Source organism: Mastigoproctus giganteus, chromosome 2, assembly GCF_048544385.1.
Source record: "Mastigoproctus giganteus isolate SK-2022 chromosome 2, ASM4854438v1, whole genome shotgun sequence".
NCBI classification, from domain to species: Eukaryota; Metazoa; Arthropoda; class Arachnida; order Uropygi; family Thelyphonidae; genus Mastigoproctus; species Mastigoproctus giganteus.
The window spans coordinates 246,588,305-246,730,008 of record NC_143576.1 but is presented as its reverse complement, the minus strand read 5'-3'; the positions used below and the strand labels follow the sequence as shown (position 1 = coordinate 246,730,008).

The 141,704-nt window shown below is 40.0% G+C and overlaps 1 protein-coding gene across 6 annotated transcripts; it reads left to right on the top strand.

Moving 5' to 3' along the window:
- The first annotated feature begins 65,072 nt into the window (after positions 1–65,072).
- LOC150090345 (carbohydrate sulfotransferase 1-like) lies at positions 65,073–140,100 on the top strand. 6 transcript variants are annotated; one of them, XM_090389821.1, is made up of 3 exons: positions 65,073–65,731; positions 133,853–133,999; positions 138,255–140,100. In XM_090389821.1, the coding sequence occupies exons 2-3, from the start codon at positions 133,861–133,863 to the stop codon at positions 139,583–139,585; spliced, it is 1,470 nt and encodes a 489-aa protein (XP_090245947.1). In that variant the 5' UTR covers positions 65,073–65,731; positions 133,853–133,860; the 3' UTR covers positions 139,586–140,100. The 6 variants fall into 6 exon arrangements, with proteins under 6 accessions (XP_090245947.1, XP_090245949.1, XP_090245950.1 ...); XM_090389823.1 differs by lacking the exon at positions 65,073–65,731 and adding an exon at positions 96,120–96,161; XM_090389820.1 differs by lacking the exon at positions 65,073–65,731 and adding an exon at positions 104,137–104,414.
- Positions 140,101–141,704: the final 1,604 nt, after the last annotated feature.

The following is a 141,704-nucleotide window of genomic DNA, read 5'->3' as shown; positions in this document are numbered from 1 at the left end:
GATAATAAGCCTTTAAGAGTACTCAAATTTTCATCTGCATTAAGATAGGGGAAATAAATTGTAATAAATTTATTTCCCCTATTATTTTTTATTTCCCCAATATTTATTTTCCAAGCAAATTGTGAGCAGTGTGAATCAAGATATCATTATCTTAACGACTTTCTCACTTTACAAGTAGAAAGAAACTGCATTATTAGAAAGGTATTATGAGTTAGGTGGATGATTACATTACTTCACCATTATTCTGTTTCTCAGGGAGATTAAAAACCCATTTCTTGCCAAGAAAGGTCCATTCATCCATGTAGAAACTCCTGAAACCTGAACTTGTAGAATCATACTCCAACCAGGCTCCAGAGGTTAATACTTCTACAAGATACAAGAATAGACAAATTCTCTTTAAACATGCATTCTGCTCTCACTACTCCAGTATTAAATTGGAATAGTTAGAGATGTGCTGAATATTCTATGAACAAGCTACCAGAAGGAAGAAGGATGTTGACTTTATCTGACAAGTTAATTTGATAATTTTTCTGTATGAATGATATTCAGATTGATGAATTAGAAACACTATTCTGTTTCTTTATCTGTCAGGGCTTTTTTTGCAAAGTATGTCTCTTGTGAACAGTTTGCTCAGTTTTTGTTCATACTTTTGTACTTTTAAAAATAATTTTTAAATAGCACATTCTCATTTCAAGAGGATTTTTAAATTTAAAGATATGATAAACTGCTTTTTGAGATGTATTTTATATCAAAAATGTGGCCACTGTAATCATCCAACCTACCCTTGTAAACAACTAGGTGATAACGTCAGTGATGAAATGGATGATATCAGTTGGTTATCTTTTATCAGAATGCAAAGAAGAATTGCTTGGCATTATGATTTACTCTCTGCTATCATATTACACAAGATTATAAGTTTCTTTTTGCAGCTTCACCTTACTAAAGACATATTATTGCTTGTGAAATAAAGCAATCTTTTCCATCTGTCATTGCGGGCATTGTCAGAATTAAATATAACACAAACACTGCATTGGGATAACTTATTAAAATATACCCGTAGAAAAGCTAGATTAGATAGTTTGCCAAGAAGAGATCAACAATTTTTCTGATCCAGTTTTCCTGTTATATATTTATCAGAGTTAATGGATTAATATTGAATTATGTTTAATTGCAGTTTTATTATTTTCAGGTATACTCTCACATATATACCGATGACCCAAAACATTATGACCACCTACCTAATATGACGTTGGTCCTCCATGTGCAGCCGAAACAGCTCGTACCCAGCGAGGCATGGATTCTACAAGATTTCTAAATGTGTCTTGTGGTATCTGGTACCAATACATCGCCAGCAGATCCTTTAACTCCTGTAAGGTCTGTGGTTGAGACACTGCAGATTAGAGTTGCTGTTCCAACACAAACCACAAATGCTCGATGGATTGATGTCTGGGGAATTTGGAGGCCAGGGCAATACCTGGAAGTCTTCCTCATGTTCCACAAACCAGTCTTGAACAATCCGGGCAGTGTGGCATGACGCATTATCCTGATGAAAAACGGCACCACCAGAGGGAAAGACCGTTGCCACGAAAGGGCAATGGTCTTTCCTAGTCGGCAGTGATGTTTAGGTAGGTGCTAGATGTCAGATTGCCTGGCATATGGATGACTGGACCCAGGGTATCCCAGCAGAACATCGCCCAAAGGATGACACCGCCGCCACCAGCTTGTTTTCATCCCACAGTGCATCCAGGCGGCATCACTTCCCCAGGTAAATGATGCACATGTACCCGCCTGTCCACATGGTGAAATAGGAAACATGATTCATCGGACCAGACGGCCTTCTTCCAATCACTCAAGGTCCAGTTTCGATGCTCATGTGCCCATTGTAGGCACTGTCAATGGTGAAACATGGTTAGCTTGGGCACTCAGGAGCAGCCTCATTTTCAGCAGGGTTCAATGTACTGTGTGTTTTGATACATTACTCCCATCACCAACATTCCAATTACCTGCTAGTTGTGCCACAGTTGCCCTTCTGTTGCCACGTACCATCCGGGAGAGCCTTTACTCACCTCGAGCATTGATGAGCTGTGGTCATCCAACACCTTGCCGGCGGTTTGTGGGTTTTTCCTCCTCGAACCACTTTTGGTAGGTACTAACCATGGCTGACTGTGAGCTCCCCCGCCAGTCCTGCCGTTTCAGATATGCTCTAACCCAGTTGTATGGCCATTACAATTTGACCTTTGTCAAACTAGCTAAAATCCGCTGTCTTTCCCTTCTGAAGAACAAGAGTAACACTGATTGGCACCTTCGTAGCCAGATGGTCAGGAGCAGCAGTGTGTAGCACACGCTTCTTGATTAGACCGGGGTTCGAGCCTGTGACCACCAAATACGAAGGATGCGGAAAGGTCAGGGAATGACCACTGCATATCCCCGGAGCAATATGGTCTTAGTTGCTAATGCTCCTAAAAACCAAATAACAACAATAACAACAGCAACACTGATTAACGGAGCTCAATATCAGGTGTTTTTTATACCGTGTCCCAACCGGTGCACGCACTGTAGTTCAACTGCAGTTACTTCGATTTGCATAACTCGCTGGTCAATGTTTTGGCTCATCATTGTAAATACCCATTCAAAATTCTATTCTTCTTTCTTCCCCTCTTGTTTCTAGACCTAATCAAACAGGCCATTTGGCAATTGCACCTTATCATGAGTTACGATGTTATTTTCATACTTGCAGAATACCCATATGAGGTGTGATCAAACAGTTTGGAAACTGAACTTATACCCTTAGCTGAACAGAATTAATAACTAATACTGAACTGAACCCTTGACACTTTATACACCAATTCCAATACTTCTGGAAGCATTCCTGATAGGCTTATTTTTGGGACTACTAACAGTTCCTGTGTTGTCATTCTGAATAATTTCCTCAATCATTGCAAATCTAATGGCTCAAGCTAATGGGAGTGCTGTGGTTCAGGGAAGAACTGAGGGGGGCACTTGCCCTCTGAATCACAGTCTTTTAAAATGCACTGTTTGCTTGATGTTTGCGGAGCAGTCGGGTATGGGACATGATACTGCCAAGGGGGATGTCTTTGTGTGTGCATGATGTAAGGAGTGCAAGGAAATCAGGCGACAACTCAGCGTTGTTATGGGCCTTTATGAGAGCTTGAAGGACAGGGTGGATGCCCTCGAAGGATATAAATTGAGGGGCCCATCAAGCTCTCAGCCGCCCACATCAACGCCAGAGCTTGCACTTGGTCATCAGGCAACACAGAGGCAGCCCCCTCGGCAGAATGTGCTGGTCCCACAGGAACTAGTAGTTGTTGGTGACTCTATTGTCAGGGAAGCGGGGAACATGCTTTGCAAAAAGGATAGGTGGAATAGGACCAGGGTATGTCTGCCAGGGGCAAAGGTTGATGACGTTGTAGAGCGGATATCATCTTTTAAGGGCACAAAAGGTGATATAGTTGTACACGTTGGCACTAATGATATTAAGAGTAGGAGACCGGCGGAATTACTTAGCAAGTACAGGTCACTGTTGAAAAAAAGCCGTGAATTAGGGTTGAATTTGAAAGCGTCTGCAATTCTGCCCAGACACGATAGGAGGGAGTATATGATGAGAGCCTTGTCAATCAATTCGGCCCTGGAGGGATTGTGCAAGGCTCAAGGGGTAAAATTTTTTTCAGCCAGGACTGTACTTGTTAACAGGAGAGATTGCTTCTACAGGGATGGGATACACTTAAATAGAAAGGGTGCAAGAATTTTTGCTGATGCTGTCGAGGCAGAGTTAGGTGGGTCGGAAAACTGCTAGTCGGGGGGGGATACAAGGACTAATAGATTAACAGTAGCCACTGGCAGAGGTGGAAGTGATTCTTGCACTGCTTCTATTGAAATGAGCAGAAGCCTGAAAAACAAGATGCAGGATATTTCAGAGACTGCTGGGAGTCATTGCAGAACAAGTAAACACATGGGTTGTGTTAGGGTAGCCAAGAATAGAAACAGGTGCATGTATACCTGCGTGTACACCAATGCTAGGAGTTTGGTAAATAAATTTGATGAATTTGAGGTATTGCTCAAAACATCAAAGGCAGATATTGTTGGGATATCAGAGACGTGGTGTCACACAGATATAAGGAATGCGGAACTGGAATTTGGGGAATACAATGTGTATAGAAAGGATAGACAGGACAGGAGGGGAGGAGGGGTTATGCTATTAGTTAAGAAACACATAAAGTCCAAGGAAGTGAAGCCAGTCGACATCGATGGACAGGGCAGTGTCGAGTCAGTTTGGTGTGACATAAGCATAGGGAAATCAAAATTGAGAGTAGGAGTGTGCTATAGGCCTAATGACTCTGATGAGTATAATAAGATATTGTACAGGGAAATAGAGTGGGCCAGTAAATCAGAGAGTCTTATAATGGGGGATTTTAATTTCCCAGATATTGACTGGAATTTGTGGTTTGGTCACTCGCACACTAGCAAGGCTTTTGTGTATTTATTGGATGATTGTTTTCTACATCAGCATGTTCGTGAGGCAACAAGAGGGAGCAATACTCTTGATCTGATTATCAGTAGTGATTCTTCATGCATTAAGAATCTGCAGAGAAATGAACCACTAGGTGGCAGTGATCACAGTGTGTTGAAGTGGGATTTACTCAAGGAGGTAACTACCATCAGAGGTAAAGGGAAGGGATTTTGTTTTCGTAAAGGCGACTATGATGGTCTGAGACAGTATTTAAATTCTATACAGTGGGACCAACTGATGTTACCAACAGCAAACTCAAAATGGGAAGCATTCAAGGAACTAATCTTGGAGGCTACCAGGCTTTACATACCAACTAAGAAATATTGTTCAAGGTTTAGGCCTAAATGGTTGTCAGATGAACTAATGAGACATGTGGCAGAGAAGAAAAATGCATGGGATACATACAAATTAATGGGTGACATGGAAGCCTATGATAGATATAAGTTGGTCTGTAACCAAGTCACAAAGGAGATTAGGCAGGCAAAGGCAGACTACGAAAAATCCTTGGCAAAGGATGCAAAGAAAAACAGAAACGAGTTCTTTACCTATTTAAACTCAAGAAGGAAAGGGATGAATCAGATTGGTCCACTGGATATTGATGGTTCAACAGTTGAGGATCCTGCTCAGGTGGCTAACAATCTAAACGAGTATTTTGCATCTACATTCAGGCATGAAGAGTTATTCAGGAAGGAGAATGATGTAGGTAAAGTAAACATTGGCAGTGAGCTGGATGATTTTGTAATAACTGAGAGGAAAGTGGAGGAGAGATTGTTGAGGATAAACATAAAAAAGGCACCTGGGGTGGATGGGATCTATCCAGTTATATTAAAGGAGGCAGCAAAGGAGGTAAGCAAACCCCTAGCCATAATTATGAGAGCTTCTTTGGACTCAGGGGAGGTACCCATAGACTGGAGATGTGCAAATGTAACCCCAATTCACAAAGGAGGATCAAAGGCTGACACAAGTAATTATAGACCTGTTAGTTTAACTTCTGTTCCAGGTAAATTAATGGAGGCACTGGTTAAAGAAGCACTGCAGGATCATCTAGACAAGAATTCAGTTATAGCTCAGACGCAGCATGGTTTTGTTAAGGGCAGGTCTTGCCTGACCAATTTGATTGGATACTATGATGTAGTCACAAAAGAACTGGATGCAGGGAATAACTTTGATATTATATATTTGGAACTTAGAAAGGCTTTTGATACTGTTGCACATGGAAGACTGCTGCACAAATTGGAGCAGTGTGGCATTGGAGGCAAATTGCTGCTATGGATAAGGGGATGGTTGAGTGGCAGAAGACAGAGAGTGGTAATCAATGGACACTGCTCAACGTGGACTAATGTTATTAGTGGAGTTCCTCAGGGTTCAGTGTTGGGTCCGTTGTTGTTTTCGGTGTTTATGAATGATATTGATGATGGGATATCAAGTTTAATGTCCAAGTTTGCAGATGATACAAAGGTTTGCAGGGTTGTTAAGGACACCACTGACGCTATGCTGCTGCAACAGGATCTGGAAAGGTTGAACAGATGGGCTGAGAGGTGGCAAATGAAGTTTAACATTGACAAATGTAAAGTACTACATATGGGAAACAGTAACCCCAGAGCAACGTATCAACTCTGCGGTACTACACTGACAGTGGTGGAGAATGAAAAGGACCTGATGGTAATTGTGCAGGCAGATATGAAGTTCTCTGAGCAGTGCAGACGAGCTGCAAGAGTAGCTCATGGTGTCTTGTCAATGATATACAGGAATTTTTCTAGCAGGGATAAGGAGGTGATTATTCCCTTGTATAAGGCAATGGTTAGGCCACATCTTGAGTACTGTATACACGTCTGGAGGCCTCATTTCAAGAGGGATGTAGAGCTGCTGGAACGGGTACAGAGAAGGGCAACAAGATTAGTGAATGGAACAAAGGGTTGCTCTTACGAAGAAAGGCTTAAGTTTTGCAAATTACAGAGTCTGGAGACTAGGCACCGGCGAGGTGATCTGATAGAGGTGTATAAGGCTTTGAATGGTTTGAGCATGCTCAATGCCAATGGGATTCTTCATCTTGCTCAGAATAATCAGCTCAGAGGGCATAAATTCAAATTGAGGAAGGACGGATGTCGGATAGATGTGCGGAAATTTGCCTTTGGCCAGCGGGTGGTTGGTTGGTGGAACCGACTTCCATCACTTGTTGTTGAAGTTGATAGCCTAAACAAATTTAAGGCTCAACTGGACAGGTATTTCGAGCGAATGGAGGGGTGAAATGGGAGTGGTGTGTTTTTTTGTGTTTTTTTTTGGCTGATGCTGAATAAGCTTGCTTTCTTGCATCATATGCTAATGCTAAATCTGTGACCTTTTAGGGGGTCTTAAAGCTTGGGGAAAAAAAAAAAAAAAAAACAGTGAGCTGAATTCAGTATGATGGATGGAGGACCATAGCAATGCTGTTTTTTCGCAATGAAATTCCTAAATTAGCATTAGCATTAGCAAGGGCCCATGATGCAAGAAAGCAAGCTTATATAGCATCACCAAAAAAAAAAAAAAAAAAACACACACACACACACACCCTTCTCATTTCACCCATCCACTCGCTCCAAATGTTTGTATAGTTCTGCCTTGAATCTGTTTAAGCTATCAACTTCTACGACAGATTGAAGTTTGTTCCAGCAATCAACCATCCGCTGGCTAAAGGCAAACTTCCACACATCTATCCTACAACTGTCTTCCCTCAATTTGAATTTATGCCCTCTCAGGCAATTATTCTGAGCAAGAGGAAGAATTCCATCAGCATTGAGCATGCTCAAACCATTCAAGGCTTTATACACCTCAATCAGATCACCTGGCAGGTGCCTAGTCTCCAGACACTGCAATTTGCAAAACTTAAGCCTTTCTTCGTAAGAGCAACCCTTTGTTCCATTCACTAATCTTGTTGCTCTTCTGTGTACTCGTTCCAACAGGTCTACATCCTTCTTACAGTGAGGCCTCCAGACCTGTGTACAGTACTCAAGGTGTGGCCTGACCATTGCCTTATACAAGGGGATAATCACCTCCTTATCCCTGCTAGAAAAATTCCTGTATATCATTGACTTATTTTGGAACTACTAATAGTTCCAGTGTTGTCATTCTGAATAATTTCCTCAATCATTGCAAATCTGTGGCCTTTTAGGGGGTCACCATGAGCTACTCTTGCAGACTGTCTGCACTGCTCAGAAAGTGTGCAGGAGCATTACCAAAGCAAACTAAGGACATGAGATGTAGTATAGTGTGCTTGTGAATGTGTGTGCATAGTCAGTTTGCTGTTTGCTGGATCTAAAACCTGAGTTTTTTGGGAGGTAAAAACCAGTCCTCATCTGAGACCAGTATCTGAGACTAGCATCAGCAAATATTCTTGTATACCTTCTGTTCAGATATCTCATTCCTGTAGAAACGGTCTTCTGTTAACAAGCACAAATCTCACTTAGAAAAATTCTACCCCACGAGCTTTGACAGTCTCTCCATTGCTGAACTGATTTGACGAGTCTCTTATCATGTATTCCCTCTTGTCCTGTCTGGAAAGACTTGCAGACACTTTCAAATTTATTCCTAACTCCTGTCTGTTTCCCAATGTTGTCTTGTACTTATTAAGTAAGTCATCCAATTTCCTGCTCTTAATATAATTAGTACCACTGTGTGCAACTGTATCACTTTTTATGCCTTTACAATTTTTACCCGTGGCAAACATACCCAGGTCCTGTGCCACTTATCTTTTTTTGCACAATATATTTATTGTTTGTCTGACAGTCACTGATGGTAACTACCTCTGGTGGAACCAACACATTCTGCTTTGGGAATTGCTGCTATGTTGCCTGCTGCACAAGTGTAAGTTCTAACCTTGAGTTGGGCAGCTGAGTGCTTGATGAGTCTCCATTGTAACTACTTCAGGGGCATTCACTATTCTTCATGCCCTTATAAATGCCCATCAGGATGCTTTTTCCCAATTTCCTCACACACTTTGTACCGAAAACACACAGACGAGCCCTTGGCTGTATAATGTCCCGTCACAGATATCTGCAGACATTGCACAAACAGCACATATTGTAAAGCTGTGATTCATAGGAGAATCTTCCCCTTCAGTTCTATCCCAGGCCACAGGACTCCCACTACTTTGAGCTCTTTGCTTTGCTGCTCTAGTCTGAGACATGATTTCCATTTAAATTCAATTTAATTTGAGAATACTACACTAAACTAATAGATAAAGATACCTAAATGAAATAATATGTATTACGCTATTGAGTTTACGTTATACGTATTATGCTAAATTTAGAAATAAGCAAACATCTGTGGCTAGGTCTAAATTATTTATTGAACACAATTTAATATGTTAAGTTAAAAAAAAAGGCAAAATTTTTCAAAAAAAACATCCTTTTCCAATACTCAAAATTCTCTGACATTCGAGGAATTTTGACGATTAATTTTTGAGTTTTTGAAAAAGCATGTTTTTTTGGAAAAATTTTGGTTTTTGGTGGGTTTCAGGCTATTAAAGCAGTGAACTACAAAGTATAGAGGATTAGACAGTTAATTTATCCCCAGGGGCTCGCATCTGGTGAGTATGGGCTTGGCACACCCAGGGGCCTGAGCTAGATATCTTTCTTGGTGATCCCCTTCTATTTCTGTCTCCCTCTCGTAACTCGGAAATTTCTTTTTGGCTGGTGCAGCAAAAGCCTCAGGCTTATTTGTGCAGTTTCTGGGAACTGTTGAAATTCAGAATTTAAGGTGTTTCACCTTTTAAATGCTAAAAACAAAATGCTATGTTCACAAACGAAACAGTGCAGAATGATATTATAGTGTTGCAAAACTATTTTACAGTAAAATAAAACTATATAGTATTGGTGTAAATACACCATAGAAAACTCTTAAATGAAAAAACTACGTTTGTAGTTTGAAGGGGCACTATTTTATCTGTATCTCATATTGTGCTCCTTCACAACAAGTTGCCATGTATTGCACTACCTCGAATAAGTAACGCTTCACCAAAAGAGAAGACTATTGTTACTTATTCTCGGTGAGCACCACCACTCAGACGGCACTGTTTCAAGGTTTGTTGGCCCTTCATCGGTGGGTGAGCAGGCACCCTGGTATTGCAGATATGACAATCCAGTTGTGAAGATAATCACACAGTATGAGAGATGTCATAAGGTATACATGATAATGTTAAAATGAAGATTGATGCAATAAAGCAGAATACATGGCAACTCATGAAGGAGGAGCACAATATGAGAAACAGAAAATGATGCCCCTTCAAACTACAAACGTAGTTTTTTTGTTTTCTATGGTGTATTTACACCAATATTATATAGAATATTTAAACTCTTAAACATATGACGCTTTATTGCGTCAATCTTCATTTTAATAAAATAAAACAGATTAGTGATAATTCAATAATTTGTGATAAAATAACACCTCAATAAAAAGGAATGACTTTCAATTTGAGGTATGTGCAGGAGGATATGCATGAAGATCTTATCAACTTTGTTGGTACAAAAATTTGTGTGGTACTGGTTCAGTGAAACCGCTGATGAGTAAGTTGGAAGAGTTATGCATGAATGTTACATGGGCAAGGATATGATGGTGCTGCTAATATGTCTGATAAATCGAAAGTCACACAAGTAATGATTGAGAATCAACAAAAAGCAGCTATAAACAGGTATTTTGCCAGTCACAGCCTAAATCTAAGCACATACATTTCGTAGATCAGAAATGTGTTTGGTATAGCTGTCAAGGCAATTAAGTTTTTTAGTAATGCGTCATTCTGAATGCATTTGTTTGAAACCACAGCAGTGGGTGCTACAGAATACGGAAGCAGTAGAAATAAACTGAAACTTTTCAGTCAGGCACGATTTGTGGAGACACAACTCTATTATTTTTCGACAGTCCATTTAAACCGTGATTTCTGTTCTAATATGAAAATAAGATATAAAATCTATCCACAACAGCAAATGGCCTCTAACAAAAAATTATGATGAGTTCATATTTTTCAGAAAATTGCTTAATTTTTTTCATATGTGTTATACATAGTCTTTCAAAAATGCTGCAGTCTTCCAATTTGGATGTGTATAAGACTCACGTGTAAAAGAGAAAATAAAAAACATATATAAGCTAAATTAAAATAGAATAATTGCCAGTAGTATAGCAAACCAGTAGAGTTAAAATGAACTGAACCAAATAAAATAACAGTAACAGTAAAATAAAGAGGGGGATAAAGGAGAGGGTAGTGTTGAAGCAAAGTTGCTAAAATAATTTTAAAAATTAAGCCAATTAAAAGAAGTAGGTACTCGTTTCTGAATTATGTGAAATCTCATAAGGTGAGATTTCACATAATTCGGAAACGTGGGACTAACAACATTACATGACCAAATAATTAATAAAATGAAATAAAATAGACTGACCATTATGCCCCATTTTCTACTATTTTTTCTTATTTATTTTTAATATATATTTCTATTTAATTTTTGGATTAATTGGATTATATATATATATATTATTTCTTTAAGAGAAATACTATTCAACTGATATAGCTTTTAAAGTCTTGTTTGATCAGTCATAAAAATTAGCAAATGCTCTTAAAATTTCAGTGAGACTAACCAGACATATAAAAAACATTTATCAAGTACTGTAACAGAATTTCTTGAAATACAGCAGAAGTATACAATTAAAGGACAGAATTCGTGGGGTTCCCGGGCAAGCATTAGCATTAGTAGAGGCATTTGATGCAAGAAAGCAAGCTTATGCAGCATCAGCCAAAAAAAAAATAAAGTAAAATAAATAAATAAAAAATAACCACTTCCACTTCACCCCTCTGTTCGTTCGAAATACCTGTCCAGCTGAGCCTTAAACTTATTTAGGCTATCAACTTCCACGACAAGGGATGGAAGTCTGTTCCACCTACCAACCACCCATTGGCTAAAGGCAAATTTCCGCACATCTATCCTACATCTGTCTTTCCTCAATTTGAATTTATGCCCTCTCAGGTGATTATTCTGAGCAAGAGGAAGAATCCCATCAACATTGAGCATGCTCAAACCATTCAAGGCTTTGTTCACCTCTATCAGATCACCTCGCTGGTGCCTAGTCTCCAGACACTGTAATTCGCAAAACTTAAGCCTTGCTTCGTAAGAGCACCCCTTTGTTCCATTCACTAATCTTGTTGCCCTTCTCTGTACTCGTTCCAGCAGCTCTACATCCTTCTTGAAATGAGGCCTCCAGGCCTGTATACAGTACTATAAAGTGTGGCCTGACCATTGCCTTATACAAGGGAATAGTCACCTCTTTATCCCTGCTAGAAAAATTCCTATATATCATTGACAAAACACCATGAGCTACTCTTGCAGCCCATATGCACTGCTCAGAGAACTTCATATCTGCCTGCACAACCACCCCCAGGTCCCTTTCATTCTCTACCACTGTCAGTGTAGTACCACAGAGTTGATACGTTGCTCTGGGGTTGCTGTTTCCCATATGTAGCAATGTCACGTTTCTCGCTAGTGGACGAACCCAGCACTTGGCAGGTATATTTCTACAGTACATCACTGCATTCATGTAGATGATAATTCGATGTCAGCATGGATAAACGTCGTGGGTTAACCGACTTTGAAAGAGGGACGATAATGGGTGCCTGATACATGGGTCACTCTATCGAGGAGGTGGTCCAGAAGTTGCACTATCCCCTTTTGACAGTATTGAGTGTATCAGGAATACGCCATTTCCGTAATAACATCTTATCATGGACAGTGCTGCGGGCAGAAAAAGGTGGTGGATGAACGTGGCTGTCGACGTCTGTCTCATGTTTCAGCAAACCAGAGAGCGACAATAGCACAAATCACCGCTGACTTCAATGAGGGAGTTTGCAGAAATGTCTCCACCAAGACCATCAGGTGATCATTAGCTGCAGTAGGTTGTGGAAGCTGCCAGAGTCCCATTGTTAACACCACGACACAGGACTCTACGCCTCAACTAGGCAAAAGAACATCGGCACTGGACCTTGGATGATTGGAGACGGGTCTCCTGGTCTGATGAGTCCTGTTTCCAGTTATTTTGAGCAGACAGGAAGGTGCATATCTAGCGGAAACTGCACAAAGCTATGCACCCGTCATGTCAACAAGGAACTGTTCAGGCAGATGGACCGTCAGTAATGGTCTGGGGCATGTTCAGCTGGCACACATTGGGACCTCTGGTATGTCTAATTGCATCTCTGAATGGCCCGGGTTACGTGTCCATCCTTGCAGACCATCTGCATCCCTTCGTGGTCATCGTGCACCCACAGGGCTTCAAGTATGGAGACCGCACCTAAAGAAAGACATCGAGCTTCTTGAAAGGGTGCAAAGACGGGTAACTCGCCTGGTGAGATCAACAAAAGGGCGTCCTTATGAAGAAAGACTTCGAATATGTGGGTTGCAGAGTTTGGAAACTAGACACCTTAGAGGAGATTTGATTGAGGTGTTTAAGGCTCTGAGAGGCATCAGTAAAATGAATGAGGACAAAATTTTCAAGATTATAAATGATGCTAGAACTAGGGGGCATAAATTCAAGTTACGGGGGGAAATGTTTAGATTGGACTGCAGGAAGTTTTATTTTAGCCAGCGAGTTATAAATTACTGGAATAAGTTGCCTTCATGGGTGGTAGAGGCTGACAGTTTGGGGAAATTCAAAGGTCATCTGCATAGTACTTTCGGGTAAGGGAAGCGCATAGGATGATAGGTTTAATTTCCTTTTTTTTTTTTAATTAATTTTTTTTATTAATTATTATTATTTAGTTATTTATTTATTTTATTTATTTATTATTATTTTTTTATTGGCTGGTGCAGCATAAGCCATAGGCTTTCTTGCACCATGCGGCCGTTACTAATAATAATAAAAAAATAATAAACTGCCGCATTTTAGGGGGGAGGGAAGAGAAACTACAAGTTTGGGAACACGAAAACAGGCCCGGCGCTAGGGGTGCGCAAATGAGGCACTTGTCACAGGCGCCGCCTAAAATAGGCGCTGCTAGATGCGCTACTGCATATATATCTGTATTAAGATACGATATGAACGAGGCGCTGTGACAAGAATTTGCCTCAGACGCCACAAACGCTAACGCCGTTTCTGCATGTAAAGGATTAACCCAAAGTCAATGTCTGGTGTGACCTAGAAAAACATACATAATTGGATCTTTCTTTTTTGTAGAAACAGTGATAGTTACCTTTCAGTGCTACACATTTTTTTTTTTTTTATTTCTAAACCAAGACAATTAACATCTGAAGCCAATACAGTTTTTCAGCAAGATAGAGCACCCTTGTCACTTCGTACGGAACGTTTGACAATTCTCCAAAACAGATGGATCGGTAGAAGTGGGCAAATTACTTGGCCAGCTCGCTCAGTCGATCTGCGCTAATTAATGCTGTTTCTGAAACACAGCTGGAGAACGTGTTTATGGAGTTGTAAAATTGTACTACACTTTATCAGTGATGGAGGTTACGTTGAACCTTTACAATCTTATGATTATATACCCTAAAAAATTAGAACAGATTACCTTTCCAATGCATTTTGCAGATTGTTTTTATCTCGTATAGAGCTCTCCGAGTAGTATAGTTGGTATAATCGCCATCTTCCCCACATCCAGTCAAAGGGACTTGAGTTTGAATCCCGTCGATGACGTGAGAAATTTTCGGGGCCTTTTTCACAATGTGGCTCAGTTAGTTGGACTCAAAAGAGGGTATCGTGCTTTTTGTCCCAAAAACTGGGGTTTTACCAAAGAACACAGCACATGTGCAATTTACAGACAATATATACGACTCAACATGGATTTAGGCGTTGACGCATAAAATCATCATCAATCAATCGATAGTTATTTCAGTGTTAAAAGTGAACAAGGACTTTAAGGATATCCAGTATTTCAGTAATCAGCCTATATCTTGTTTTTAAATTTTGCCATAGATGAAATTAATCATAGAATTTTGAATCTCAGAGGAAACAGCTTTCAGACTTAAGTTTGTCCTTCCGAAAGAAGTAACGAAAAGTACTTGGTCTTTCGATAAAATTATTGCCTGCTCTAAAATTTTTCATACTTTATCAACGATATAGAAATGCTGTCAGAGGAGAATTTGAGCTTTGGGCTCAGTTTTGTAACACTCAGCCTCTCTATCCTGAAAGTGCCATAGAAATATTATCAGACTTGAGGGACCCAAGAGCTCCGTTCTGTTTCAATCAATACCAAACATAAACTGTTAAAAATATTAGCACATGAACATTTCGTTCACCTGTAGGCTGAACGAAAGTTTTTCTACACTTCGAGGAATTAAAACATTTTTAGATGTACGATGAAACAAGAAGTGCTGGACTTCGTTGCAGAGAAACATTTTAGGAAAATGGAATTATTGTAAATATAATTCATCAGCCCGGAAATGTTAGAGGCAAAAGGCAGTGTATTGTTTTATTTGAAATTGTTATTATTATTAATCTTCTTTTGCTACCAACTAAATCAAACTAGATTTTTTTAAAATCTAGTTTTCAAACAGCTGTATCTTTTTATGTCATGCTCACAATAATAATTAATTTTACAAGTCATGTTATTTACTGTGTGTTTTTCTGATACCCATCAGCCAACTATCTATATACCAGAGATGTGTGAGGATGCATCATCCAACTGTATATTTCGACGCACCAGACTGTTTAGATGAAACAATAAATTTAGCCCACGATAGTAAACCTACACTTGAAGCAACCTCAAGATTAATAAAAAATTGTTCTTTAGTAATACTTTTAATATGATGTAAGTTGATTCACTAAATTTTAAAAGTTTTAAAATTGCCTCTGGAAAATGATTAATTGTAATGCATATACGTAATTCCCTGAAATCATCAGGAGCCCTATTCCATGATGTATAGATAATCTTATACTAATTTACATCACTCACTCTGAACAGTTTCCAATTTTCATTTTGTATGAATGATGATGTGATGCTCCCTATGGTCACTTGGAACTAATGACTTAATTGGCTCGCAAAATAAAAGAAAGGAAAATTAAGGAACGTGCATGGGTGTAAGTAATTTTTTAAATAAATTGATGACTACAGCACATTGATGCTCACCGGCTCAATTAAAAATTGTTTGCGGAGAAAGAAAATTTGGAATCGTGTTTTTCTTTTTACGAACGAGGTGAATTAAAACCACACCCCAAATAATGTATTATTTTTCTAATTTGCATAACACTTTGTGAATAATAATTGCATTATCACGCAACAGGATTTTTTGATGAGACGTGCTTCACCATCCTACTGAATAATGCAGGAAGAAGAACCTATAAATGAATACAGATTTCATGCTTTGATAAATTTCACTTTCTGAATTCAAACAGATTGTGTAACGGGTGTGTTTTACATTATTTACTACATTCTTGAATTACATTTTTAATTTTAGGATTACCCGAACCGAAAGTTCACATACCCATGGACGGTTCACTCTCTTCATAGGTTACCATGCAGCCTTTCATCCATTTCTCTAACACAAGACGTGACATCACAAAGACTGAACACAATTTTCTTAAAAAACTAGGCCGTTTCCGAAAAAAGAATAAACGAACTGAGAATATGTTCAAATTGTTTTATTGTTACGAACCTACTGGTAGAATTTATGACATGCATTTCTGAATCAATCTTTATAAATGAGGCCCTGAAGCCTTTAAAGATTACCTTATGTGGCTATCTGGCAAGTTTCTCGGGTTTGTTAAGCTTGCCTACCTCTAGTGTAAAATACCAAAGGACTGTGGTCTCCTTTTGCTCTTTCTAGCTTTCATGCTACCTCTTTGGGGCTGTCACGCATAAAGTTTTACTAATTGTGTTTGAATTAGTAAAAAAATAAAGTTAATAAAAAACACTTTAAAAAAATACGGAAATTAGTTCCTTTTTTTTTTTTTTTTTTTAAGAAGCTTTATTTAGTCTTTTGTGGAGGAGAAAGGTACCTAAGCAAGGCCCCAAATGTTGGGCTGTGTGTAATATGCGTCACTGCAACTGAGGTGTCGAGACATCAGTATATCGTCAATAAATTACATTTATTTTATAGGTGCTTTTCTTGTTGTGGGATGAAACCACCCAGTTTCCCATTCCTCTTACTCAGAAATTTTTCGGTTTCAGCCAGCAATAGGAATCGTACCCATGCCTCTTCCAGAGTACGAGAGAGAGCTATTCGCGAAAGGGAGATAAGTAGTTTCCTAGGAGTTGTAGCCTTATTTAAAGCGAAAAATAACCCATTAGAAGCAAACCATAACCTTGTTGTTGTTATTTGGTTTTTAGGAGCATTAGCAACTAAGGCCATATTGCTCCAGGAATATGCGGTGGTCATTCCCTGACCTTTCCTCATCCTCCGTATTTGGTGGTGACGGGCTCGAACCCCGGTCTAATCAAGAAGCGTGTGCTACGCACTGCTGCTCCTTCCCACCTGGCTACGGAAGCGCCCAACCATAAGCAACCTTGATAGGGAGCATTTCGAGTGTGAGCTTGTACCAGAGCCCCACAAATTACATTTTGTCTTCAATTATCCCTTGATTATTCAAACACTGTAGTTTTAAGTTCATTTACCAACTGTCATTTAGTTTGCTTGTCCAGTTAGAGAAGAAGCAGAAGGATAAAAGCCAAAAACATTCCACAGAGTCATGAATCACCATAGCCATTTGACTTTCTTTGCATCATTTCCGCTTGTAAATTTTATATTGTGAGGCTAAAGCCTCACCATATAAAATTATCGAGTAAAGTTTCAAAAACATCATAATTAAGGCTATTGGTCAGTTATCGACACACGTTTAGTATTAACTTAACATTGGTTAACTAAAATGATGTTCGTTCAAGTGATTTACAGTAATTAGAACAATTAATGGAAAGAGGAAAGACTTGCGATGCTCTGCAATAAAGAGGTCAAGCAAAAGATTCATAGATTATTGGCGTCCATAAGCTTTGATTTCGAAACTAGGCATGGTCCTTTTAAGGAGGGTACACATAAACTAGGTTATGAACAATACTAAGTCAAAATGGGCCAAGGCTATCTTCTTGAAAAAAAATTCTCAATATTTATGGCATGTGTAGTACGTTTATGACGGAAGTATTACTCACTGAAATTAATTCTACAGTACGTCATTTGAGTTTCCGTATTGCTTACTACAACTACTGAAAATAGAACTAATTAAAATATTGCAAAATACAAACAGGAAGACGGTTAAAACATAAGATAATGCGCAATCAGGCACAATTTGATAACGGATTTATAAAATGACAAAATTATTAAAGTAATTTCAAAAAAATTATCTTATGTAATTATGATTACTTTGGAAATTCATATTGACATTAACATTGTAGTACTTTAGAAATTAATATTGCCATTAGTATCAGTATTAGCATTAGTAGAGGCATATGATGCAAGAAAGCAAGCTTATACAGCATCAGCCAAAAAAAAAAAAAATAAAAAAAAAAATATATATATATATATATATATATATATATATACACTGTGCTGCCACTTTATTAGGTACACCCCTGCTGTGCACAAATGGTTTGTCCCACAACGTCGCAAGTCACGTGACCACAGTTGTGGATATAAATGCAGCAGAACAACCTTCTAGTATCAATTAGGCGTACAAACCATATCAAGGATGGAGAAAAGGAGTGATCTAACGGACTTCGAACGTGGCATGGTAGTAGGTACAAGACGTGCTGGACAAAGCATCTCTGAAACGGCAGTTCTCCTGAAAATTTCACGCACCACAGTTTCAAGGGTGTATCGAGAATGGTGCAACGAACAGAAAACATCCTCTCAGCGGCACTCTTGTGGAAGAAACTCGCTTGTTGATGAGACATGTAGACATGTATAGTATCTTATGTAGGACGGCACCTGAACGAAAGTTCAACTCCGTCTTTGTACACTGTGATGGTTACAGAGCACTATAACAGGCCAGAAATGTGTGTGATGTTATGTTCGTGCAGTGTGTGTGTGTGTGTTGTTTAGTTGTTTCTGGCCGTTTTGTCACCAGGCAGGCGATCACCTGGAAAGCCTGCCCAGTGTCCGTCTACACCACGGGGAGGTAGGCCACAACTGGTGAGCGGTCCACCCAATAAATAACCTGTCTAAAGTAGAGATAGCTGAAAAAAATACGTGGGGTAAAGTCAAACAAACACCCAATTCGAAGTGTTCTTTGATTTGGAACTGATTTTAAATCGGAAGGTGATCTCTTGTGAGATTTCTTCACGTGTGAATTTAAATTCTTTCAGGTTTTTGAAGTAGAAATCATCAAGTATATCCTCTTTGGTTAAATCATTATCTATATTGTATACCAATAAGGTTGGATTCAATTTCTTAGATATCTCAGGGGTGATTCCAACATCAGACAGGATTTTTGAGGAAGAGATGGTATCCAAATCTTTACGTGAATCAGTTTCTAAAATTATGCCTTTGTTTTTAATGAGACGGAGAGCTTTAACTTTGACTTCTTTCAAGTCTTGTTTTAACTACATGTTCTTTAACATCAGTGCTCGTAGTAAGAGTAGAACTCTCAGATGCCTTTAGGAGTAATAAATGTGGTTTTCTGGTTGAAGTAGTTTTAACATTAGTGGATTGCAGACTGTCTGTTTGGTTAATAGAAATTTTTGCAAGGGACTGTGCAGTAGCCTCACAGAGGTTTTCAGGAGAAACTACGTTCAAAGAAGTATCAACTAATTCTGTAGAAGTTGAAGATTTTGCCATAGAAACATACGAAGCATATTGCTGATGAGAGAGGTCAGAGGAGGACGGCTAGAATTGTGCAAGCAAACAGATGGGCCACAATGTCACACATCACGTCAGAATACAACCTTGGTGCGCAGAATAAAATATCGCAATGGACCACTAGCCGCACTTTGTCGCGAATGGGCTACAACAGCTGACGGCGACATCGCGTACCTTTGTTATCAATGAAGAACAAGAGAGCACGCCTCTTGTAGGCACAGCAACACCAGCACTGGACTATCGAGGATTGGAAAACAGTTGGTTGGTTTGACGAGTCGAAATTCCTGGTGCATCACGTTGATGGAAGGCTCAGAATTTGGCGAAAACAACATGAATCCATGGACCCATCATGTCTGACGACTACTGTGCAAGGTGTTGGGGGCAGTGTTATAGTGTGGGAATGTTTTCTGGGCACATGCTGGGTCCATTGATACCCGTAGATTCACGTCTGAATGCCACATCGTACCTAAACATCGTTGCTGACCAAGTGCATCCATTCTTGTTGACAGTTTATCCTCAATCAAGTGGTTACTTCCAGCAGGATAATGCTCCGGTGCACAAAGCTCGAATCACTATGGAATGGTTCCAGGAACATGACAATGACTTTTCTTTGCTGCGTTTCACCTGCGGTGGCGCGCTCATTCTTTGGATCTCAGTCCTATTGAACATCTTTGGGACGAGCTGGAACAGGGCTGTTCGCTGCAGGCCTACACCTCCGTCGAATCTCAAGGAACTTCGTGACACACTCATGTCTGCATGGTACTCCATTCCTGCACAACGTTTTCAGCATCTTGTTCAATCCATGCCTAGACGAATTCAGGCTGTTTTGAAGGATAAATGAGGCTCAACACACTACTTGGTAGATGTACCTAATAAAGTGGCAGCACAGTGTATATATATATATATCTCCATTTCACTCAACCATTCGCTCTAAAAGTTTATCCAGTTCTTCCTCGAATTTATTTAAACTATCAACTTCCACAACTACAGATGGAAGTTTGTTCCAGCAATCAACTACCCGCTGGCTAAAGGGAAATTTCTGAACATCTATTCCACAGCTGTCCTTGCTCTATTTGAATTTATGCCCCCCTCAGGTTTGTAATCTGAGCAAGAGGAAGAATCCCATCCGTACTGAGCATGCTCAACCCATTCAAGGTCTTATACACATCAATCAGATCACTTGGCAGATGCATAGTCTCTAGACGCTGCAATTTGCAGAATTTAAGCCTTTTTTATTGGTAAGAAAGGCTTACGTTCTGCAAATTGCAGAACTTAAGCCTTTCTCAAGAGAAGGGAATTATTCGTATGATTCATACTCTTCAAAACCACCAGCACGCACACAGTTCAAAAACGATTTCGGCAACCGCTTAAAATATTTTGCCAATTAATTGGCTCTTGTATGCGGTTATTATTTGGAAAAGTTCATTGACAACATTGCAGCTGACGCCCCCTAATGAGTGTTGTTACTGTTGGAGCCATTCCAAACGGTGTGAAAGGAATTTTAATTATTGGCTACGTTGTAGCGCAACTAGCTAAACATTAGAAAAGGTTTAAATTAATTGAACTTTTTTTTAAAAAAAATGTCTGTTTGTTCGTGTATTGTAGGAGCGTGGTTTCGTGTTGTTTTTTTAATTCCTTCTTAATTAAGAGAACAAGAATTTTAGTATGTAAAGTTTTCCCATGCATCACTAATTAGGTTATTTTGCATATAATAACAGCTCTTTCCGACAAGTGTCTCTCATGGCTCTGTTGTGGTTTTCGGCTTTTTTTTTTTTAAATTCTTTTTAGAAATCAATTAAGTACTTGTAGCTACTTTAGCGTGCAAGGTAAAGACGCTCTCCAGAATGCCGAAGGTACTGATTTTATTTTCTAGTTGCTGTTAGACCTAATCAGCTTGGAATTTGCTGTGTTAATTACTATACTGTACTTTCTTTGAAATGAGTTCCTCGAAGTGCCACCACCAAACACCGGCGCTAGTATCACAATATTGAATCATTATATATACTGTATAATACAGAAATTAAGGAATAATGGATATGCATATAATAATCCATGAACAAAATCACTTGTTAAACTCAACAGATAATTAATTTGCGATGGTGATTTATAATCATAAATTAATGATTTATTATTACGAACAGATAAATGTTCGTAGTGAAAATATGAAGTCCTAATGAAAACGAAGTAAGAGAAAACTTCCAAATTGCAATTCACACTGGATCTTACTCCAACAAAGTTTTTTTTTTTTTTTGGTTGTTGTTGTTCTTAATTAATTATGGTTCGTAGCAACACACCGGACGGGGGAGGCGGACAAAACCTATGTACAGGATCCTCGATACACTCATAGGGATTAGTGACTCACCAGTTGAGAATTAGTGACGTAATTGATAGCAAAGGTCTTCAAATTGCAAGAATGGGCTGAGCAGAATTTAATGTTTGAATATTAGTGACGTATTTTTGTAAATATGCTTTATTATTAATTATGCTGATAATAAGCAGTTTTAGGAATATTATGACAGTACTATTGGCCTTTGATACTTATTTAAATTATACATTGAACCATATAGTGTGTCCTTGGTACAAAGTAAACATCGACGTGGCGACATCTATCAATGAACATCGCAACTGCGCTAATAAAAACCGAAACGATATACACGCACATTTGTCCAAATAGCATTGAAAGGGTAGCCATGGGAGGGGCTTAGACCAGGCCTAGGGTTCAGGAATTAAAGTTACAGAAAGGAGCAAGAGGGAGCCTAGATGAGGGGGGTACCTTTCCTTGAGATTTGGGTTCTTTTAGCTCTGGCCGTCTTGGGGGCACTGCACTCCCACCCCTCATCAAGGAACCAGTCCTGAAAGGGGCTTTTGTCTTTTCTTACATTTTGTCTGTTCTTTAAAAAAAAAAAAAGGACATGTCTCAGTTTTGATCCTCCACCTTGGGAGGTAGTGAATAATGCAACACCAGAGATGCCAGCAGCACCCAGTATGAGTCGTGGTAAGGCGCTGTGTTGTGGTGTTCTAAAGACAAATAATTGTTCTTGCGTGCGACAATCAATTTTTCCCTCCACAGTTAACCGTGGCTGATTTATTCAGTTAGTGCCTCTGACGCCTTTCACAGAAAGTATTCAGCTATGGTGATGAATACTGTAAAATGGCACAGTCTTTGTAGTGTTATGTTTGTGTTATATATGTTACGATAAACTTAGTCATACGGTACCTGGTTACCTCTTCAAATGTTATATTGCCCAGGCTCTAGAACCTTTTAGGATAGACTGGGATCCATTAAGATTATAGACTGGGATCATTTTAGGAGCTGAGATTAAGTTATGCATACTAGGGCGTGCTCATGTGTGTAACTATCTATATTCGTGCTGGGCAACATGTCAGTTTACGGAGATGAGATGCCCTTGACTGAGAAGTAAATTACCGAAACTAGTTTGAACAATTCATTTAAATGTCGGAAATTACATCTTGTGAATATATTAACATTCATAAAATTATATTTAAATTGTGCAAATTATTTCTCGATAAACTGTTATGACATACCTGTGTTTTCTACAAGTGTTAACCTAAAATAAATCTAGTTTTTAACCTATACGTCACGCACAAAGTGCGATTTTTGTCTCGCAAGTTTCATTCTCAAAAAACTGCATATCCTTGAATATTCGTAAAGTGGTGAAGTAGCAAAAGAGCCTTTGAACATTATAACAAGGAAGTATGACTTCCACAACTTCCGAAGACTGGTTGATATGTTTAAACGAACAGATGAAGCAAGATAACAGGAGGAGATTTCCTCCTATCGATACTGCAGTATGCCACAATTAGTAAAGATTTAACTTGTTTCCTAGCCGAAAACTAAATAGCAACCTCTTGATCGGGGAGTAATCAGTACTCTAAAGACGAATACTACGTTGCTTGATCTCATTCTCCTGAAATGTTCTCGAAAATCTGAAAGAAGAGGATAATACTGGGGGGAAAAAAATGAAAGCAAGATGAAACATCCAGTGTGAAGATCTCTACCATTATTTCGCAAGGATTACGAAAGGTATTTCTAATGTAGCTCTTCAAATATTTTTGTAAACGTTCATATTTCGATTAATTCAAGTATTTTGCATAAATAGAGGTTATATGATAACATCGACAACCAAATATGTAATTCATTGATATATCCGAACTTTTAAAGTCCATTGATAAATTAGTCTTAGTCCTAGAAATATGATAAAATATGTTTATCAGTCATTTTTAATCCACTTCATAATTTTGAATGGTGCCTTTTTCATCTATGAATTTATTATTTCATAAATGATTAATCCTCGTGATATATCCAAACTTTTAAAGTCCATTATACAGAAAAAAAGTATATACAAATACATAATAAAAAAAAAAAAACATTTAGAAGTAATTTTAATAGAGGATACAGTGAAGTTTTTCAAGCCATTTTTCGAAAGGCTGCGAAGTACTTCCGTCGTTGATCTGCGAGCATCGTTGTGTCGGACGCGAAACGCTTGCCTTTCGGAGCTTCCTTCAGACGAAATCACATGGGACTAAGACCAGTGAATAAGGGGTGGCAGAACCACGGCAGCTGTGGCAGTGATCACTGCCTCCAAAATATTAGTTGTATGGGACCTGGCATTGTCTTGATGGAGAAACCACTTCACACCGGAGAGTTCAGTCAAATGACACCGGAATATGGCCGTCCTACCAAGACATTCATTGAGAGTAAATGGGCCTGTAAGTACTGGAATCCATTGCTTAAATAAATACGTATTTCCAGTAAAAAAATTTTTAATACACATTTAATTACAAATGGTTTGTAGCTTTCGAGGCTAAACGGGCCTCTTCGTCAGCAAATACTAACAGAATGGAGACGTTAGAGACAAAATTTTAAAGGATACAGTTGTGCGCCCAATGAGGCGTGCGTGGGCACGAGGTTGACCATTCAACCACTAGATTGGTGTTCATTGTTGCTGCATGGACGTGTGTGGTTTGTGGTTATGCTTCCAGCGTTTATCTAGTCTCAAAACAGTTGCCTCCAAGATAGGGTGTAGTTTCATTCCCTTGCTGCGATTCATGGTTCTTGAATTACATGTTATATCAAGTGACTCTAGCCAGAGTCCGTGGCGAAAGTGTCGGGACTGGTCAATCACTTCATAGTCGCGCTTGGGATTAAGGTCATGGTGGGTCGACCAGAAGTGTTCTGTAATTGTGGATTGGTCAGTCTTAGCAAGGCGAATCGATCTATCATACTCTGCAAGGCGAAGACAGCGCGTGCGCGTGTAGTGTGTAGACAAGTGATTTGTATGCTCTTCAACTTTTTAAAAATTTAAATAGTTTCTTCCCGTTTATCAAATCTAAACTTATACTAATAGATGCTTTATTGGATGTTCTTCTCGTCCTTCAACTTATATTATGCAGATCGTCATCAGGTAACCTTTTATTTTGAAATTTTCCTATATGATATGTATATGTGTTAAGACACTCTGTCCGCTGCAGTGTGACACAAGGTCAAAGTTCTCAGCTACAAAAGCTTTTCAGTCAACGACGGGAAAACACAAGGTCAAACATTCCTATTTTTGCAGGCGTTAAGAGTGCCATCGTACCTCCCTGCTAATAGCCTTACTTGGGATTGTGGTGACCTTCCGATCTGAAGGCGATTAATTAACTGAACACAACAGTTTATTCTGTCAAACGCAGCGGCCTTGTTTCCAATGAATTTTTCGGGAACAATTTCCTATACTCTAGCAGTGATTAACATTTATCAATTTGATTGCTTGCTGAACTCTTTTACATAGTAAACTAACTGTGCTGTGTGTTAAATTATGCTAATTTAGATTAATTATGGCCCTGAACATTAATTTGAATATGCAAATTCACTAAGCCCCTGGCGGTTTCAATAGGACCTATTGGAAAATTGGTAGATTTTGGTAGGACTAAAGTATAACAGCCCAAATATACCATTGATTGCTAATCTTTTGGCTACATACTCCTTATTTTCAAACTGAGACGTGATAACTGTTTTAAATGAATGCAAGAGAAAGCTCCAGTTCCCCAATTGAGGAGGAACCCGATCCAGGATGCCCCCCTCCACAGACCACTGCTCTTAAGACCCCACTGAAGAATGGCTATCTGTCACTAAAGAAAAAGAAAAAGAAAGGTAACAAGAAGTGCAAGGAAGCAAAGATGGCCTGTGCCACACTTTGCGCAGAACAACCAGTACAGGATGAAGGGCATGTCAAACCTTTGGTGATTGATCAAGGCCCAGTTGATACGCCCCCTCGTGATTCGGTATCAAAAGAGGCCATGGCCTCAGCATCAGTCATTGCCACTGTTCCTGCTGCAGTTTCTCCATCTGCCACAGCTGCTGCATCTGCAGCCCCTGCTCTTCTCATAGCTCCTGCTCCTCAACTGCCAGCCAAAAGCACCACCCAAGTTCAAACTCCAACAGCCCTTGCAAATGCCATTGCAGCTGGACTAAAACCCTCTACGAGATTGGGAATTCCCCCACCCAGCACTGAAATTGACAGGGGACCCATGATTGGGCCAGTGTCCCTACACCAAACAATCTCATTGCTCCACGGACATCTAATTGCATTCCTAAACAACGACTCAAATAGATTTACGAAAGTAGCTGGGAACCACATCCAGGAACTTTGGTCCAGCCTGCAGTCCATAACAACTGAGCTGCTAATAGACAATGAAAGGCTAAAAGCAATAAATGATGAGCTCAGAACAAAAACCTCACTGCTGGAGAAAGTGATAAACACCTTTACTAAACTTCCAGCCTCTATCGACCATGAATGTGTAGCTGCCAAGGATCCCACCACCTCTGGACTTCCCATTGGAACCACATCCTATGCTGGAACTGTCAAATCTAGCATACCTAGTTCTTCCACCCAAGTCAAAGTGAGGACCCTACAGCCCCAGCCTGCAGAGAAGAGACAACAGCATCTCCTTCTTCTACGAGCAAGCGAAAACTCGGAATTAAAAACAAGCAGTGAGGTGAAAGAGTTGATACAGAACACCATCAGAACGGAATATAAGAACCTAAAGATAAAGTCCCTCCGGCCAATCAGAAATAAAGGAGTGCTGCTGGAGACAGCTACCCAAGAGGACCTGAAGTCCATTTCAGCCAGTTGCTCTCTGTCCACAGCTGGAGTCGCCATAGCCCCACCAAAACTATCCAATCCATCCATCATAGTGTATGACATACCTAAGGAACTGACAAACGAAGAGGTGCTAGAAGATCTGTTCCATAAGAACCTAGTAGACTATGGGTTTACATGGAATGAAGTGAAGACGGAGACTACCTTTAGATTCAACACCAAATCTAAGTCTAGTGCTACTGAACATAGAGTAATCAGCTTCAGTCCACGAATCTTTAAGCACATTCTCTCTTCAGATAGAATTTATTTAGGCTGCCAAGCACACAGATTCCGCCAGTTCACAATAGTTACAAAATGCTTCCTCTGCCTTGGCTATGGGCATACCTCCCAGAGCTGTACCCATAATTCCCCATCTTGTGGTCACTGTGCCCGAAGTGGTCATGTGCATGTGGAGTGTCCGCATCATGAGGAAGAGCCCAGCTGTGTAAATTGCAAGAGGCGCCGCCTCCCCCATAACCACTCAGTCCGGGATACAGCATGCCCGGAATATCAGAAGGCTCTAGAACTCGTACGGCTAAGGACCGCCGATGAATAGCCCCAATCCCATTCCTACAAGAACTAGAGGACGGTCTCCCCGGAATACCCCCTTTCCTCCAATGGATACAGTTGCCTTGGACACACCCAGCCACCAATGCCTCAAAGTCATGCAAATCAATGGGCACAGGTCTCGTGCCGTTGCTGATGAGATTCGTCTGGCTGCTGAGTTGCATGCAGTGGATGTGATCGCAATCCAGGAGCCTTATGCTGCTAAAAACCATTCCAACCACACATCCAAAATCACCGGCTTCTCAATGCACACTCGAATAATCCAGCCTATCTTGGAGGACCCAAAGACTTGCATCGTCGTTCTAAACAAGGATCTGGATGTCCTCGTAATACATGGCCTCTGCAATCAGCTTGCCACTTGTGTGCAGATCACATATGCCACACAGTCATTCTACCTGCTGTCCCTGTATTGTCCCCCTTCTGCTGATTTTAACAACTCACTTAACTTCTTGGAATATGCTCTTGACTTCCTCGGCTCAAAATCTCTCCTAGTTGCCTCTGATGTGAATGCCAAGTCTGAGTTCTGGTTTTGCCCTACTGCTGATGCCCGTGGATTACTTCTGGAAGACCTTGTCCTGAATAGAAACCTAACAATACACAATCAACCCAGTCCCTACACCACATACAGCAGCTCTACAGGAGAATCAAACATTGATGTCACCATCTCCACTAGGGACATTGACCCCCTGGTCTCTGACTGGAAGGTTATCCCAGACTGGACCCTCAGCGACCATAGAGTCATACTTTTCCTCATAAACTTAACCCCACTGAAAAAAGACAACCAGATAAGACTGCCTGCACTTGTGAGGTTCTCCACCAGAAATGTCGACTGGCAATCCTTTGAACGTTCTATTAAAGGAGACTTCCCTGAAAGTGAGCCAAATCCCAATGAATCCATGCAAGCCAATGAACTGGTAACTGCTCTCCAGCAAGCAATCCTCAAAGCATCATATAAATCCGCCAAAAAGAAAATATTCCGACCTATTGTCTCCACTTGGTGGACCAATGATCTCACTAGACTTCGGAGACTGGCAATGCGAGCACGACGTTACTACCAGCGGCACCGGGACTGGGCACCCCCAGAAGTCGAACGGCTCTACAGTGACTACATCCAAAAGAAAAACGACTATACTAAAGCCATAGCAGCCAGGAAAAAAGCAACCTGGATGAGCTTTGTTAAGGAAACTGGAAATTCCAACCCCTGGGGTTTAGTGTATAAAATAACAAGAGATAAATCCTTCACCCCTGAAATTTTTAACACTGTACAGGCTAACTCCCAGGAAACCTCCAACTGGCTTGATTCAGCCAACCTAATCCTTGACAGGTTATTTCCTCCAGACGATGTTGCTGAGGATCTCCCAGAGCATACAGCAATTAGAAGAGCAAATCGAAACTACGCCACAGAAAGCACAACGGATCCTTTCACCCTGGAAGAGCTGAATGCAGTATTACAGAAAATAAACCCAAACAAATGCCCTGGCCTAGACCAGATAGAGTATACCTTCATCTTTTGTCTGTTTAAACTAAGGCCGCTGTACCTCCTCCTGTTGTACAATAAATGCCTCCAGGGAGGTATCTTTCCCAAGGACTGGAAAACTGCTCTTCTGCGCCTGATAAAGAAACCACACAAGCCACCTTCAGATCCTCGCTCCTTCCGTCCCATTGCACTCTTGGCAAATCTCGGGAAAATTCTCGAGCGTCTTATGGCCCTAAGAGTCTCGGCGCTTTTCCAGGCGAAAAATCTAATCTCTTCACATCAATATGGCTTCACACCAGGACGCTCCTCGGAAGAGGCCCTTTTTGACCTGGTATTACATATCGAAAACTCCGAAGCTAAGTTTGAACTGGCAATCTTTGTCGATTTTGAGGGAGCGTTCGACACTGTCTGGTGGGACAGCGCTTTGGAGCGCCTCCGGTCTGCCTCCTGTTCCCATCAATTATATAAACTTTTCCTTAGCTACTTCTCCGAAAGAACTGTTATCCTAAAATCTAAGTATCAACATGTCCTCAGGCCTGTCTCTCGGGGATGCCCCCAGGGGTCGGTTTTGGGGCCTGTGGTGTGGAATATGGTTCTACAGAATTGGCTCTCCCGTTCTTTTGAGAACACCAAAGTTGTTGCCTTTGCCGATGACCTTACCATCATTGTGTCTGGAAAATCTAGGAGTGCCATTGAACATAATGCCAATCTGGTCCTGTCTGATCTCTCCTCCTGGGCAGCATTGAACAAACTCCGCATTAACCCAAGTAAAACCAAAATGATGCTCTTTAAGCACAAGCTAGATCTCAGGCGTCCACCACAAGTTAAAATCTCTGGAATCCGGCTACCCATAGTTACTGAAGCTACCATTCTTGGAGTGGTAATTGATCACAAACTGAGCTTCCTGCCACACCTCGCCCATCTCAGATCAAAAGTCAAGAAACTCTCTGGCTCCATTATTCGTATTTCCAGGAATGACTGGGGCCTTTCCAAGAGGACACTTCGTTTGTACTATAAAGCAGTCTTCCTTCCAATCGTCACATATGCAGCCGGTGCCTGGTTTCACCGAGTTGGCTTGGTCCAGATGAGAAACAAATTGAGTTCCATCCAACGTACAATGCTACTGGCTACCCTGAGAGTTTGCAGAACAGTTTCTACAGCAGCCATCCAAGTCATAGCTGGAACTCTTCCTCTGGATTTGTATGCTGCTTACAGAGGACTAGTATTTAGAATCAAAAACAGCATCCCCACTAAGTTCCTTGACATCGAGCTTGATCTTGACACTGACCCAAAAGCTGAGAAAGCCAGATGCTACAACGAGTTAATGAACATCTGGCAGACCCGATGGGATACATCCCAGGTTGGAGTGGTTACTAGAAGATTCCTTCCTGATGTAACCTTTACATCCTCTAATTTGGTTCAATCCTGGCTTTCCCTCACCATGGAGACTTCCTTCCTAGTTACTGGACATGGCTCACTTAATGAGAAACTGCACCAACTAGGCCTCTGCACGACTGACCTGTGCTACTGTGGAGCCAAGGAAAACTGGAGGCACCTCCTTTTTGACTGTATTCTGTACGAAGACTTGAGACAAGATTTAGTGACCACCATCCCAATATCAGAAAACCAATTAGACCAGTTACTCCAAACCCCTGAACGTTTATTTGCTCTTCACAACTTTGCTATGGAAGTCTTTTCTCGAAGGAGGAGATCATATAGAGTGGTCAACAACCCTGGCATTGGGCCTGAAGTGGAATAGACAATGGTGTTTTTTTTTTTTTTTTTTTCTCTCCTGCTCCTCCTTGCATTCTGTTTGGAGTCAGCCACCCCACATTACTTTTATTTTATATATATATACATATATATCTATATATATATATATTTTTTTTTTTTATTATTATTATTTTTCTTTATTTTATTTATTTATTTATTTATTTATTTATTTTATTTATTTTTTTTTATTTAATTATTTTTATTTTTTATATATATATTTTCTTTTCTTTTTTTATTTTTATTTAATTATTAAATTTTTTTTTTCTTCCCCTTTCTTTTTGTCTGCCCCTCTGGAATGGGCCCCCAGAGGATCCTGACCTACCTGCTGGCAACATCATGTGGGTCAGTGTCTCTTTTGAGACAGTATGTGCATTACTGGGACTGGTCCACCTTCCCGTGGTGTGGACGAGTACCCAGAATCATCTGTCCAGGTGATTGATGCTTCTGGGTAGCCAAGTGGCCAGACGCAACAACAGAACACACACATAATACACACAAACCTACGTCACACACATCTGGCCCAATTGTAGTGATACTGTCCTTCACAGAGATACGAGGCGGAGTTGAACAGATGTTCTAGGTGCCGCCCTTTACAAAAACACATGTCCACATGTCCACACATACTCTGCAAGGCGGCCTTGAAGGCGTCTCGAGGTCTCCCCTGTGTGGCAGCTGTTACAATATTTGCAGGTTATGCGGTATACTACACCGCTGCGCAAGAGAGGGGCGACCGGAGTCTTCACGTTGGAAACCAGAGAACCGCAAGTTTCTACCAGGTAGCTGCACGCATTTTATGTTGTATTCTCGAAGGATTTTTGAAATCTGGCCCGACATGCCCGGATAGTAAGGAATGTAGAAGGTAAGTACATTGTCATGAGTTGATGGCAGTCTCGGGTGGATCGCGAGCTCCTGCGCTTGCAATAAGCACTTGACCAATATGTGGGTTGGATAGTCACAATTGACCAAGACTGTCCTCACTCTGAAAATCTTGTTGCGCCTAGCTTCATCTGTGCTGGAGTGGATCCAACCCCGGGAGAACAGGGTGAGGGCAGTGCTGTTGAGATGACTTGGGGCGTGGCCAGATCTGTAGTTGGTGAACTGACCGCACCACATTGGCTTGCAATATACTGAGGTTTCCAGGTGTGGGCCCATGCGTTTTACCAGGACATCCAAGAATGGAAGGGATCCGTCCACTTTTAACTCTGAAGTGAACTGGGTGAAATCAGACAAGGAATCAAGGTACTCCAGTAATGTTGTTTCAGAACCAGGGACTATGGTGAAGATGTCATCGACGTATCTGCACCATATTGTAATAGGTACAGATGGGTTTAGGTTGAGGGCGGTACAAATGTCGTCAGTGGACAGTGATATTCTGCTTGGTAAGTTTGGGTCATTCTGCAGAAGCGTCTTGGTTCAGCTTACGGCCTGATGGACAGGAATCGATGTAAATAGGGGCACTATATCGAATGACGCCATAATCTCGTTGTCAGAGATTGAGAGCTCTTTAATAAGGTGAATGTACTCGCTGCTGTTAGTGACAGTGTGGATGGTATTTCCTACAAGAAGTGTGAGGAGTCGTGCAATATATTTAGATAGTTCATATGTAGGTATGAACAGCAGGTGGTAGATGACTTTCATCAACCGGTGAAATACCACCACTTTGCTTATTGGAGGCTTGAAGTGGTGAAACCCATGTTTAGTCTCTAGAGCAAAGTTTCCGGCATCCCCCTCCCCCCATACTTCTCCTTCAACCCATCCACGGTACTAAGTACTATAGGTTTTGATACCTTTCGTGTTTGGGGTTTTCATAAAAAAAGGTGCATTGCAGCAGGACACAATCGGTCGGACAGGAACGCCTAGCTTATGAATCTTAGGCAAGCCATAAAACTGAGGTAGTTGGCAGCTTGTGGCATGAAGAAACCACACCGAGTAGAAGCAGAACCAGTGTTTATAAGGCAGCGTCGTTACCTTTGAAGATTCCTTATGCAAACTTGAAGAACTTGACCATGGAAGAACAGATATTCCTGAACCCACCTGCACCTATTACAACATGGTGCAGATACGTCGATGATATCTTCACCGTCATCCCACGTGGTTCTGAAACAACATTACTGGAGTACCTCAATTCCTTGTCTTTGTTCATCCAGTTCACGTACATTTAGAAGCGAATGGATCCCTTCCATTCTTGGATGTCCTGGTAAAACGCGTGGGCCCACACCTGGAAACCTCAGCATAACGCAAGCCAATGTATGCGGTCAGTTCGCCAACTACAGATCCGGCCACGCCCCAAGAATCTTATTGCAATTCTCTGCACGGTGCACCCGTTCCAAGAGATCCACATTCTTCTTAAAATTAGGCTTCCAAACTCGTATACATTACACTACACTGTATGGTTTTCGATGTTTGTAAACTAATAGCTGTTTTTAACTCAGTTTTTTACGCTAATTTCAGAAATGTTATTTTTTTATTATTATTTTTTTTTCCTATCGCGTACTGTGTTTTCACAAATCACTTAAGGTGTGTTATTGAATGTATTAAATCAGGAGTAAATGCTGGGAATTGGTAAAATAAATCTTCATCTGTTGGCAACACTGCCTTCAGTCATTTTTCTTGATCTTGAGGAGTGTTTATCAATATGAGCTCAGTTTATTATTGAAGTTATCGTGCTAAACCTGTGCTGAAAGGTGAGTTAAATGTCTGCATGCAAGTATTCGAACAATCCGAACTCATTTTGTAATGTTTGTGGAAGTAATGTAGTTCTCAGGCAAAAAAAAAATGGTTAAAAAGAAGGCTAATGCTATTTGCAATTCCCATGATTTGGCGGGAGCCTACAAATCGCAATGATTAACTCCAACACTCCTAATATATTGCATCTACCATTAGACCAGTCCTACATAGAGGAAAACCTGTCGATTCCATGCCTTCCACTTATTTTGGAGAATGTAGCAGCAGAGAGTGCTGAAAGTGACGCTTCTAAAGATGAAGCTGACGAATACACGCCTGGAGACATTGAGTCTAGCCCTCAACTGTTTTCACAGCACGAACTCATTGATCTAGTAAGAGATTTAAATTTACAAAAGGAATCTACAGAACTCCTGGTTCAAGACTTAAGTCAAAAAATCTTCTAGCACATGGGAGGTTTTCCCCTATGGTACAGACACAGAAAACGAGAACTAGTCCCCTACTTTTCTTTAGGACGATTCTATGGTTTTCTGCAGTAACATAAATGATTTAATGAACTATTTAGGAATTAGTTACAATCCTGCTCAGTGGAAACATTCTGATGACTCATCAAAGAGGAGTCTCAAAGGTGTGTTGTTCCACAATGGAAATAAATATGGGTCAATTCCAATAGTTCACTGTGCATTTGAAAGAAACATGAAAACTTGAAGAAGTTGTTGACAAATGTTAAGTATGAAGAACATGGTCGGTTAGTCTGTGCTGACCTTAAAGTGATAGGCATGTTACTTGGACAATAATCTAGCTACAAAAAAAAAAAAAAAAAAAAAAATGGGCGAGACAGTCGGACAAGAAGTAAGCACTGGGATGTTAAGGTCTAAAGAGACACTGGGCAAAGAGATGAAGTTTGTTGGCTGGATTAAAGAATGTAGTTCATAAACCACTGATAGATCCCAAAACTGTCCACCTTCCACCCTTGCATATCAAATTGGGTTTGATGAAACAGATGGCAAAAGCTTTACCTCAGGAAAGTCCCTGCTTCGACTACCTTTGTGCTAAATTCTCATCGATCACCCAAGAGAAGCTAAGACAAGGTATTTTTGTTGTACCTCAAATGAGCAAACTGATGATTCGATGGAAGTATGATAAAAGAGAAAAACAGACATGGATTAGCTTCAGGTCTGTTGTTGAAAACTCCTTAGGGAACGACAAGGCTTCAGGCTTCAAGAATATAGCTGAAAATATGTTGGCAATCATCACGAATCTGTGCTGCAACATGAGAGTCAAGGTACATTTTTTACACTCCGACATCGACTACTCAGAAAATCTAGGAAGTGTTAGAGAAGAACAGAGTGAGAAGTTTCACTAGGACATTAAAGACATGGAGATTAGGTACTAGGAGCTGTATGCTGAAAAGGAACTGTAAAGTTGAAGGATCTGCAAGAAAATCAAAGAAACGAAAATTTGACCTATCGCAGATCAGTTTTAAAAATGGCAGGTGTTCATCGGACTTTTTACCACACTGCCCTTTTTAATAGTGTTTTCAACATGTATTTAAATAAAAAAAGTCGGGTAAAAATATCATTTTGTTATAATTTCAGTGCACATATTCTACCAAAATTAATAAAAATTTGTGAAACGTTAAATTTTCTATGTAATTTTTGAAGAAACTTGACGTGATGGAAACAAACGGAAGTCATTTTGAAACCTGCATTCCTATTCAGATGGTCTTGCATTACTTCTTTAAGCATAAACTCCGTTTTTTTTTAGCTGAAACAGAAGTCAAGCTTACAGGTCAGTAATTACTCACTTCTCCCTTTGATCCTTTATGTGAATAAGGGAGACATTTAGTACAATTCCAATCTGTAGGGACCTCTCGTAAAGCCAAGATTCTCTCATAATGATGGCTAAAGATTTGCTATTTCTTTTAATATTAGATATATTCCGTCAGCTCTAGGTGTTGTCTTATTTACTTTTAGCTCCAACAATTTCACATCTATTTACCTCTCAGTTACAACAAAATTATTTATCTTCCATTTATAACGTGGTATACTTCTGGTATCAGCGTCCATATAAACTTCTTCAAGTATGAGTGTAGATGTTATACCATAGGTGTCTGTATTACCTTATAATTTATAAGCATCCCATGCATTTTTCTTCTCTGCCACGAGTCTCATCGGTTCATGTGCCATTCATTCAGTTCTAAAACTTGAACCATCTCTTAATTTGCATAAAAAACCTAGTAGCTTCCATGATTACTCTTCCAGTTAAGAATTTGGGGTTAGTAACATCATCAGTTGGTTCCGCTGATAAAATTTAAAACTGTCTAAAACCATTGTTGTCATCTTTAAGAAATCAAAATCCTTTCCTTTTGCCCTTGGTAATAGTTATATCCAGATAAAGTCGTTCCTTCATCTGGAGATTCTTAATGCACGAAGAGTCACTGCTGATAACAGATCAGTATTGATAATGTATTGTTTTCTCTTATTGCCTAAGAGTCCTCGTGGGTAGCACAGTTGGTATAATCGCCGTCCTCCCCACACTGGGTGGCAAAGACTTAAGTTAGGTTCCCGCCAATGACGCGGAGAAATTTAATGGGCCTCTTCACAACGTGGCCGAGTTAGTCGGTCTCATGCGTGGGCAGATTTCCGTTCAGCAAACAGTAAATCGACAACAGAACACATCCAATTTATATAATAAAGCGCAACATGGCATAAATTGCTGATGCGCCTAAAACAACATCAACCCAATAATCCGTCCACACTGAAATGTAGGTAACCACCTCAAAGAAATGCCGAAGGCACATTACACTTCAGTTTTTCTTTCACAGCACTGCCCAAACGTCTGTAACAACCAATAATGCTGTCTTGAAAAGCTAATCGCTTCAAGCATTTATACCCTAACATTCGTGCAAAGTTTTAAACAGCTCCTCCATTCTTTTTGGACATAACAATTCAGTGGCATGCAGTGTATATATATATATAAAAAAAAAATTTAGCGGCTGCAATAAGCTCGACTCTATCGACCATCTAATTTCCCTAGCACTTCTCGCATTACAGATGAAAACTAAAAGCACCAATATACGGCTATTAGCCATGGGAAATGACACTGAGGTCAGGTTCTGCAGTATATGACCTTAACGTTATCTTCCTTTATTTTTTTTAAGTGTTAATACTTTGATGTCATTTAGAAGAGCACAGTTTCGCAGCTGGGATAGCTCTTTCGAAGACTGCATAAATACAATATCACTCGATGCAACTTAATACGCCACTTCCATTGTGAGCGATGGAGACCAGGGATCCAATTGCTGCTACTGCCGTGAAAGCATTTTCTAGACATTTCCACACAATATCAAGGTCTTTCAAAAAGTCCGTATTTTGAGTACAAGAGATCATATGTATTTCTCTTTTATTTTTTATTTTTTTATTTTTTTTTCACCTCATTTGTGAACTCTGAAAAATGTTATTATCTCCGTCCCATGACTTATCACAGCAGACATCACGTCCTAATCACCAGACAATTTTCATCTGCAATGTCATCTGCTGTGTCGTTGAAGACAGCAGATGACACTGCAGACTTGTAAAGTAGACAAACCGTGGAAAGATTTCTGGTCTCTGAAAATTTTAGTAATAGTATTTATTATTTAATATAGGATTAATACTAATAATACCAGCGGGAATTTTTCTCTAGGAAACTCCGGTTTTTCATCCCTCATGCAACAAAATCAACTATCGAATAAGCACAATTTATATACACTGAGGCCTCGTGGTCTTTGTCGCATTGGTAGTAATTCTAAACAACATCTAACAACCAGCTGTCTGGAATTTTCATCTCACCACATTGGGCAAAGGCATCAACTATTTAAGAAATCTAAAAAGAAGAAAGTTCAGTGACCTTTCTCCAAGAAATTAATAAATACGAAGGTAAAGTACCCTGGATTGCTCAAATCTGTCAAATTTAATGCGTCTTACTCTAGCACTGGACACTTTTCAACGCATCCAGCGAACCAATTATAGACGATACACTCCGTTAACTCGCATGATGTGGAAGCCAAATTCTATGAAGCTTGACTTCTTCTGAAGGTGACTCCACAGCGAGAGAATCCTTGGCTAACATATTACACTTGCGGTTAATGCTCAAAATGCTCGCTCTCTCAATGGTCATCATTTTTTATGGTAAGAAAAGCAATCAGTGCCTAAAAGTTACATTTTCAGCGTCCCTGCGATTTTGGTATTTGTTAAATGATTTTTATGGGTTAAATCCGCTAAGTGTACCGTATTAAAATAACACCTTACAACACGATAGTAATATTAAGGAATTAATCACCTTATGAAATATGTATCAATCCTTTCACCACAAGCTTATAAGTACTGCCTTTTAATGCTTTAAATTGGTAATAAGAGTTTTGAAAAGTCACTAAATTAAAAGATACTTGACAATGAGTATTATAAATGTTGAGTTAATACGGTGGTTGCTCATTTAGTATACTTATACATGTATTCGTATCCTATGTACAACTCCTGAATGTTAGTTCAACTCCGTTTACATCTACAACGTATGCAAAGCAGTCATTTTACTTTACCCGAAGGTATCCGATAGACTTGTCTGTGATGTTTGCGAACCAGGTGGATTGCAGAATGCTGTGGAGGTTCGTTATAAAAGTCAAAAATCGGATGAGCGAGTTGGCCAAGCTGGTTGGTTGCTGTACGGTTTTAGTGGTATCGTCACCGTCCTCTCCACACCAGGTGGAAAAGGCCCGAGTTGGAATCCCATCGTTGACGCGAGGAACTTTAATGAGCGTTTTCACTCCGTGGCTGAGTTAGTTGGGCTCAGGGGTACATAGCAAGATTTTTTCCCCAAGAAGATGGGTTTTTTTCGTTCTGCAGAACAGGCAAATCGACCAGAGAACGCACGCAATTTACAGACAAAATAAATACAGTATATGGGTAGATGTATTCATTTATGAGTGACCCTAATATATCATAATTTTGTATGGTTTTAGGCGCATCAGCGACGTGCCTGTTCTGTGTATCCCATCCCTGTTCTACAGGGATGGGATACACTTAAATAGGAAGGGTGCAAGAATATTTGCTGATGCTATCGAGGCAGTGTTAGGTGGGTTGGAAAACTGCTAGCTTGGGGGGATACAACGACTAATAGATTAACAGTAGCCACTGGCAGAGGTGAAAGAGATTCTTGCACTGCTTCTAGTAGAATGAGCAGAAGCCTGGAAAACAAGATGCAGGATGTTTCAGAGACAGCTGGGAGTCATTGCGGTACAAGTAAACACATGGGTTGTGTTAGGGTAGCCAAGAAAAAGAACAGGTGCATGTATACTTGCGTGTACACCAATGCTAGGAGTTTAGTAAATAAATTTTATGAATTTGAGGTATTGCTCAAAACATCACAGGCAGATATTGTTGGGATATCAGAGACGTGGTGTCACACAGATATAAGGGATGCAGAACTGAATTTGGGGAATACGTCTACAGAAAGGATAGACAGGATAGGAAGGGAGGAGGGGTTATGCTATTAGTTAAGAAACACATAAAATCCAAGGAAGTGCAGCCCGACATCGCTGGACAGTGCAGTGTCGAGTCAGTTTGGTGTGACATAAGCATTGGGAGATCAAAATTGAGAAGAGGAGTGTGCTATAGGCCTAATGACTCTGATGAGTATAATAAGAAACTGTACAGGGAAATAGAGTGGGCCAGTAAATCAGAGAGTCTTATAATGGGAGATTTTAATTTCCCAGATATTGACTGGAATTTGGGGGCTGGTCACTCACACACTAGCAAGGCTTTTGTGGATTTATTGGATGATTGTTTTCTACATCAGCATGTTCGGGAGGCAACTAGAGGGAGTAATACTCTTGATCTGATTATCAGTAGTGATTCTTCATGCATTAAGAATCTACAGATAGAGGAACCACTAGGTGGCAGTGATCACAGTGTGCTGAAGTGGGATTTACTCAAAGAGGTAACTACCATCAAGGGTAAAGGGAAGGGTTATTGCTTTCGTAAAGGCGACTACGGTGGTCTGAGACAGTATATGGACGAGAACGTAGCCGAGTGGTCAGGAGCGAGAGTGCATAGCACACGTTCCTTGAGTGGACCGGGGTTCAAGCCCGTGACTACTAAATACGATAAATATTTGTGTTGACGATTTATTGTAAACTCTACTGAATTGGTTGTCGTGCCGGAGTATAAACAGAAAACTAAATTAAGGCCGCCGTAGCCTAGTGGTCAGGCGCGCGGGTGCATAAGTACACATTCCTTGAGTGACCGGGGTTCAAGCCCGTGACAGTTGAATACAGTACTGTTTCTTGTATTCTGTGTATCTTATAAACTCCTCTGACGTTTGGTCGTCCCGGAGTATAAACAGAAAAGTTATTATTTTTATTTTTTTATTTAAATTCTATATGGTGGGACCAACTGATGGTGTTACCAACAGCAAATTCAAAATGGGAGGCATTCAAAGAATTAATCTTGGAAGCTACTAGGCTTTACATACCATCTAAGAAATATTGTTCAAGGTTTAAGCCTAAAAACAGAGGAGTGAAATGGGAGCGGTTTTTTTTTTTTTTTTTTTGGCTGATGCTGCATAAGCTTGTTTTCTTGCGTCTTATGCCTGTACTAATGCTAATGCTAATACTTCTTGCATCAGACCGAATTCCTCATGTACGTTGTGAAAGAGACCCATAAAAATTCCTCGCGTCATTCATGGGATTCGAATCTCAAGTATTTTTAACATGGCGTGGGGATATTGATGATTATACCAACTGTGCTACCCAAGACGGCGATGGTTAAGAAGATTTTTTTTAAAATTATCCAACATTCGGAACGAAGCGGCAAGGTACTTTACTCCATTTTGACGAAAAACTGCATTGGCTTCAATTCTTAATTGGCTTGGTTCAGGATTGAAAAAAATCGTGTAACACTGCAAAATAACTATCGCCATTAACCACTGTTTCTACAAAAAAGAAAGGACCAATTATGAGTGTTTTTCCCAGGGCAGACAAGGTATTGACTTCGTGGGAAACCCTTTCATGTTCCATACTTCTTATGGTTTCTCTGGCTCCCAAATATGGCAATTTTGGCAAAACATCTTGTCGCTAACGTGAAACATTGCTTCATCAATAAAAATTAGATTGTCAAGAAATAAGATGCCATTTTCAAATTTTCGTTGAACTCGTTGTTGTGGTAGTGTTTTGGGAGTATAGCGACTAAGACCATATTGCTCCGTGTATATTATCTGCAAATTGCGTGTGTTGTGAGTTTGGTTTTCTGTTTGCTGAACGAAAAACCCGAGTTTCCGGGAGAAAAACCATGCTATCATCGCCTGAGACCGGCTAACTCAGCCACATTGTGAAAAAGACCCATAAAAATTCCTTACTCCTGTCATCGACAGGACTCGGAACTCAAAACTTTTCCACCCGGTGTTGGGAGGACGGCGATCCTACCAACTGTGCAACCCACGAGGGCCATCGAACTCGCGATAGAATGCTAATCTACCAAGGTTGTCCTCTTCCAGCAACATTTAATGCACTTGAATCTACTACGGTAGCTTGTGCACCTAACTAACAAATCAAAGAGGGAAAGGAAGAAAATTTCCACAGAATTCCAACGAATCTGGCACACAAACTGGGATCAATTCATCAAGGGAGAGGTGACAAGGTTTCTCCACAACGTGTGGTATGTCTCTCTCAAGCCACCTCCCCGGCACGCTCCTGGCCTATATGTTACTTTCTTATTCACAGGACATACCCATTTAGAATCAAATTACACGAATTGGGGCTAGAACAAGATCCTAACTGCACCTACGATTCCCCCAGAAAATTGAAGCCACTTGTTATACTAGTATGTATGACAACCAGAGAAGTCTGCTGATTTTTCGGATAGGTTCGCTTCCACGTAATCAGGAACCTCTGCTGATCACAGGGGAGATTATTATAAAGAATTTATAGAATATGAAAAAATCATATTTGAAACCAAGCGAAATAATCTTAGAGGCTACTCCAGGAGACTCCATTACTAACAAATCCACCTCCAGAGCAGCAAAACCAATAGTCACGTGAAAAAACTAGGGTAATCCCAAGAGTGACTCCTTATTCGCCGGATTTGGCAAGCTGAGTTCCCCTGGTAGTTCCTGGGAGAAGCTAGTTTACTTTCTGGAGATGACCTGCCGGACTTGACTTCTGGAGTCCTGTCTTATGTTTGTGTGAGTGTGGGTGGCGCATGCCTTGCAGATGCGAATGGAGTGTATGTGAATGGATGAATTGAAAAAAGTTTGTTTCATGTGTACTTGCGTATGTGATAAGCGAATGATTTCGTATCTGATAAGCCAATGGTTTTGTATGTGAGGTGCTTGTTACCTCATGTATTATGTCCTTGATTATACTGGATGCCTTTCGCGAGGCTCCTAACCCACTACCGGGTGTCAGGGGGTGTATAAATTTTTTCCCTCCTCTGCCACCCTCACTCTGGTCCCAGGGACTCTGTGCCGAACATGCATATACAAGTAAGGTTGGGTGATTGAGTGTTTGAGTGCGGTGTGACTAGTGCTGACTGCTGGGCGTGTGGAACGCCTGTACTGCCCTGGTGAATCCCTGAGCAAATGTCTGTAAATTGCGTGTGTTCTGTGGTCGATTTAATGTTTGCTGGACGGAAAACCCGACTTCTCAGGAGCAAAAGCGGAAATCATTACTTGCTTAATTTAGTGTTTAAAAATCAACTCATTAAATTCTGGTTATTATGAATTCGACTCCTGTTTGAGATTTTCGAATGACATAGGATTTATCTTTGTAGATGCGAAATTTGAGACCATATCGTGGACACATATACAGAAGGCTGCTATAGCCGAGTGATCAGGGCCCGGGAAGCTTCAATACACGTGCTTTGAGTGAACGGGGTTTAAGCCCGTGACTGCTAAATACGGTGCTCCTTCTTGTATTCGCTCTATCTTCAGAAGTCCTCTGACCATGTGATCGTCCAGTAGTATAAACAGAAAATTTATTTATTTATATTCAAAAACAGTTTTGATAATGTCTAATAGACTGTGGGACATACAATAAACGCACACGTTACGGCTGCTGAAACGACAGCCGAAGAAACAAGATACAACATGAACCAGCATCTTTGTCGTTGTCATGACAACAACACCTTATCGTGGCCATTCCTGGAACTTTATAGATACACTTCGTGTGCCTGTGTACCTGTAGTTTTCGGTGTTACTTGTTCTTTTCAAAACATGGGTGTGATCACGTTGAAGATCTTCATTGATGCTAAGTCTAGAATCACACTGAAGATCTTCATTGATATTTATGAAGTTAAATCTTCGTTGATACTAAGTCCAGAAGACACGCTGGTGAATTCTGGGTTTTTCTTCTGGTGAACGTTAGAATTTACATGTTTACAAAAGGTTGTTGTTGTACTAGGGTTTTAGGAGTATCAGCGAATAAGGCCATATTGCTCAGTAATTGTTTGTAAATTGCGTGTGTTCTGTGGTGGATTTTCTGTTTTTGCTGTATGAAAAACCATGTTACCTTTGCCTGAGACGGACTAACTTAGCCACGTTGTGAAAAAGCCCATAAAAATTCCCCACTTCATCGGAGAGACTCGAACTCCGCTAGGTGGCGCATACCGTGTTCGTCAATGAATTTTTTGCTCTGCAAAAGTTGTTCTAATTTGTGGTATTCTCTGTGCATTATTGGATATAATTTGACGTCCTGGATTCTCCTTGAGTTGGTGAGTTCGTACATGCCATTTTTATTCCAGACTTTTAGGGAACAGCAATGTTATTAACGATTTTCAAAATATTTCTTTGCTGCTCCAGCTACCACGTTCTTCCTAACGAACATGGCTGCTCCCATATTAGTCTGGCTGTTGCTTATTGATGAACTGCCACTTATTTCACTTGGAATTAGTAGTATTTTGCTGATTGTTAGCTATTAAGTTGCATTTTGGAACACTGGGAAGATTAACTGTACTCCCGACACATTATATGCATATTACTATGATGAGTTACGGGGTTTTTGCATATGTATACTAGTGCTAACGATAAATTACGAAGCTAGAGGGTGGCCATTGCTTCTTCCTCCTTAGAAACAAAAGGCTTTGTTCGTAGACCAAAAGTCACGTGACTGTGCCAACACGTGGATTTGATTTGGTATGCAAATTGCAGCTCCCCCTTGTGGACGCGCTACGAACCAATACTCTGATTAATAACAAAATCACTTGGACAGTCCAATACCAGCCCAATCCTGTGTCACTTGCTTTTCACCCCTAATGAGCTGCATCCCTACACTCATACTTCAGTGCATACTTTTCATCCCAAATTACGGACTGAAATTTCTACCATGATTACGTGTGAAAGCTCCAGTTCCACCACTAAAGAAGGGCCTAATCCTGGTAGCCCACCTCAGCCCAGTGTCCCAACTAAGACTCCATCAAAGAGTGGTAATCTTGTATTGAAGAAGAAGAAAAAGGACAGAAAGAAGATCAAAGAACCAAGAGCTGGCATCTCCCTAGCTGCATACCCCTCCCAAGGTGAGGGTTGCCCACTGTGGAATCTGATCAGGTCCCCGATGACCCATTATGTTCTGCTGTACCAGCCAGCTCTACTGCTACCTCCCAACTGGCCACCAAGACTCCTGCACTGATAAGTCCTCCTTCTGCCTTGGCCCTTACCATTGCATCTGGCCTCAAATCTTCTCCAAGGCTAGGAATCTCTCCACCCTCTTCTGATTTAACCTCTTTGCATCAGGATACCTCCAAACTCCAACAGACACCTAGTGCTGATGTTCCAGAAACCACTGCTGATTCAACCCCTTTGCACCAGGACATCTCCAAACTCCACCAAGCACCTAATGCTGCTGCTCCTAGAGCCCCCTCTGGTTCAACTACTTTGCACCAGGACATATACAAACTCCAACGGATTCTAGTCTCATTCCTGAATAATGACACCAACCGTTTCACTAAGACAGCAGGTAATTATGTCCAGGAGCTATGGTCAAGTTTGGAGATCTGAGTAGTAATTACTCAGTTGTTAATTGACAACGAAAAGCTGAAAGCAGTGAATGAAGAGCTGCGATCGAGGACCGCTGTGCTGGAGAGAGTAGTAGACACGTTTTCTAAGCTTCCTGTGGCTGTTGGTTCTGAAACCAGTTCTTCTGAGAACCACAGATTCTCCTGTCCTTCGACTGAGGCCACGTCCTACCCAAGCGTCGTTCGCAAAGGACAAACCCTGACCGCTACTCAAGAAAGCAAAATACTGCGGACCCCAGTTGCCATAAGCAAACCACAGCACTTGCTGCTCTTGAGGGCCAACAAGACTTCGAAGCTTAAAACGAGCAATGATATAAAAGAATTGGTCACCAAAACACTCAAGACTGACTACAGAAGTATCAAAATAAGATCACTGAGATCTATCAGAAACCGGGGTGTCCTTTTGGAAACAGCTACGCAATAGGATTTGTCTAGTATCTCAACCTCCAACTTCTTGGCCACTGCAGGTATTGTCATTACCCCACCCAGGAAATCAAATCCCTCGCTACTGATTTATGACACGTCTAAAGACCTATCCAATGAGACCCTCATTGAAGACCTTTATTACAAGAAACTGGCTGACTCTGGGTTCTCTTGGGAGGAAGCAAAAGTTGAAACCACAGTAAGATTAGCCATTAAGGCCAAATCCAGTTTGACAGAGCACCGTGTTGTTAGTCTCTCTCCACGCCTCTACAAGTCCATATTATCAACTGATAGAATCTTCCTTGGCTGCAATGCACACAGATTCTGCCCATTCACAGTGGTAACAAAATGTTTCCTCTGCCTGGGTTATGAGCACACCTCCCGGAATTGTTCCCACAGCTCCACCTCTTGCGGACACTGTGCTCGCAGTGGACACGTTAATGCTGAGAGTCCCCACCGAGATGTAGAGCCTAGCTGCATAAATTGCAAAAGGCGAAGACGGGAACATAACCATTCTGTCCGGGACATCTCCTGCCCAGAATACCAAAGAGCATTAGAACTAGTACAGAAAAGGACCGCTAATGTTTAGTCCAACCAGCTCTACTCTTCGAGATGGTTCCATTTCTAGTCCCCTCAACTATACTGAAAGTTCCCCTTCCATACCTGGACCCCGGAGTCTAAAGATTATGCAAATCAATGGGCACAAGTCACATACTGTGGCAGACGAAATCCGCCTTGCTGCAGAGAGCCACTCTGTTGACATCATCTTGATTCAGGAGCCGTTTGTCACTAGGATCCATTCTCTTCTCTCTGCAAAAATCACCGAGTATTCCATTCATACCCGCATTATTCAACCTGTCCAGGCAGATCCCAAAACATGCATTGTGGTGCTTAACAGAGATCTGGATGTCTTGGTCATACAGGGACTCTGCAACCAGTTTGCAATGTCCATCCAAATCACATACTCTGAAGAGTCTTTCTACCTGATGTCACTCTACTGCCCCCCATCAGCAGATACCAATGACTCCCTTAACTTCTTGGAGTACGCCCTGGACTTCCTCGGCCCCGAATCACTCCTCATAGCCACTGATGCCAATGCAAAATCACCTGGTTTAGTTCTACTACCGACACCCGGGGTATACTGGTTGAGGACTTCATCATCAGCAGGAATCTAACGATCCACAATCAGCCTAGTCAGTATACAACTTACAGCAGCTCCATTGGAGAGTCAAACATTGATCTCACCATTTCCACAAGGAAACTTAGCCCTCTAGTCTCAAACTGGGAAGTTATTCCCAACTGGACAATTAGCGATCACAGAGTTATCCTGTTCTTCATAACATTAACTACAACCATAAACACCAATGAAACTAGGATTCCGGACTTTATTAGATTTTCCATCAGAAATGTTGAATGGGAAGCTTTCGAAAGATCTATTGTCTCAGATTTCCCCCTCACGGATCCAACCCAATACAGTGTCTGCACTGCTGACGAATTAGTTACCACCTTGCAGCAAGCTGTCCTGAAGGCCTCTTATAAATCTGCCAAGAAGAAAATCTTCCGTCCCACTGTATGCCCTTGGTGGACTCAGGAACTCACCTTGCTTAGACGGTCCGTCCACCGATCTCGCCGATTTTACCAGCGACACCGTGACTGGCCAGCCCCAGAAATAGCACGACTATACAGCGACTACATCGCGAAGAAAAAATGAATACACAAAGGATATTGCAAATAGGAAGAAGGCAACATGGTCGAATGTCAGAGAATCTGGCACGACAAATTCGTGGGGCCTGGTCTACAAGATCATGCGGGACAAAATCTACAATCCGGACATCTTCAGCACAGTGATTGCAGACTCCTGGGAGACTTCCAACTGGCAGGACTCAGCCAATCATATCCTGGATAAGCTATTTCCACCAGACGACACTGCTCAGGACTTGTCTGAGCATCCTGCTATTCGTACTGCAAACAACAGTTATGAATCAGACGAAACCACAGAACCTTTCAACATGGAAGAATTATCAGCAGTTCTCCAAAATATTAACATCCAAAAATGTCCAGGATTAGATCTCATTGAATACAGTTTCATCCTCCGTCTTCACAAGCTTCGGCCAGAGTATATACTCTTACTGTACAACAAATGTCTTCAAGAGGGATGTTTTCCTGTGGACTGGAAGATCCCGCTACTGAGACTCATTAAGAAGCAGCACAAAAACCCTACTAACCCGCGCTCTCGCCGTCCAATGGCGCTACTTGCAAACTTTGGAAAAATACTGGAGCGGCTTATGGCGCTCAGGACCACAGCTCTCTTTCAAGCACAGAATCTCCTCTCCCCCTGCTAGTATGGTTTCACTCCAGGACGATCCTGTGAGGAGGCTCTCTTTGATCTAGTTCTGCACATAGAAAACTCTAAAGCAAAATTTGAACTTGCCATCTTCATTGACTTCGAGAGCGTGTTTGACACTGTCTGGTGGGACAGTGCTCTGGCACGCCTCTGGACAGCCTCCTGTTCCAGCCATCTCTATAGACTTTTTCAAAGCTACGTTTCAGATAGAACAGTAATTCTAAAGTCAAAATGCCATCACGTCTCCAGGCCAATCACCCGGGGGTGCCCTTAGGGCTCAGTCCTGGGACCTCTCGTGTGGAATATAATCCTACAAGATTGGCTTTCCCGCTCCTTTGCCAATACCAAGATTGTTGCTTTTGCAGACGATCTCACGATAGTGGTGTCCGGCCGCTCTCGCAAAGCCATAGAAGACAATGCTAATCGGGTCCTTGACGACCTCTCTTCCTGGGCTGCACTAAATAAACTACGGATAAATCCAAGCAAGACTCAAATGATGCTCTTTAAAAATAAGCTGGACCTCAGGCGGCCTCCTCAAGTTAAAGTCTCTGGGGTACAATTTCCCATTGTCACACAGACCGCTGTGCTACTGGTGGTTCTGGATCACAAATTAAGCTTTCACCCCCACCTCATCCATCTGAGCTCTAAGGTGAAAAAATTTTCAGGCTCAATCATCAGAATCACCAGGAATGAATGGGGCCTGTCCAAGCGGTCGCTTCAGCTGTACTATAAAGACGTCTTCCTTCCGATCGTGACGTATGCTGCAGGTACTTGGTTCCACCGAGCTAGATGGGTTAATATGATAGGCAAATTAGGCTCTATACAACGGACAATGCTTCTGGCTACCCATAGGGTATGCAGGACAGTATCCACTGCTGCTATCCAGGTCTTAGCTGGGACCCTTCCACTGGACTTGTATGTAACCTTCCGTGGCCTGACCTTCAGAATCAACAAGAAAATTCCGACCAAGATCTTAGACATTGAGCTAAACCTGAACACTGACCCTAAGGCAGAGAAAACACGCTGTTATAATGAGATGATACATATCTAGCAGACAAGATGGGACACTTCCACCAAGGGATCAGTTACAAGGAGATTCCTGCCGGATGTGACTTTCCCCTCCTCTAAGTCGAAAAGTTAAGTCGTTCTAGGAGCCGCCCTTTACAAAACACATGTCCACAATCCAATAACAGTCCAGTAATAATAATAAACGGGAAAAATCCGAGTTTTAAACTGCATTTCACTTAAAACATTTGTAAAAAAACAATTTGTAATTTTGGAAACCAGTGTATTTTCATCTCATGCCTTTTGCTATTTAATGAGGGTTGATTACATCATGCAAGGTCAAAAGTTGAGAGAGATTACGTTATTTTTTTTTATTTATTTCAGATAAAACTGCAGTGATATATTGCAATGATTTGTTAAGAAATGGTGCATTTCTAATATATGAGAGGGCTTAAGACTCTTCATATATTTTTGTTGCAGAACGACAGATGATGGTTATCATGTACAGGCAATCGTGTTCGTTATCCTACGCGCCGCATATGACCTCAGACCTGAACGCACGTTGGAGAAAGGCTTAGTGCTAGTTATAAATATATAAATCTTCGGTATCTTCTGCTGTAAGATCCTCGCTGTTTTCTTTCAAGACATCGTTCTTAATTATTTTGCTTCTGTTATGTATCCTTGACATTTATCCTAGTTGAATATTATCTTTCTTTTTATCTGCATTTTCCAAAACATATTGCTCGGTCCGAACTCCAGTTTACCAAAGGTTAACGCAGTATTTATAGAAAAGCATATAAGCTGTTCCATTAATCTATTTCTTGTTTCAAGTGATAAATTCGTTGAAGGAAATACTGTAAAGTCATGCTGCGTTTTACAATTGTATTAATGTAAGTGGTTTGAATTTATATAATTTCTTTGGATTAATATTGGAGAATTTCCAGAATAAAATGGCTTCAGACTGCTAAAAATTACAGAAAGAGCAATGGGCACAGTAATGCGCGTGAATTGTGTTTGCAAATCACGGACTGTCTGTAGATCGGTTTGTCTGTTTCGTGGTCTAAAAAACCATACTAAATCATATATAGCTTCGCCACTAGAATACCAGATGCATTCTACACACACACTGGCCAAAAAAATACGAATCTTTAGTCAGTATCGAATCGAGCCGTCTTTGTTTCGAACAACAACAAGTGTGAGGCGCAGTAGGCATTCTATAAGTTGTTTTTAGTGTGTTTTGGTCTAATTGCAACCATCTTTCCAGTAAAATATCGCTAGCTGCGATTGAAGAAAGAGGACTTCGTTGCCGAACAGCTCTCTCCAGCAATATTCCACACATTCTCAATAGGATTGAGATTAGATGAATGTGAGGGCCAGGAAAGGTGGTGGAAATCCGTGTCATAGTGTCCGAACCGTTCTTGCACGATGCACTGTTGCATTCTCATTCATAAAGTGGCTATCACCTTCGGGATAAAAGTGTAACATTGCAGGGTGCAAAATTAGGGTACTCCCTGGATGACATTCGACATTCCACCTGTAGCAACGGACCTAATGCATGCTAACAAAACATTCCCCATATTATGATACCACCTCCAGATGCTTGGGGTCTCGCTACACTTTCTGCCTACCATCAGTGCAAAACAGAGTGTATCGTGATTCGTCTGACCACATGACTCTCTTCCATTGTTCCACTGTCCAATCACGACGTTATTGGCCACTGCCAGTAGGTTTTTCTGTTTTTCTCTCAAAAAAGTGGCTTCCGAATAGTTAGGCGACTGCCAGTACCCAATTTCTGCAATTTCCTGCGCATGGTATGAGTTGAATTAGGGAAGTTCTGGGCCTAGTTGAGTTCTGATTTTACTTGCTGCATGCTGGATGCTGTTTTTCCGTACAGTCCCCATTTCGCTTTTGAAGTATTGTTTTTCGCTTTTGAAGTATTGTTTTTCTGCCACATTTACGCCTTTGAGATGTGGAAGAACCTGTGGCTTTCCGGTCATTAAAAACCTTTTAGATAGATGCTTTTGAGAAACCAGTTATTTCTTTCGGTTCATGATTTCTGGCTCCTTCTAAACGTGCACCCACGATAACACCTTTTTCAAAGTTTGATAGATCATGCGTTTTCCCCATTCTAGCTTCAGATTGCTGATTCATTTAAAGGTGCAGTCTTTGTACTCAATGAGGCAGCACATCATCAGCCGAAATCACAGTTTTCTTTACATCTATTTGCATTTATTCTGTCTGTAACTGTCATAATACAAAGGTTCGTATTATTTTGGCCAATGTGTATAGTAAAAATTCTGATATACCTGAGACACAGTTGTATGCAGCGTGTCTGGAGTCGACTGCCATTCCACGTTCAAAATCATTTAAATCTTTCGTCTGGCCCTCTTTCGCACTGAGTCGCATACATGCAGCATCCCTATGTATCTGCTCACCTGGATTAATACGTAGGGATACTGACTCTTGCATTTGAACTTTATTAGGTTCAGCATTGCTCTTTGGAGACTCTCCCATGGCCACGTTATTTAGTCTTAAGCGTGAACCTCTTTTTTTCCCCCCTCCTACAAATTCTGGATTTTCCTCCCGCAAACATACAAAGGCCTTCACAGAATGCTCGTCTCATGTGCTCAGATGCCTCTCTGAAAATTTTAAGAACTGTCTTCATAGAGGGAGTACCCAACTACTTTTGAGAGGATAGGGAACACCATTATTACATAAATGCTACTCTTTCTCTTTATATAGAGATGTGAAAAGCCTGTTCGAAATTAGCCATGGAGTTCGATGAGAGGAAGTCACAGATGTTCACTTAAGTTTTCTAGCAGTTTCCATTTCAAGATGTCACGTAAATATCGTCTCTGAAGTATCATCGACGGTGCCAGAGGCGATTCTTTAACTTAGAAATCTTACGCAACATCAATGCAAACAATTTTGGCGTCCATCAGTGAAGGAAATGCTCTTTGACTATTTACAAATCTTTGATGTGAAATTACTGAATATGCTCGCAGTGAGCATTGTATGTGCGTGTGTTAGTTTCGACAAATGCTTTTCTTTTGTAAGTTTCTCGATCCATTAAATCTTCATCCTCTTCAAAGTGCTTGAGCGAGGAAAACGCTAGATAAAAGAAGATATTCAACACAGAAGGAAGTGTATTCTGGGGGTTAAGAGACACGCTAAGGACATTATTTGTATTTTGTTATGACTATTTGTTCACAAGACAGATCATTTTTGTTTCTAAGTATGATTTCGACCGTGTTAATTTTGATGTAAACATTTCTGAGTAAAAAGAAATGAACTTTATTTTTTTTTATGCACTCATGAGTCAAAACATTATGACAGCCTACTTAATAACGTATTGAGCTGCCTTTCGCAGTGATAACCGCTTGCACCTGGCATGGCATCGACTCTACAAGACCGCGGAAACTGTCCTCGGGTATCTTGGACCAGCTGGATAGAAGGACGTTATGGAGAGAGGCACTGGCATGGACTGAAGAATACTGCGTTCCACTGCATCGCATAAATGTTCGATGGGATGGATGTCGGGAATATGGCGGTCAGGGGAGTACATGAAATGCTTGAACATGCTCCTCGAACCATTCCTGCACAATGTGGAGGCCTTGTGACACGGGCATTGTCTTCTTGAAAGAGTCCAGTGCTATCTGAATATACAGTCACCACGCACGGCAAAACTTGGTCCGAAACAATGCCGAGGTACGATCTGGCAGTGAAAATGGGTTCAATTGGGATGAGGGAGAATCCAGTGATCTTTCTGAAAACATCCCCCCAAATCACAATATATAACCGCCGCTGGCTCTTTTTTCGTCCAACTGAGCAGTCTGGTTGCAACTGTTCATTTGCTCACCGTAAAATATGCCTCTGTTCAACGGTATGATGGAGCTGGAATTTGGGTTCATCAGACAAGGCGACTCTTTTCCAGTCGTCCAACGTCCCTGCTCCCGTGCCCACTGCAAGCGGCGGTCGATCAACATGGGCACACGAACAGGTCACCTAATCCGTAGGCTTATATGCAAGAGCGTCCGCTGGATTGTGTACTCAGAAACACTTCTCTTTGCAAAGCATCCTAGTAATTGAGTAGCACACCTGAATTTGCATGTTCTCGGTTCTGCAAAATCAACTTGATAACGTGTATCTGTCCATCAGTCCGTCAAAGGGTGCTCTTATTGGGGCCACAATAAATATCCACACTGTGGATAGTCCAATAGATCACGTGCAATGATCTCATTGTTTTTACTCTTGGCATAAAGCATATCCATGAAACATTCATTGTCATCTTCGGCACAAACCAATCATTTCATGTCCGACCATTTCCAGATCTATAAATAAAACCATCTACTGACTTGCTTCCCATTTTGTACAACGTTGTCATCCAGCGAGTTCACTCCCATAAAGATCACACATCTAATCGACTCGAAAATTTCTCTGCCAGAACGACATAAAAACATAATTTCATGTAAGAATAGTGGAGCAGTTCCGTTGTTTGTTTGTTTTTTATTGAATTTCTATGCTTGTAAAAAGAAACGCAAACTTGTTTCAACAGACAGGTTTTTCCAACGCAAGCCACCACCAATATCAAGGATGATAACATTGACCTTGATTTGTTGTGCACTAACCGATACAGAAAACAAGTTTAACTTTCTCTCTCTCTCTCTCTCTCTCTCTCTCTCTTCTGGCATAAACACTCAAAAATCGCGTTCGCAAAAGTTAATCTTTCTTTCATAGCTAATCTACTGATGTAATAACTAAAGTGGTTTCTTCTGGCATGTGATCGATTTATGCAATAGCTGTTCTAATCATTCCTTTCCCACTATATTGATGACGGGAAAGATTTTTATGGACATTTTTCAGCATAACTGAGTTAGTCGGTCTCTTGTTGGCATACCTTGAAGACATATTTACATCGATGTACGAGAGATGGTCAAAAAGTTCTGAGAATCTGCAGAGTTTAATCTTTCAAAAAAAAAAAATCTTTAGGTTGGACATCTAACCAGGATTCCACAGCTTTTAGCCCTTTGTCATCATTAAACTAGATTCCACGAAGATGAGCCTTGATGTTGCTAAACAAATAATAGTAATTCCAAGACAGGTCAGGTACTCCAGCTTGTGTAACGCAGGGCTTTGTGCACGGTGCATTGTCATGGAAAAGCAGAACCCTATAACCTAACTCTCCTCCTCTTTTTTTTCCCCGAACTGGCTTTTAACTTTGGCAATAAGGCTGGCATAATATCGCCCGATTATTGTGGTTTTAGGTGCTCAATTAACAACAATCCTTTTGTGTACTAGAAAACTGAAGATCCCTTGTGCTTTCACTGCATGCTTTGTAATTTGAGGATCATAGTACACTGGTGTGCAAAACTTAAGGACCAACACTATTTCTAAAGGTTACAATCACAAAATCTTTACTTAAGGTAGTCTTTACTGATGAGAGTAGATTCAGTCTCAGCAGCGATTCTGGACGTCAGCTAATCTGGCGAAAGGTTGGCACACAGTATCACCCCGCAAACGTCGTCAATGAAAGAGATCGATATGGCGGTCGAGGTGTTCTCGTCTGGGGAGGTCTCGTTATCTTGGATGGATGTACATAACTCCAGATACTGGAAGGCGGTATTAACCGGTGCACGCTACTGTACTGAGGTAATCCTTCCCGATGTTCGTCTGTTCCGAGGTGCCATTGGCCCCGAGTTCGTGTTTATGGATGATAACGCCACACCCATCGCACTGCAGCTGTTGATATGCTTTTGGAAAGTGAGGACATTGTTCATATGGATTGGCCTGCCCTTTCAGTCGATCTAAATCCCATCGTACACATATGGGACGCTCTGGGGAGACGCCTAGCGGCACGTCCACACCTACCAGAAAATGTTCACCAGCTGAAGATGGCGCTAACAGAGGAATGGACGATGTTACCGCAAGAACTTATCAACAACATTGTTCTAACTATGGACAGGCGGTGCAAAGCCTGCATCGACATTAGGGATGGTCAGATCTCCTACTGAGGACTACTTCTTCCCTTTGTTCCATCTTTGGCAGTGATGGATCTGTATCGTGGCAGCCAGTGGTATGTTGCCATTTTTGAATAACGTCCCTCTGTACCGTTTTGTTTCCGTTGTTGTGTCGGTGTTGTTTCCTTCATCATTTGTGTACCTCACAAGGTTCCTTTGGTATGCTTTTCACATATCCAGGCCACTTCTATGAGAAGCTACAGGTGAAAACCAGACTGGTCCTTAAATTTTGCACACAAGTGTAGCCAAGTGTCATCTCCAGACACACAACGTGATAAAAATCTACCTGGAACAGCAAAATTAATTTTAAACTCTCTTTTGATGACTCCAACTTTAGGAAGCGATTCCAACATATTATGAAATGCCTAACATTCCTCTATCCCTTCTCTCTCTCTCTCTCTCTCTCTCTCTCTCTCTCTCTCTCTCTCTCTCTTTTTATTATTTTTTCTATATTTCATCTTTTCTGTCTTTCTCTCTCTGTCGTTCTTTCTATATTTCATTTTCTGTCTCCCTGTTTCCCCTTTTCTCCAACTTTTCACTTTGTCGTTCTTTCTGTCGTTTTTTCTAAGTTTTTAATTGTTTCTCTCTTTCTATCGTTCTTTTTATATATTTTTTTTCTCTCTGTCTCTATTTTTTTTTTTTTACGTTCATTTTTTCTCTCTATCTCTATGTTGTTCTTTTTATTTCATTTATTTTCTCACTGTCGTTTTTTTCTGTATCTACATCGTTCTTTCTATATTTCATTTGCTCTATCTCTGTTGTATTTTTTTATACAGTATTTATCTCTCTCTCTCTCTCTCTCTATTGTTCTCTTTATATTTAATTAATCTCCCTCTCTCTCTCTCTCTCTCTCTCTCTCTCTCTCTCTCTCTCTCTCTCTCTCTCTCTCTCGATTTGCGTCCTCCCCACACGGTGGAAAAGACCTGAGCTCGAATCCCGTCGATAACATGAGGAATTTTTATGGGTCCTTTTCACAACGTGGCTGATTTAGTTGGTCTCAAGCGAGGGTAGCATGGTTTTTCCCTCCGGGAAACTCCTGAAAATCTATCTCAGAACACACGCAATTTACAGACAATATACACGGAGCAATACGGCCTTAGTCGCCGATGCTCTTAAAACCCCCTACTACAACAACAACTGTCTCTTACACCGGGTTCTGCTTTCTAGCCGGCTCCACCGAGACCCAGAGCGCGATAGGAGACCATTATCTTCTGTTGATGGAGCACAATGGCGCATCTCCCGCAGTCGCTATCCACTCGCGACTCTCGTGGATGTGCGTACAAGCAATACGATTAATTCTACAAACTGTAAAAGTGAAGCAGAAGATGTAATGAGCTCATGGCTGCCCACTTCAATTTCCTGTAGCATCACTTGCCGCGTAACTAATGGCTATGATTATTGCTTCGAAGGACTTGATTAGAATTGAATACCATCGCACAAGACATCTTTCCGTTGCCAACCGCCTTCAAAAGGCCGGCTGAAGAAAAGCTAACGAGAAACTCGCCAACGCCGTAATTTAATAAACACTAACTGGGTGGCGCTGCTGTAGATTGGCAGTTTTAATTAGAGAATCCTTCTGCGGGGTTCTTTAATTTAGAGCGATATTGAGAAGCGTACGACGCCCACGTAGCACACGACAAGAAATAAATTAAAACGTATTCACAAACAAGCAGAAGCGTCACAGACGTATCAGGAATGTGGGGCGGCCAATAAGTTGTAACTAGTGCACTGCCCCACCATAAGGACTGCGACATCCCTGCGTTTGAATGACTGAGTCCTAGATTATCCGCGTACCTCTAAGAACGTACGCTTACTACGAGGGCCGTTCAAAAAATAATGATCATAATTTTTCACGAACAACCGTACTGCTTGCTATTTCTAGCTGACCTGCGGAATTTAAGACCAAACCAAGCTGCATCACATAGCAACTGCACAGCTGACTCATGTTGTGAAAAAAAAAAAATACATTATCATTCTTTATTGAATAGCCCTGGTAGTTAGTGTCCCATTACTTTTGACAATACAGTATATACACTTTCAGCAAGGGATGCATTTCCCATTTAGTCGATCGTTTACTTTTGACTTCTCGATGTCAAAATCCGGTGGTCAGTGTTCTCAATAAACTGCCCACTCAATATAGGTTAAGACATTCGAGTGACACCAACAAAAAATTCCAGCAACATTCAGAGTGATAACTAATTAACGAGGGAAAGGAATCGATTCATTTGCAAACGAAATAGTCCCGGATTATAAAAAAATCACGTGATCTGGACGAAAGTGAGACAGCTTTTCGTGCGAATCCATCCGTAATTGGGGTGACGCACCGAGGGTGGTCAGGGAATACGCATGAAATATTAGCGACGCTCTTTTAGTTCTTGGACCGCGAAATCACCTGATTAAAAGACCCAACATTTCCATTAGTAAACGATATTCGGTCAGGAACGGTGCACGGCGAAACGAGCACTTCTTACAGTTCCAATAAAACTGCGTAATTGCCTTGTGTCAGCGGTTCCCTCATCCATTGCAGTCGGAGCTCACCGTGTGACTGATGGACATTAGTGATCGTTGAGATTACCCAGCTGGGGGTGATTCAGAATTGTCATAAGGGAATTGCTGATGGGGGAGGTGAGGAGACCTAGGATGAAGGGAGTTGTGTCTATAAGACTAACAGCGAACATCTGAACAGTTGCTTATGTCATCCATACACACGCGACGGTAAAGTGGATAAGCGACGTGACACAATCGTTTTTTTTTTGTTTTTTTTTCAATATTTTAGCACAACTTGTATAAAAATGCTCTATAACTTTGGTAGCATGGAACCTACTAATCTAAATTTATAGTGAGTTAAGATTTTTATTATGGGAAAGGAAAAGAGGCAGACAATGTACACTACATTGCCAAAAGTTACCAGACGCTTGCATGTTTTTCGTCCAGCAAACAGAAAATTGACCACACGCAATTTACAGACAGTATATACGGAGCAATATGGCCTTAGTCGCTGATGCCCCTAAAACCCAATATCAGCAACAACAACAACAACGCGTCGGCTCACCTTTGGTCTTAATCACACGCTGTATCCTCGTTGGTAGAGCCGAATCAATTTTTGATGAGGAAGGCAGCATTTTAATCCATTTCACCCTTGACAGCGTACAATTCAGCCACTGTTTCCTAGCGTGTTGGTCTAGCCCAGCCCGAAGCTGACGTTTCAGTTCATTCCAAATGTGTTCAATAGGGTTAAGAGTGGGCAGCGTAATTTTCCAACATCAATGTCTTCTTCTTCTTCTTAGAGCTATGCTGGCAGGAGCTAAAGTTCCTGGTAGGGCTACCCTAGCTAGACACATCGAAGAATAGGGGTTAGACGAAGTCCATTAATGGGAAAAGAAGAAGAAGAAAAGACTTCAAATATGTGGGTTACAGAGATTGGCAACCAGACACCTTGGAGATGACCTGATTCACGTCGTTAAGGCCCTGAGAGGAGTAAGTAAAACGAATGAGGGTGAAATTTTCACTGTTATAAATAATTCCAGAACCGAGGACCATAAATTCAAATTACTGGGATTGCAGAAGTTTCCTTTTAGCCAGCAAATTGTTAATTACTGAAACAATTTATACGCAATTCGTGGGTAGTTGATGCTGACAGCTTGGGAAGATCCGAAAGTCAGCTAGTTAGGTATCTACCAAGAAGTGACTCATATAGTTATTTTATATTTTGCTTTTGGCTAGTGCAAAAAAAGCCTAAAGCTTCCTTGCCATTGTCTTTCGCGGCTGTAGCAGCCTACTACTATAACTTTTCCATTTGGTGAGTACGTCAGCCAGTGTTGAAGTTGGTGGTCTAGGGTGTTGCAATTTTCTTAAAATGACACGAACAGGCTGATTGCTAATATGGCATTCTATGATGACTCCCCGTTGGAAATCACTAAGTTCAACGCCTCTACCCATCTACTGAACTTCACTGATTTGTTGTCTGGTTTTTTAGGAGCATCAGCGACTAAGGCCATATTGCTCCGTATTTTCTGTTTGCTGGAAGAAAACCCGAGTTTCCGGGAGAAAAATCCCTGCCAGCCTCGCCTGAGACCGACTAACTCGGCCACGTTGTGAAAACGGCCCAAAAAAATTCCTGTCGTCGGGACTCGAACCGAGGTCTTTTCTCGACCTAGGTGTGTGGAGGACAGCGATTCTACCTTCGTTTATTTGCTTACTTGTAGCGTGAATGCAGTTGCTTTTATACCTATTCCTCACATGTGGACGGGGATATGGTACGTTTTCCCCAAATAACATGGGTGTTCGGATACTTTCGGGAATATAGCGTATAGAAACAAATAGGCATTAAAACAACAGCCATAGGAGAAGGGCATCTTTAGTTGACCCTTACGTTCTATCTACATAGTTCTAATTCAGCGATTAGTCCATGCATGCTGAAGTGGTGTGGAAACACTTTCCACTAGCAGAACTGCGATAAATTATTGCGCAATGCGTGCCACTGATGGTACACGAGAACCTCTAAGTGGTACGCAAAGGTAAACAACGGATCAATTTTACATTCCGTTCGTACAGACCATCCGCCTTCTTTACTTAGTACTGATGCTGCCTGCACCACTGTGGGAGTTATCGTATTCTGTCGCGCTGGCTATGTCTTTCTTGTAAACAGAAGAAATAATCTGTTTTCGTTGTGAAATATAAAATTACAAATAGCACCAAGTGTTGTGTACAGATGGGAAGCAGTCTTCCGTCGTAGGCGGTATTTTTCACCTAATACAATTCTAAAAATTTCAACAATTCATTGGATCCAAATATACCACAATTACCTTTTATCACGATAGCTTTCGTATTAGTATTAAAATCGGCAAAATGATACGAGGAAGTGGAATTTTTATGTCTCTGCCAAAAAAAAAAAGTTCCTTATCACTCGTACCGTACCTGTCATCAAAAAGGACTATTCAATTCCGCTTTGAACTTTACCAAACGCTTCGCCTAGACTACTGTTGCAGGCAGTTCATTCCAATAACTTCCAAGCTACTCGGAAGTAAACGTCATGAAATGCAATGTTCTGGTCCACCCCAAAATTTAGTATTTGTAATCCTTGCTTCTTCTGTCCTTTACTCTTGAAAATGTACCTGCTTCTTTCATTTTGTTGATTCCTTTTAGGGATTTATAAACCACAATCAGGGAGAAATGACAATGACTTCCTTCGATCCTAATATAGCCACAGTTGCCAAGCTTTGCAGTCCACACCTTCTAAGCCGTTGTCATTTTAACATCGATTAGTACACCTCACTAATCTGGTTGCCCTTCTTTGAACTCTTTCTCAAAGTTCTCTGTCATTCTTCAATATTCTACATGCGGTTTCACCATTATCTTAAACATAGAGGCCACGACATAATTTTCTCTACTTGCAAAGACATCATCGCCGGTAGCACAATGGACAGAATCGCTGTCCTCCCCACACCGAATGGAAAAGGGCCGGATTTGAATGCAGTCAATGACGCGAGCAATTTTTATGACTATTCTTAATGTGACTCTACACATTTACTTTTTTTGTGGCACCAGTATACTCAAATTCTAATTTAAAGGTGACTCCTGCTTCATAGATCAAATAATCAAATATACTGCATATTTAGTAGTGGTTGTTTTAAATAAACATACTGAATTAATAATACTGTGGGGATGATCCTTGTTGGCCATCGCCAATTGTGGGAACTTACTTCTAATCAAATTGTTTTGTTATTCAAATTCAAAGATAGGATCAGTCCACAAACAACCTGACTACGTACTTAAATCAGAAGTTTCCAGTTTCTGAGTTTTTTCTTTCTTGTTTCCCAGCCAAGGTGATATCAGCATAGTGTTGTTCTCTTTAAGTAAAAAGACTCCATGGGCATGGTAATCAAAAGTAAAACAAAGATTTAATTTCCATTTCAAAAAAATATTCATATATTATAACATTGAACAGACATATATACAATTTACTTACAGTTCGTTCTATTCCTTCTACACGAGTAAATTCCTGTCCTGGAATAAAATTATCCCCACAGATGGTCCATCCTTCATCTAGCTTCCTTACACATGTGATTAATATTTATATTACTTATACATATGGACCCTTTGATCTACTATGCAGACTTATGGTTCTGGAACACAAACCTCTCAAATCCAATTCACCACACCTCTGAATACTATCAATTTCACTAGTGCCTGCATATATGGCCCTAATAGCCTTACAGTTTCTAGGTTATGATTTAAGTGACCCAGTCTCTCTCAATCACTTATACTTATTGATTGGTACTTTAGAATCTATACACTATTCTTATACAGTTTATTTCTAGGGTGACAGAGCTTTCTCATTGTCCTTAATCTTCTCTAATAATGATTCATAATTACTATTCCTTAATTAACCAATGCTTTCATTTCAAAGGGGCTTACACATTCCGCTATCACACTTTCTACCATTAATTTCTACAAAGTCACTCGCTGGCTTTAAATCTTTTAGTTATAACATTACTTATTCCTTCGTTTAATACACATTCGAAAAACGGAAAGGTCCATCAGTCTTTCCCCCTAATTTACGTTCCAATAAACCTCAAAAAAAGGACTTTCTTATGAAAGGTCCTCCCTTATAGGCTCCTGTGACAAATGATCTTTCTGGTGGTTGCGGCGTGGTAAGGGTTGGGCTTCTCTTGTTCAGAATTTCTCAGGTTCTCCCTTGCTTCATTCTAATGCTCATTCCTTCCTTTTCTCTCTGTTTGTCTTCTCTTTCCTGCTTCACCTTGCTGCATTTGTTTTTGATCATATCTTTTTACCAAAGTTAACCCCACTTACTTGGCTGCATCGCTAACTGGACCGCACTTTCCTTGTGACCACCACATTCTAACAAGACGGCACTCTCTCTCTGTCTTCAACCCAACTCTTTTCTCTGTTCCCTTTATTTTTTTCGCGCCTTTTTCTTTGTTTATTTCAACTTTTCTCTTTGGCCAGTCACTTCTCCCAATTCTCAGCGACTTCCTTCTAATTCGGTCGCCAGCCCTTGTAACCCTTTCTTGGATTCGTTCTGATTGGACGGTACAACGTCCGTAGTTGAGGACAGTATAATGTTCTCAAGTTTCTAAAAAGCTCTTGCAGTAACCCCCTCTCCACTTACTTCCATTAGTTATGCAATTATCTACAATTCCATTTCCATGTAATACATGATTAATTTCTCATTGCATACTAAAACCCTGTAAGATATGTATTCTTTCCGACCCTATTAAAATTTGTATTTATACTTATTAAATTCTTACCCTCTATTAAATTTTCTTTAGCCTTCGTATATATATATATACGAAGGGTTGCAGAAATGTTCGAAATGCATTTGTTAGATATATATCTCTGTGAATACAAATAAAAAGCCTCCACCTGATATACCTAATTGCCATAAATATCTTCCCAAAGGATAAAATGCGTAATTAATGGAAATAAGAGAACTCATGCAAATGGTAATCATGACAACCAAACATACTTTTTATTGCATTTATGTGTACAAACTGAAATGACAAGTTAACCTAATAGCATTATGTTCTGTAAATCAGCAAAATAAGTCCTCAATATTTTGTTGTTCCTCCTCAAGTTGCAATTACAGCCTTGCAACGATCTGGCATCGAGTTTATCAACTTCTGGATATACGGTTGCCCAGTTTCGTGGTACCACACCCTTACAATGCCCTTCTACAGCTGAATCTTACTTATTGGCTTCTTCTGAACAATTTTAGGTTCAAATCTGCGCTGTTGCCGGGTCAGTCCAACACTGTAATGCCAGCATTTCTGAGATATGACTGACCCTTAAGGGAGAAAAACGAGGGAAAACATTGGTGTTAGTACCAATTTTTCTGTGTGGAAAGGTGCTGAGTCCTTTTGAAAAATACACTTTTGGACATCTGTGTGGTGATCCCTAATAACGGATTTCAGGCACTCCTCCAAGATAGCAGTGTAGATTTCTGCATTTACCATTCCGTTAAAAAAAACTTAATTCATCCCACCCCTTTGCTTGTTTTGCATCCCCAGACCATCTGACCGGCAGGCGGGGAACTTTACAGTCGGTGTTATGCAGTCAGGAAGGATGGTATGCCTCCGATTTTCGTCTTCTGACATATCGTTTCCCATTCGAGCCATGCAAGTTGAATCGTCAGAAGAGATGACGGTGTCTCATTGCTCTTTTGTACATGAAACATGCGTTTTAGCCGCCCGAGCTAGTCGCTTCTTCCTCATTTGTTGGGTCAACAAAGGCTTCTTGAGCCGATAGGCATGCAGACCACATTCCGAAAGCTGTCTTTGGATAGTTGGTGCACTTGTTTCAACACCAGAGGCCATCTCAAAGTCCAGTTTTAGGTCAGGAGCACTAGCATGGCGATTACGAAGGCATAGCCGTTTCAAATATCGATCTTGGGAAGGCGTAGTCACTCTCTTACGGTCTGATCGAGGTCTTCTGTTCACATCACCGGTTTCACGCTTTAATTTCAGCACCCAGGATACTGTTAATTGGTGCCAGGAAGCCTATTTTATCAGCGATAGTACGCGTAGAAAGCCATTCCTGGGACAGAGCAACAGCTACACTTTTTTTTCTTGGTGTCAACTGAACGTATGGAGCCATGCTTGCACCTCCGCAAAACAGGATACTAATGAGAGTGTATACCCTTCCAAAGTCGTATTTATAGAAACGGCTGATGCAATCCCGTGCAATTACCGTCTGATGCAATAGAAACGTTATGTGACGCAATACCTTTGCTTTGCGACAAACAAAATGACTAATCAAACAATATCTTATACGTTTCACTACAAATGTTACTTTTTTAAAAGTGATGCAGTTTTTTTGTCCGTCACTGTATGTGTTAAGCAAGATGTGGATCTAACTTCCAAAAATCGCAAGACCTTCGATGAGATAAAATTACTCTAAACTCCTGAGAAAGAATTTTAAAATATTTAGGATATTACAAAATTTTATCACACATTTAATAAGATTAGTTCAGATGGGAGAATTGAATTTGCAGAGAACTTTCCCCAGACGCGAGAAAATAATAAAAATTTGCACAATGAAATCTTATGATGTGATGAGGCTATTTCAACATCGGTTGACATTTTAACAAACACAGTTGTGTTTAATGGGCAACTGAGAACCCTAATATGAAAGAGAATTGAACTGTCCCTGCGTTTTTGTTTTGGGCAGGTTTTTTTTTGAGGGAATTGTTTGACTACTTTTTTTTTCACGAAAATATTACTTCAGACAGCTAATATTACAACATTTTTGTTATTCTAAAATTGAAGTAAAGGGGTTTGTCATGGTGAATAGTGCTGCTGCACGTTCTGTCTTCGACGTTAAGAAATTCGTAAATGGACCATACCAAATAAGTGGATCGAGCGTCATAGCCTACTTGGGCAGCCACTGGTTGCTCAAGTCAACAAATTTCACCACCGCAAATTTTTTAAATTTAAGAAGAAAAGTTAAATGTTAAGTTTAAAGCTTGGAAATAGCACAGCCTTGTATCCATAGTTAATTATGGTTCCGTGTACAAATTGCAATCTTCTTTGTATCAAAAATATCGCCCACACTATGACAGAATTAAGGCTACTCCATTATGTTCCGTGGCATATAGAGATTAGGATGGATGGATCCGATTTGTAAAAGATTCATCTTTCGGCCACAAGCCCCCGAGACTGCTTTTGTCCTTTTTTTAATTTTTTTCTTTTTCGATAAATATAAACGAACGTCTATTTTGTACTTCATGATATTAAACTTTTTTAACATCAAAATGTAAAAAAAAATCTACTGAGGAAAGTTTACGAATAATGAAGTTATTCTGTAAGCGGGATTCAAAGGCTAATGTTAATCCAGCGCGCCAAAATTCATAATTTACAGACAATAAAAACTTTTGATAATAGGGGTAGCGTGGCAGATCTCTTCCGAGATATGACAGACTAAGAATAATTACAAATGAAACTAAGAAATGACAATCCATCGAAAAAATTCCCAGAAGTCCACAAAAGGTGACTTGAAGACATTCCGGAAGACTTTGAAGATCTGAAGACTTTCCACACCACAATTAACCTAGGCCTTCAATGAGGACGACTGATAGTCGTATGGAATTTCAAAAAACGTTTCCTGCAGTGAGAGACAATAGCAATGTACCCAGCCATCTTGTTTCGTCTGACGAGGCAGTTTTTCAAATTAAAGAGACACGTTTAATGCCATAGCCGTGGACATTGGACAGATGAAAACTGTCGTCTTTAAATGTAAAAATAGATGGAACTGTCCTGGAGTTTTTCAGGGAAGGATATCATCTTAGGAGTGTTTGAGCTTTTTCTTTGATGGTACATTTACGGCAGACTTGTATCCAAATGCATTAATTGTTCAGATGGCATCCCTTCTCATTTTGAATTACGTTATGTATTGGGACTAACGGCTATTATATATTAACTTTGGATTGTTATAAATTTTAATAAACGTTTCTTCACATGAGTTATTTCATGGGGGTATTATGTCCCTTTACTCAGCTATGCCACTTGCGGTTTATCTAGATTTGGCGGGATTCTTTCGATTTCAAAGTAACTCAGGTCACGAGGATTCTGAGTATCGCCCTTATACCTGTGTGCATTTTAAGGATATTTTGATTGTTTTGCGGGATGGAAAAGTCTCCATCAAAGACCGACTAACTTTCCTAGTTTCCATCAATGGAATTCGAATCCGCATCATCTCAAACGGATGGCGAATGAACAACCACAAAGAGTCCAGCGATTTGTTAGGTTGATCCTGTTCCAATGACTTCAAGAAGAATGGACTCGCCTTCATAGAGCATTCAAGCTTGTAATTATTATTTCGTCAGTTTTTGAAAAATAAAACCGTAAATTTTTTCTGCTGCTGCGTTAAATTATTCACAAATCTCTTCAGCGTATCTCCACCTCGTCGCTTCACCCGTTTACAGAAAGATCTCTTTTTTGGATAGAGCGAAGACCTTCTATTTCTGAGCTTCGGTCTGAAGCACAGTACGTATTAGATATCTTATTCGCATCTCAGCAAACATATCCGAAAGAAAATCTTTCGGGTGAAAATCCGTCAAAATCATCTCGGTAAACCTCCAGATTCGAACGAGAGTGTCAAAAGAAAAAAAAGGGACACGTAAATCGGTTATCACGATATTTTTCTCGGTTCGACGATCCGATGCGCGCATGCGCACTACACTACACTCGAACAGCGAATCAATAGCGTCCATCGCTTTTTAAAAATGCACGAACCTTGAGAAGAAAAGGATTTTCCAAGGCAACACTGGAGTCTGCGAAAGAGAGCTGAGGAGCCTGAGGGTGTAGCAGGAATGCGCGTGCAGCTGTTTGCCTTTGACCTCTGAAACGAACTCCTTAGTTTCACTCCGTCGGCAGCTAGCTACGTCCGGCGAACTAGACAAGGGGGGGAAGGGAGAGAGAGAGAGAACGGCGGGAGGGGGGTAAGGAGACTCGCCACTATCTCCCGGGCGTTCTAAGGTGCAGCGTACTTGCGGGGTTATCCGCCGAACGAACAGGTTCAACAGGAACGCGCCGCTGTCGGTCGAGTGATTCAAATCGTCGTTCACAGAGAGAGAGAGAGGGGGGGCGGACGACTCGGCCACGTGATTGCTGGGTTGGGTTGTTTCGGCCTTTTTTTGGGGGGCTACTGTTATTCGCCATCAGAACAGACGGTCCTGACGCATGTGGAGAGAGAGACAGAGCACGCACCGGCATGTCTGTCGTCAGCAGTGCGCGAGCGTTGTGATTGGTATTTCGTGGATCGGATGTCCCCAGGAGAAAAAAGGACCGGAGGAAGGGCAACAAGTGGCCGCGAGTGATGAAAGTGTGTAGCGAGACCCTGAGCAGCCCGAAGATGGTGGAATGTCCCTGGGACCTTGAACTTGAAACGCCGTTCCACAAGTTTGAAGACAGTTGCGCTTTCAGCAAATGAATCGTATCCGGACGCCTTGGAAGTGGAAGAGAATCAAAGTAGGCAGTTTTTTTCTTTTTTATTTTCCACCTTCTTGTTTACTGCTATACACAATAGCTCATTAATGTGCTCGTATTTATCACAAAGGGAAGTGAATTTGGAATTGGGAAAATCAATTTTTTACTCTTTTTTATTTATTTTTTATTTTTTTAAGTAACTGTCATGAAAAGAGATAGTTTGCAGGGGTCGCTATTCTGGTATAGATTGCTCTTAGTCATGGTTAGCTGTGGGCGAATTGCATCTGACTTTAAGTTTTTAGGCTTAAGTTTTAAGGGTAAAACTCCAGAACACGGTTCCCCTTTGAAAATCACGTCGAGAAGAAGAGGGGAAAAGCAGTAACGTACGGTTCGTAACTCCGCCCACTCACTGCGTTCCCCCTCTTCTTCTCGACGACTGCACGTGGCAAATGTCACGCGACATAACAGTATAGCCAAGCTGAAAAACAACGAAATTAACGGCGAAATTCTATTTAGTTCCAACTTGTTTTTAGGCTTAAAATAAAACATATCAGCGGAGTAACATGCATTAAACATTTTCGCGTTGCTATATTTGGACCTCATCTTGTTTCCAGATGAAAACACGTTCGTATAGATATATACACTAAACGAATTCTATTTTTTTTTTTTTTTTTTACATTTTGAAAATCTAATGCTTCGCTTTATAATAATACCTAATGTTTTTTTCTATTACGATGCCCAAATCCTTTTATTTTATTTAACTTTTTTTACAAAACAGATCTTTTGAATATTAATCACCCCCCCGCATAATTATTTTACATCAGTCCTTTCAGGATTGTTTTTGCACTCTGTTCGCAAACGCCCCATGTTTGCCGAGTCACTGGTTATAGCGATAATTTCACGGTTTAGGAACTGTGAAATTATATCGTGATATTTCTCTTTTCAGCATAAGAGAAAAATGGCAGTGACATCACAATCGTATCCAACCTGTATTCAAGCTGATTGAAACATGGAGCCCCCTCCTATTTTACAAACAAGTATGAAGTCCGTATTTTGAAATAAAATCTTTTTAAGTCACTGGAGCTGAGAAAGGGTAAATTTATCTCCCATTCGATTTTAGACATTATTACTTCTACAAAAATGTGCTCCCCCATTTCTTTGTTCCTCCCTTTAAATGCGCATTGTCCTCCCCTGAAAAATTTCTAACGACGCCTATGGTTACACTGCTCAGTCCAGCGCTGGTCTTCCGATTACTTCCCTGCACAGATAATCCTGTCAACAGCTGCCATTCTAACGTTTTGAATGGTGGAAAAGACATCGGTTGCCTTGGCAACCATCCAACAGAGAACCATGGAAAAGCAACAAACAGTAAAAATCATAGAATACGTATTGACAACAAAAAATGCTTTCTATCTAAAAGTGTTAAAAGATTTTAGCAATAAAGTAATAAAAAAGTAAAATAAAATAAATCTGAATACGAAAGTGTTAAACTAATTGCTCGATCCATCACGTTCGAAGTGCTCGTTCTGTCGAGCCCTTTGTTAAACTTTCAAATACTCTTGACGGTCATAAAAATTGTTTTCTTTTTTTTATGTTCGTGTACTAACCATGTCCTGATGAAACCACTGGTTGTTGTTGGAAGAGGTGATAAGTTTGTATTTGAGAAATTCCACCATCTGATATTTGTTATTGTATTTCTATTTAAAAAAAAGTGAGGTTCGAAATAAGAAAGGGTTTTTTAAGCGCTGAGAGAAAACAGTTTCGAGTTGTTTCAATTAACAAACTGATCTGTTCGAAGAGTGATTTGCAGATAGCAATGTTCTTAATTAATTTACGTTTTGGAGATACTGTGGGGTATTTGTGAATTCATGGGACGTTTTCAGAAAAAAGATATTGCACTCACGCACAGAGAGAGAAATTAAAAGAGAGAGATGGAGAGAGAAATAGAAAGAAAGAAAGGGGACAAGGAAAGAGAGCGAACAGGAAGACAAAGAGAGAAAGACAAAGTGGAGAGAGAGGAGAGGAGTAAGAAAGGGGAAAGAAAGAAAGAAATGGGAGAGGGAGAGAAGGAAAAAGAGCGAACAGGAAGAGACAAAGAGAAGGAAAGAAAGAAAAAAAAAGAGAGAATGGAAAGACGGGGGAAGAAGTAAGAAAGAGGGAGAGATTAATTAAAAGAGAGAAAGATAGAAAGGGGAGAGGGGAGAAAGAAAGAGCGAACAGGAAGACAAACGAGAAAAATAGAAGGAAAGAAAGAAAGAGAGAAAGAAAAAAGAGAGTGGAGAAGGAGAGGGAGAAACAAAAAAAGAAAGAGTGAAGAGATTAAGAAGGAAAGAGCGAAATAGAAGGAAGAGAGAGAGAGAGAGCATAGAAGGAAGGAAAGAGAAGAGAGGAAAAGAAAGAAAGAACAGAGAGAGAGAGAGAGAGAGAGGCTTTAGTACAGTATTTGGCTTTCAGTTTCATATCAGCGTGCGTGGTATATAAGAAGAAATAAGACTCGGCAATCCCTTCTTTATTCCCATCCAATCCTTTGCTAACAAAATCGGATTAAAGTTACTGAAACATGAGAACTTCCTGCCATTCTGATTTTCTTTTTTTCCTTTTTGATTGAATCCAACTTTTTTCTCTTGTTTTATACTTTGGAAACGCGGTTTCCTCTCGCATTTTCTCTTGATTATCAAACCGCACACGACAAACACGGAGAAGAGAGAGAGAGAGAGAGAGAGAGAGAGGCTCTGTTTATGCTATTTTCTATTTCTAATAGGAAAAGAGGCTAAGCACTGCTAGCCACTCTTCCTACGTGTTCTCAGTACCCCCCCCCCCCGCTGTGGGTGGTGTTAGGGTCGCACCTCTATTAGACGACTGCAAAGCGGGTTAGCTGTTAGCTGTCGGTCAACAGAACCAACGTTGCTGTTCGGGTCTCATCTGAAGAGGTTTGTTGACAGACAAAACACGTTCGCCTGCGTTGGCTTATAATGCAAGCCGGTCACTCAGTAAATACTTCTCAGGATGCAGGCGCGTGGAAGATGAACTTTGATCGCGTGACGTCACAGAGTAAACACGAAACAGACAGAATGGTCAAATTAGAATGAGCGAGACGAGAGTCGGTTTCGTAAGAACAAGATAGAACGATAGTGAAATTTTGTCTGCTCTTTTTCTTTTCTTTCTCCTATCTCACTTGGATGCAATCTAAATGTAATCAACGTCACCTTCTTGAATACGAAATTATTGAGAATTTTGGTAATTACCTCATCGAAATGTCTGGTTAACCGCGTCATAAAGCCGTTTCCCGGGCTTTGAGGCCCCCTCCCCTCCACCACACACACACACAGTACACATGCACGATGAACAAATATGCGAAATCTGCACTCGGGCGATGGTTCAAAGTGGTTAGAGTCATGATTATATCTGTATCGTGTTCGTGCGAATCTTCGGAACGTACCAAATCCCAGTTGGAGGGTGGGGTCATTTTCACGCTCAGCTCGAACGTGATATCAACAAAGTAGCCTCGCCCAGCTAAGCGTAGTTCAGAAGGAGAAGGGAAGGAAAAAAAAAAAAAAGAGCGAAAGCAGTTCCATTGTTAATGCCCCAAAGAATGTTGCTATGGCTGTCCTTGAATCCTATGGGACTCATGCAAGTACCTTACAAAGGAACACACCTAAAATAATTCAGAAACGATGTTATTACGGGGAGGTAAATGGGGAAAGGGGTCGCTAGAGAATAGTTGTGTGTAGAAAATTCCCTGACCTCCATTAGCATTTGCATTTAAACTATAATAAGCATTGTTATGAGGAGACTGTCTGCTTTAGTGGAAGGTAAAATGTTTGCGACTTCTCAAAATCCCTCCTGTGGGAGTAACAGCAATTGATGCTTTGGTCTCTGAGGGTTCAGAACAGAAACAGCATGCGTAGACTCTTCGTTCTGCGAACTGGCAAAGAAGCTTTGGAACAGACTATTATGGAAGCACTGAATAGGAAAATGTTGACGTTTGGGAGGGGAGGGAAGAGACTATTTTTATTGCTTCTCTGGGAATGAAGCTTGATAACTTCGTCGTGCGTGACCTGGACAACATCATGTGACATTTCGCAGAAGCTTTGGCAGTTTCGGAGAAAAAACAGAATTGCATAAAAGTGAGTGATTTTTCTGTTTGTACACTGTATGAGCGAGCATGCGCCAAGCAACTTATCTCGAACATGTCACGGTGCACTTGAGATAGAAACCAGAAGTCATCTCCCAGAAGAGAGATCAGAGGTAATAGCCTTCCCCATGAAATTAGTAAGCTAGTGGACAAAAGAGTCCACCAGACAAACATGAAAAACTGCGAGTGCATAGCATGATTATCAAGTTTTGCCAGACTGTACTCAGTCTCGCTATAAAACTGTCCAGAAGATATCGGCAGGCGCGGAAGCCTGTCCTCCGAAGATATTGATTCGGAAAGTCTTTATTTGCATCATAAATTTCCCATGTGGCTCAATCCGCGACAGCTTGTAGAGCCATCAATAGTTATATAAATTAATCTGCTGTATTTACAGAGTTAATATACATATCAGTGTGCAAAGAACAGTCTATTTTCAAGGTGAGGGTTAAACTACACGCGACTTTTAAAGATTAAGAATTAATTATAATTGTAAAATATAAAATTTATTTTTCTACGACTACCTTGAACTTTTTGTTCATTGACTTACAAACTTATGAAGAACTTGCAGAGCTATCAGCAATCTTATAGCACATTTTCATTTTAGTGTTATGATAAAAAATAATCTTTATTGTAATGTGAAGTAGCTTAATATTCATTAAAACTGTAATATTTATTAAATATTCCCTATATAGAGAATATTCCCAAAATAGGAAATACTCCCTAAATATATAATTTCAAATTTTGTTTGTAAATCCACATCCAATAATTTTAATAATCTTTATTCATTCCAATAATCCGTCTTAATGAAAGATTTATATATTTCGCTGATTATAACTGTATAATTTCCTGCTATTCAACAATAGCCCGTTTTAGCACGCACGCATACACACACACACACTGCCACCCCCCCCCCCAAAAGCGAACCTTTGTATTAAGATAGTCACAGGCAGACAGAAAAAATAAAAAGAGATGCAGAGAAAAATGGTGTTGCCTCGTTGAGTATAAAGACTGTACAGGCTGTTCAACTGCAGTAATCTGAAGCCAGAATGGAGAAGAGGCTGGATTTATCAAACTTTGAAAAAGGTCTCATTGTGGGTGCAAGCTTAGCAGGAACCACGATTTAAGAAACGAAAGACATAACTGGTTTCTCTAAAGCATCCATCTCAAAGGTTTTTAATGTCTGGAAAGAAAACTGTTCTTCCAAATCTCAAAGGCGTAAATCTGGCAGAAAAACAGTACTTCAAGAGCTAAGTCATCGTACTCTAAGGAGGACTGTACGGAAAAATAAGACATCCAGTGTGCAGTAAATAACATTTGAATTCAATCACTCCACAATTGCCTTTTTCAACCCGTACCATGCACAGGGAATTGAAGAAATTGGCGAGAACCTCAAGAAGCAATGAACCCGGTTTGCCTTGTTAAGTCAACTCGATCATCTGGAGTTGGTATCATGATACGGGGAATGTTTTATTGGTATGGACTGGGTTCGTACCTGAATTTTGTAGCAGATCTACTGCACCCTGCAATGTCTCACTTGCATCCCGAGGGTGACGGCCACTTTATATGGGTGGCAATGCAACAGCGCATCGTGCTAGAATCGTTCCGACAACATGACACGGATTTCCATCATCTTCCCTTGTCCCCACAAATACGTGATTTCAATCCTATTGAGAATGTGTGGCATATGTTGGAGAGAGATTCAGCAACGAAGTCCTTTTCCTTCAATTTAGTTACAGCTAAGCGATATTTTGCTGGAGGAGTGGTTACAATTACACTAAAACGATTCTAAAACACCTTATAGAATCCATGCCGCGCCGCACATTTGCTGTTATTCGAAACAAAGGGTTCCCAATTCGATACTGTATAAAAGTTCGTATTTTTTTGGTCTGTGTATACCCCACTGCAATAATAAATATTTATTTATCTTCTTTTCATTAATATTTTCCAAATAAAAAAAAAAATTAACTAGAAAAACAATAACGCCGTCTGCATAATGATGAAATGCATCCTCAGTTTAAACCTGCCCGGTGCAAATGAACTGTTTGTCCAAACCAAAGCTTAGTGCTCGAACGAGGTTAGTCATGCACAAAATGTATTCTTAGCAGCCATTAAACATTTACCTAAGGGAGCGTATTAAACAGCGAAGTTTGATGTAAATTCCAACCGTGCTGTATTTTAATTCGAAAGCTGTTCGAGTACGAACACCCGGAGAGAAAATAAAATTGCGAAAAAAAAAAAAAAAAAAAAGACTTAAGGAAATATCTCCCGGAACTTTTAAAACTCGTCATTTCTGATTGCAGATATCCCAATCACCATGGCAACTGTCTACTTTTCCGATGATCCAATCGAAATTTACATTACATGCGCGTGAAATGATTTATGGTTTCGTTCGCACGTGAAGTTTCGCGAGACAAGCTTACAAGTTCAATACGTCACTTCCTTTCATTTGTCCACGCTTTATTCAAGCCGTGATAGATGTCAGAAGAACCGGAAATGGAGAGATTAGAGTGTCAAGAAGAAAAAAAAAAAAATCTTTTGTTATTTAAATTCAGCTAGTTCTTGCCGCTTCTCTAAACTAAGCGAACCTGTCAAAATAAATCACACGTGCGACTTGTGGAAATAAATGCTTTCCTGAGTGTGTAACGCAGAACAGACGCATCGTGTCACGTTCGTATTTGGTAAGCGCGGGGGAGAACAACTCTTTTGTCGTTGAAAGTTCCAAAGATGGCAATGATAATAAATTCTTCCCACTCATCGAGGAAAGAAAATAGGGTAAAAAAAAAAAAAAAAAACGAAAAATAAAAATTTATTCCACAACCACTTGTCTCCTAATGTTCGATGCACTTTCGCTATTTTTGGCTTTAAACCATCGTTTTTAATAATTGGTCATTTTTTGGGGTCTACGCTATTCGCATCATGCTAGACGTGTAATTACTGCATTGTTCTAAGTCTCATTTAAGATTGAAATAACAAAAAAAGCACTTTTGTAGCATGGCTGGCAATAATCCAACAATTTCACAAAAAAACAGTTTTTTGATACATAAGATACGTCTTTCATTGTCCTTTGAATATAAATTCAAATTGAGGAAGGATAGTTGTAGAATAGATGTGCGGGAATTTGCCTTTAGCCAGCGGATGGTTAATTGCTGGAACAAACTTCCATCTATCGTTGTGGAAGTTGAGGATAGCTTAAATACTGGACAAACTTTGAAGGAATGGTTCTGTGAAATTGTTTTTTTTTTTTTTTTTCTGGCTGACATTACATAAGCTCATACGCTTGCTTTCTTGTATCACATGCCTCTATTACTAATTGCGTATCTGCTTACCACACCAACAAACTGGAAAAAGCGACTGCGAGGGTTCTTTTTCATTCCTTTATGGGTATTTCTTGTGTATATTTTAGTTGCTTAGTGTAATAATGCGAAACATTAATAGAAGGAGGATTTTCGAGAAATGCACGTGAATACGACCATTACCTTTTTTAAAAAGTATATTTTAAACAATTCCAACTTTTTTTACCTTTTTGATTTTTGAAATTGTGCAGCCAACAAATCGTTTACAATAGGTAGCGTTAGATGGCTCTTTGTCTTCCAACTAATGTTGACGTTCCTTCCTCTGACGCGTAATCCTATCCACAATTTTGCTGATGACAGCAAACTACATTCCACCTACCTGCATGAGAAACCTTGCACTGTGAAAATGATCCTGATTGGTAATGGATCTTTGAAATCGAAACTATTTAAATTGGGTCTGGAAACAAATCCTTATTGTTCTTGCGGTGAATATGAGACTCGGATGCACATATTACTTTCCTGTCCTCTTTATGAGGAAGATGACAATTACTTTTTCACCCAGTTTCTCCAATTCATCAAGCTAACGTTGGTCTTCTGGAAAATCCTAGAAGTTTAACAGCTTTGCAACATATTTCTATTGAAGTTTTTTCAAGAAGAAAGCAGTTCCTTCATCAGAAATTAAGATGAAGTTTTGCAGTGGGTGTAAGCATGGGGGTTTCTCTGTTCTTATTGAACTCAACTCGGATTTCAGGTGCAGTAAGTCGTCGATTGCGTTTAGAAATCAGTCATATGGTCTTATCTTGCGCTTTTGTTGTTACGCGTGGTCGTTCTGATCGTATTTTGTCCTTTAAACTGCCAATCTCCTTGAATCGTCGAATGGTAGTTTCTAATCCTTTAAATGAAACACCTAGTTTTTTGCCAATACTTCTCATGGAATAACTTTTGAACCCAAGCGTAGAGTTTGTGAGACGACCAACTGATTTAAAAATGGTGGCACATTATTTAGTGCCTACAGTGCACGTTGGTAGTCCCATCATGATCTGTTTTTTTTTTTTTTTTTTTTTTTTTTTTCTGGAGTGGGTGGCATCCTCAGAATTGAAGGAATTTTAAGAAAATGAGGCCATGAAAACATTATTAACTTAGTTAATTTCAATCCTTCTAAAATTTGGTCCTGTGTTATATCTGGAAAAATGGATTCTTCTGCTCCTATGCTTATCTTCGATGGCAATCAGATTTATAAAAGAGATCAAATAGCTCTATTAGAGATTATCCTGAATTCTAATCTCTCTTGGCAAAAGCAAATCACAAATATTGCTTCCTCTGCACCTAAAAAAGTGGGCCTTTCGCTTCATTCTTGACGTTATATTTCTTCTAAACAATTACAGTACTCACTCTGTGAAAATCTCAAATCTACCCTAACATGGAACATCATTCCCACGTCTGGGGAGGTGCCCCCGAAACTTCTCTGGGGCTTCTACACTTCATTCAACAGAGAGAAATCAGTTGTTGTTAGTTTGTTTTAGGCGCATCGGCGATTTAGGTCATATTGCGTCGTATATATTTATGCCTGTAAATTGCGTGTATATGTCATGGAAAGAATAATCATTAACCAATGAAAACTACTAGATTTCACACCATGACTGGGATAAGCATAAGAATTGTTGTTATAGGGTTTTAGGCACATCAGCAACTTAGGCCATATTGCATCGTATATAAAGACTGTAAATTGCGTGTGTTCTGTGGTCGATTTGCCTGTTTGCTGGACAAAAACCCGAGTTTCCGGGAAAAAGATAAAAAAAAAAAAAGCCTGCTACTCTCGACTGAGACCAACTAACCCAACCACGTTGAGAAAAAGGCCCATAAAACATTCGTCACGTCATCTATGGGATTCGAACTCTGGTGTTTGCCATCTGGTTTGGGGAGGATGGCGATTATACCAACTGTGCTACCGCGAGGGCTCATACAGAGTCTGTCTACTCTATGTCTCATAGATGTACTGTTTCTGCTGCATGCCTTTTCTATGGGCACTATTCTTCTGAATTGGTATCTGTATTCCATCCCCCCCACTCTCTTCCAACCCATTCCGCACACGTGGCGCAACCAGCTGGCATCCGTTCATTGTCCGTCTCCAAACTGACAGAGCCAACTTTTTCCCTTTATCATTTATCACTCAACTTCTGTTTGTCTTTTCAAACTTAAATCCATACACGGTACTATATGTTGTATAGTACTATGATACTATACTCATCTTAAAAAACAAGGAACAAAGTAATTTTTAAACAAAGGTGTTAAATTTAAAATCAATGTGATTGTTAACTATCTGCAAAAAACTGATCAGACAAATGCGTACTAAGAGCAGGTATTAAGAATTAAGGATAATATCTAACATTAATAGGAATTTCTAGGAAAAGTATTTCAGCAAGAAGCTTAGGGTGGGGTTCTATGTTGGAAACGATAGCAAATATCTGTACTTGCAACGAATTTGTTAAAAAACAAATGCATTGGAAACAAAAAAGACAGGGTGTTATAATCTTTTGAAACATAACGAAGAAGGTCTTGAACGATGAAGAATTCACGAAGATTGTACATTGGACAACCCGTTACACTCTATGAATTTGCCATCGTTCAATAACTGCAGAAATATAAAAAACTTAATAAATTTTATTTGCATCACCGAAATCTGTGGGAGAGTTACAGTGCACGTCAGGTGTCTCTTAAATATGGATATCCCCAAAGGTGTTCGCTGGGCGATGGATCTGATAAACGTGCGGCCCAACGAAGCATGTCTACATCACGTAGGCACTGTCCGGATATGAGAGCAGTGTGTGGGGAATCATCCCGCTGGAAAACAGCATTTTGGATGGAGCATAAGAACTGCTCTTAGAATGGTTTCAACACACGTAATTGGCCTCAGTAACAATCACAGATGAACAGCGCTACTGTAATTGATGGCTCCCCATATTAGGATTTTGGGCCTGGCCTGATCTGCCACTCCCTGATGTAGATTGAATGACCTTTTTTCCCCTGCGTGTCTCCAGACGCGCATAAGTTCGTCACTGGATCCCAAACAGAAACGTGATTCAGTACTAAAGGCAACGCGATACTATTGTTCCTCAGCAGCTCTCTCCCTGCACCACTGCAGACGTTGACGATGATGGAACGGAGTCGGGAAGCAGCCGAGGGAACGGACAGCGAGATTGCAGTCCTACTTCTCTGCCGTCTGCTAATCATGCTCCTAGATACAGGTGCACACAGGGTAGTGCTAAATTTGTTGGAAGACTAGCGGGTTGTGACAGATCTGTTTCCTGTCACTAGTAGACGGATGCATCGATCCTTCCATTCTGACGTTCTTCTGACGAGGACGTTGACGATGATGGAATGGCGTCAGAGGCGGATGAGGGAACGGACAATGAAAATACAGTCCCGCTTCTCTCATTCTTTCTTCTGCTAATCTCTCTCCAGCACAGGCACTGACAGGTGGCGTTACGACGTTAAAAATCTGGCGACTGGCAGATACCTCGATCCTTCCTTTCTGACCTTCTTCTGATACCACCAGAGCCATAGAGTTGTCCAACTATCTTTGTGCCCATTGATGCCAACAGGGTCCAGCCGTTTCAGCATCAGACTCACACGAACGGCGATTTGTCCTGTTGACTATCCCTCTTCTGATAACTAAACGATCGAACCCCATTCAAAGTCATTTGTCTTCCGTTTGCCTGTTACACGGGTGTTTACACATGTTTTTATAGCACAGATTCCTAAGTGAGGGAGGCAACAGACACGTCGAATTTCTGTTACGCTGATCAGCTTTACATAATCGTTTAAGTCCATATACATCACAGCTTATGGATGCAAAGGCTCAGGTAAATCCGTCCATCATTTCTAGGTTTGGAAATTTCAATGATAAGAAGTGTATTATTGCAAGAGTGACCACATCAGTAGTCAAAAGCGGGAAGTAGTAGCATAATTGCTTATAGAGAATGATAATCATTATTAAAAATATGACGAACACTTAATCCGTCCAAGAAGCACAGACACCTCAGAGACAACAGATTTAACACAAGACTGAAGGTGAGAGAGAGGAGTTAAGTTTTCTCTTATCAGATGTGCATTTTCAATGGATAAATTGCCTATAAAGTACAGGGTGCCGCAAAATAAGCTGACCATTTTAAAAATATCATAACTTTTTTAGTTCTTTTTAGGTTTGTAATTTTTTGTGTCTATCTTACAGGTAACCCTTGGAGAATTTAATTATGGAGAGGTACACAATTGTTCAGCCGACCAAAATAATCACAATGTTCTTGGAAAAACAATCGATCAGTAGTTCTAAAGCAACGAGCATATAGACAATTTTGTAAGGTTCGCGAGGCTCCGAGTAGGAACACAATTTACACTGCTGTTCGAAATTTTGAAGAAAGGGGAACTGTTGTTGATGCCAGACACACTGGAAGACCTCGAAGTGGTCGATCAATGGAAAACATTGCACGTGTACCGGAGAGTGTTGCAGATCAGCCTCAAACATCGACCAGAAGACACTCTGCTCAATTGAAGATCTCTCATCACTCGCTGCAGCGAATTTTGCGTATGAACTTGCATCACTTTCCGTACAAGATTCAATTAGTCCAAGCCCTTCAACCCCAAGACAAGCAATCGCGTCTGGAATACACCCGTGCCTTCATAAACCTCGCAAAAAATGATGAGAATTTCATTTCAAATTTGATGATGAGCGACAAAGCACATTTTCAGTTAAGTGGCTTTGTTAATAAACAAAACTGTTGATTTTGGGGCAGTACGAACCCAAGAATAACTCACCAGAGACCAATACATTCAGCTGAGGTAGCGGTTTGGTGTGCCGTAACAGCCGAACGCATCACCGGACCTTATTTCTTGGAGGATATTGATGGTGTTGTTCAGACGGTCAATGGAGAGCGCTATAGGACAATGGTTGAAAAATTTTTGATGCCACAGCTACCAGAAGACCACAATATGTGGTTCCAACAAGATGGCGTCACGGCTCACATCGCTCGAGCCACAATGGATCTCCTAAGGCAGCATTTTCCCAATCGCATTATTTCGAAAAATGGTGATGTGAGATGACCACTGCGCTCACCGGATTTGGCCGCCCCAGACTTTTTTATTTGGGGCTATCTCAAGGATAAAGCGTATGCCAATAATCCTCAAACCATAGAGGCCCTAAAACAGAATAACCGGCATGGGATAGCCGCAATATCTCCATATGATGTAAAAATTTCCAAGAAAAAGCTTTCATTCACCGTTTAGACAGTTCATTTATTACATTTCGTTCTAAAGTTACAGAGAAAACAAACTGTTCAACTTATTTTACGCCACCCTGTATATTGGAAAATGGTGATCTGATAAGGGGGGAAAAAAGCAGCATTTAGATTGCGACTTTTAAAATGGAATAAAAATCTTTGTTTTTTTTTTTATCTTAACGTATCAGTGTACTTCCAAAGATTTATTAAGTAAATATAAATCCAAATTTTTTGTGCAATTAGTATATATATGATAACAGCAAAGGTTAGGTCAGATTTTCAAAATGTATACACCAACAACATTTTTTTTTCAACAGTCCCAATACAGTGCTATCTGGAGCATGAGCAGCATACATATTTATTTATTTATTGCGATTTTATATTCCTCCACAATTTTAGCAGTGTTCAAGTTTGTGTCTTTGTACGTATTCTTGTTCCAACACCAAAAAATCCACGTCTTGATGTGAAGATCTTGGAGGGTATTCACGAGTTCCCCGTCCATCGTTTAGGAAATCAGCATCCGGAATTATTGATTTTTGGAGATCTACTAATATTCATCCTCTGTGTGACAATCAGTGGCTATCTTTACGAAGACATAAGCTGCACTTGGGGGGGGGATTAGAATTTCAAGCAGGTGTTGCCTATTTGTTCTTCGTGGCTTACAACTGAGACGCAGCTAAAGTTATTACCACCGTAGCGACATTTCCAAACAGTTTTCATCGTAACATGAGAGCAATGGCGGGAGCAGATGAATTTACTGCGTTATCTCGAGAGAATCAGAGAGGGGCAATTTAATCGAGTGGGCCTACGGCAATGAATTTTCAGTAGATGCGATTTGCTGCTATTCAAATTCGCGTGCTATAAATAATGACATAATTGCCACACTTATTGGAGAAGAACGGCTTTATGTAGAAATAATGAACACGCTAAAGAGGAAACCTAATATCTAACCACATCCCTCAACAGTTTATTATAAAACCATTTATCTTCCTTATAAGTTCATGATAACGGCTTGAAAGATTGTCATCGCCCTTATCAAATGTAAAAGAAAAAAAAAAAAAAAAGGCTTTATTAACAGTAGGAGACTTACTGGTTTTACAAGTGGTTGGTGAGCGAGTTCTTCCGACAACACCAGAAATACCATCATTTCGTTACTAGAAGACAACTGGCAGTTGGAGTAGCTTTCGCAGTACAACAAAATCTAATGTCAAGCACCCGCACCAGGAACAGTTAATTATTATTTGATTATACGATTAATTATTTTAATCCAATTTAAAATAATTAACACTTATTGTCTTAAACCATTAAAAAGCAACTTCAGAACAGCTCAGTCTCTTAAAATTAGTATTATTAATGGAAAATGACTAAAGGAAGTGTACTTTATCCACACTATTCCCATTTCCACAATGTAACCATGCAATTTCTGCCCTGAACAGAGCGAGGTAGCGAGTCTCACTGCTTCTGCCATGAGAGGCAAATTATTCCGATGTTCGACAACCCGTTGCCCATAAATGAACATCACGAGATCCGATCTTCTAGTATTCCCTGAGATATTATACTTTTGTTCCTGGTTAGGGTCCCATCTACGAGGAAGAACAGACCTTCCTCATTCATTTTACTCAAGCCTCTTCACCGCTTTACACATTTCAATCAGATCTTTCCTTGGACCTCTACTTCTCAAACTTTGCAATCCACACCTTCTAAGCAGTTCATATGCGCATCAATTTGCACATCATTAATCTGGTCGCGCTCTTATTTGAACCATGTACAGCCCTGAACACAATATTCCAAATGAGGTGTGAGGTGTTCCAAATGACATCCCTCTCCCTACAAAAAAAGTCCTATAAATCATGGCACATGATGTACAGAACATTCATGTACCTGCCTAGCCACCTGTTCGTAACGAAATGTAATGTCAAATAAAAATTTTCATGGCTGACTGAATCATAACTATAACTGTTTTCCATCTAGAACCACTTTTAGCTTCTTTAACCCTAGCTTATACGCGACTCCAGGATTTCGTTTTCCAGATGAATAACTTTACATTTACATGCATTAAACTTTAGTTACTATTTTTTCGGACCATATATGTAACCGATCCAAGTCTTTTTTGAAACAACGTGGCCTGGTTCGAATTGCTAACACATTTCCCGCCTTAAAGTCATCAGCAAACGTGACAGTTCCCTTGAATACCGTCGTCAATATCATGTATGAAAATTAGAAATAGGAGCGGACTCAAAAATTAGAAATAGGAGGAACCCAACACCGAGCCTTTAGACTGGTGTTGGGTTCCCTCCTATTTATAATTCTTGCTTGTTACAGCGGTCCACCCCGAAGACTGATCATTTATGACAACCCTCTACTCCTGTCTTTTAGTAAGCCTGCATCCAGTTAGGACCTTACCAGTTATTTTTAAAAATCCTTCATACACTTATTACAATGCAAAAACTTGAACTGTTTGGTGCAACCTATAAATTTCGACTTATTATTAATTTTTTAAAGTAGAAGGGACTTTGCAATCGTCCTCTACATTGATAACGTTCAATGGGTAAAATTATAATTTAGAATACCTGATCACAGATATGATTAACTATATTTCAGATTTTTTTACTAAAGGACTAAATTATCATCTATTCATTCTATCAGTATTAATAATTATTTATCGTATTTACTCCTATAATTTTTGCCTTTGCGGCTAATGCATTGTATATGGCCACTGTTCTTTCACACCATGGGGAAAAAGGCCTGTTTAGATTCACAACCGAAGTCCAGAAAAACATTCCGTCTGGATAGGAACTTTTAGTTATTTATTTACTATTATTATTATTATTTACTTTTGCACCACGTTGAAGTTATCCGATCTCAGGCGAGGATTGCGTGGCATTTTCTTGCTGAAAACTCAGGTTTTTCATTGAGCAGCGAAACTTGGGAAAAACAGATATGACTGCCAATGTTCAGGTTATGCTGAACATTGCCTATGGCAGTGTTCATCAGTGAAGAAAAATTAAGCCAATGGTTGCAGAGTAGCCCTCGAGACCTACAATGACAGTTGGATAAATGTAATGCTCAATGTTGGACCAAACGACCATCCTAACTAATGTCATATCAAGTCGTGTGGTTGGAGAGTCCTGCACCAATCACATGATAATAGCGAAAATTGTCCACAAAATCTATGAAGGACACAGATTTGTAGTAAAGTTAGAAATAAATGAGTAGCATTGACCAAAGAACAGCCACTGGAGGACAAAAGTTTAACCTTTCCAGAGATGTGAACACCTGAAACTGAGTCATTTGCTGAAACTGAATCAATGCTGTGAGTTCGAGATACTTTTTCACAACGAGGAAGTGAATATAGCCTGCTTTTACAGCCAGATTTTTAGACATTTAGACCAGTTTTTCGAAGAGGAATGCAAGATGGACTTTGATAAATATTCTACTCCATGCGATTAGCATAATGGTTAAAATCATGGTCCTTCCACACCGTGTGAAAAAGGGACAGATTTAATTCGGATCAAGAGGAGGAGGATCTTTTATTGGCTTTTTAAAGAGTTAGAATTGGTCTCAGGCGTAGGTGGTATAGTTCTTTCTCCCGGAAACTCGGGCTTTTCATCCAAACAACCAACCATAGATTATACGGTATTTCAGAAATAATACACTGACGCCTCATAGCCCTAATTGCTTTGGCGATAAAACAAAACAAATAATCAAACTGTTGGAAGACGCTCTATAGTCAACTAATATAATGTATCATATGAAAAATATGCTAGCAGAATAAAGTTGCCATGTACCTGGGAAACAGAAATCCAGATATAAGCTAGTGGGGAAGTGGTCCATAGCAAAAAAAAAATTAAAGATTTTCAGTCAGACACGAAGTTTTCCATGCGGTCTAAACAGACGGCCAAAATGCCATTATCTGCTATTTAGAATATTATGTTAAGGCCTATACGCCACACTTGAAAAAAGACATAAGCTTCTAAAAAAGATCCAAAGAAGGGTTGTTGTTGTTTGTTGTGTTATAGGGTTTTAGGCACATCAGCAACTTAGGCCATATTGCACCATATACACGATGAGCTAAAACATTGTGACCACCTACCTAATATGATGTTGGTCCTCCAGGTGCATCCAAAACAGCTCGTACCCAGCGAGGCATGGACGCTACAAGATTTCTAAATGTGTCTTGTGGTGTCTGGTACCAACACATATCCAGCAGATCCTTTAACTCCTGTAAGATTCGTGGTTGAGACGCCGCAAATCGGAGTTGCTGTTCCAACACAAACCACAGATGTTTGATGGGATTGATGTCTGCGAAATTTGGAGGCCAGGGCAATACCTGGAAGTCTTCCTCATGTTCTGCAAACCAGTCTCGCACAATCCGGGTGGTGTGGTGTGGCATGGCGCATTATCCTGCTGAAAGATGGCACTGCCAGAGGGGTAACACCGTTGCTATGAAAGGGTGTACCTGGTCAGCAATGATGTTTAGGTAGGTGGTAGACGTGAGAGTGCCCGGCACATGGATGACTGGACCCAGGGTATCCCAGCAGGACATCGCCCAAAGCATGACAAAATCAACATCGCTCAAAGCACGACAAAATCAAGCCGCGGCCATCGGCTTGATTTAGTCGCATGGTGCATCCAGGCGCCATCACTTCCCCAGGTAAACGACACACATGTACCCGGCCGTCCACATGGTGCAACAGGAAACGTGATTCATCAGACCAGACGACCTTCTTCCAATTACTCAAGGTCCACTTTCGATGCTCGCGTGCCCATTGTAGGCGCTGTCCCCGTTGAACCGTGGTCAGCATGGGCACTCGGAGCGGCCTGCGGCTACGCAGCCCCATTTTCAGCAGGGTTCGATGTACTGCGTGTTGTGACACATTACTCCTGTCACCAGCATTCCAATTACCGGCTAGTTGCGCCACAGTCGCCCTTCTGTTGCCATGTACCATCCGGGAGAGCCTTCGCTCACCTCGAGCATCGATGAGCCGTGGTCGTCCAACACCTCGCCGGCGGTTCGTGGGTTTTCTCTCCTAGGACTAATTTCGGTAGGTACTAACCGAAATTAACGTGCCGTTTTGCAATGCTCTGACCGAGTCGTCTGGCCATTTCAATTTGGTCTTTGTCAAACTCGCCTAAGTCCGCTGACTTTCCCATCTGAAGAACAAGAGTAACGCTGTTTAACGGAACTGAGTATCGGGTGTTTTTTATAACGTGTCCTGACCCGCGCACGCGCCGTAGTTCACCTGCAGCTGCTTCGATTTGCATAACGACTCGCTGGTCATAATGTTTTGGCTCATCGGTGTATATCATAAATATATACAGTACTATAGTGTAAATTGCGTGTATTCTGTGATCGATTTTCCTCGTTATTGGATGAAAAATCCGAGTTTCCGGGAGTGAAAACTATGCTATCCTGAAATGAAACCGACTTACTCAGCCACGTTGTGAAAGAGGTCCATAAAAATTCTTCCCGTTATTCAATGGATGCGAACTCAGATTTTTTCCACACGATGTGGGGAAGACGGTATTTTAACCAACTGTGCTATTCACGAAAGCCAAATCATTGAATGAATCGTCTGCCACAATGGTCGAAGAGAGTTCGCTAAAATTCAAAATGGAATTTTATAAGGGACGAATGAAAGATTTTTTTTTTTTTGGCAGATGCAGAGAAGTCCGGCTCATTTTAGACGTTATAATACTAATGCAATACAATCTAATACGACAATGTTTGTCGTATTAGAATCAGTAAAATTAAAATATTTCACCAAAAAAGTCACCAGTTTCAGTAAACAACAGGAGAAATTAAAATACACAAACCAGAAAAAAACCAACGACAACCCCCACCCCCCCACAAACTAGTTAAAATAATTCACATCAGAGAGATACTCCGTTAATAGTGTGAATATATATCTACACGTACATGTACAAGGACAACGCTTCAAATACTTTTTGTGTAGTTTCTTAATATCAGATTTTGCCATCAGGTGGAACTGTATAATTCTAACTCAAAAAAAAAATCAAAATCCATTTTCTTTTGCGAGCACTGAACTGATCCTATTAGTTATTTTAATCTCATCTTCAGTGCTTCATTATATAAAGCTTAGTCCATTAATATGGACTATATCTTGCCCACACAGTCTTGACAAGCAAAAAGTCTTTGTATATTCATTAAACCTTAACTTTGTATGTTCAACGAGGCAGACAGAGACGTGCATGGCTGCTCTGTGCGTGGCTGCTATGAGCCACTAATAGTGCAATTAATCGACAACCATCATAACTAAACAGATGGAGAAATGAAGCATAATCATCGTGATGGTAGTCTAGACAAGCAAACGTTTGGAATCTTAGCAAAGTTTCGAACTAAGCGAAGATGTGGAGTGGTTTTGATATGTAAAATCTTATCTGCGTTCATACAAGCTCTGTGGAAGATAGCCTCATGATCACTCACGCACCTTTTAGAGTGATGTGGCTTGTCGTTCTACATTCGCATGACATGGAATAATAACGCTAAAACATGGGAGATGTTCTCTTGGCTTACATCGATTTTGATGGATGAAGACCATTCTCGAGAAGGTTCGCTTAATGTATGTGTTAAGGGAATGTCGTGAGGCCACGAGATTAGATTGCTCAGAGCGGCTTACAGGGATTGGGAAATGGTAGCCGAAGTAATTTGATTGAAATGTAGCACTTAGTGGACGAAAAAAGATTCGAACTTGGCAGGTGTGTCATTATTAACTAGTTGAATCTGATCCATGTACGGACATAGTCAACATTAGTGAAGGTTGATATATGTTTAAGTGATTAGCTACTAGTAGAATTTAGAATATTTGGAATAATCTTGAGAAGGAAAGTATACCAAATAAGGAGAGCATCACGAATTGGCAAAATCATGTGTTACGAAACACACTAGAAACTACAAGTATACTTTGTTTAAAGGATATTACCTAAGGAACAACCCAGAAAGCTTTTGAATAACTCTTGTAGAATTTTTAAACGACTTGGCCATATTGCACCGTACACATCGTCTACAATTGCATGTGTTCTGTGGTCGATTTAACTGTTTGCTGGGCGGAAACCTCGAGTTTTCGGGAGAAAAAACGGATGATACCCTCGCCTGAGACCAACTATCTCAGCCTCAGGTGAAAAATTGTCAAAAAAATCTCCTTCACCACACCCCCACACCTACTGCGAGGCTGAAGTGATGTAATTTGTATTAAATAATTGCAGATATGTTTAATCTGTGTAATTTCAAGGTAAAATAGAATAGATTTTTTTAATTGCAGTATAAGATATATACAATTAATCCCGTCATGGCATAGTGCTGCCAGCGGTTTATAAATACACATATTTACATACATATGTACACTCCCGCCTAAAAGTTTGGAATCACGTTTCATTTTTCTTAATTTTCAAAGTTTTTATTAAAATGGGTCCAACTTATTTACCAATTCCTATGAAAATATTTTATATTATGTATAAAATCAAAATAAAAAATTAAAAACTGAAATAATATTAAAGAAATTTCTAGAATATTCGAGAATATTTCAGGAAGATGTAAAAGATTCCTTCATTTGGTAGAACATTGTAGATGATTCTAGAATATTCTACAAATTGGGAGTGTTGTTTCAATATTATAGAAGACTGTAGATCAGGCCTGGCCAACCCGTGGTCCACATACGGCCCGCCACATTATTTTTTGTGGCCCGACAGATGAGTTTTATACTACTGAGTGCATCAGTGGGAAATCATTCACTAGCTGCACTAGGCATGATAAATAACAAGAAATATAATACTGACCAGCTGTCCTTTTCCAATCCCCACCACCCATTCCCTTCTTCGAACCGGAAACTCTGCAGATGGAAGTAACTGATTTACAGTGCAACAATGAATTAAAACACATTCACGTCACGACATCAAAAATCAACTTTTACAACACTTATGTGACAGCAGAAAAGTATCCCAAATTTAAGATTTTTTGTACAAAAATTGTGAGCACCTTCGGATCCACATACGTTTGCGAAACTTTCTTTTCAAAAATGAAATTTATTAAAAGTAAATCTCGAGCTTCAATAACAAATCAATTAAGATGTGCAGTTACCAATATTGATATTGAAGTAGATTTAAAAAAAAAAAAAAAAAAAATTGAGTGATCGCCAAGAAAAGCAAAAATCTCATTGATGTAGATATATAATAAAAATGAATGAATAAAATAAATTTTTATATTTTTAAAAGATTGTTTTATTTTATGTGCGGCCTGCGAAAAATTTGTAGTTCGTCAAGGTGGCTCGCAGAACGATTTGGGTTGGCCAGACCTGCTGTAGATGATTCTAGTGTTTTTAAACCTCTGGCATTGCTTTTGTGAACGGTATATTTTAAATATCACTTTTGTATACAATAAAGATTATATTATAATGGTAACTGAGGAGTAAGAGCTGTAACTTATAAAATCGAATACCCATCATCCAGAAAGAGTGTTTGGTGTAAGTTTTGCGTGTTTCGTGATAAACATGGCAAGAAATAAGGAATTGAGTGTTGAAAAAAGAAGTGCTATTATAACTCTGTATAAAGAAAGTTATTACATGAGAAGTATTATTGGCAAAAAAGGAAACTACGTGTTTCATTTAAAGGAGTATAAACTACCATTCGACGATTCAAGGAGACTGGCAGTTAAAGGACAAACCACAATCCGGACGAGAGGGCATAACAACGGAAGCACAAGATAAGACTATAAAATGGTTTTATAAACGTAATCAACGACATATTGCGCCTGAAATTTGAGCTCAGTTCAATAGTAACAGAGAAACAAACTCTCGTATCTTAAACAAGCAGGATTTCATAGTGTAGCGGTCTGAAACAGGACTTCAATGTCCTATTTCAGACCTTATTAGAAAATCCTTATTAAAACCGGAAAATCGAAAGAAACGGTTGGCTTGGGCTGAGAGCCATCAACATGTAAAAAGTCATTGGACAATTGAAGAGTGGATAAACGTACTATGGAAGGAGGAATCCAAACCTGAAGTGGAGTGATTGGAGAGATTCTGTTAGCCGACTTTTGAGGTGTTGGATAGGCGGTGGAAGATTGAAGTCTTCATATATGATGTGGGTGGCTGCTGACTGCAGATTATTAATTGACTAGTGAGTGGGTTCGTCGCCAGCAATCATAGTTAGTGTTGAAGGTAGGTACAGGCATGTGATGTCCATAGTGGTACCTTGATGTTTCAGTGTCACCATTAAGGCTTCGACGTGTTGAGAGCTGTTTTAGACAGTGACGATGGGAAACTTAGCCGTATTGAACAGCACTTCCATCTCCTCTGCGGTTGTCGTGAGAGGCGCCAGTACATTGAGGGAGTTGCTGAAAACGCGTCGGTACTTGCATCCGAAGCGGACAGGTTCTCATGGCTTGGTGTTGCGCTGTAGGAGGCGTTGATATATTATGGCGTTATTATGCATTCAACTAAGCTTTCGTTGGGCTTGCCTTCAAAAAAAGGTAGACAAGTCCAATCCACAGAATTATAGATCCATAAATAATTATTAATCTCTAAACAAAAATTTTTGAAATTTTAATATTTGTGAGGTTTTTTAATAACTATTTATTGTCGAAAGCGATTTTATGTTTATGTTCAAGCATTTTCCTTCGATGTCTGATGTTTGTTCTTAGTCCTCCCCCCCCCCCCCTATTTTTTTTTTTTTTTTCATTTTGCTCATTGCAACTTAGATCTTGCCTTCTAGATCTCACTCACGCATTTGATTGAGTTAATTTTATCATTTTGTTGCATAAATTGAAATTACAGGAGACCAGTCACATTTAATCCACTGAATAGAAGATTTCTTCCATGGCCACATGGTTTCTGTTACAATTAAAGGTTCATAATCTAAATCTTCCTTTATCCGCTTTGAGATTTTCCAAGGCTTCCCTGAGGCCCGTTTCACTATGATATTTAGAATGACCTGTTTTCATTTCAACTTCATCGAATGTGCAGCTTAACTGAAAGTCAAAAACATTCAAATATTTGCCACAAGTTTTCTCCTCCTAATTTCCTCTATCTCAAATGTTTTATACAAGATTTCTTACTGTCCCTGCACCCATTCCAACAGATCCGCATCCTTCCTAAAATAAAGCTTTCGCACCTGTATGAGGTATTCAAAATGCGTTCTAATCATGCGTTATACAACGGGATAATCGCTTCTCTGTCCCTTCTTGCAAAATTCCTGTATATCTTTTTAAATCCCTTATACCTTCTTCAAACGGATTACTGTTAGAACCAGCTTCACTGTCCAAAGATTTATGTTAAATTCCACTTTCCTCAATGTCATATCTACTATTACTGTTCGTACTTTTCATTGTGCTTAACTGAAAGACTCACTTGCTCTTTCAGATCCAATTCAGCCATTTTATAAGACGGCCGTAAAAGTTGGTGCGGTTTTCTGAAGGTTAACATTTTGATAAAAAATTATATGGAAGCTGTTGTAGATGGCACTTATCCATCACTGCATTTCGAAAGTATAAGTGAAATTAGTAGACGTGAAGTGCGGTTTGGTACGATAAATTTGGTAAATAAATATATCCACCCATGTGTGTTATTTTCATAAATTGCGTGTGCTCCTGGTCAGTTTGCCTGTCAACCAAGAAAATTCAAAATTTTGCTATCCTCTCCTGACTCTCACCAACTCAGCCACGTTGTGAATAAAACCCTTAAAATTCCTCGTGCCAGGCATAAGATTTTAGTGGGCATTTTCTAACCGATGTTGGGAGGAATTTGATTATATCCATGTGTTACCATGTATCCTACCGGTGTATCCTGGTGGAATAGAGCTGGTATCATCCATTGCGAGCTTCTGCCCAATGGCTAAACGTGACAGAAGATAATAAAGTGCATTTCTCGATTTTTTTTTTAAAATTATATTTTAATTTTATCCTAAAAATCCGCACGAACCTGTTTTGATCGCAATCTGAGCTTTTCTTATTTCGATATTGGACATCAAATAACTTCTAAAACAAAACTCAAAACGTTTCATGTTACACATGCAAATAGGAAAAGAGCAGAGTGTTTCGATTCTTATAGTATAAAAATGAAAACTGAAATAAAACAGGACCGTTTTCTCCTCTATTTTTATATTTTTTGTACCACATAAATGATGTTATCAGTTGGGGATTTCAAGTATGTTTTGTTTGCACACTTCGCTTTTTTTCAAGATTTTGGCGTGATTTCCGCTACTATCTGGTCACCACATTATTCTTCGTTATTGATCAGTTAGAATCTGTAAAATCAAAGCATTGAAGTGCTTGATGTATTCCCCCCCCACCATACTTTCCATTATTTCAATTTAGACTAGAACATAAAATACGTATTAAGTCTTTATCTACACAAAATTCTTAGCAGTAATGTACTAACTTCGAACTCGATGGCGTGAGGAACTGCAAATGCACAGCCGTAAATGAATTAAAGGCAGCTTTAGGCTCGATGATGGGATCACGCAGATGATCGAGAAACAGCCTGCAACAATTTTAGTAAGTTATAGTTTTAGATGCGAAGTAATGTATGTCGATAACTATAAAAATAAACTTTTCACCTTAAAAAATAGCATCTTCTCTTCTTTTCTATATTTAAGTTGTTATCATTCCACGTAATGTCCTCTACTTAATTAAGCTGCTCCATAAATGTGAGCAGACTAATTCTGTGTACTTGTAAAGGTATAATTAACTTGTAGTGGGTGTGGTCACTTTCTGAGTACCCTCCTTCTCAATTTATACATACATACATGTCTGGAAACATTAGAAATAATTTCCTTTAATTTATTATGAAATAATAAATAAATAGTGCTGTCGCTGATTTGAATATCTTCAGGTGATTCAAGATGACATAATTTTTCTGTCTTTTTCGATATACACTGTCCAGTCAAAACATTATGACCACCTAAGTCACTCGCAGGTGTATTCCAGCAGGATACTGCTGGAATACACCTGTGTCATCCGACAAGACAGTCACCACGAAGGGATATGTAGCTGGTTAGCCACAATGGGTAGTTTTTAGTATTCCGAGTGCAGCCTGTGGGTACGAGGGCTTCAAGAGATTCCTAGGAAAATATCTTTCATACCATAACACTGCCTGTTTCTGTTGGACCAGAATATCAGACTGATCCCTCTGCAGTTTGTCCACTCCATCTACCGTCCACACGTACCCTCCATCTACCGTCGGAAAACGTGCTTCATCGAAAAGCAATTTTTTTTTTTGGTACAATGACGCCGTTCAGATGTTGGTTAGTTGTTGGATTTTAGGCGCATCAACAACTTAGGTCATTTGAGCTTCTTGAAAGGGTGCAAAGAAGGGTAACTCGCCTGGTGAGATCGGCAAAAGGGCGTCCTTATGAAGAAAGACTTCGAATATGTGAGTTGCAGAGTTTGGAAACTAGACACCTTAGAGGAGATTTGATTGAGGTGTTTAAGGCTCTGAGAGGCATCAGTAAAATGAATGAGGATAAAATTTTCAAGATTATAAATGATGCTAGAACTAGGGGACATAAATTCAAGTTACGGGGGGAAATGTTTAGATTGGACTGCAGGAAGTTCTATTTTAGCCAGCGAGTTATAAATTACTGGAATAAGTTGCCTTCTTGGGTGGTAGAGGCCGACAGTTTGGGGAAATTCAAAGGTCATCTGGATAGTACTTTCGGGTAAGGGAAGCGCATAGGATCATAGGATTAATTTCCTTTTTATTTATTTTTATTTCATTTTATTATTTTTATTTATTTATTAATTATTATTATTTATTTATTTATTTAATTTTTGTTTTTATCATTGTTTTGTTCGGATTTTTTTTTTTTTTGGCTGGTGCAGCATAAGCCATAGGCTTTCTTGCACCATACGGCCGTTACTAATACTAATACTATTGCACCGTATGTAATACGTCTGTAAACTGCGTGTGTCTGTAGTCGGTTTGTTGGATGAAAAACCCGAGTTTCCAAGAGAAAAAATTCCTCACGTTATTAATGGAATTCGAACTCAGATCTTTTCCACCCGGCGTGGGGAAGACGGTGATTTTACCAATTGTGCTATCTACGAGGAACCCACTGGCAATGGATCGCCATAAACATGGGTACCTTAACCGGCAGCCTACTCCGGACGCCTATAAAAATGAGATTTCGTTATATCGTGGTCTTGGAAACACCGCTGGTCGTTCCCTGGTTAAATCACTGCTAGGGGCCCACAATTGGACTGGCGACTGCTGATTTGTCTGCTATCCATCAGCTCTTGGAACACCTTGACTACTGCACTCCGCGAACAACCCCGCAAGATTCTCAGCGTAATACTGCCATTCTTCAACCAATACCCGACAATCATCCCGTTTTCGAAGTCTGTCAGATCACATCCGTTGCTCATGTCGATCAAGTTCGTATGGACTGAATGCCACGAACCTACAATATCACATTTACCGCGACTCGTGTGCCACCAGGCGGGAAGGAACCGCCGATTGCTAAAACAGAAGAATGGTCATAATGCTTTGACTGGACAAACTTTGAGCTGTAATAAAAGTTCTAAAAAGTTGATAGTAAAAAAAATAAATAAATTTTCTGTTTATATTCTGAGCCATTCACCTAGGGTCAAGGGAGTTTATATGACAGAGAACACAAGAACGTTACCGTATTTAGCAATCAAGTGAGTCTTAACTGTTATATCTCCACGTTGAAGAAGGCTTGGTTGATTGCTGGGTACGGTTATGACCTTTGATTTCCGAATGTGCGTTTTTTTCGGCCTGGGAGAGAACCGTTGGAGACTAGCTGTTTGTTTCTGAGTCATATTAGAAATTACAGGGCCCATCACCAGTTACAGTAATCTTCCACAAGGCAAGGCAAGATCTTTCCCAAATCTTTTTTTTATTTTTTATTTTTATGAATTACCAAATCTAACAGTTTCTCGTTTCATGTTCAGTTCTTCCGTTGGCTTCCAAACATAAAATCAACGACCAATATCTCACGATATTAATTCGTTCTTGAAGATACTGGATTGTTTTTGATCATCTTTAACGTCTCCCCGTCCTTTAGTAAATTCTTACTAAATAGAATAGGCGTTGTGCTATAGACCAACACAACAATATGAACACTTCAGACAAGAATTATTGAACAACACTCAACCCATTAGGACGGATAACCTCGACATTTTGATTCAAGATGGTAAGATACTCACAAAATTGCAGGAAACACAGAATAAAGTATTAATATATCGAAGTGTTTTCACTTTAGTAAAGACATTTTAATCCACCTAAAAACATCCAGCCACCAGCTCTAAATATATTCCCTTAATGTCCTACCTTACTCTTCTTTTTTTTTTCTTTTTCTTTTTCTATCAACGCAAGCCAGTTGGAGAGAATTTTTTTCCCCCACCTTCATTAAGTTTACTGTTTAGACTATGCATTAAAATTCAGTCCGAAGAGACCAAATCTTTCTTCATTCAAAGTTTATGGGTGCCTGTTGGTTTCGGCTTTGATCCAAGAACTTCAATCTCTAAATTACTGGGACACGCATTCGAGAAAGGAACTAAAATCATTGCTTTGTGTCGATGAGAGAAGATCGTCTGATGTTATTGTAACCGAGCTACTTCGCACGTGCTGCAGTGCGACCCTCCTCAAAGTAAATTCCATCTACCCCACTAAAAAAAAAAAAAAATGCTGATTTATTGTCCTGTAAAAATTTACGTTTGAGTTAGTCCAAATGACTGATTATTCTGAAAGTGCTCTAGATAGCCGAAATTCGGATGATTGGATAAGTAGTCGAGCTGCAGCTCTAGCAGATATATCTACACATCCCTTATGATTGCAGAATTCAAATAAATTGTCGGGAAAATGGCCAGGAGAACTAATTTAAAGAGGTGCCAATACTTTTTTGAAGGTGGTGTAAACAATGTAACTCTGCTGAAGCCAGACACCGTTAAAATACAGGTTGCGTGTTGTAAACACAGTTTCAATACATTCAGAATTTAGTTCGTTTTGAATTCCCCCAACCCAAAGTGATTTTTTTTTCCCGTTAACGATATTAATACACGTAAGTATACAACCAAACTACATCTTATGATTGTGTATATTCAAACGGCGTAAATATTGAGGATGAAATCTGTTTATCCTTTTGTTAAAATACCCTTTTACTGTGCCCCGCCTATTTCCCAACAAGTCCTTGCGTGTAAAGAGTCCATTATTATTATTTTTTTGCTGCTTCCTTTCAGATACGCTGTTTTGGCTAAGCCTAAAATGCAAATATTTCCAACATCTGCGTCAACATGCGATTACATTTTGCTCGCGTGCAAGTTGGAAAGCATGCACGAGTAAGCATTATGAGCCATACAGTGAGCAAATTCCCAATGTTAATTAAGATGTCAGTCTCTACATGCTTTGCTCTTATCTGTAGGATATTTTATAGTTCATCCGTGCAGGGGTTTGGCAGTTCCATTATTTCGAAATGGGAAGTTTCTGTGAGGCTGATGGCAGACAGTCTAAAATAGCGTATTGTACATCTAGTAGTAGATATAAATTGTTCTTAGATATATCCGATGCATTTGGCCAATTTATTTTGTCCAAAAATGCGTCCAGTAATAAAATCTATTTATCATTTTTAATAATACCTAACTGTATAATGCAAAGAAGCCACAGGCTTTTGTTGCACTGGCAAAAAAAAAAAAAAAAATATATAAATAAATAAATAAAAATAATAAATTATATATATATATATGTATATAAATAATTAATATGTATAAATTAAAAATTAATATATATTTATTTATTAATTAATTTATATATAAATTAATTAATAAATATATAAAAATTTATAGCTCCTAAATATATAAAAATATATAGTAAAAATACAAAGCTCTTAGCATTTATTAAAAAATTAATACGTCTAGCTGGCGGTCGGAGACCAATTGAGGATGGATAAAATCTCATCTGTACAGGATCCAATTTATCCATATGATATTGCCCGGATGTATCTCGTAATGGGTCGCGGCACATAAACAGACGTTAAACTATAGAAAGGCCTGCCCGCGCCAGTTATCTATCCTCCGTCTGGTCATCGCTACTGTCTAACCTTTTCTGACCTTTCCCACCCGGGAATCCTTGACGCTGGCATATCACGTGTCATTGTCTCTTTAAAGTTCTTATGGCGGGTTTCAAAACATCGCAATGATAATGGCAGCCTCGTGTAGTATGATATTCAGAAGGAGGTATCTCCTTAGAGTATCGGCAAGGAATTTTAAATCACGTGTATATATTACACGCACGGGCTTCTCGTGTAATGTCACCATTTCACTGATGTTTTGAATGTCCTTCATTTTATGTCTCGAAATATCTTGTGACAGCGCTCACATAGGCGCGTGGTATCTCGATTTCTGGCAATAACTTTGCCCTGTTTATATTCAAATTACACTAATAAAATCTCCTTTTAAATGTGAAACTTGAACTTTATTCTAAGTCATTTACGTCAGGCTGTTGTATCATTAGATATTTTCTAACAGAAAGCTGTTTTTCTACGAATGAGTAATGAATGGAGATTTTTTTTTTTTTTTTGGAAAACCATCGATTTACAAAAAGCACATTTGTTGGTTAAAAAAAATATATTCCAGAGATGCTTCCTTCTCTGTCTCTCTTTTAAAAGCCGCTTCGAAGCACGTAGAGGAAACAAATTATGCAGGCGAATAATGAGGTCGTTGTGTGTCCTTACATAGACCTCGTAATAACATAAAAATGTACATACCACTCTCTGGATTGCCCGGAAAGCATTTCGCTGTTGGCTGAATGACAATTTGCGCGTGGTTAGACGAAAATATCATTCCTTTATTCCCTTAGGAGAATGTTCCTAGCATGGAACGGATATATAATTTATATAGTTTATTCCTTCCTATAACAATTACTATAATTAACGTCACTGTTAAAATTGCAATTAAGGCACCTTGATATTCGCTGCGCTTAAAATGCTCAGATTAATCTGTCACAGAGAAACCATTTTTTTTTTCTGTTAAATTACAGAAGTTACAGCCATGAAGACTTCTAGTTATCGAAATACTAAAATATATGCGGACAAACTTCTTTTTAAAGATAACTCACCTGCATTAAATATTTATAATCCTATATTTATTATCGAAATTGGAATTAATAATATTGTCAAGATCACCTTGAAGTATTTTTAACACGAATATCCTAACCGCTCTCCTTCGATAAAAAAAAAAAAAATCCACATATTGTCTTTTGTGTGTTATATCAAATTGCGCATGCTTGCCAAGTTCATCTAGGATTTCCTAGGAGTATAACTTAAGAAAAACAAATATAGGAAGTTTTTGCAACGATAAATAGATAACTTAGCTTTTTAAATACCTTGTTCGGAACTAAAATAGAATTGAGCTCAACTTCTCGCGTTTCATTTTTTAATACAATTTTTTTTTTTACAAAACGTATTGCATCTGCTGTAGAGATTATACTATGTGCTGCTTGTCAAAGTTAGTTTCGTAATCACTCATGGGCATTATTCGAAACAATTTTCATCGTCATTTACTTTTATTTCTCTGCGCGTATGTTTGTGCATCTCCACATAAAAAAGACACTACAGTTCAGAAGTATATCAAATTGTTCAAGCTTTTTAAATACTTTCTTTCGTGCCATAAATTCTATGGCATTCTTTGAGGAGCAAAAAATGCACTTAAACACGGCTAAAAGTTTTCTACGCTCGCCGAGTTTGAATGTTGAGATGGTTTGTAATACATTGAAACAACTTCGCTGGAAAAACAAATGCAAGTAAGCATTTTATTTCAGATGATAAATTATAAGAATATGTATTCAATTTAGTTCTATGGCATTTACGGTTGCGTGCTAGTGACTCTCGATTTGCTTGTAGCTATTACGTCAACTTTAAAGAAAAGTGTTATTGTTGCTATGGGGACCACGCGCCTGCTGCTCGTGTTGTGGTATGGTGGTTGAAATATAGCAGATTTGCACAGCTATATATTCTACGCCATATTTAGGCAATTTATTTTAAATCTTAATTTAAAAACTGTCAGGAATATGCGTAAATTGCCCTACGGACGTTACGTACATAAATCTCGTGTATATTGTTTCTCTTTTCCTGCGGGTGTATTTATTGCGTGTACTTTTACGTCAATGTAAGAACATTTAAAGTTACTGTTAAGAATCCTTGATAAAAAAAAAAAAAAGAAAGAAAAAAAAGTCATGATGGCAGTAGCATGCAACATCTTCTTCTATAATGGGTTTTTTCATTACTTCCAGACAACCGGAAACAATAAATTTTACGATAGCTATTAAAGCATGTTTAAGCATCTCAATTAAAAACAGCATAAAATTATTGCGCCTACCACAACACTTTCGTGGTAGTAGCTATAGAAGTACATTTTACGTCAGCACACATCTTCCACTAGAGCTAATCCTAGCGGTGTAATTTGGAAACTTCATTTTTAAAAATTCTCTCAGCTCTCAACAGAAGTCAAGGATGGAAAATATCTTGCCATTAATTTATGTTAAAATTTCTAATGCTGCTCTTTTTATTTTCTTTCTTTTTTTGTGTATAGCTACAATAGTCTCCATGTATATCCGACACCTGTATGTAATCCGATTCCTTTTAAACTTGATCCGGTGAAGTACCGAGAACATGGTTTGGACTTCCTCGCTGCAATTACCACACCAAAGTGAACACCAGACAACCGATTCCATCAAACGAAATGTTGACCTCTCCAAGGTGCAGTGAGCTAAAACTTTGTTAGGAACCGCAGAGCGTTCATTCTTAATATGGTGTTCTGAGTAGTACCCAAGTGTAGAGTAAATACTATATTTTGGAAAGATTGGCAGGGGTCAAGTGTTAAGCTGAATTTTACCGAATTATTGCTTTAGAGCAGTATGTATTTGTGTATCTATAGGAATGTTGCTCTAGAAAATTTTATAGAAAATAGCCAAAGGAAAGCGACCAGCAATACCGATATTAAAATATAAAAATATAATAAGAAAATAATAAGAAAATAAAAATACTTAAAATAAAATAAAGATATAAATATATACAATATATATTTTTCAGATGAAGTAAATCAGATTTCAATCGCTAGTTTACAAAATAAAAAAAGTAAGAAAGAAATACTATAAAAATTTTAGAGGAATACTTATAAAATAAATAATAATTTTTATGAATTTACCTTAAAACCTTTTTCCTTCATGGGTTTTTTCCCGCCCTTTGACGGGTACTGGTACCAAGTGCATGGGATGGTTGGGTGTGTCCAGTTAGAATTAGCATTAGCAGTGGCAAATGACGCACTGCAAGAAAGCAATCTTATACAACAGCAGCAAAAGGGGGAAAAGAAAAAAAAGAAAAAGAAAAAAAAAAGCGACATCTCCCATTTCACTTATTCATTCTATCCAACAGTATATTATTATTATTATCTGTTTATTTCTCTTTCGAGACACCCATAAACAGCATGTAGCTAGAGGGTGTGGTTACATTATTTCAGTATGTACAAGCATATTTACATGAACTTATTTACAAAATTTGGAGGTGATAAAAACACAGAGCATGTGGTTAATGAATGAATTATTAAGTTGGTTTAATTAATTACTAAATGGCGCCTCCGTAGCCAGGAGCAGTAGTGCGTGCGTAACACCCGCTTCTTGATTAGACTGGGGTTCGAGCCCGTGACCACCAAATACGGAGGATGTCGAAAGGTCAGGGAATGACCATCGCAATCCCCAGAGCAATATGGCCTTAGTTGCCAATGCTCCTAAAAACCAAACAACAACTACTAAATAATTGTTAAAAGCTAAATATTATTATATAAATTATTAAGTTAGTATTCTTATTATATTTGTACCTACCGGTACACATTACCAAAGATTTCTGCCCTATACATTTTGTCTGTACATAGTTTCTCTGGATCTATATTTAAATTATTAACAGTATTTTCTGGGAAGAATCTCCCCAGAGTCCAATTGAGTCAATTCGCACTTGAGACTTGATTCTTCCCTGTTTATTCTCGGTCGTATCATCCGATGGCGGGTGATCACGTTTCCCACTTTCGGCGCATCTATTCTCTCCGTTAGTAGCTTTGCCAGAGTTAAGATGTTTCTGGTTATGATGGTATACTTTCAGGGTGTGATGTCCAGATTGGCAAATAAGACCGCTCTTGAAATGGTAAACGGTTTCCCGGCGATCTTATTTAGCCATCTCAGGAGCCAGTATTCTACTCCTAAGAAGGCCTTGACGTTGTTCTCGGGGGCCGATGACCAGATAGTCGATGCGTACAACGGAATCGGTGTAATGCATTTAAGGATGTATTGAATCATAAGATGAGGGCTTCGGAGACCGGTGAGTTCTTGTCTAGTGCTCCAGAGCGCTGCGTATGTCATTTTCCTAATGTGTTCGAAGTGAGTTGTATGAAGTTTAATCCTTCATCCCACTTAAGGCCAAGTTCGACATGTGCGGGGAAATTTTGGACTCTGGTATTATTCACAAAAATCGTAATTTCATTTTTTTTTCTTTTTGTTGGTGAAGGTCATTTGGGCAGTTTTCTTTTCTTTTCTTTAAGTTTCAGACCAATGTAGTGTAGATATTCTTTTAGCTTCCTGATTGTCTTGTTTGCTTCCTCGGATAGATGGGGTGCGGTTTCTTGTTCTTTAGAGGTTACAAAAAATTTCAAATTGTCAGCATATGTAATAAATTGTTCACAGTTTTGAGCTAAAAATGGGGCTAGTGCTATTGCGAAGAAGGTGGCGGACAATACGCCCCCCTTAAGGTACTCCCCTGGAGATACAGTAAGTTGCTGTTTGTTCCCCGTTTACTGCGATAATATGTCTTTCTTGAGGGTGTTAGTCAGAATGCTTAATATGTAGTTCTTCCTTGATTTTATTTAAGCTATCAACTTCCACAACAACAGATGGAAGTTTGTTCCAACAATAAACCACCCGTTGGCTAAAGGCAAACTTCCGCACATCTATTCTGCAACTGTCCTTCTTCAATTTGAATTTGTTCCATATGCAGCATGACCATTGTTTTTCCAATGGGATAATCATCTCCTTTTCCCTGCTGGGAAAATTTCTGTATATCGACAGAAACCCCAAGCTGCAAATGGATTGAGTTTACAATCCATTTCCAATACTAATAATTACTAATACTAACAAACGATACATGGTAGATGACTCTCATCAACCGGTGCAATACCACCACTTTGCTTATTGGAAGCTTGGTTTTTTTTTTTTTTTGTTTGGTTCAAAAACGACTACGGTTATAATGCACCATGTCACTTACTGGCCTGAAGTAATGAAACCCATGTTTAGTTTCCAGAACAAAGTTTCCGACATACCCTATCTCCTTCAACATGCATATTACTACTAGTACTAATACCAACTATTACCACTAGTAATACAAAAATAAACCATTTACGATTTGCAGATGACATTGTGGTCATAAGCCACGATCCCAAAGAATTAGAGGAAAATCTTTATCATTTATGCACAGTTAATAAGGATTTTGGACTAAAGATGAATATGGCTAAAACAAAAGTAATGATGAACAAGTATGCCACAGAAAGGGAAATAATGATTGAAGGAGCAGTAATTGAAAAGGTGGAGTCATATACTTATCTGGGACAAGTTATTAGCTGTAATAATGATAAATGGCTGGAAGTCAAGAGAAGAATAAATTTTGGATGGATAACATTCAGGAAATATAGTCACATACTGAAGAGCAATATCCCAGTTTGTCTGAAACGTAAAATAATGAACCAATGTATACTCCCCACCATGACTTATGGAAGTGAAATTTGGGCACTCACCAAAAGAATGGAAGAGAAGCTGGGAACTACACCGCGAAGAATGAAACGAATGATATTGGAAATGAGACTGTTAGATAAGAAGAGAAACACATGGATTAGGCAGCAAACTCAAGTAAAGGACATTCTTATCAAAACTAAAGAACTAAAATGGTCTTGGGCAGGACACATAGCTCGAAGGCATGATGGCAGATGGACTAAGAAAATAACAGAATGGTACCCAAGAGGAGCTAGAAGAAAACCTGGAAGACAAAGGCGGAGATGGATAGATGAAATTCATGAGTTTGTGGGTAGTAAACGGATGGCCAGTGCTCAAAACAGAAGGAACTGGAAAGTTGCTGGAGAGGCCTTCATCCTGCAGTGGATTGAAAATGGCTGATGATGATGAATACAAATATAATATAATACTATAATAAAATAATAATATAATACTAACAATTTGGCGGTAGTGACTCGCATTAACCGGTACAATACCACGCTTTGCTTATTGGAGGCTTGAAGGGGCGAAACCCATATTTAGTCTCTAGAACAAAGTTTCCGGCTCCCCACCCCACTCCTTTAACCCATGCACAGTACTAAGTACTATAGGTTTTGATACTTTTCGTGTTTTGGTTTTTAATAATAAAATAAAAAGGCTCCAGACGTTGCAATTTGCAGAACTAAAGCCTTTCTTGGTAAGAGCATCCTTTATCTCCCTCGTAAATATGTTTGAGAAAGAGAAAATTGCCCAGAGCTGTAACCGAAGGTATTATGGTTGCTACTGCAGAGTATTCAGGTGTGTCGAGTTTTTCTATTTACGAGCAATAAGTGATACGTTGTTTAGCGCCCCAATAGGAAAAGCTCCTGTAGAATTGTTCCAGGTTGAGATAAAGTTCATAGTTCTCTCTTTCTCAATGATCCGCAAACTTTACAGATAAAATAAAAATTAGTGGTATTTCTAGAACACACTACCGCATAGATACTAGCCTGAAAGTTCAGTACTAGAAAGGATCGCACGCTAGAATACTTCAGCTGGTTTTATTTTATAAAATCACCAAAGCAGAATTCCCAGAGATTGGCTAATTGGCAGTTTATTCCACCCCAGTTTCAATCAGTCAAAGGTACTGTAGTACTAGACAGATATAAATGACACTGCCGATACAGGTGCTGTTTAAAATTGACACGCCATTAAAATGGGCTCAGCCAGGGGCATATTGCGACACCTGGAATGTCTCTCCACCAGTTGTAGGAATGAACTTCGATTAATATTTACTAGATTTTTTCTTTTGGAAACTTGGCTTTTTAATCCCGCATATAGCAACCACCATAGAATACACAAAATTTCTGTACACAGTACAATGACAGCATTTGCTTTAAAAAAAAAAAAAAAAAACGCCGTCTGGACTCCTCCAGACGGCGCCTCCGTAGCCAGGAGCAGCAGTGCGTAGCACACGCTTCTTGATTAGACCGGGGTTCGAGCCCGTCACCACCAAATACGGAGGATGCGGAAAGGTCAGGGAATGACCACCGCATATCCCCGGAGCAATATGGCCTTAGTTGCTAATGCTCCTAAAAACCAAATAACAACAACTCCTCCAGACTTAGCTTTGAAGATCTGGTATGTTCCCTCGCGTCAGTCTGAAACTCCACAACATACGTGTTGCTTTCACTGAAGAATGTTGTTCTCCAATAAGTTTTTGTTTTGCTTCGAAAATGCTCCCTAGTGAATTTGCCTTTAGTGCCAATTAGCTCATAGCTGTTTTGTAACTGTCTTGCTGCATAGTCTATCTATGGCATCCCGTTCTTCTCTGTAAATGCAAGTGTGTTTTGGCAGCTTTGAAATATAAGGTTAAAAGGAATATCTTCCAAACGGAGCATTTATAATTAACCCACACTGTGGAGAGATTCCAGTTCCAAAAGTATCTGGCTTTCGGTAATTCTATCCAAAGGACACATATCTTTTATACCTTGCTTGGTCCCTTTATTAAGGCCGATAGGACTTGTGCGCTGTGGTCTTATTTAGGCAGATGAACGCAATCTTAGTAAGAAAAACAAGAAGCTCACAAAAAATGATGACCCAAAAACAAATATGGCAGATGCTACACTGAACGGATTGAGGAGACTTTATACACCTCCCCTGGACATCACGTTCCTCAGAACTCAATCCATTTGCGCATCTCTGTGACGAACTGGACTGATATCTTTGACACGCCCTTCTACCTACATCTCTGCAACAATTTCAAGATATTTTGCAGACTACTTCCCCCTGTCCGGTCCCCTTCTTTTTAAGAATCTCATAGACCCTGTAGCAAGACTGTTAGAACAGTAATTAGGGCGAAAGACGAATCAACGCGCGATTAGGACATATTCCAAATAAAGTGACCAGTCGGTGTATAAATATTTGCAAAATATATTATATAATATATTCTGCAGGATAAGAATCGAAACTGGGAATTTGAGATTCTAATGTAGATACAAAATACCCATTCAGTTTGTCAGCAACCTGAACAGGATCATCAACAGTCAAACCATCGATAACGAGTGGACCAATTTGATTCATCCCCTTCTTTCTAGTGTTTATATACGTAAAGACGTCTTTATTGCTTTTCTTTGCATCCTTCGCCATAGATTTCTTGTGATCTGCCTTCGCTTGCCTAACCTCATTTGTAACTTGATTACAGACTAGTTTATATCTACCTTAGGCTTCTGTGTCATCTGGTAATTTATATGCATCCCATGCATTTTTGTTCTCTGCCACGAGTCTCATTAGTTCATCTGACATCCATTTGGACCTAAACCTTGAACAATATTTCGAATTTGCTGTTGATAACTTCATCAGTTGATCCGACTGTGTAGAATTTAAAAAATCTCTGATGTAGTCAAAACTGAAATTTTCTTCCTTTCTCTCTCACAAGCGATTTTCGGAAGTCCATGATCATTATGCCAAGAGTATCTGAAGGAGTACTGGATATTCCCAAGATTAGTTCTTGCACTCGGGTCACCTGACTCGATCCTACCCACATCTTAATGTTCAGTTTTAGCAATTCAGAATCTTAATTGGTAACTTTTCACTGTGTATACTTTCGTTCTAAGCTTTGGAAATAGGTCCTCTTGTCTTCAGTCGTGGATGGAAGAAATCAACATCAGCTTTACTACATTAAAAGAAATTAATATAAAACTACTCGGAAACATTAGGATAGAAGGAATAAAACTGGAAACCCTTCATGAAACTGTCTTATTCCTTGAACAAATTTTAAAACCCTCCGGATTAATTCTTGTACACGTTGCTAAGTTTGGATATTCAATTTAAGGAAAAACAAAACTCAGCTCTAGGGCTGGACAGTCTTTGTCCAGCATGTTCACTAATCACTGTCTGGAAGCCAAAGCGTGAACGCTGTCATGTCATGTGGGTGTTGAACGCGAGATTATCAAGCACAGAAAGAAAAGGAAGCGGAAAGTCTGACCAAAGCGTCTCGTTAGTGTTCATTACTGGCATTGAGTAAAAGGAAACGAACTCTCCCCCTCCCACCTTCCTTCCCTTCTTCTCCATCCACCTCTCCCTTTAGACAGTAATGAGATGTCTTCGGTGATGGCAACGGCCGATAAACGGGTTTGAACCCCGTCAACTAGCGACTAATGATGTTAAAACTCTGCTAATGACGAAACACAAATAAACAAAAGGGGTTAAGGCATCCAGTCAAGAAAAATACAAAAGTCCAGCCGTCCTCAGCTAAAAGTAGAGACAAAAGGATCGGTTCGGGAGTAATGATTCCCGGCCGAATATCTTAAACTCAAGGACATTGTATTCTTCGCCTTTCTGCGCGTTTCTGTCTTCCGTTTGCCTCTTCACCCTTTTCTTTTTTCGTGGACTACGCGGGACTTAACCCCTCGCCTCGCCAACTGTTTCCACTTAAGACGTCACAAAAATCTCACTTCGCCGCGGGAGACTCGGGCCGCTGTGTCACTCTTCGAGCAGGGTCACATGTGGCTAGACGCTCGACGCAGGAAGATGCCGGGTCTTTTCTCGTCTGCTTTGCGGAGAAAAGCGCTAAGACGCGAACGGTTATTTAAAGGTATGGAGTCATCGCTCTTGACGCCGACTGGGAACAAAATGGTTCGCTAGTACCGGAACAGACGTGTAATAACACCGGAGTAAGTCGTTAAGAACGAGACTACCGATGCAGCACTGTTGATTTGCAGTGTCTGCACTGTAGTTGCCTTCAGCCGGGCTTTTGTATGGCGAATGGTAAGTATTATCGATTTTCAAAGTTTGTCTCGAGTAATATATCACAATGGAGAAAGTATTTGCACTTGTTGCCTGTAGTTATCTGTCATGCCTCCAACGAACTGTTTTTATTATTTATATTTGCCAAATGTACACGAATAATTATAGGAATATAATATCCATTTGTTGTTGTGCACAGTTTAGTGGCTACCCGAAATAAACACGTCAATAAACCACGAAGCATTAAAAAAATAATAAAAAGAAATCGGTGTTCGTTTCAATTTCACGTCAAGTTATGACGTATTAAAATGAATGCACATTTCTTTTGCAGCTTTTGACGTAACAATAAAAATTAAATATGCATTTCTTCTTTGACAGCTTTAACATAACAATAATGAAATAAATGTTTACTTCTGCTTTTGTAACTATGACGTAACAATCATACAAACCAAGCGCCAGATTTTGCAACCGTGGCAAACGATAAAAACAATATCGATTTCTGCTTTGGACAGTTGGAACTTAAAAATGCAGTTTATTTCTGCTTCTGCATGCGCTAATAAAATACTGTACACTATTAATTTTATAAACAAACAAAAGTAGGCAGAATCCGTTAATATATATATATTTTGGTAGTTGTTGGCGCATCGGCTTCTGTGGCCATAACGCACCTCCCAAGGTTTTTTTTGCAGTACTTTGATCCAAGCCCGAGGCGGGATTCGAAACCCGCGACCTTTGGGTTGCCAGGCACTTTACCCACCCGGCTAGCCCGGTCGGCGTTAATATATATAAAAATAAAATTGTAACCAAAAGGTACATTTTAATGCTACCACTACCAACCAAAGTGGGTTGATAAATGCACGTGGTGATGTGCCTATTGTAACATTACCTGAGTTTTGATCTTTAGGAGTCAGTTGTTATCATTTGCACACGTGACTGGCCACGTAACAATGCCGGCGAAATCGTGCACGTTTATTCAATGCCAGTAATGACGGCTAATTTTCTAGCGGCCATTTTCAAATTATGTATATTATCATTGCTAGGGCCAATTGTTTAAAGACTGTTACTACAAGGTCAATAATAGCTTTTGAATGTTACGTAAGATGCTGTGATTAAGGAGAAATGCCTAACTTGTTTCTTTCTTTCTCTTTTAACAAGCAACTTCCTTTTGAATTGTGTTGTCCGATTCTGCCTGGCGATTATGATTGCTAGATGGTTTCAGATAATCCTTTCGGATCATTTGCATACCCCTTGTTTCCAGCCAGCCATTTGTGGTACGTGCACGTGGGATAGTATGCCACTTGAAGAAAACAATTGTTTGAAGAAAGAATGCCCAGTTGGCCTTCTGCCTATGCACCGGCATACGTCAGCATGTAAATGACAATACTGGTGTGATCTTGAGTTGGTAGAACTGGGTCAAGGCACGCAAGTGCTGAGGTCAAGAAATCGGTGCAATATTTCTGTATCCTCTCCTGTCTCACAACCTTTGTTCCGGGATTCTGAGAGGTCGATGACAGAGAGGAGTAGTATTGACATTGCGTTCCGTTTATAATATGCAGCACGAGGGATATTTTCCTGAAATGGTAGCTGCACCTGCGCTCACGACACACTGCAGCTGCGCAGATTCTGTCGTAAGATATGGTATTGTGGTAGATATACGAATAAAAAAAAATGGTTTCTGGAAATGTAAATATTGACATCTGTTGCTAATGGCCAGTGTTTTTAGAGCTGCCTTACCTCGTTGTCATCTTCCATTAGTCTTCTGAGCGTGCCAGTATTAGTAGGGAGCCATTTTAACCTCCAGCGAACTCGTCCACTGCCGCTTTACGTTTTAGCAAAAATTCCAGCTATTTTGTTCCACATAATAAGTGCAATGTAATTTCTGGAAACTTCAGAAGAACTTGTCCGTTTTCTTGAGTTATTATGGCCAGCAGGATTTACTGCTGGCCATAATAACTCATTCCACTCTCTGTCACACACTTTCGGTTTCTGTTGCGTGCCTTTTCTGTAGATATTTCCATGGCCACTGTTCTTCCGAATTGACATTTGTAATTTCACTTGTCTTCCAACCAATCTGAACCCAGGCCAACTGTGAGCATCCATTCACTGCTGAACTCCAAATTGACAGAACTTTTCCTCTGTCTCATTTATCAACTACATACTTTAGGAAGGGGGAATTTCATTAAAATGCACAAAGCTCTGAGGGAAATTAATAAAATGAATGACGGAGGAATATTCTCACTGGTGATTGAGAGAAGAGTTAAAGGGGGCAACTATAAATTCTTAGGGAAGAACGGGAGAATAGTCGTTATGAAGTTTACCTTCGAGCAACTTATTATGGAACATTGGAGTAAGTCGTCTGCAAGGAAGTAGTCGAGGCGGAGAGAATGGCAAAGTTTTACACTTTTTTGTAACTAATGATTAATGTTTAATATCTGGGAAATATTTTTGCGGTATCTATTTATAGAAACGACTTTTTTCCCCTTATGGACTTTGTCTAGAAACAGAGAAAAACCGAAAGAATTATTAGCATTCAGTGCCAGACTCGACTCCTTGCCTTTTTTTCCTCGGGAGAAGAGAATTGACATCTCTTTTTTCATGTGTACAGAATGCGTACTTATCTGACCTTCCAATGAAATCACAGCTGTTGCTATGCAAAAATTGCAGACGTTGCTAGAATCAGCACTCAATCCCTGCTGCATCGACTGCAAATTTTCCGGCGTTTTTTTGTTTTTCTTTCGCTCTCGGTACTGCTAGTGGTCACAAGCCGATAGTGAGGCTTCCTTCAAGGATTGTCTATTTATCTTCTAAACACCCGTTGCTAAATATCCGCTGTTTATGTTTTGCACAAGCTTCCATTAAACACGATATGCTGTCTTAAAAACACAGCTGGAAACAATATTAAAGATGTGAAACATAAAGCAAGTAGGGATACTTCTTTTCTTCCAGATATTGTTAGATTAAAATACATAGACCCATTATTTATTTCATTTATCGTCTTCACAATGTTCGGGAATAATCCAACATAAGAGGAAAGCCAGGACTCGATCAATAAATCTGTAACTGAACCGCGCAAATGAGTTTTAAAAATATCCTTAATTTTTCCTGCTTATACATTCTGGCATTTTTATCGTAATACCTCACGTTAGTAGCAGAACGTTTTGAAAGAAATTCAGTGGATAATTTCTTTACAGTGACTCTGATATAACGAGTGAGAAGCATCGTATAAAATTAGGTAATTCTTAAACAAACTGCAAAATTATATACACCTTACGTTTCGTTTATGTTGCATGTTATCATCATCAGAGGTACACAACTTCAGTAGCTCCAGCTTATCTCTATAATAAAAAGCTTTTGTTTTCTAAAGGGACATTTCCTTGGAAATAAATTGATATTAATAATAATAATTTGGAAAATAACAGAAGGGTGAACTTGGATTGAAACATGGGTGAAATTCGACAACACCCTGTCTTATTGCTCTATCAGGTACTAGTGCAGGTTTAATGCACTAGTACCTGATAGAGCAATAAGACAGGTACTAGTGTAGGTTTAATGTTGCTTGATGTCAAGAGTAATTTGCATAGTTATTGCAACTTTTCGATTCGTGCAACTCACACCATCCAATCTCACACCATCCGCTCACACTATCCACCATCGTCGATATCATCATGAAATGCAAGCATGACGGTACAACCGCCCAACAATTCATGTAGACCACAGACGCTCACTTGCTCTACGCGACCAGTGGGCATTCGTAAGAATAGTACGACAATCTCATCAAACAATCTTGCAGAACATCAACTAGAAGTTTAATACGTCATTAGGTATCGAAGTCTGTAGGAACACAATATGTATGGAGCTCTACAGGATCGTTTTCATGGGAGAGCGGCGGTGTATAAGCTAAACATCACTATCTGCAATCAGCGATCGCCTTGCATGGTGCAACGAATGCTGTAATTGGTTCGTAGAACAGTGGAAATCGGTTCCGATCAGATGAGTTGGCATGGGTGTGGTGGATGCCTAGAAACTTTACATGGTGCCGGCAAAGAATTTCGGAGGTGGGGTGGTTATAGTGTGGCTTTCTTTCTCATGGTATGGTTAAGGACCTTTGGTGGTTGTGTGAACAACCATGAACTCCATCCCTTGACACTTTGGACAGTTCCATGCGCCCTTCGATATGGCAGCTCTTTGGTACAGTCTCATATTTGTTTCAACTGGATAATGTACCGTGGCACATTGTAAATACTATTCGAGAAAGACTAAGTTTCAATAGCAAAAGCTTAATATACGGTACTCACCTTAGACGATCTGCAATTGTTGTTTGGGTGAATTGATGACTAAATTTTTTGGGGTTTGGGTAATTTAAAAATTGACAAGTTTACGGGATGAGAATAAATTAATTTAAAACGGAATTAAAATATGCGCAAGGAAGCAGAAGTGCACAACACCGTCCCTGGTTGTCATGAAAAATAAATTAATTAAAAACTTAAATATGTGAAACAGATGAGGCCAATAGTCATAACGATAGACTTTCGTTTTGTTAAAAACGTCTTCAGTTGGCAAAGTTGAGTGAAGAACGAACGCGTGCTGTAATTTCTATGCTCCCGTGATGCTCTTTGAGACATGCGGGAATCTCAAGTGTGTGAGATTCCAGACCGGGGAAAGGTTGGAGGGTAGTTTCGCATTTATGATGTTTAGTTAGTGGTGACGGAACCATTCTATGACGAGGGCTTCGTATTGGAGAATTTTGTAACTGGTTTTAAGTTCTACTATGGTAATGGCAGAATCAACTAGGGGGGGTGTGGTTGTGGGTATGGGCGTGTAATGTGAGCTCGGTGCTATATTGTCCTGTTCTGAACCTGTTATAGTGATAATATGCCCGTGTATTAGAGGTTTTTGTGGAACCAAACTTAGTTGTAGTGCTTCCAATATAGCAAGCGTTGCAATTTTGTTGGCATTTGATCAAATATACAATGCTGTTCATATCACTTGTCGGGTATTTGTATGTTTCTTTATATGTATTGAATAAGGATCCGAGTTTGTTGTATGCGGAAAATATGAGTGTAATATCTGCACCCGTGAACACCCGACGTTACTGTCCCGTGATATCACTATGATAGGGAAGGATGATACGTGTATTTGCTTTTTGATGTGTTTGGTTGAATTGTTAGTGTTACTTTTTGCAATGGAAATAATGTGTTGAATTAGATGAAATGGGTAGTTCCTAGCCATAAACTTTTTTGTGAGATATTGTAGTTCAGCGGATAAGTCATCTTGTGAAGTGCTGTATTTTATGGCGTTATCGATTTGATTGTAAAGAACGGATTTTTTTTGTGCTAAGTGGGTGGTGTGATACGAAGTGTAAATATTTCGTCTAAGGTGAGTACCGTATATTAAGCTTTTGCTATTGAAACTTAGTCCAACAACTCGGTACTTTAAGAATTCTATAATTATCTAATTAATCGAGAAAGATTCATGGACGTGAATTCGGCCATTGCAACCTTGTTTGAATGGCTGGTGCAGAGTCCCTATTAGATGAATTGTAACGTCGGGTAAGGGCCAAACCGACATATTCCGCACCGGTAACTCAACCTGACATTTTACTTCTGGAGAAATGGGGAACTACACATTCTGGACTATATCGTTCGTTGGAAGAAGGCTTCCCCCGAAGAGCGTATCTATGACACTGTGCCAAGGAGGGGCGAATACAACTGGAATGAGTGGCAGTAATGTCAATTTGAAACCGATTACGTACAGATATTTTTGGAGGGTATTACATCTGCAATCTGCAAGTTAGTGGTCAATGGGAAAAGTGAGTGTTAGGTTCTGTGGTTAGCAAGATGTATTCATATCAAATATAGTTTACTTATGTTTTGTTGGTGGGCCATGAATTTTAACAGAATACAGAGGTCAAAAGTTCAAAGCACGTTCAATAAACATGCGAATTATGAAGTCCTGTCATCATCAGCCATTTTCAATCCACTGCAGGATGAAGGCCTCTCCAGCAACTTTCCATTTCCTGCTGGTTTGTGCAATGGCCATCCATTTACTGCCCACGAACTCTTGAATTTCATCTGTCCATCTCCGTTGTCTTCCAGATTTTTTTTTAGTTCCTCTTGGGTACCATTCTGTTATTTTCTTAGTCCATCTGTCATCATGTCTTCGAGCTATGTGTTCTGCTCAAGTCCATTTCGGTTCTTTACTTTTGATAAGAATGTCATTTACTTGTGTTTGCTGCCTAATCCATGTGTTTCTCTTCTTATCCAACAGTCTGATTCCTATATAATTCATTGTGTAGTTTTTAGTTTTCGCTGTGTAGTTTTCAGCTTCTCTTCCATTCTTTTGGTGAGTGCCCAAGTTTCACATCCATAAGTCATGGTAGGGAGTATATATTGGTTTTTTATTTTCCATTTCAGACAAATTGGGATATTGCTCCTCAATATGTGACTATATTTCCTGAATGCCATGCATCCGAAATTCATTCTTCTTTTGACCTCCAACCATTTATCATTGTTACAGCTAATGACTTGTTCAAGATAAATAAAATTTTCTGTTTATACTTCGGGATGACCACATGGTCAGAGGAGTTCACAAGGTAGAGAGAATACAAGAAACAGCACCGTATTCTGCAGTCACGGGCTTGAACCCGGTTCATTCAAGGCACGTGTACTTATGCACCCGTGTGCTTGACCGCTCGGCTACGGCGGCATATATGAAGCCACCTTTTCAATTTCTGCTCCTTCAATGATTATATCCCTTCCTGTGGCATATCTGTTCATTACTTTTGTTTTAACCATATTCACCTTTAGTCCGAAATCCTTACTAACTCTGCATAACTGATTAAGATTTTCCTCTAATCCTTCGGGATCATCGCTTATGTCCTGTTGTACGCATCGCTTATGTCATGTTGTACTGATTTACATCGCAAAAGTTTCACAGAAACAAACTGATTCTTGTGAGTTTCTTCTGTAATTTCAGCTTCGGCTAACAACATGCTTGCTACTGGTCCTTGAACTTTAATACTGTTGCTGGAAGCTGTCAACAAACACTACAGAAAGAACGAACTTTGCCTCCATAAACAGACCATTATCCAAATATTCTTGGCATTAAAGCAGCCGTTCTTCCACCGTTGTAAACTTAACGATGTCCCTGTCTGAATCCTCTACATATTGGATTATGTACATCCCACACGCCCATAAAAATCCCACTCTGGAGTTGTCACTTTAAATACCAGTAGAACTACAAACATGAAAACGTCTAAAACAAGGATTTAAGGCGCTTTGGAATGGCAGATTAAATTTATCTGAGTTTACTTTTACGTTGTAAATATTCCAATTTGTTTATACTTGTTACTGGAAACATTCTTGTTGACTGGACAGTGTAAATGAATAATTACGCAGCCAAATTTACAAAATATTTCCAAACCATTTCCCGATAAACAACGTTGGGACTGCTTCGTATTTTAAATATGTCGCTGTTTTAAAATATGGGGTGATCATTTTAAATAAAAACCCATCAAAATGCGAATAACTTCGAGTAAAAGAGTGCGAGAGACATTGAATTTGCAAGTAAAATTCTTTAGTTGCTGGTGTTATTAAAATTTGGCACAACAGTGTTGACAACATCGTCCTCGTGATCCCAAAATAACTGAACACGGAGAAACATGTTCAAAAACACTGGCTGCACTGTGTGCAGAGTGATATTTGATTTGTTGTTTTTAAGTTTTTTCAGACATACAGACGGTCGGACGTGGTGAGGACAATGGGCGCATATGATATACACATGCGAAGGCGCCTAATGATAAACGTGATAATTATAAACTGTAGTTTTGAAACTAATAGGGAAAAAAAAAACAAAAGATCAATCATTTGACCTTTGAGTTATCAGTTTTTGAACAAATACTACACTTGGCACCTATGTTTCGGCTGCCGCTTAAACTTCGTATATTATTCTGCTCCTATTAAAATATTTAGGCCTCTTCTTTCGGTTCTGTGTTGTCAGTTCTCAAAATCTTGGTGATTTATTATCAACCTAAACGAAACAGATTCTCTACTAAGACTCAATGTGTTGTTTATACAGCCATGATGAAGTTGGTCGTTCGTAGCTGTACAAGTAAACGTATCTCTTCTGCTTCATCGCACTTGTCATACGACTGCTTACATATCCTCGGGGATGTGGATAAAGTAGGTCTTCATACGTGGACGTGTAACGTCTTGTGGGAATAGAAGATGACGCCGAGTGCTAGCAGCTTGTTTGGATAAACGATATTCAAGGTTGGACAGCGTTTCGCTGTAATGGCGAAAAGTTTGCTTGTGTTTCAAGGTCCTAAAACACAACGGAGGAGGGTTAGTAGGGGGTGTCATTCCCAGAACTTTGCTTGTTCACATCGAAAATCACGCAAGTTAAAGTGTTTCCTCTACACGAGGAAATGCCTCATAAATATGGAGGCTTATCAGTTTAAGAGGCTGATTATACTTCCTGAAGTAAAAAAGGGGAAAATATATTATTAAGGGGATTTTTGTACAGTTTTCTACTGAACAACAAACCTGTGATTAAAATATCATTATTCAGTGTTATGTAATAAAGATTTGGCTTGCGAACGTTAAATCTACACGAAAAATTTATTTTTGGATAATTGCCAAACCACAGTGATCATAAATGCATGCGCACAAGGACGAAATCAACATCAGAAAGTAGCAACAGACTCAAAGCAGACATATGATTGTTTTCGTGCGTTTCACCAATGAAAGCGCACCTTTTAGACAACGATTGTTACGTCAAGCATTGTTATGTTAAACACGATTGTTACGTCCAGGGCCACGTGTATTAGGCCTAAATATCTCTAATGCCTGCCTAACTGCATTATTTCCCTTCATATGGAGTGTTCACTGCTGACTGTTGTTAACATGTCGCATTACTACGCAATTTTCAGCTGTCAAGGAATCTTAATGCTCACAACAAGCCCCTTTCCTCCGGTCAACATTAGTTCCAGCTGCTGGAATTCTCCTTCAAGCGAAGATTTTTACTTTTTCTGGAGCCACCCTCACAGAAACCGCTAGTTTATGAGTCGAATTACCCAACTGAACCCTCGTAAGTCGAGCTGCAGAGCGTGGCAAATTAGTAAGAAAGCTGTCACTGATAATTGAACTCCGGAGGTATTTCTTGCACGGATGTTGACCTCCTACTTTTGATTTATGACGCATTCATTATACACTGAATGCTGGGGTTTCTTCGAACTACGTCGTTAGCTTATAGGTTGCCACATGGACCACTCAATCACACGGGGTGCTTGGCGGAACTGGAGGAAAGGGGAACACGAGAGAGAGAGAGAGAGAGAGAGAGAGAGAGAGAGAGAGAGAGAGAGAGAGAGAGATGGGTGTATTTTACCACACCAGCAATAAGTGGGTCGGTCCCCGGCTGTGCAAAACTTAACATTTTTTATTAAATCGAGTTTTTGTATCATGGTCATTATTCCCATGATTCATTGCATTATTTAAAGAGTATGTTATTATAAAATAATCGGTACTGAGCATGTTCCCACTGCAACCACTCATTAAACACCCCCAGACAGAGTCTGCATTGTTATAGGGACAAACTACATAGGTTTGTCCATATTACTTCGATGCGTTGATTTCAGCTGCGAACAAAGTTTTCTTTTGGGTCTCCAGGAATGCGTCCACTGACACAAGGATGTCACTGTTGGTGGGAAAATGGATGCCAGCCAAGTATTTTTTTAAATTAGGAAACAAGTGAAAGTCCGATGGTGCTCAATCTGATGAATATGTGGGATGGTTCAATATTTCAAAGCTGCACTCATGCAGTGCAGCATGGTAATGAAAGACTTGTAACCAGGCGCGTTAGCCTGGTGGAATAAAACTCCTTTTCTGAGTTTTCTTCAGCGTTTGGTTTTGATGTTTTCAGGAAAATGCCTCACAAGGTCTGCGTAATATACTTCTGTGACTGTCTGGCCTTTCTGAAGGTAATTCACTAGCAACTCCATTATCATCCCAATAAACTGATGCCATCATCTTGCTAGCGGAAGGAATCGACTTGGCTTTGTTTGGAGGGAAGAAGAGCTGCGTTTCCGCTATTTGGACTGCTCCTTTCTCTCTCTCTCTCTCTCTCTCTCTCTCTGAGAGTAATGGACCGACGTCTCATCTATGGCCCTAAAACTTGCAAAGAAATTTACTGGATCTGCTTGAAAAAGATGGAAATGTTCACTTGACTTGATAGCTCTTGTGCATCTTTAATCTACTTTGGGACCCATCATGCTGACACCTTTTTTAATAGCGAGGGCCTCTGTGATTATGTCGTACACACATTCAGATGACGTGTCCAAGATGATGGCAATGTACCGAACTGTCAATCGTCAATCTCTCATCACCAGATCATGCGCACTCAACAATTTCTGGAGTGATGGACATTGCAGATCTTCCACAGCAATGTGGAAGATCTGCAATGCAAAGTCATCTTCTATGTTCTCCCTCCCTCATTTAAATTCTGTTGTCCACTTCTTAGTCATGGAGTAAGAAGGGGACATCCACCCCAATATCGTAACCATATCCTCATGAATTGTCTTTGGTGTTAGTCCCTTTCCCCCCCAAGTATTGTATGACTGCACGGTGACTGGTTTTGTCCATCTTTCCTTATTCGCACAACTTTGTTGACTTCAGGACCTGAATTAAACAAAGACGTTATTTAAACTACATGAAACTTGGTGGGTTACTATTTGAAGTGCTACACATTACGTAAAGAAGTTTTTAACACCGTACCACCACCCTTCATACTCAGGCCACGAACTTTTCAACTCCCCCTCGTATATAGACAGAATCTAAATAAAGTGTATTTTAATTACTGTATATTTGTTTAATTCGTAACAAATATTCGTATTTGTTACGAATTAATTACTAATAGATTAACTAATAATATATAAAAGTAATTGTTTTTACTTCATATCCCCGCCTACAATGTAATACTGACTCCATTTTGTAATACTTTTTAATCACATTCTGTGATATAAAAACATTAAAAAATCGTAGTAATGTCAATGCTTTTGTAATGCATTTTATTTCTTTCTAGATTTAATAATAATTGAAATATAACACGTATTTTATGTTTTTACTATGATTTATATAATAAGATAACAGCAATAATTCACGATTTATGTATTTAGTAAACTGATAACAAAAGAAGCAAAAATCAACGACGTTTACGCTCTAATTGAGAATATTTTCTTTCTGCGCATCCGCCACATTTCCCATTCATCCCTACAATCAACGCACGGCAGTGAAATTAATATCCAGTGCTTCAAGTAAAGTTTTATGGAAATCCATCCAATGGCAGTTGAGTTATTACATGCGGATGGGCGAACAGACAGACGGATATAAATTATTAACAACTAGTCCTTATAAAACTCAAATAATTTCCAAAATGGAGGCGTTTAAATTTTAAACTTTTTTATACTTCAGATGGCGTTCTGCTTTTTATCACGTGATCGAGACAGCCACGATAGCTCTGGATATTCCAGCCGGAAGCGCTCGACCATCTTCCATTTGATAAAGATCTTAAAAACGTGTTTGGATGCTTCAATGGGTCATCGCTGGTTTTGAAGTGTACTCTCAAAAACTCACGATTTTTTTTGTGGGCGGATATCTTTCGTAGTTGCGATTTATACGCCCGTATGCGATGCGTTGAGTGCTATCGCCTCCATCATTAATTTTAAGTGGCTCAGTCGAGTGCCTCTTAAAGGAATAGCTCCTTAAGAACGAATACAGACACGAACAAAAAAGAAAGAAAAATCTCATTACAGCCCTTCGTTCAACTCTTTGTCACACCATCTTTCGAGAGAAGATCGCGAAGGCTCATTAGCGTCGAGAACATGGCTAACATTGCCAATATAAAATCGTAAAGGTCACTCGAATCCATTGTGTTGAGACAGTGGGGCAGAACGCCTGTTCCTCTCCTTGAAATGTGGCATTATGAGAGTTTATTAATCAGACGCGATACACCTCCACGCAGACACAATGTCTGCGCACCTTGGCGAATCCTCCCCAATCCTCATTTCCCATCAGAAATTCGCTAATCTCGCTAAATAATGCATTACGCTGATGGTGGTGAATAATTAAAACATTCGTCAGTAATATTTCGCCAGGGAGCTGGCTCTCAAAATATCGCTTCCATCTTTATCTTCGAATAATGAATAGGAAACTCTCAGATCAGCCTCGATACTCCTCTTAATAATGGACTCGGGTCTGTTTTATCTCCATGATGGATGCGAAGTTTAACGCGGCAGTTGGATGAGGAATAGTCTCGCTGGATCTCCTGGTCCACTTTGACAATTTATAAGCGCGCGGAGCATAGTTGGCGGATTATCGGCCGGGATGAGTAGATTAAAAATTTAAACGAACTCCACCACGTGGGCATTTGCACCGAGCATGCGCAGTGTTTGAATTACGAAAGATGAATAATTCAGGATGTGGGATAAACAAAGAATGCGCGCGTAATTAGAAATACAAATGAATATTCGTTAATTGTTTCGTTTGGGATGTTTCGCCTGGGGATGGCGTGGGATCACGAACACGTTGGGATTGGGGTGGAACCAGAGGGCGCGCCTTTTTTCCTCCGTTTATGTACATCGAGAGGAGATCGTTCAACAAACCGGATGCTGACATTAATACACATTTTCGAACGTGCGCTCGCATCTCATTACGAGTCGGGTAATGAACAGGTGCGGAGGGAACTGCTCGGCGAATGTTGACGATCGGAGTTTATACCCCGGCGTTATGAATGGGACGGCTGTTGAAGATACAACTGGGACGATCGGCAGTTCCCGGATGTCCTAAACTGGAGCTGTTCGAGGAAAGCCAGTTTTCGCAGAAGCGAGGTTTTCCTCCTTCGGGAACAATGCAGCGCGTGCCAGTGGGGTGTTTGGTGAGCAGTTGGCCGGACCTTGAACGAAAGCAAACAAACAACAGCCAACTTTTCCTGTGCTTTTCCATTTTGGCTTTCATTCATACCCTGTCAGTTCGCTTTTGCATTATGCATTCTGTCTATTTGCTTTCACTATTTCAGCCCCGCCTCACTCTTCTTTCTTTTTATTGCTCTCTCTTTCTCTTTGTTCACTCGTCAATCTCTTCATCACCAGATCATGCACACTCAACAATTTTTTTTTTTTGCACACTGTTTCTCTTTTTGAGCGCGTTAGCATGTATGCATAAGTGCGTGTTGTCTTCACCAGGTTGCTCTGTCCGTATTCATGTATAACTGAACTCCCAGTGCACGTGTTTTCATGAAATTTTACGAGGGCCGTTCAATAAAGAATGACCATAATTTTTTCATAACCTACCTTAAGGTCCTTTTCGAAGCAGTCCCCATTCGATGAAATACACTTACTCCAACATTTCTGCTATTTTGAACACGCGTTTGAGAATCGCCTCCGATGCCTTTACAACTTCTTCTGACAACTGAAAGTGTTTTCCTTGCAGCTCCTTCTTTAACTTTGGAAATAAACAAAAAAACTCGCAGGGTGCAAGATCAGGTCTGTAGGGCGGATGAGGAATATGTGACATTAATGAGGAAGATGATCGCTTAGTACTCTTACTTACTTACTATCAGTGTATTAACACAAGGTTCATTCCCTGTACAGCAAGTGGGCTAGGAGGATGTACAGAAATTTTAAAATATACATTACACACTTTTGTAAAAATTTTCGGATCTTTACAATATAATTATTGTATAATAATAACTATTAAATAGATATATACATTTGCTTAATTGTATTCACTTTGAAATAACATAGATCTTGATAATTGAAGAGTTAAATACATAGGTTGACTTCTTTATCAGCAACTAACATAACAGATTTATTTATATTCATTACATTATTGCATTTAATTGTTCATATTATCAAATTTCTAATAAAAACTGCTCAATTTTCACAGCAATCCTGGTGATTTAGTCCAGATTTGGTCTATAATTTGGCTTCTGTAGGTTTTGTTGACTTCAAACTTTACCGGATCAATGGAGAAGGTGTTGAAGTGTTCAGTGGTGTTACATGGGAACATTCCTTTTAGGGAGTCCAAGTTTGATAGCTTCATCCTAAGTGAGTGAGTGATGGCTTCTATTTCTTCCTCTTGTTAGTGCGATGATATCTTCTATTAATGAGACATCAATATGGCGAGTTAGCAGCTTGGTAAGCGTTGACAGATTTTTTTTGAGGACAATGAGCTTCCAGGAGGTCATGCCTAGGTTGACTAGGAGAATGGATTTCGAGATGGTGAAGGGGTTCCCTCCCAGACGGTTCAGCCACTACCCGACGACATTATGAGCAATGTGAGGCCTCGCATTGTCATTAGCATTAGCAAGGGCACATGATGCAAGAAAGCAAGCTTATATAGCATCAGCCGAAAAAAAAAAAAAAAAAACCTTATTTCACCCATCTCCTCGCTCCAAATGTTTGTCAAGTTCTGCCTTGAATTTATTTAAGCTATCAACTTCTACAACGACAGACGGAAGTTTGTTCTAGCAATCAACCACTCGCTGGCTAAAGGCAAACTTCCGCACATCTCTCCTACAACCGTCTTTCCTCAATTTGAATTTATGCCCTCTCAGGCGATTATTCTGAGCAAGAGGAAGAATCCCATCGGCATTGAGCATGCTCAAACCATTCAAGACTTTATACACCTCAATCAGATCACCTCGCAGGTGCCTAGTCTCCAGACACTGTAATTTCCAAAACTTAAGCGTTTCTTCGTAAGAGCAACCCTTTGTTCTGTTCACTAATCTTGTTGCCCTTTTTTTTTTTTTATGAAAACCCCAAACACGAAAGGTATCAAAACCTATAGCACTTAGTACCGTGCATGAGTTGAAGGAGAAGTATGGGGGGAGGGGAATGCCGGAAACTTTGCTCTAGAGACTAAACATGGGTTTCACCACTTCAAGCCTCCAATAAGCAAAGTGGTGGTATTTCACCGGTTGATGAAAGTCATCTACCACCTTCTCTGTAATCGTTCCAACAGCTCTACATCCTTCTTAAAATGAGGCCCCCAGACCTGTATACAGTACTCAAGGTGTGGCTTGACCTGCTAGAAAAATTCCTGTATATCATTGACAAGGCACCATGCAAAGCTACTCTTGCAGACCGTCTGCACTGCTCAGAAAACTTCATATCTGCCTGCACAATTACCCCTAGGTCCTTTTCATTCTCTACCAATGTCAGTGTGGTACCACAGAGTTGATACGTTACTCTGGGATTACTGCTTCCCATATGTAGTACTTTACATTTGTCAATGTAAAACTTCATTTGCCACCTCTCAGCCCATCTGCTCAACTTTTCTAGATCCTGTTGCAGCAGTGTACTGTCATTAGTGTCATTAACAACCCTGTCAACCTTCGTATCATCTGCAAACTTGGACATTAAGCCTGATATACCATAATCAATATCATTTATAAATACAGAAAACAACAATTGACCCAACACTGAACCCTGAGGGACTCCACTAATAACATTGCTCTTCGTGGACTAATGTCCATTGATTACCACTCTGTCTTTTCCCACTCAACCATCCCTTTATCCATAGCAGCAATTTACCTCCAACGCCACACTGCTCCAATTTGTGCAGCAGTCTTCCATGTGTAACAGCATCAAATGCTTTTCTAAGATCCAAGTTTATAATATCAAAGTTATTCCCTGCATCCAGTTCTTTTGTGACTGCATCATAGTATCCAATCAAATTGGTCAGGCAAGACTTCCCCTTAACAAATCCATGCTGTGTCCGAGCTATAACTGAAGTTTTGTCAAGATGTTCCTGCAATGGTTCTTTAACCTGTGCCTCCATTAATTTCCCTGGAACAGAAGTTAAACTCACAGGTCTATAATTACTTGTGTCAGCCTGTGATCCTCGTTTGTGAATTGGGGTCACATTTGCACATCTCCAGTCCATGGGTACCTCCCCTGAGCCCAGGGAAGCTCTTATAATTATGGCTAAGGGTTTGCTTACTTCCTTTGCCGGCTCCTTTAATATAACTGGATAGATCCCATCCACCCCGGGTGCCTTTCTTGTGTTTATCTTCAACAATTTCTCCTCCACTTTACTCTCAGTTATTACAAAATTATCTAGCTTACTGCCAGAGTTGAATACACCTCTGGCATTCCCCTCCCTGAATAACTCTCCCATGCGTGAATGTAGATGCAAAATATTCATTTAGTTTGTTATCCACCTAAGCAGGATCATCAACATTTGAACCATCGATATCAAGTGGACCAATCTGATTCATCCCCTTCCTTCTACAATTTACATAGGTAAAGAACTCTTTGCATCCTTTGCCAAAGATTTCTCATAATCTGGCTTCGCCTTCCTAACCTCTTTTGTAACTTGGTTACAGATCAGCTTACAACTATCATAGACTTCTGTGTCACGTGTTAATTTGTATGCATCCTATGCATTTTTCTTCTCTGTCACATGTCTAATTAGTTCATCTGATATCCATTTAGGCCTAAACCTTGAACAAGGATTGTTCAAGTCATGATGCAGCTTCCACCCAATGGCGGTCGTTTGTGGTCGTTTGCGCCGATTGTGATGCCTCAAAGAGGGTAACACAGATCTGTAGTAAGGTCCCGTAACAGTTGTATGACGTAGCACAGCATGCTGGTAAACCATTCCTTGAGTGTCAAAAAAGAGAACTGACCTTTCCTACAGAAGCCGCAACGTTTGCTTTTTTTTTTTCAGAGTTGAGGATGACGCGGATTTCGAAACAGAGCTTTGTTGCTTACTCTCGAAAAGACGAAGCCATGTCTTATCTGCTGTTATCACCTTGTGTAGAACTTCACCATCTTCAGTAACCATCCAATGCAACTCTTGACAAACCAACTCGCTGTTGCTCAGATGTGAGTAGTCTTGGAACCCAGTGTGCAGAAAGACGCCTCATATGCAAATGGGGTTTTCATGAAATTTTATATTTGGGTCTCTTAAAAAGATTTGTCGAGCCATCGCAAATGTTATTAAAATCGGACAAATAGAAATCGACAATTATTATTTCTTCGTCTCTCCGTCCGCGTGTAATAACTCGAATCTAAGTGGTTGGATTTTAATCAACTTTTTATTTTCCTCTCTTTTAGAATAATTTGATCAAAAGAAAGGATTTCTTTTGGTCCGATTCTTTCTTTCTTTTTTCTTTCTTTCTTTCTTCCTTTTGTTCTTTCTTTTTCTGGGTTTTCTCCCTCTCTCTGTCCTTTTTCTTTCTTTTGATCCCTTTTCTCTATATTTGTTTATTTGTGTGTATGTATATTTTGAATCTTTGTTTTGCTCTCTCTTTCAGCCTTTACCTTATTTTTATCTTCTTTTACTCTTTTGAGTTTGTCTTTCTCTTTATCTTCCTTCCCTTTTTTTCTCTCTGACACTATTTTTCTTTCATTCTTTTTTCTTATTTCTCTTGTCCCCTTCTCTCGCAACCAACTCTTCTTTTAATCCTCCCCCTTCCTCGTTCCCCTCTGTAGAAAGCCTCCCAACTGACCCGGTTTTCCATTTTTATTAGGGACAGTGCCTCTGACAGTTTTCTTCTTCTTCTTGACTGCGTCCTCGAGGAGCTGTTCGACATTTCTCCATTATCGACGTTTCCGTGGATTTGTGCGCGTTCGCCCAACGATTCCGTCAAAAGAGAGCGAACTTTATTAGAATTTTCGCGCTAACAAACTCTCCCCGCTTTTTTGGGAAGTTTGTGAAAGCGCTCCGAATCACCGCCACGTGGCGCTGTTTGTTCCGCCGTTGTGTGATCTCCGAATTGACACCGTGTATCCGCACTCGGAGGCGTTTTATAATCGAAGGGTTGTCGTTTATTAATTAGGATCGTTGTTTGGCGGCTTCGTTCGTTAACGAAGTCTCCGTCTTGTCATTATTTGAAGTTTGCGACGAACCTCGAGACGAGATTCGACGGGAAAAAAAAGCGTCTTATTAGCCGCCGGAGAGAGAGACAAAAGGGAGCTTGTTACGTCGCTTCTGGCCTTGTCGTTCGATATCGCTTCGCTTTCCGTTTTTGTGTCGGCCAGGTGCGCCGCCAGATAATTAGCATTTCTGTTTTTATGGAATTCGCAGCCCCGAGGGACGCTCCACCCGAAGCGCGCACGCACAATCGAAGGTAAACGTTATCGCGCGGCACCCGGAGAATACCCAGACTGCGCGCAGTTGGGTATATCGGGGGATTCTGTCTACGACGTCCTCACTTTGCGTGGGGTCAGCGTGGCCGAGATGTCGGTGTCAGTTGCACCCACTCAAAGCATCACCCGAGAAGCAAAAATAAAGATGAGACAATGTCGTTTTATCCTCATTTGTCGGCTGTGTTCAGTTCGCAACTGTCCCTTGCACCCTTCACAGCCATGCAGCCGTTTTCTTTGTTACGCAACCAGACAAACCGGTCTTCGAACACAGTTTTCACCAATACTGCGGTGATGCCAATACTGCATTATGGTAGGCAGCCTTAACAGTAATCCACACGAAACTCTCTATCTCTGTCTGTCTGTTTTTCTGTTTCTCTCTTTCTTTCTTCTCCCTCTCGGTCTCTTCTCTCCCTCTTTCTCTCTTATCACCCTCTGTCACTCTTTCTCTATTCTCACCCTGGCTCCCTTCGCACCCTCTTTCTCTCTTATCACCCTCTGTCTTTCTCTATTCTCACCCTGGCTCCCTTCACACCCTCTTTCTCTTTGTTTCTTCTCTCTCTCTGTCTCTCTTCTCTGTCTCTCTTTCTGTCTCTTCTCTCCCTCTGTCTCTGTTTCTTTTCTCCTTCTGTCTCACTTTGTTTCTTCTCTCTCTCTGTTTTCTCTCCCTCTGTCTGTTTCTCTCTCTTCTCTTTCTCTTTGTTTCTTCTCTATGTCTCTTTTCTCTTTCTGTCTTCTTTCCCTCTGTCTCTTTCTGTCTCTTTTTATTTCTTATCTGTCTCTGTTTGTTTCTTTTCTCCCTCTGTCTCACTTTCTTTCTTCTCTCACTGTCTCTCTTTATCTCTTCTTTTTTCTTCTCTCTGTCTCTCTTTCTCTCTTCTCTTCCCCTGTGTCTTTTTCTGTCTTATTTCTCTCTCTCTTTTTTTTTATTATTATTATCATCAGTTTATTAACCTTTGGTTCACCCCTGAACAGCCAGTGGGCTAGGAGGGTGTACAAATATATATATTTTTAAATACAGCGTACAATTTTATTCAAATTTTTGATATTTAAAATAATGACATTGTTTAGAAAATTATATTTACTTAATAGCGGTAACTTTTAAAATAAAATTAATATTAAATTAATATTGTAATTACAAATACAGGTTGTGCTACATATAATTTCTTTTGGCATTACAATTTGCTTTGCTTTTACAATATATTTTTTCATTAAATTATTTACATTTCACATATAAATAAAGCTCACTTTTTATAGTAGTTGTGGTGATTTGGTCCACATTTCATCCATAATTTGGCTTTTGTATCTTCTATTTTCTCCAAACTTACATATTTGGATCTGTGGGGAAGGTGTTGAATCATGTTACACGGGAACATTCCTTTTAGGCAGTCCAGGATAGTGAGTTTCATCCTAAGTGGACTTTGCCTTCTCTGGTGGTTTCTATTGCTTGCTTTGGGAAGTGAGATAATATCCTCTATCGATGGGGCTTCAATCTGACGGGTTAGTAGATTACAGAATGTGGACAGATTTTTTAAAAGAACAGTGAGCTTCCAGGGGGTCATGCCTAGATTTACTAGAAGAATAGATTTGGAGATGACGAACGGGTTCCTTCCCAGACGAATCTGTTACGCAGAGAGGCAGTTGCTGAGGACCAGATTTCAGATGCATATAATGGTATAGGAATGAGACACCTCTCAATGTATTGGCAAATCAGATTGATGTTGTGGCACCCTACGAGATCCTGGCGGATAGCCAAGAATGCAGCATAGGTATTCTTCTTTGTCTTGAGGAAGTGATCTTTGAAATTCAATCTTCATTCCACTTTAACCCTAGGTCAATATGCAATGATACTTTTGGAATCGTCTCGCCGTTAACGACAACTCGGATGTCATTTCTGAACGTCCTCTTCGTAATTGACGTGTGGGCTGACTTCGCGTTGTTTAGTTGGAATCCAGCTAGCTGTAAATAATCTATTAATTGTTGAATTTGATTGGAGGCTTGATTATTAATTTCTTGAATCTGTTTGGGGTCTTTTGAAATAATAAAAAAATTCACATCATCGGCGAAGGAGCAGAAATTTGGATGTGCAGCAAGGAATGGTTCAAGTAGAATTGCAAAGAGGGTAGTCGACATCACTCTACCCTGAGGCACCCCCTCATTGCATACATAGTTTTTTCGGTGAGATCCATTTTCTATAATTAACTCTCTCCAGTGTAGTAAAGACTCCAGAATGCTGACTATTTGATTTGATGCCTTGAAATATTCTTTTAGGATGTATAAAAGGGTAGGGATTGACACAGTATCATAAGCAGATTTAATATTGAAAAAGATAATGTCCAATTGAGCTCTGTCGTTGAGGGCCTTTTGTGCTCTCGAGGAGATTTGGGGTAGTGGACTTGTGGTGTAGGACTGTGTGGAGGTAAGGTGGTTGGTGAGAAAAATGGTGTTCGATAACAACACATCTTTGTTTATTTTCTCCTTCTGTCTCTCTCTTCTCTCCCACTGTCTCTCTGTCTTTGTTTCTTCTCTCTCTCTCTCTCTCTCTTTCTCTCTTCTCTCCCCTGTGTCTCTTGCTGTCTTCTTTTCCTCTGTCTCTTTGTTTATTTTCTCCTTCTGTCTCTCTCTTCTCTCCCACTGTCTCTCTTTCTTTCTTTCTTTGTTTTCTCTTTATCGTTCTCTTTCTGTCTTTTGCGTGTCTTTCTTTTTGCTCTTTCTGTCTTTTGTGTGTCTTTCTTTTTGCTCTCTCTTCATTTATGTCTTTACTTTTATTCTTCTGTCTCTGTCTGTTACTGTCTTTCTCTATATTTTTCAGTCCCTTCCTTTTCTTTTTTTTTTTATTCATTTTATCATCTATTGTTTTCTCTTTCTATCTCTTATCTCTCTCTCTGTTTCCTTCACCGTGTCTCCGAGACCAGATAATGCGTCATGCGGTAACGCGCTGTTGCTTCGCAGACACCCGAACGTACTTAATTTCCATTTCCCTCACTTGATGACGCTGCGAATTTCTACGGAACGCCGTCTTATCGCCGAATTAATCAAAATTCTCCCCCAAATGCTTTTCGCTGCTCACCCTTCCTTGAAACATTTGTCACGCAGGCTGTTCTTAGCTACGAATATTAATTTCGGGGTCCCTTTATGGCATCGCTGATTGATATCGCCCAGGTCTTCCGCTAAGTGCTTAATTCGATCAGTTTGTACTGCGGTCCGAACTCGGGACTACTTCTGACCGGGTTTAAACTTACACGATGTGACTCCGGCGGTCCATTGTCTCAAAAGCAGCCAGGCCGAACACGCCACTCTCAAATTTCTCCACGGAAACAAACGATTCCCGCACAAAGTTGACCTTGACAAGTTTGACCTCGGCTATGATGAGGGATAAAACTGCACGAAGTCACACACACGGCACTGATTAGCTTTATTTCATTATCCCTCACGTTCGTGATCAGCTTCGGCAGCCGCACAATTAACATATGAATACTACACTCGGCTGTAAATCATGTCACGGCTTCCGCGGTTGAGTGGATTCGTCATTTGTTACCAGCTGGCGAAAGGTCGAGTTCCAATCCTATCGATGACGGAAGGAATTTATTGATTTTTCCCCCATCCCCCATTCGCTTCTGTTCAGCCGGAGTCTAGTTAAGCCTCATTTGTAAATGGGAGGTCTCTTTAATTTCGTGAGCGTACAAAGAATCCTTGGAACACACTTAAATGGCATTCGCAGTAAGCGATATGTTCTTTTTTATATTTTTTTGGGGGGTTGTCGCCCATAAGACAGACCAGCCTAAGAACACACAGTTTTAAAACGCCATATCAGGAGTACTAATATCCAAGTAATGACTAGATTTAGCTTCCCTAACTTTTGTTCGGCATATATGCAAGTTAAATTCCGGGACGCGTTCCATTGGACGCACGTCAAACTTTGTGTTATTGATCTGACAAAGCACATGGATGTGATGAGATGGGTGCGAGATTACAAATGAATCCTTTGAAGGCGTGATAATTTGTTTAACCGATCATCTGTTGTGGAGTCACGTGTCATTAATATGACTGATTGAAGAGTTGCTTTGTTTGTCGTGAAATTCATTGGATTCAGCTGTGATCGGCAACTGCCACTCGTCTTACTATCATGAGATAATGAAACATCAGTACGCTTTCCAGCGGTGTGTAACCGAATAACCATGGCAGCAGGACATACGATACAATCGCATGTGGTGTTAGAAGGCAGTTTTATTGTAAGAAATTGAGCAGTGGTACAGCTGTTAGCAGTGCGGTGAGTAATATGGATTTTTCTCAAGAAGAATGTGTGTTTATTTTAGAACATTACTTTCTATCTAAATCATTTTTGTAGTGCCAGGATACATCCAGTTATAAATATCGAAAGACAGGCCTAGTGGATATTTACGAAAACGGAACTAATGAGTCTCAGTAAAATCATTCATCTGACTGTAGACCACAAGAATATAAGGCTTTATCTTTAGACATAAACAAGGCTTTGTTAACTCAGCCATGTTGAGAATCTGAAGTATGGCTTTCAATATGCGTAGAAGTTAGTAAGGTCTTCTTTAATTGTGGAAACGATTCTCAGGGTCGTACAATGTGGGAGGGTGTTCTGAATGCGACGCACCCGGCCCGGACACAGAAGGGAGCCCCAGAACATTTCTTAAATACTTTCATTATACACTAGCTATAACAAAAGAAAGGGGGACTCAAAATCGATCATGTGTTCGGTCCCCCAGAAACCATTGCACAGTTCTAACGATTCTCTAACATTTTTTAATGGAATACAATAGTTATATGGGTAGTAGCTATTGATGTCAATGGCTACTACCCATTTGGTCTACTTTCCAGTGTCCGGACCAACCATTGTAAAAGAAATCTGCCCGCAGACTGAACTTTCAAGTAGTCCCCATTGGTGAAATACACTTACAACGTTTCCACCATTCTTCAAAACATGGTGGAAGCCATGTTTTGAAATGCGGTTGACAATTGCCTCCGATGCCTTTGCAATTTCTTCTGGCGACTGGAAATGTTTTCCTTGAAGCTCCTTCTTTAACTTTTGAAATAACATAAAAAAAAAAAAAAATCGCAGTGCAAGGTCAGGGCTGTAGGGCGGATGAGGAACACATTTGACATTAATGCTGTGATCATTAATGCTACATAACTGTAGTACGGTGTCTCGTAACAGTTGTATGTCGGTATGTCGTGGCACAACATGCTTGTAAACCATTCCTTGAATGTCAAAAAAGAGATTACCATAACCTTTCCTGCAGAAGCCACAACTTTTGCTTTTTTCGGAGTTGGCGATGACGTAGACTTCTAAACACGTTTGTTGCTTACTCTCTGAAACGATGAAGCCATGTCTCATCCGCCATTATCACGTTGTGCACAACCTCCCCATCTTCAGTAACCACCCGTTGCAGCTCCCAACAAACCTGCATGCGAATTTGTTGTTGTTCAGGTATGAGTGGTCTTGGAACCCCACGTGCACAAACAGTTCTCATATGCAAATGGTCATGGAGAATCCGTGCGTGCTTCCTACTGATATTCTCAGTATCTCTGCCAGTTGCCTTACTGTTATACGACAATCTTCTCTTATGGTTACAGAAGCAGTGTTAATGGTTTCTGTGGTGATAGCAGTGGTTGGAGCTCCAGGACCGCCGATTTTTGTAATTGAATCACGTCCATCTTTAAACATTCTAAACCACCTGCAAGCTGTGCTACGTGGACGCGTAGATTCACCATAAGCCTCTTTTAACATTTTATAGTGTAAATGCATCTTGTCTGTTGTTTGTTTCATGTATTTTGTTCCCGACTCAAGAAAACATGAGAGCAATATACTGTTCCTCGCGGGTCACGTCCATTGTTACTTAGGTGAAACCGAACAGGCATGAACTTGACCAAGGTCACACTGTGCGCACTAGTCAATAGCGCAGTTGCCATGTGATGCAGCTTGCTTTGGTCTTAAATTCCGCAGCTTAGCTACAAATAGCAAGCAGTACGGTTGTTCACGAAAAATTGCGATCATTCTTAATTGAACATCCCTCGTTCATCTTCACTTTTCGAAATCAGATCCAACTCTGTTCTACCTACACAACTTCGATACTCTTCCTTTTCACGATAAAATTTACGTATATTTCACTTTCCAATATTACAGCTCCTTTTCCCTTATAAATCGTCCCACAAAAAGTGTAATTTTTACATATCTTACTTCTCCTATTCGTCTAAACTTTCAGTTTTATGAATGTTGAAATTTTTTCATTAACAGCGTCTTTTATTACCTCTTTTTCCGCTCTGTAGTCAAGCAGCTGCGTTCGATGCACTGTGATCGCCCATTTGTTTTTCCAATTTCAAGGGCAGGCAACATTTCTCAGAATTCTGGGGTATATAAAAAAGCCCTCGTGGGTAGCACATTTGGTAGGACCGCCATCCTCCCCACACCAGGTGGAAAAGACCTGAGTTTGAATCCCATCGATGAGGGAAGGCATTTTTATGGGCCTTTTTCACAACGTGGCTGAGTTAGTCGGTCTCAGGCGAGGGAAGCATAGTTTTTTTTCTCCCGGAAACTTAAGTTTTTCATCCAGCAAACAGAAAATCGACCACAGAACACGCGATTTACAAACAGTATACACGGAGCAATACGATCTTAGTCGCTGATGCTCCTAAAACCTTACTACAGCAACGACTTCACAAATTATTCCGAAATAATCACTGTGCTGTGCCATTATAAACAATAATTGACCACACTCATAAACTTCAACATATAATCAAGTACGACTTTATTCTTAAGTTACGTGTATCACTTGTAAATGTAATTTTAATGTCCTGTTCCAATGTTCTTCCTGTCTTGGCTTATAAGTGTCTGGTGTTTGAAATAAAATTGGAACACAATTTAGCTTTTATTCATGCTCGAGACCGCACCGACGCTTTCCCACTTAAAACTTTCCGCTTCCGTTATTTTTTTATGTATTATTATTTCTCTCTGATGGGGGGATTTCTACCCCTTGATGGGTAGGGGTACTAAGCGCACTGGGTGATTGTTATGTCCAGCTGTTATTACTGTTGGCTGGGGAACTCTCTCACTGTCCTACAGGTGTTATCTGGAGGACCTTGCTGCTAGGGTCTTGTGTAGGGTCTTTGGCACTATACCGGTGGCTGAGACGATGATCAAGATGGTCATCATTACTTGTTCCTAATGCCAGATCTCTTTGATCTCCTGTTTTAGGTCTGTGTACTTTCCTCGTGGGTTTTCTGGAGGTTGCCACTGTTGGGCACCGCTATATCAATCAGATAGGTAGCCTTTTCCTTATTGTCGAGGAAAGTTATGTCCCATCTGTTGTGCGGGATTGTCTTGTTCTGTTTTTATGGTGCTCTCCCTTGTGGGTTGGGGTATTGGGGTTTCTAGTACGGCCTGGGGCTCTTACCTGTAATACAGTACACTTTTTTTGACCCACTGGTATTTCCTCGCTAGCTTCTGATGTATTATCCTGTCTACCTGATCTTCTCTACGAGTGTACTCAGTCTGGGTGATCACCTTGCATCCTACGGTGATGTCTTGGATCATTTCTGAGGCCAGGTGTTGACACTCCGGGTTCCTTGCTATGCATTTTCAATAGTTCTTGGTGTTGATCTTGGATGGCGAGTATGAATCCTTCAGTCTCGGGAAAATGCGTTCCGCTCACGAGCGGAACGCTCTTCCTCTAAATAAATAAATTGTTTCATAAATGATGGTTCATCATTTATGAAACAATTGTTCTGTTTCATAAATGATGGTTCATCATTTATGAAACAGAACAATTTCTTTTTCACCTTGTAAACAAAGTCCCTCACAAACATTTCAGTCCTTTCAACCACTAGTTGGATCCATGTCAAGTGGAATTCAAAGTATAATTTAGGCATGTGGAGTGAGTGCCCTACAAGACACTGTGGTTCGGTTTCTAATATTTTAGCTGGGCAGTGTATATACCTTAGTAACTGACGAAAAACGCTACCTATTTTTAATCAGCGTCGAAAATTTTTCATTGAAGATAAAAAAAAAAAAAACATAACAAATACATTGTAAACATCTTTGAATGGATTTTATGGAATAAATAATTTTTCATATTAATTATTTATGCAATGTCTAATTGCGCAGAATATGACTTCATTTAACTCGTTATTGGATAACCAGTGTGGTTTCACGTTGCGATAATTAAAAATTAGTTTTATGTTTGCGTTGCAACAATTTATTCGTCTGCTAATTTACCGTGCAATTTTAATTGTTTATTTCACGCTTCCGGCGCAACAAAGTCTTCTGCTAATTAGCGTGGAAATTCTTTTGTCTCTTTTGCCCCGCACGTGCAAAACAATTAAGTTTTGTGGTCTGGTAACGTCGAGTTTCACTTTTGAATGAAATTTCAGCAGTCATTTTACAGTCTCATTTTATGTACGCTGCTGCGCGTGCTAGAAGGTTTGCATTCTATTGTTGCGTGACTCGTTTCTGACAATGTAATTCGATCAGTGAGCGCACGCGCACACTCATACATACATACCCTCGTGGTTGAACTTCCCTCATTCCATGTGCCTACCACCATGTGCTTATCTATCCCAAACTGGGAATTTTTATTTTTCTTCCTTGTGAGGCTTCACAGTGGATGTGTTGTTCTGTGTGTGTGGTGTTTCTAGTCAGCTGCTGCTAAATATATCAATGACATCCTGACAGTTTCCTTTGCTCTTAGTATAGCCAGGCCAAAATAAGGTCCTCTGAGTTCTTATCTAAGCGAAGAGTGCAAGGCCTAACACATCGAGTGGATGCTAATTAGCCGTGGGAGAATTTACGGTTTCCTGGAACTTGAAATTGCCTCACGATTTTCATGCGTATATCGCAACATATCTTCTAAACGCAATTAAGTTTTGTCGTCTGTTTCCTGAACACGCGCGCAACAATTATATTCTCGTATTAAACACTAAAATCTAATTGTTGCGCGCGTGCGAAATCTAATAAAATGTAATTTAATTTCTGATTGAAAAATTCGTCTGCCAGTTTTCTGTGTCCTTCATGCACGCGCTATAAGCACGATATGGCCTAAGGGTATCTTAGACACGCTGAAATTGGCAACGAAAAGGTCTGCTGAAAGTAAAACCAGCCTTTTTTGAAAAAAAAAAAAAAAAAAAAAATCGCTTGTACACAGATGTGGAGGCCTTGTTTCAGGATAGATGGTATGAGTATTTTGGAAACATTAACCCTGCTATGGTTTTCACATACGACTGTCTTGGGATAATCAAGATTATTTTCTTCATACTTTCCTATTTTCTTCATAATGTAAAACTACTGACACTGGCAATAAAGATTATTTATTAGTTCATTTATCAGATAATATCCAATCTTTTGGTTGAAAATAACTTGTTCATGAGAGGAGCCAAATGAGGCTGAAAAGACTTTTGCAGAATAACAGAAAGGCTACAGTTTGTAACGGATGGGGTATTGCAGCTGATGGGTGAACCGGGTACGTTAGTGGTCTCTGGAAAACCAACCCGGGAGGATTGGATTAGAGTTGTCTAGTCTGATGAGTTCCGGTTCCTGCTGGTTAACGCTGATAAGAGGACTAGAATATGTCGAAAACAGCACGTGTCCATGGACTCCTTCTAGAAGGTGTCAACAATGTAGGGTGGTAGTGTAGTGGAGAGTGTTTTTGTGGTGCAATTTGAGCACCTTCATGACTGCCGTATATTCATCTACTAATGGGTTCCTCCGACAATATAGAAGCCGTGTCTCTAGGCTAGAACTGTTGAACTACTCACAGGAACCTGAGAATGGATTCAGCTTACTGCAGTGGTCTGCCCAGTTACTAGAACTCAGTCCAATTGAGTACTAGTGGGATGAGGTGGAACGAGCTGTTCGTAGTGATCTGCAACTATTCAATTTGCAACAACTGTGAGAAGCAGTTGATTTAACACGAACCAATGTCCCTATGGCACGATGAATCTAGGCTGTTATGAGGACTAAAGATGGGAATATATTCGTAATTAAGGTAGATGTACCTGATAGAGTGGCCACTGAATGTATGAACACAACTTCAGTTTGATTTTACAAAGAGTAAGTGTGCAAACTTGACTATATCTTTTGTCCACCAAAGGACATGAAGTAGCGCGCCCTCTTGAGTCCACGTAATGTACAAAGTGCATGTTACAGAAGACAGAGAAACAGCGCAAGCGAGAAAATGAAATCTGTGAGATGGACAGGGTAGCGTGGAAGGATGAAAAACTTAGTCACTGGGGCGTGGTAGGGGCTTTAATAAACGAACTCGCTCTACAGTTTACGCCCTTCGCACGCGAACAGAAGCAACAGCAAAGGACACCACGGGAGGTCGATAATTGACGAAAGTATTTTTCGCCCATTTATATTTCGCCCTGTCGGCACATTCGCGTTTCAGCGGGGACAATGGAACACGTCCGTCACGTTTACCTGCTCCGCCTTCGTGTTGACACCCATCCGCACATTCCGGGAAAGTCCCGCTACTCAGAAGTGTGGTGAATAATTTTGCATTTCGTACGGAAACCTTCGTGACCGAAACAGAACCGATTTCGCGTCCCTCCACCTCACTGGTGACGTGCACATTAATACAAGGCATCACGAGATTGCGGAGTTTTAATTGTTTTTCATTTTCGCTCTTTCGCGGGTCAATAACCCGCACGGCTCGGTTTCTCAGGGGGAGCCACCTGTCCCCTGTGAGTACACGAGGTCTTCTGCAAATAATTTCTGAGCAGTGTGTGTTGGGGAGGACGCTGGGTGGAGGAGAACTGCCTTCGGGATGAACCAAATCGGGAACTCCTAGAAATATTTACGAATTCGTTTAAAGTCCGCTGGGAAAGTTCGATCACCCGAAAAGAAGGGCGGAGTTTTAAATAGAAATTGGAGTTGTTCGGCCGCATTCCTCCTTTTTAAAATGCTCGTTCAATGAAAATTGCTCGCAGGTGGCGGTAGTGTAGCTCGAAAAGTTTAATTCATACTTTCATCGAGACACGCACTTACAGTAATGAGAATGTCATTCAGAGTGGTCGACAGAGTTGACAGGATGCCAACCACGATTTTCTGCTCAGGTTTTAATCCTTTTCTGGTTGGAGGACAATGGGAGCAACACCGTCTCGCGACGTTGTGCCCAACAGCGACTTCTCTCATTTGTCTCCGAAGAACTGAATCCATTCGATTTTATAGCACTCGTCTACTTCGTAATGTGTGGCAAATCAACCGGAGTTCGGTTTGTTAGTTAGTGAGAGAATCTGTATGAGAGGTAGTTGAACCCTGTCTTGTTCTGATGACCTTTCTTTCGTCTTTCAGATCCAGCGATGAATCATTCCCGGGCTTTTCTCTTTGTTCTGTTTCTCATGACTGTCACCTGCATAGTCGTGGTGCAGCTTGGACTGGACGGCTGGGGGTTGATCGGTGGTGTAAATAGCTACACCTTCTTCCTTCAGAACACCACAGGTAAGTGATACCCATTGCTTTGGAAGAATAAGCACTGTTCTTTACATCATAAAGATATCAATGTCAGTTCTTTGATCAAAAACAATTATCCCCATTTATTTTTCAATGGGAGTTTCCCCTTTAAGTCAACACAATTTCTAGCTTTCGTAACCAGCTCAGATAAATTTACGAATCCTTTGACTCAGACCAGTTTTTGACTGAATCTACCGCAGCATTGTCACTGTCGAATTTCTGTCCTTTTCAATTCCTTTTTGAGATTTAGAAAATAGTCCGATAGAGCCAAATCCGACGAACAGAGCGGATGTTGTACTACCTTGAACCCACAGTAACGTAGTGTTGGTTGAGTCACAAATGTTGTGTGCGCCGGTGCATTGTCTTGATGCAAGATGACTCCTTTGACCAATTTCCCGCGTTTCTTGAGAGCTTCAATTCCTTACGGAAAAGTCTCAGTAGATCAGAATAATACTCGGAATTGATAGTGGCACCTCGTTCCAGGAAATCAGCCATGATCACTTCTTCTGCATCCCAGAAGGCTGATGCCATGACTTTCCACGTCAACTTTTGCACTCAAAACTCTTTAAGATGGATAGAAGAGGGATGCTTCAACTGTTTTGATCGTTCCTTTGTTTCAGAGCCGAAGTGGCGCACCCATGTTTCGTCCATTGTAACACACTTCCTCCCAAAACTGAGCTTCATTAGCTTCAAAATGCTGCACAATCTCATGACAACACCTCATTCTTTCCGCTTTTGATCTGCATTCAGTGCTTTAGGGATCCACTTCGAAGAAACCTTCATTCCAAAAACATTCACGACAATATCTTGAGTTCGCTCACTGGAGATGTTGAATGTTGTCTCAGTTTGCTTTGGTGTTATTCTTTGGCCTTGCATGATCAGGTCATGAATGACATCCACATTTGCAGATGTGTCAACGTGGTAACAATGTGGGGCGCATCTTCAATTCCATCTCGTCCATGCTTAAATTCTGGAACCCAGTTTTTACCGTGGAATATGAAGGAAAAGATTCCCTTAATGTTTGCTGTATGTCTTCATGAATTTCTTTCGGTGATGTTTCCTTTAAATGAAGGTACTCAATTACTGCACCTGCTTGATTCTCTCAGCAGTCGCCATCTTCGTTTACTTTCCACACTTCAACGCCCTCTGTAAAGGAGAAGAATATATCTACAAACCTGAAATTTTCTGTGAACACACAAGAAGAGTCACAGCACAGATTGGCAATATTGTTTTTGACGAAAACCTTTACAATCTCCATTGGGCTAAAAAATTTTCAACCCCTACCCCTCTTATGTCAAGAAATATAAGTATTTGAAAGCTGTTTAATCTTTCCTTTATGATCCCGAAAGTAAATGGTTTAATAGTTTAACTAAGACAAGATTTCACGAAGAATCGTTCTTTCTGAAATTTTGTCTTAGTTTTCAGACTTCGAAGTTTTTATTCAAAGAATTTACAAGGGTGCTTTCATCCTAGACATTCTGAAAGCTATAAGACAACATCTAGGAAACCATAAACCTTTCTCAGAGACAGCTCTGACAGCTGACAAACTAAATCACGCGAAAATTTCCTCGTGTCGTCATTCACGTGTCAAACAGTTCAAATAAATGTAAGACTGTAGCAGGCTTCCCATAAACCTGGATGTGTTTCTCCAATGAAGCTTTTGGAGATTTATCTTGGCCCTAAATCTTTGTTTTATTAAAAGTACTAAACATCCAAAATAAAAATAGACATTAAGGAGGTTGCCTATTACCCGCTGCCTTAATAATCACCATTCTTAACCTTTATTTAGACTACAGAATTAGCTTGTTGCTTGTAAAATGGGTGAAATGCTTACTTTTTCACTTCCGGGTAGAGTTTTACCTCCAGTTTTGAGTAGGGGTGTGAAACTCAAATCCACGCCATCAGTCACGGTCTTAAGGTGATAGAAACCGGCTTTGAAAGAAACGTCAGGGGCATCGTGCCACATAGAGCAACCGAGATCAAGTACATGTATATATAAGGGGTTTCTCCCCGCTTGCTCCCCTACTGACTAACTTCTCTCGTTCCACATTGTCCTACTGACCTCTGACGATCTTTGGCCAACTTGCGAGGTGCAGTGAGGTGGTTGTTTGCTATCCAGGATGAGGGTAACGTAACTAATGGGTGGGTTTGGTATACAAATCACGTCGTGACCGGTATATATTCTTAGGGGGAGGGATTAATTAAAGGGGTGCGTGACTTGGACAAATGGACTATAGATGGAAATCGAGAAAACTACCGTATATTCCGACGTATAAGTTGACTTCTGTTTTATTTATTTATGTTTTGTTTTGCCTTGAAAGTTCGTACCTAATTATATATTCGCCGTATAAGTCGTCTCCCTTTTTAAAGTTATTTTTTGCATCTCGCTGAGTGGTGCATTACAGTAAAATTTGCATTAAGAACCACTCCCTACCTTTTTTAAAATTTAAATTATTGCTGTTCTTCGTTTTAAAAATTTTCATTGTGATATTTTATTCAATTTCTTCTTGTTGATTTAATAACTTCAGTTCATTGTTGAGTTAAAATCGAATTAATTGTTGAGTTAATAACTCGATTTAATTGTTGAGTTAATTGTTGGGGTAAAAATCTGAGTTAATTGTTGGGGTAAAAATCTGAGTTAATTGTTGAGGTAAAAATCTGAGTTAATTGTTGAGATAAGCAGCGTATATTCGTGTAAAAAAAAATAAAAAAAATAAAATATATATATATCTAATAAATTGTGACTATCGGTACTAATTTATATCGTAACCTAATCTAGCTGTAGCACGAACTTAAATTTTAATTACGCGCATTTAATACAAGGATTTAGGATTTTATATTTGGAGTATAAGTCGACCCTAAAATTGAAGACGATTTTTTAGTACTTCAAATGGTTGAGTGCGTTTTTCATTGTTTTAACCTTCAAGAAACAATCCGATTAACATATCTGTGAAAAGGGCTAGAATATACCGCGGTATAGCCAGTAATATGACTATTATTACCTGGTACTTATGAACTGTGCTACTTAAAAACCACTTAGAGTCAAAATGCCATGAGTTGCATCTTCAAGAGTTGCTACTTCTGTAGTGGCGCCATCTGTTGTGCATTATTAATAACACGATAGCTAATAACAACTCTTGTAGGTGTGGGTTTGTATACAATTTTTCCACATAGTACTTTTATTTATAACTATGTCACTAGATGGCACCACCACATTCAAACCATTTTTTTAAAAATTTCATTTAAATATTCGACTTGCGTATCAGGCGTAATTTGTTTTACCTAGTATAATTTATCATTTGTTGTAAATTATATTCGAGAATACCCAGTTTGCTGACGCACCTCAACTTGATGACTCCTTGTTCTGGAATTACTGACTCATCCCAATGGTAAATAGGTTAAAATTATTGTGGGTCAACATGAAACGTTTCTTTTGAACAGATTTTAATCAAAGGCAGATGTCTTTCTGTATTCATAAAAGTCAACATAACAATTTGAATGAATTTGTTAAAAGATATTAAAATTTCTTATTCGGCGGTTGTGCGCTTATCAGAGAACTTGACCAAGCCTAAGATGCTAAAAAGCTTTTCATATTTGTTATATTGCTAGAAAGTCACATTTTTAAAAATGAGTGACGTTGTGGCAACAGCGAATGTGCTTCTCATACTCTTAGATGTGTACATACTGGTATTTTAGCTGATATGCGCATGATCGTCGGCTGTTAAAAACTTAGAGTTTACTTTTTTCTTTTTTCCATTTTTTGCTGCGAATGACAGATGAATACCACGCTGTTTATATTTGTTTACGAGTGATGTAAGAGACTGTAGCTTGTCATTCACTAAGGCATCTTGAAATACGACCTATTTGCCATTTCCGTGGGGCCATCTTGTAAACAGTGCCATGCAGTTTCTGATTTCGGATCTCGTGCATGCCTCGCTGAGGTTTCTAGTCGAAAACTATCACGTTTCTCGACGTCTGTTGCCAGTGCGATCTACGCTACCGATATTTGAGATTTCTTGTTGAAAGGGACGTTCGCGAGGAATTCTGTTTGGGAGATGTGTTTGCTCCTCTGTAGTATTAAATAATTCCAAACATTCGCGATGAACGTGGACTTTATCTCGAATCTGTCATCACGGCAGCCGAAGCAATCTTCGGTTACTTTGGTTGCCGTGGCAACAGAGGTACCATATAATTTATGTAAGCCATTGTTATTTCCTGATCGTCATTTTTGTTGTTCTTTCAGACGAGAGACTTCGTGACCTTTCGAAACATCCCGACGCCGTCGCTGGTCCCGGAAGCATTCCCTCTGAACCTCCTGCACGAGTATCCACCGCTACCACCAATTCTACGAAGTCATCGACTACCACCACCACCACCACCACCACATCCCGAAAGACGGCGTCAGCGAAGTCCGTTTCCACCACGACCACAACCACCAAACTTCCTTCCAGTCCTCACTCCAGAAATGGACCGATCCCTTCATCCCGTGTGCACCTTCGTCCGTCTGCACGCCCTCCGACTGTAGTCGTGGTGTCAGCGAAGAAAGTCATCGGCGAAAAGAAGGCAAAACTCCCTCCCAGAAAGAATTCAATGAGTGTTGTCAAACAAGTGGGAATCGTCGAAGGTCATCCGCGACCTGATCCCATGAAAGCGCTGAAGGGTTTGCCCGTTATCGATCAGTCAAAAGTGATCAGGGTGTTGTTAGTCACTTACTTCCGTAGTGGCTCGACCTTCGTGGGTGAAATTCTTCAGCAGAACTGGAGGACTTTCTACCACTTTGAACCACTTCATTATATGAGCAATGATAAGCGAATCACGGAAGACAGGGCAAGCGAGGCCCTCAGCCTCCTGCGTAATTTGTTCACCTGCAACTTCACGTCTCACTCTACCTACGTGGAATGGGTGTGGAAGCCCGAAAACAGATTCCTCATCCACCGGAACATTTACATTTGGCATTTATGCCACAACAAGCCACAGGTCTGCTTCTTCCCACAATACCTCACTGCCGTGTGTCGAAGGGCTCCCTATCAGGTAATGAAGGTCACCAGAGTTCCCATGGAATACGTGGATCGTTTCATAACGGAGAATCCAGAGTTGAATATCAAAGTGATTCACTTGGTCCGCGATCCGAGGGCCATTGTGAACTCCAGGAAGGATTTGGAGTGGTGCAATACCAGTTGTGCTGATCCCGCCGTGCTCTGCAAGGAGATGGATGCCGATACGAAGATGTTTTTGAAAATCCAAAGTGAGAACCCCTCTAAAATCTTACGGGTCCGCTACGAAGATCTCTGTACCAATGCCCCCGCGGAAACTGTGAAGATGTTTTCCTTCGTACAACTGCCTTACTCCTCAGCCGTCCAGAAATTCTTAGGGACCCACACAGCAGCTCAGTCGACGGACGAGATGGATCCGTACTCCACCAGGAGAAATACCTCATCGATGCCCTTTAAGTGGCTTCACACACTCAACTATACCGAAGTGGAGAGGATACAGCATTCCTGCACTGGTGTTTTGGAGTCCCTGGGTTACAGGGTTATTAAATCGCTCTCAGACTTCATAGGCTTCATCAAATAGGTCCATTTGGAAACCTCCCTTTGTGTTCAGCATTTAAGAGCGAAAGCAACTGAGAGTACAGATATATTAGATTTCGGAAGTGTCTAATTGTATGTATATGTGTGTGCGTAGCGAAGACAACACTCACCCAAGTGCAATTTTATTTCGTGATTCACGTAATTCCAACACAAGTGTGATAAAAGTGAACAGCATTCCGTTTCAGAAGTTGGATACTTGCTGGCCAAGTTAATTTAGTGTATTTGACTATTCGAGCATCATCCACGCATGCGCTATACTTGTCGGTTATTGTTGTGAGCGTGCAAATTATGGAGATGTCCGCACGAAATACACCCCCTCGTGATTGAAGAAGCACGTTGCCTATTAGCATTTTGTTTGTTTATGGCTATGGCGTCATTACGTAATCAAATGACGAATTCATTGTTTGAACTGTATTCGTACAGAACTTGTTTCACGACGAGCCTAACAATCAAAGGTTGTTACGTTTTCATACCATAAACTCCCACAAAGTTGTGTCCCTGAAGCACTTTGTTCATCTTAAAAAAAAAAGTCATAAATAAATGTTAACTTATATGAGAGTCTCTTATTTTTCAATTCTGTGTAATACGTCTACGGCAGATTTAAAATGCAAGATCATATGACGTTGCGGGGCCCTGATTATTGAAGGCCCTGCAGTACCATATAAATTAAAATCATAAATTCAAAGTAATTTATAACGTAATTGCAATCTCAAATTATGCACAATTTTAATACATGCAACTTACAGCGGTTGTTTATAAACAATGTTAAAACTGCTCGTTGCCACTACTTTATGAACAACTCTTTGTTTCAAATTTACTCCTCAGGTATTATAGCGTTCAATAGTGAGCACTAGTTCTTTTGATATAGTTTTTTAAAATCAAAATCGTGTTTTTTTTTAACGAGAATATAATTTAGAATTTATTCAAATTTTCTATGATGAGATCAGGTAATTTGGTCAGCTAATCTGCAAACTATAAGAACTACCAACTTATAAAGAACGAAAGACTATTAATTATGCTTTCTTATAGCAATTTTATAAAGGAAGGGGCGTGAAATTTTATCAAATTTCACGCCCCCTTACAGATCAAGTGTAAATAAACAGATCTAAAAACATACTTTTTAAAATTATTATATACTATAATACATTCAACTAAACTACGTCAACCAAATAAGGATTAAATTCATCTAACTACCAGGGAGCAGCGATCACCATGAAGGCTACTCACCTGTGCCCGTCCACACTACGAGGAGGTGGGCTAAATTTATACGTATACTCTCCGAGATGAGGAAAAAAGACTTTCTTATAACAATTTTATAAAGGAAGGGGGCGTGAAATTTTATCAAATTTCACGCCCCCTTCCAGATCAAGTGCTTCCTGCAAGATATAAATCCAAACAAATCTGACAAATGGTGTTTTCACTCAAATCAAACCCAACGCAACTAAACCTGGAAATTCACAGAATCGCCATCACCCCAGTCACCAAGCACAGAGATCTCGGTGCTATATTCGACCCTAAACTCAGTTTCAAACATCATGTTGCAGACATTCACAACAATGTCTGCAGATCAAGATGGCTTGCCAAACAACACCTCCTTCATGTCACAGAGCCTGAGTGCACGATTCAATACATATACTGGTTTCTGCAGCCAGTCATCACCTACGGTTCAGAAATCTGGGCGTCGGCAACGAAAACGACGCTAAAAACCATTGCAACCGATGAGTGCTGGCTTCTTCGGTGGGTCCTCTTCAAGCATAAACTGCCACCACTCACACATACTTCAGATATCACCCAACTTCTAAATTACAGAAAAGTCTCCAAACGGATATTCGTCCTCCGCTTTTTCGTGTCAATTAAAATGATAGCGGGTGAAGTGAATACGCCAAATTTTTGGCAGATGTGCAATTGGAGGATCCCCCGAAACCCTTAAGAGTCCTCCCCTCTCTGCAGTCTGTGGCGTGGAGGCTCAGGGTATTATTGCATCAGGCAATCATGTAACCATTCACTGCCTGCAACAAAGATATTATGGGTGCCAACAAATTCCACACCACAAGGTGAGGCAAAGACTGGCTCACCCAGAGATGCCAGCGTCTCACCCCATC

Coding starts and splice junctions, on each gene's coding strand:
- LOC150090345 (XM_090389819.1), top strand. CDS start 122,695: ATGTCGTTTTATCCTCATTTGTCGGCTGTGTTCAGTTCGCAACTGTCC. Junction 122,852..133,852: donor GATGCCAATACTGCATTATG/GTAGGCAGCCTT, acceptor TTCGTCTTTCAG/ATCCAGCGATGAATCATTCC. Junction 134,000..138,254: donor CTTCCTTCAGAACACCACAG/GTAAGTGATACC, acceptor TTGTTCTTTCAG/ACGAGAGACTTCGTGACCTT.